Source organism: Camellia sinensis, unplaced genomic scaffold, assembly GCF_055761805.1.
Source record: "Camellia sinensis isolate YWXY unplaced genomic scaffold, ASM5576180v1 Unanchor2, whole genome shotgun sequence".
NCBI lineage: Eukaryota > Viridiplantae > Streptophyta > Magnoliopsida > Ericales > Theaceae > Camellia > Camellia sinensis.
This window is the reverse complement of record NW_028129079.1, coordinates 15,102,768-15,246,946: the sequence shown is the minus strand read 5'-3', so window position 1 is coordinate 15,246,946 and position 144,179 is coordinate 15,102,768.

Below are 144,179 nucleotides of genomic sequence, written 5' to 3'. Positions count from 1 at the left end.
TTCTGCAACTTCCATTTTTATTTCTATTCAACTTCCTTTTTTATTCAAGTCATTTTTCTATTCAACTTCATTTTTTATTTAATTTCCAAATAGATCGTTAAGGTATAGTGGTTTCTTGAATGCTCTTCCAATTTTAATTTTTTGCAACATCCATTTTAATTTCTATTCAACTTCTTTTTTTATTCAAGTTTCTTTTCCATTCAACTTCCTTTTTTATTTAATTTCCAAATAGATCGTTAAGGTATAGTTGTTTATGGATTGAACTTCCATTTTTAATTTGATGCAACTTTCACTTTTATTTTTATTCAATTTCCATTTTTATTCAATTTACTTTTCTCTTAAACTTCATTTTTAATTTAATTTCCAAATAGGTCGTTAATGTATAGTGGTTTCTTGAATGAACTTCCGTTTTTAATTTTATGCAACTTTCATTTTTATTTTTATTCAACTTCCATTTTTAATCAATTTACTTTTCAATTAAACTTCATTTTTTATTTAATTTCCAAATAGATCGTTAAGGTATAGTAGTTTCTTGAATGAATTTCCATTTCTAATTTTCTGAACCTTCCATTTTTATTTTTAATTAACTTTCATTTTTATTCAAGTTACTTTTCTATTCAACTTCCTTTTTTATTTAATTTCCAAATAGATCGTTAAGGTATAGTGGTTTCTTGAATGAACTTCCAATTTTAATTTTCTGCAACTTCCATTTTTATTTCTATTCAACTTCCTTTTTTATTCAAGTCATTTTTCTATTCAACTTCATTTTTTATTTAATTTCCAAATAGATCGTTAAGGTATAGTGGTTTCTTGAATGCTCTTCCCATTTTAATTTTTTGCAACTTCCATTTTAATTTCTATTCAACTTCTTTTTTTATTCAAGTTTCTTTTCCATTCAACTTCCTTTTTTATTTAATTTCCAAAAAGATCGTTAAGGTATAATGGTTTATGGATTGAACTTCCATTTTTAATTTGATGCAACTTTCACTTTTATTTTTATTCAACTTCCATTTTTATTCAATTTACTTTTCTCTTAAACTTCATTTTTTATTTAATTTCCAAATAGATCGTTAATGTATAGTGGTTTCTTGAATGAACTTCCGTTTTTAATTTTATGCAACTTTCATTTTTATATTTATTCAACTTCCATTTTTAATCAATTTACTTTTCAAATAAACTTCATTTTTTATTTAATTTCCAAATAGATCGTTAAGGTATAGTAGTTTCTTGAATGAATTTCCATTTCTAATTTTCTGAACCTTCCATTTTTATTTTTAATTAACTTCCATTTTTATTCAAGTTACTTTTCAATTCAACTTCCTTTTTTATTTAATTTCCAAATAGATCGTTAAGGTATAGTGGTTTCTTGAATGAACTTCCAATTTTAATTTTCTGCAACTTCCATTTTTATTTCTATTCAACTTCATTTTTTATTCAAGTCATTTTTCTATTCAACTTCATTTTTTATTTAATTTCCAAATAGATTGTTAAGGTATAGTGGTTTCTTGAATGCTCTTCCAATTTTAATTTTTTGCAACTTCCATTTTAATTTCTATTCAACTTCTTTTTTTATTCAAGTTCCTTTTCCATTCAACTTCCTTTTTTATTTAATTTCCAAAAAGATCGTTAAGGTATAATGGTTTATGGATTGAACTTCCATTTTTAATTTGATGCAACTTTCACTTTTATTTTTATTCAACTTCCATTTTTATTCAATTTACTTTTCTCTTAAACTTCATTTTTTATTTAATTTCCAAATAGATCGTTAATGTATAGTGGCTTCTTGAATGAACTTCCGTTTTTAATTTTATGCAACTTTCATTTTTATTTTTATTTAACTTCCATTTTTAATCAATTTACTTTTCAATTAAACTTCCTTTTTTATTTAATTTCCAAATAGATCGTTAATGTATAGTGGTTTCTTGAATGAACTTCCATTTTTAATTTTCTGCAACTTCCATTTTTTTTTTATTCGACTTTCATTTTTATTCAAGTTATTTTTCTATTCAACTTCCTTTTTTATTTAATTTCCAAATATATCGTTAAGGTATAGTGGTTTTTTGAATGAACTTCCATTTTTAATTTTATGCAACTTCCATTTTTATTTTTATTTGACTTCCATTTTTATTCAATTTACTTTTCTATTAAACTTCATTTTTTATTTAATTTCCAAATAGATCGTTAAGGTATAGTGGTTTCTTGAATGAATTTCCATTTTTAATTTTCTGTAACTTCCATTTTTATTTTTATTCGACTTCCATTTTTATTCAGGTTATTTTTCTATTCAACTTCTTTTTTTAATTAATTTCCAAATAGATCGTTAAGATATAGTGGTTTCTTGAATGAATTTCCATTTTTAATTTTCTGTAACTTCCATTTTTATTCAGGTTATTTTTCTATTCAACTTCTTTTTTTAATTAATTTCCAAAAAGATCGTTAAGGTATAGTGGTTTCTTGAATAAATTTCCATTTTAATTTTCTGTAACTTCCATTTTTATTTTTATTCGACTTCCATTTTTATTCAGGTTATTTATCTATTCAACATCTTTTTTTATTTAATTTCCAAATAGATCGTTAAGGTATAGTGGTTTCTTGAATGAACTTCCATTTTTAATTTTCTGCAACTTTTATTTTTATTTTTATTTAACTTCCATTTTTATTCAATTTACTTTTCTATTTTACTTCCTTTTTTATTTAATTTCCAAATAGATCGTTAAGGTATAGTGGTTTTTTGAATGAATTTCTATTTTTAATTTTCTGCAACTTCCATTTTTATTTTTAAGTAACTTCCATTTTTATTCAAGTTACTTTTCTATTCAACTTCTTTTTTGTTTAATTTCCAAATAGGTCGTTAAAGTATTGTGGTTTCTTGAATGAACTTCCATTTTTATTTTTATTCCACTTCAATTTTTATTCAAGTTATTTTTTTATTAAACTTCCTTTTCTATTTAATTTCCAGATAGGTCGTTAAGGTATAGTGGTTTCTTGAATGAACCTCCATTTTTAATTTTCTGCAACTTCCATTTTTATTTTTATTTAACTTCTTTTTTCTATCAAACTTCTTTTCTACTCAACTTCCTTTTTTATTTAATTTTCAAATAGATCGTTAAGGTATAGTGGTTTCTGGATTAAACTTCCATTTTAAATTTTTTGCAACTTCCATTTTTATTTTTATTCCACTTCCATTTTTATTCAAGTTATTTTTCTATTAAAATTCTTTTTTTATTTAATTTCCAGATAAATCGTTATGGTATAGTGGTTTCTTGAATGAACTTCCATTTTTAATTTTCTGCAACTTCTATTTTTATTTTTATTTAACTTCCTTTTTCAATCAAGTTTCTTTTCTACTCAACTTCCTTTTTTTATTTAATTTCCAAATAGATCGTTAAGGTATAGTGGTTTCTGGATTGAACTTCCATTTTTAATTTTATGCAACTTTCATTTTTATTTTTATTCGACTTCCATTTATATTCAATTTGCTTTTCTTTTAAACTTCCTTTTTTATTTTATGTCCAAATAGATCGTTAAGGTATTGTGGTTTCTTGAATGAACTTCCATTTTTAATTTTCTGCAACTTCCATTTTTATTTTTATTCCACTTCAATTTTTATTCAAGTTATTTTTCTATTAAACTTCCTTGTTTATTTAATTTCCAAATAGATCGTTAAGGTATAGTGGTTTCTTGAATGAACTTCCATTTTTAATTTTCTACAACTTCCATTTTTTTTTTTTTTTAACTTCCTTTTTCAATCAAGTTTCTTTTCTACTGCACTTTTTTTTTTTTATTTAATTTTCAAATAGATCGTTAAAATATAGTGGTTTCTGGATTAAACTTCCATTTTTAATTTTATGCAACTTTCATTTTTATTTTTATTCGACTTCTATTTTTATTCAATTTGCTTTACTATTAAACTTCCTTTTTCATTTAATTTCCAAAAAGATCGTTATGGTATGGTCGATTCTTGAATGAACTTCCATTTTTAATTTTCTGCAACTTCCATTTTTATTTTTATTCCACTTCCATTTTTATCCAAGTTATTTTTCTATTAAACTTCCTTTTTTATTTAATTTCCAAATAGATCGTTAAGGTATAGTTGTTTCTTGAATGAACTTCCATTTTTATTTTTATTCAACTTCCATTTTAATTCAAGTTATTTTTCTATTCAACTTCCTTTTTTATTTAATTTCCAAATAGATCGTTAAGGTATAGTGGTTTCTGGATTGAACTTCCATTTTTAATTTTATGCAACTTTCATTTTTATTTTTATTCAACTTTCATTTTTATTCAATTTTCTTTTCTATTAAACTTCCTTTTTTATTTAATTTCCAAATAGATCATTAAGGTATTGTGGTTTCTTGAATGAAATTTCGTTTTTAATTTTCTGCAACTTCCATTTTTATTTTTATTCCATTTCCATTTTTATTCAAATTACTTTTCTATTCAACTTCCTTTTTTATTTAATTTCCAAATAGATCGTTAAAGTATTGTGGTTTCTTGAATGAACTTCCATGTTTAATTTTCTGCAACTTCTATTTTTATTTTTATTCCACTTCCATTTTTATTCAAGTTATTTTTCTATTCAACTTCCTTTTTTATTTAATTTCCAAATAGATCGTTAAGGTATAGTGGTTTCTTGAATGAACTTCCAATTTTAATTTTCTGCAACTTCCATTTTTATTTCTATTCAACTTCCTTTTTTATTTAATTTCCAAATAGATCGTTAATGTATAGTGGTTTCTGGATTGAACTTCCATTTTTAATTTTATGCAACTTTCATTTTTATTTTTATTCAACTTCCATTTTTATTCAATTTGCTTTTCTATTAAACTTCCTTTTTTATTTAATTTCCAAATAGATCGTTAAGGTATTGTGGTTTCTTGAATGAAATTTCGTTTTTAATTTTCTGCAACTTCCATTTTTATTTTTATTCCATTTCCATTTTTATTCAAGTTACTTTTCTATTCAACTTCCTTTTTTATTTAATTTCCAAATAGATCGTTAAAGTATAGTGGTTTCTTGAATGAAATTGCTTTTTTAATTTTCTGCAACTTTTAGTTTTATTTTTATTCGACTTCCATTTTTATTCAAGTTATTTTTCTATTCGACTTCATTTTTTATTTAATTTCCAAATAGATCGTTAAGGTATAGTGGTTTCTTAAATGAACTTCCAATTTTAATTTTCTACAACTTCCATTTTTATTTCTATTCAACTTCCTTTTTTGTTCAAGTCATTTCTCTATTCAACTTCATTTTTTATTTAATTTCCAAATAGATCGTTAAGGTATAGTGGTTTCTTGAATGCTCTTCCAATTTTAATTTTTTGCAACTTCCATTTTAATTTCTATTCAACTTCTTTTTCTATTCAAATTTCTTTTCCATTCAACTTCCTTTTTTATTTAATTTTCAAATGGATCGTTAAGGTATAGTGGTTTATGGATTGAACTTCCATTTTTAATTTGATGCAACTTTCACTTTTATTTTTATTCAACTTCCATTTTTATTTAATTTACTTTTCTCTTTAACTTCATTTTTTATTTAATTTCCAAATAGATCGTTAATGTATAGTGGTTTCTTGAATGAACTTTCGTTTTTAATTTTATGCAACTTTCATTTTTATTTTTATTCAACTTCCATTTTTAATCAATTTACTTTTCAATTAAACTTCCTTTTTTATTTAATTTCCAAATAGTTCGTTATGGTATAGTGGTTTCTTGAATGAATTTCCATTTCTAATTTTCTGAACCTTCCATTTTTATTTTTAATTAACTTCCATTTTTATTCAAGTTAATTTTCAATTCAACTTTCTTTTTTATTTAATTTCCAAATAGATCGTTAAGGTATAGTGGTTTCTTGAATGAACTTCCAATTTTAATTTTCTGCGACTTTAATTTTTATTTTTATTCAACTTCTTTTTTTATTCAAGTTTCTTTTCTTTTCAACTTCCTTTTTCATTTAATTTCTAAATAAATCATTATGGTATAGTGGTTTCTAGATTGAACTTTCATTTTTATTTTTATTCAACTTCCATTTTTATCCAATTTACTTTCCTATTATACTTCCTTTTTTATTTAATTTCCAAATAGATCGTTAATGTATAGTGGTTTCTTGAATGAACTTCAATTTTTAATTTTATGCAACTTTCATTTTTATTTTTATTCAACTTCTATTTTTATTCAATTTACTTTTCTCTTAAACTTCCTTTTTTATTTAATTTCCAAATAGATCGATAAGGTATAGTAGTTTCTTGAATAAATTTCTATTTTTAATTTTCAGTAACTTCCATTTTTATTTTTATTTGTCTTCCACTTTTATTCACGTTATTTTTCTATTCAACTCCTTTTTTTATTTAATTTCCAAATAGAACGTTAAGCTATAGTGGTTTCTTGAATGAACTTCCATTTTTAATTTTCTGCAACTTTTATTTTTATTTTTCTTTAACTTCCATTTTTATTCAAGTTATTTTTCTATTCAACTTCATTTTCTATTTAATTTCCAAATAGATCGTTAAGGTATAGTGGTTTTTGGATTGAACTTCCATTTTCAATTTTATGCAACTTTCATTTTTATTTTTATTCAACTTCCATTTTTAGTCAATTTCCTTTTCTATTAAACTTCCTTTTTTATTTAATTTCCAAATAGATCGTTAAGGTATAGTGGTTTCTTGAATGAATTTCTATTTTTAATTTTCTGCAACTTCCTTTTTTATTTAATTTCCAAATAGATCGTTAACGTATAGTGGTTTCTGATTTGAACTTTCATTTTTAATTTTATGCAACTTTCATTTTTTTTTATTCGACTTCCATTTTTATTCAATTTACTTTTCTAGTCAACTTCCTTTTTTATTTAATTTCCAAATCGATCGTTAAGGTATATTGGTTTCTGGATTGAACTTCCGTTTTTAATTTTATACAACTTTCTTTTTATTTTTATTTTACTTCCATTTTTATTCAATTTGCTTTTCTATTAAACTTCCCTTTTTATTTAATTTCCAAATAGATCGTTAAGGTATAGTGATTTCTTGAATTAACTTCCATTTTTAATTTTCTGCAACTTCCATTTTTATTTTTTTTTCGAATTCCTTTTTTATTCAAGTTATTTTTCTATTCAACTTCATTTTTTATTTAATTTCCAAATAGATCGTTAATGTATAGTGGTTTCTTGAATGAACTTTCGTTTTTAATTTTATGCAACTTTCATTTTTATTTTTATTCAACTTCCATTTTTAATCAATTTACTTTTCAATTAAACTTCCTTTTTTTATTTAATTTCCAAATAGTTCGTTATGGTATAGTGGTTTCTTGAATGAATTTCCATTTCTAATTTTCTGAACCTTCCATTTTTATTTTTAATTAACTTCCATTTTTATTCAAGTTAATTTTCAATTCAACTTTCTTTTTTATTTAATTTCCAAATAGATCGTTAAGGTATAGTGGTTTCTTGAATGAACTTCCAATTTTAATTTTCTGCGACTTTAATTTTTATTTTTATTCAACTTCTTTTTTTATTCAAGTTTCTTTTCTTTTCAACTTCCTTTTTTATTTAATTTCTAGATAAATCATTATGGTATAGTGGTTTCTAGATTGAACTTCCATTTTTAATTTTATGTTACTTTCATTTTTATTTTTATTCAACTTCCATTTTTATCCAATTTACTTTCCTATTATACTTCCTTTTTTATTTAATTTCCAAATAGATCGTTAATGTATAGTGGTTTCTTGAATGAACTTCAATTTTTAATTTTATGCAACTTTCATTTTTATTTTTATTCAACTTCTATTTTTATTCAATTTACTTTTCTCTTAAACTTCCTTTTTTATTTAATTTCCAAATAGATCGATAAGGTATAGTAGTTTCTTGAATAAATTTCTATTTTTAATTTTCAGTAACTTCCATTTTTATTTTTATTTGTCTTCCACTTTTATTCACGTTATTTTTCTATTCAACTCCTTTTTTTATTTAATTTCCAAATAGAACGTTAAGCTATAGTGGTTTCTTGAATGAACTTCCATTTTTAATTTTCTGCAACTTTTATTTTTATTTTTCTTTAACTTCCATTTTTATTCAAGTTATTTTTCTATTCAACTTCATTTTCTATTTAATTTCCAAATAGATCGTTAAGGTATAGTGGTTTTTGGATTGAACTTCCATTTTCAATTTTATGCAACTTTCATTTTTATTTTTATTCAACTTCCATTTTTAGTCAATTTCCTTTTCTATTAAACTTCCTTTTTTATTTAATTTCCAAATAGATCGTTAAGGTATAGTGGTTTCTTGAATGAATTTCTATTTTTAATTTTCTGCAACTTCCTTTTTTATTTAATTTCCAAATAGATCGTTAACGTATAGTGGTTTCTGATTTGAACTTTCATTTTTAATTTTATGCAACTTTCATTTTTTTTTATTCGACTTCCATTTTTATTCAATTTACATTTCTAGTCAACTTCCTTTTTTATTTAATTTCCAAATCGATCGTTAAGGAATATTGGTTTCTGGATTGAACTTCCGTTTTTAATTTTATACAACTTTCTTTTTATTTTTATTTTACTTCCATTTTTATTCAATTTGCTTTTCTATTAAACTTCCCTTTTTATTTAATTTCCAAATAGATCGTTAAGGTATAGTGATTTCTTGAATTAACTTCCATTTTTAATTTTCTGCAACTTCCATTTTTATTTTTTTTTCGAATTCCTTTTTTATTCAAGTTATTTTTCTATTCAACTTCATTTTTTATTTAATTTCCAAATAGATCGTTAATGTATAGTGGTTTCTTGAATGAACTTTCGTTTTTAATTTTATGCAACTTTCATTTTTATTTTTATTCAACTTCCATTTTTAATCAATTTACTTTTCAATTAAACTTCCTTTTTTATTTAATTTCCAAATAGTTCGTTATGGTATAGTGGTTTCTTGAATGAATTTCCATTTCTAATTTTCTGAACCTTCCATTTTTATTTTTAATTAACTTCCATTTTTATTCAAGTTAATTTTCAATTCAACTTTCTTTTTTATTTAATTTCCAAATAGATCGTTAAGGTATAGTGGTTTCTTGAATGAACTTCCAATTTTAATTTTCTGCGACTTTAATTTTTATTTTTATTCAACTTCTTTTTTTATTCAAGTTTCTTTTCTTTTCAACTTCCTTTTTTATTTAATTTCTAGATAAATCATTATGGTATAGTGGTTTCTAGATTGAACTTCCATTTTTAATTTTATGTTACTTTCATTTTTATTTTTATTCAACTTCCATTTTTATCCAATTTACTTTCCTATTATACTTCCTTTTTTATTTAATTTCCAAATAGATCGTTAATGTATAGTGGTTTCTTGAATGAACTTCAATTTTTAATTTTATGCAACTTTCATTTTTATTTTTATTCAACTTCTATTTTTATTCAATTTACTTTTCTCTTAAACTTCCTTTTTTATTTAATTTCCAAATAGATCGATAAGGTATAGTAGTTTCTTGAATAAATTTCTATTTTTAATTTTCAGTAACTTCCATTTTTATTTTTATTTGTCTTCCACTTTTATTCACGTTATTTTTCTATTCAACTCCTTTTTTTATTTAATTTCCAAATAGAACGTTAAGCTATAGTGGTTTCTTGAATGAACTTCCATTTTTAATTTTCTGCAACTTTTATTTTTATTTTTCTTTAACTTCCATTTTTATTCAAGTTATTTTTCTATTCAACTTCATTTTCTATTTAATTTCCAAATAGATCGTTAAGGTATAGTGGTTTTTGGATTGAACTTCCATTTTCAATTTTATGCAACTTTCATTTTTATTTTTATTCAACTTCCATTTTTAGTCAATTTCCTTTTCTATTAAACTTCCTTTTTTATTTAATTTCCAAATAGATCGTTAAGGTATAGTGGTTTCTTGAATGAATTTCTATTTTTAATTTTCTGCAACTTCCTTTTTTATTTAATTTCCAAATAGATCGTTAACGTATAGTGGTTTCTGATTTGAACTTTCATTTTTAATTTTATGCAACTTTCATTTTTTTTTATTCGACTTCCATTTTTATTCAATTTACTTTTCTAGTCAACTTCCTTTTTTATTTAATTTCCAAATCGATCGTTAAGGTATATTGGTTTCTGGATTGAACTTCCGTTTTTAATTTTATACAACTTTCTTTTTATTTTTATTTTACTTCCATTTTTATTCAATTTGCTTTTCTATTAAACTTCCCTTTTTATTTAATTTCCAAATAGATCGTTAAGGTATAGTGATTTCTTGAATTAACTTCCATTTTTAATTTTCTGCAACTTCCATTTTTATTTTTTTTTCGAATTCCTTTTTTATTCAAGTTATTTTTCTATTCAACTTCCTTTTTTATTTAATTTCCAAATAGATTGTTAAGGTATAGTGGTTTCTTAAATGAACTTCCTTTTTTAATTTTCTACAACTTCCATTTTTATTTCTATTCAACTTCTTTTTTTATTCAAATTTCTTTTCTATTCAATTTCCTTTTTTATTTAATTTCCAAATAGATCGTTAAGGTATACTGGTTTCTGGATTCAACTTCCATTTTTAATTTAATGCTACTTTCACTTTTATTTTTATTCAACTTCCATTTTTATTCAATTTACTTTTCTATTAAACTTCCTTTTTTATTTAATTTCCAAATAGATCGTTAAGGTATTGTTGTTTATTTAATGAACTTCCATTTTTAATTTTATGGAACATCCATATTTATTTTTATTCGGCTTCCATTTTTATTCAAGTTATTTTTCTATTCAACTTCCTTTTTTATTTTATTTCCAAATAGACCATTAAGGTATAGTGGTTTTTTTAATGAACTTCCATTGTTAATTTTCTGCAACTTTCATTTTTATTTTTATTTAGCTTCCTTTTTTATTTAATTTCCAAATAGATCGTTAAGGTATAGTGGTTTTCGGATTGAACTTTCATTGTTAATTTTATGCAACTTTCATTTTTATTTTTATTCAACTTCAATTTTTATTCAATTTACTTTTCGATTAAACTTCCTTTTTTATTTAATTTCCAAATAGATCGTTAAGGTATAGTGGTTTCTCGAATGAACTTCCATTTTTAATTTTTCGCACCTTCCATTTTTATTTTTATTTGACTTCCATTTTTATTCAAGTCATTTTTCTATTCAATTTCCTTTTTTATTTAATTTCCAAATAGATCGTTGAGGTATAGTGGTTTCTGGATTGAACTTCCATTTTTAATTTTATGCAACATTCATTTTTATTTTTATTCAACTTCTATTTTTGTTTAATTTACTTTTTTATTAAACTTCCTTTTTTATTTAATTTCCAAATAGATCGTTAAGGTATAGTGGTTTCTTGAATGAACTTCCATTTTTAATTTTCTGCAACTTCCATTTTTATTTTTGTTTGACTCCCATTTTTATTCAATTTACTTTTCTATTCAACTTCCTTGTTTATTTAATTTCCAAATAGATCGTTAAGGTATGGTGGTTTCTGGATTGAAGTTCCATTTTTAATTTTATGCAAATTTTATTTTAATTTTTATTCAACTTCAATTTTTATTCAATTTACATTTCCATTAAACTTCCTTTTTTATTCAATTTCCAAATAGATCGTTAAGGTATAGCGGTTTCTTGAATGAACTTCCATTTTTAATTTTCTGCAACTTCCATTTTTATTTTTATTTGACTTCCATTTTTATTCAATTTACTTTTCTATTGAACTTCCTTTTTTATTTAATTTCCAAATAGATTGTTAAGTAATAGTGGTTTCTGGATTGAACTTCCATTTTTAATTTTATGCAACTTTCATTTTTATTTTTATTCAACTTCCATTTTTATTCAATTTACTTTTCTATTAAACTTCCTTTTTTATTTAATTTCCAAATAGATCGTTAAGGTATAGTTGTTTCTTGAATGAACTTCCATTTTTAATTTTCTACCACTTTCATTTTTATTTTTATTTAGCTTCCTTTTTTATTCAAGTTTCTTTTCTACTCAACTTCCTTTTTTACTTAATTTCCAAATAGATCGTTAAGGTATAGTGGTTTTTGGATTGAACTTCCATTGTTAATTTTATGCAACTTTCATTTTTATTTTTATTCAACATCAATTTTTATTCAATTTACTTTTCGATTAAACTTCCTTTTTTTTTTAATTTACAAAGAGATCGTTAAGGTATAGTGGCTTCTGGATTGAACTTCCATTTTTAATTCTATGCAACTTTCATTTTTATGTTTATTCAAATTCTATTTTTATTCAATTTGCTTTTCTATTAAACTTCCTTTTTTATTTAATTTCCAAATAGATCGTTAAAGTATTGTGGTTTCTTGAATGAACTTCCATTTTTAATTTTCTGCAACTTTCATGTCTGTTTTTATTCAACTTTCAATTTTATTCAGTTTACTTTTCCATTAAATTTCGTTTTTTTTATTTAATTTCCAAATAGATAGTTATGATATAGTGGTTTCTTGAATGAACTTCTATTTTTAATTTTCTTCAACTTCCATTTTTATTTCTATTCAACTTCTTTTTTTATTCAAGTTTCTTTTCTATTCAACTTCCTTTTTTATTTAATTTCCAAATAGATCATTAAGGTATAGTGGTTTCTGGATTGAACTTCCATTTTTAATTTTATGCAACTTTCACTTTTATTTTTATTCAACTTCCATTTTGATTCAATTTACTTTTCTACTAAACTTCCTTTTTTATTTAATTTCCAAATAGATCGTTAAGGTATAGTGGTTTCTTGAATGAGCGTCCATCGTTAAGGTTAAGTTTTGAAAGACCAAGTTTCGGATGATTTCTTGTTTTAAGCCAAGTAAAGCTTTGTTATGTATGGTTTTGACACGGATATAATATGTATCGTTTTGAAAGGATCTCGGGTATCATTCATTTAACCCCTTTATTACTTATATCATTCACTGAGTATCCAAGCTCACCCTCCCTATGTATATATGTAGATATCAAGCAAGAAGTCGGCTTCGCTGAGATGTGTGTTTTGTATGCATGTTATGTCGGCTTTGAGGATGTCGGCAATCTGAAGATTTTGTATTCTTGATTTGTATTTCATGTGTTATATTTAGGTTGGCTTGAGAAGCCTTTTGCCAAGTTGTAATATGTACTTTTGTATTCAAGTTGTAAAGCTATGTAAAGATGTATGTCATTCCATTTGACTTATGCACAGCTCTTACGGACCACTTGTATTTTGAATTATTGCTTCCGCATTTGTGAGCCCCCTATATAAATACTCTGATCGCGTGTGGATTTTGGAAGTTGGCCTTCGGTAATTACGGATTACTGGCCATCACAGCACCAAACTACTAGGGGCGGTTTGGGGTCGTGACAGGTTTCTTGAATGAACTTCCATTTTTAATTTTCTGCAACTTCCATTTTTATTTTTATTGAACTTTCATTTTTATTGAAGTTATTTTTCTATTCAACTTCCTTTTTTATTTAATTTCCAAATAGATCGTTAACGTATAGTGGTTTCTTGAATGAAATTCCAATTTTAATTTTCTGCAACTTCCATTTTTATTTCTATTCAACTTCTTTTTTATTCAAGTTTCTTTTCTATTCAACTTCCTTTTTTATTTAATTTCTAAATAGATCGTTAAGGTATAGTGGTTTCTAGATTGAACTTCCATTTTTAATTTTATGCAACTTTCACTGTTATTTTTATTCAACTTCAACTTTTATTCAATTTACTTTCCTATTAAACTTCCTTTTTTATTTAATTTCCAAAAAGATCATTAATGTATAGTGGTTTTTTGAATGAACTTCCATTTTTAATTTTCTGCAACTTCCATTTTTTTTTTATTCGACTTCCATTTTTATTCAAGTTATTTTTCTATTAAACTTCCTTTTTTATTTAATTTCCAAATAGATCGTTAAGGTATGGTGGTTTCTTGAATGAACTTTCATTTTTAATTTTCTGCAACTTTCATGTCTATTTTTATTCAACTTTCAATTTTATTCAATTTACTTTTCCATTAAACTTCGTTTTTTTATTTAATTTGTAAATAGATAGTTATAAAATAGTGGTTTCTTGAATGAACTTCTATTTTTAATTTTCTGCAACTTTCATTTTTATTTCTATTCAACTTCTTTTTTTATTCAAGTTTCTTTTCTATTCAACTTCCTTTTTTATTTAATTTCCAAATAGATCGTTAAGGTATAGTGGTTTCTGGATTGAACTTCCACTTTTTATTTTATGCAACTTTCACTTTTATTTTTATTCAACTTCCATTTTTATTAAATTTACTTTTCTACTAAACTTCCTTTTTTATTTAATTTCCAAATAGATCGTTAAGGTATAGTGGTTTCTTGAATGAATTTCTATTTTTAATTTTCTGCAACTTCCATTTTTATTTTTAAGTAACTTCCATTTTCATTCAAGTTACTTTTCTATTCATCTTCCTTTTTTATTTAATTTCCAAATAGATCGTTAACGTATAGTGGTTTCTGGATTGAACTTTCATTTTTAATTTTATGCAACTTTCATTTTTATTTTTATTCAACTTCCATTTTTATTCAATTTACTTTCCTACTAAACTTCATTTTTTATTTAATTTCCAAATAGATCGTTAATGTATAGTGGTTTCTTGAATGAATTTTCATTTTTAATTTTCTGCAACTTCCATTTTTATTTTTAATTAACTTCTATTTTTATTCAAGTTACTTTTCAATTCAACTTCTTTTTTTATTTAATTTCCAAATAGATCTTTAAGGTATAGTGGTTTCTTGAATGAACTTCCAATTTTAATTTTCTGCAACTTCCATTTTTATTTCAATTGAACTTCGTTTTTTATTCAAGTTTCTTTTCTATTCAACTTCCGTTTTTATTTAATTTCTAAATAGATCGTTAAGGTATAGTGGTTTCTAGATTGAACTTCCATTATTAATTTTATGCAACTTTCACTTTTATTTTTATTCAACTTCCATTTTTATTCAATTTACTTTACTATTAAACTTCCTTTTTTATATAATTTCCAAATAGATCGTTAAGTTATAGTGGTTTCTTGAATGAACTTCCATTTTTAATTTTCTGCAACTTCCATTTTTATTTTTATTCCACTTCCATTTTTATTCATGTTATTTTTCTATTAAACTTCCTTTTTTATTTATTTTCCAAATAGATCGTTAAGGTATATTGGTTTCTTAAATGAACTTCCATTTTTAATTTTCTGCAACTTCCATTTTTATTTTTATTCAACTTCCATTTTTATTCAAGTTATTTTTCTATTCAACTTCCTTTTTTATTTAATTTCCAAATAGATCGTTAAGGTATAGTGGTTTCTAGATTGAACTTTCATTTTTAATTTTATGCAACTTTCATTTTTATTTTTATTCAACTTCCATTTTTATTCAATTTACTTTTCCATTAAACTTCCTTTTTTATTCAATTTCCAAATAGATCATTAAGGTATAGTGGTTTCTTGAATGAACTTCCATTTTTAATTTTCTGCAACTTCCATTTTTATTTTTATTTGACTTCCATTTTTATTCAATTTACTTTTCTATTCAACTTCCTTATTCATTTAATTTCCAAATTGATCGTTAAGGAATAGTGGTTTCTAGATTGAACTTCCATTTTTAATTTTATGCAACTTTCATTTTTATTTTTATTCAACTTCCATTTTTATTCAATTTGCTTTTCTATTAAACTTCCTTTTTTATTTAATTTCCAAATAGATCGTTAAGGTATAGTGGTTTCTTGAATAAACTTCCATTTTTGACTTTCTGCAACTTTCACTTTTATTTTTATTCAACTTCCATTTTTGTTCAATTTACTTTTCTACTAAACTTCCTTTTTTATTTAATTTCCAAATAGATCGTTAAGGTATAGTGGTTTCTTGAATGAATTTTTATTTTTAATTTTCTGCCACTTCTGTAACGCCCTCAAAATAACAACATTAAACCCATCAATATAGACATGCATTGATATATAAAAGTTTCACATTCTTCCATTTATCAGAGTTTCATTACAAAAAGTATCACATGTTAACGACAAAAGCAGATGCCCTAAAGGCTTACAGCTTTCCAAGTTAACACTTTGTTACAACAAAAGAGTACTAACTCATTTACACATTAAGCCCTTGGCTTGAATTTACATGTAATACATCAAAAATAAAACGACAAAAGTGTGTCCGCCTCTAGCCTCCCAAGCTATGTCCTTGGAGGTGGCATGCTACCTATACCTGAAAATGGTATTCCAAATATAGGGTGAGCCACAGCCCAGTAGAAATACACTAAACCAAATATGAACAATGACTAAAAGATTAGCAGTTGATAGATGGTCAACACTGATACTTTCCCCTTATCACACCTTACATTTTCATGACATACAAGTCCATATTACAACTCATTTTCCATTTCTTTCAATTCTCAATTTACAACCATGGCTCAGAACCTGGCCAAACAACTCATATGAGACGGTAACTCATATCAAACACTTCCCATTTCATAATAGATAAGCATACTAGCTATATCACACAACAATAGATAAGCATACAAGCTATATCATCACTTCCACAGATATGCATATGAGCACTATCACACTTCCAATGACAAGCATATGAGCTCTGTCAATACATCACTAGATAAGCATATGAGCTCTATCTACAGAGTCCATCCCCTATCTCCTCCCAACAACATCCGGTTTAGAGGTCCATCCCCTATCTTCCCCTAAACCGTGGAGTATATCCCCTATCTCCTCCAACACAACACAATGCATATAAACAATAATTATACACATCATCACACAACACATAAATTTAACGTGTTCTTTCAATCATCATACTCAATGACTCATTCCAGTGATTAGTTTCCGTTTGCCTAATCATCATGCATTGTCTACAACAATCAAGACTATCCTCCACCGATAGCCCAAAGCAGTTATTTCTATACAGAAAATAAATGCAACAACGGATATATAATCAACATTTCAACTAGGTGAGCGATAAATAATCCAACTACACCCTTTAACCCCTTCCCTTTCCAATTTCCACATTCTCAATTCAATTCCTCATTTCCACCAATTAATTATACAAATTAATCAATCAATGTAATTAGGGCATTTTCCATAATTAACATTACAACCCTTAGGTTCCATTTTCATTAATGTTTATCATTAATTTCACTCTTTCCATGCCAAACATGCATTTAGGTTTTATTTAGCTAAAACCCCAACCTTTGTAAATTTACACAAAAGCCCCAAACTTTCACCAAATTACCAAACCAACACCAACATCTCAAAATACTAAAATTTAAAGACAAGGCTCATAGAAAGGAGTAGGATATCCCTACCTCAAAGTTTGAGCTCCAATGGAGATGAAGACCAAAATCAAAATGCTCCAAAGACCAAGATTCTCGGATGAAAACGACGCCCTCGACGATCAACACAACTATTACAAAGGCCGAAGGTGAGGAACTCACCCTAGCTAGATCAAAATCTAGAGAGAAGGCAAGATTTTAGAGAGAGGAGCTCTCAAAATGGCTTTTAGAAAAAGTAGGAGAGAGAAAGAAAAGCAAAAAGTGATTTGAAATCACCCAGCAGATAACTCATATACGTATGACCCGCTCGAGCGGAGAACACGACGCTCGAGCGCCAACAACAAAACTCTGGACACGCTCGAGCGCAATAAGGCCCGCTCGAGCGCCAAGACACAAGAATAAAGCATTTCCGCTCGAGCGCGAAAACCAGTCCGCTCAAGCGCAGATTTCCCCCCCAGAACTTATACTCTGGAAGTACTACCCGCTCGAGCGCCAGACAACCCGCTCGAGCGCCACCGTTCGAGCGTAAACACACCCGCTCGAGCGCAAAAATCACATCTGCAGAAGTTTTGCAGACACCCGAAATTCTGGAGGTGTGCAATCCCCGCTCGAGCGCAAGAAGACCCGCTCGAGCGGAACGCCTAAAAATCGAACAACAAGGAATTGAAACCAAGGTGTAACCAACCTGTAACAACCCTGTTCAAAACATCCTAAAACTCAATCATGTGGAACTAAAGGACACAACAAGATAGATACCACCACCAACCTCATGGAACCGAGTCTGGAATACAACAGGACAGTAAAGGGATAACCGGGATCGCTATAACCTCCCCCCCTTAAAGAATTTCGTCCCCGAAATTAAGCACAAGTTTTCAAAAACAGGTTTTCCTCCATTTTAAACAATGTTACATTTTAACATTCAACAATTCGACCCATTACCGGTCATCCCATCCCTGTAACAAGAGGCATTTCACAATATGTAAACAACATATGTACTTTCAACATGCGTCAACATTATGCATTTCCTTTCCAATTTCAACAATATATTCAACATATATAATGTTACATTCAACTTCCATATGAGGCAAGTTACAAAACATACTTCCAATAAACCAAAACGTTTTTAATGTTTCACAACTTAAGACATATATAAAAGCTCTTAAGTTCAACAATAGTTCAAAATCTAAATACAAGATCACATATCAACAAACAAGTCCGGATATTTCTCACGGACTTCCAACTCACGTTCCCAAGTGGCTTCCTCCACCCCGTGATTTTTCCACAAGACTTTCACCAAAGGAATGGTCTTGCCACGCAGGACCTGATCCCGCCTATCCAAGACCCGAACCGGTCTCTCCTCATACGAGGCATCCTCATCTACCTCCAAGTCGGTCCAATCTAGCACATGGGATGGATCCGGTTCATATTTCCAAAGCATACTCACATGAAACACGTCATGAACTCCGGACAACTGTGGCGGCAACGCTAAACGATAAGCAACCTCGCCAATCCTCTCAAGGATCTCAAAAGGCCCAATAAACCGAGGGGATAACTTCCCACTCTTCCCGAACCTCATCAAACCTCGCCTAGGTGATATTTTCTAGAAAACATGATCACCTACCTCAAACGCCAAAGGCCTCCTCCTACGGTCGGCATAAGATTTCTGACGACTCTGGGCTGTAACAAGCCTCTTACGGATAAGTTCAACTTTCTCCGTCGTCTCTCTAACCAACTCCAGACCCAACAAAGGTGCATCACCCACCTCGGCCCAACAAACTGGAGACCTACACGGTCGGCCATACAAGGCCTCAAACGGTGCCATACCGATGCTAGACTGAAAACTGTTGTTGTAGGAAAACTCTACCAAGGGTAAGTGCCTCTCCCACGTCCCACTGAAGTCCAGGACACAACCCCGAAGCATATCCTCGAGGATCTGAATCGTACGCTCGGACTGCCCGTCAGTCTGAGGATGATAAGCCGTACTAAAGGTCAACTTAGTGCCCAAGGCACTCTGCAAACTCTGCCACAACCTAGCAGTAAAACAAGGATCTCTATCCGAGACGATCGTCACTGGGACCCCGTGCAATCTCACTATGTCCCGAATATACAAGTCGGCAAGATGGTCTACCGAATCTCTCACGCGCATAGGAATGAAGTGCGCCGACTTAGTCAACCGGTCTACAACCACCCAAATAGCATCACTACCCCGCTGAGTCCTCGGAAGACCTGCAACGAAGTCCATAGTGACATGCTCCCACTTCCACTCGGCAATAGGCAAGGGTTGCAACAAACCCGCTGGCCTCTGATGCTCGGCCTTCACTTGCTGGCAAGTAAGGCACTTCGATACGAAAACAGCCACATCTCTCTTCATACCCTGCCACCAAAACTGGCGACCCAAATCCCGATACATCTTAGTGCCTCCTGGATGCACCGCAAGACGTGAATGATGGAACTCTCGGAGTACTTCCTCTCGGCAAGACTCCGGCACAAACAAACGGTCTCGGTATCTCACACTCAGCTCGGGATACACCGTCAAACCCTTCTCAACTTTCCCACTGGAGATCTTCTCTCGGAAAGACTCTACCTCAAGGTCACCTCTCAGTGCCTCTAACACTCTAGTCACAAGTGTGGGCTGTGCAACAACAGAAGACATGGCCGCAGCCTCAATAGATTCGCCCAGTAGCAAATCAAACTCGCCAAGTGTACCCAACATCTCCCATTCTCGGATGGCAATACAAGCTACATCACTAATGGATTTCCTACTAAGGACATCGGCCACAACATTAGCCTTTCCCGGGTGATAGTGTAACTCAAAGTCGTAGTCCTCAATGAACTCCATCCATCTCCTCTGCCTCAAATTCAAGTCTCTCTGTGTAAACAGATACTTCAGACTCTTGTGGTCCGTGAACACCTCGAACCTCTCACCATAAAGGTAGTGCCTTTTGATTTTCAAGGCAAAGATCACTGCTGCTAACTCTAGGTCGTGAGTAGGGTAATTCTTCTCGTGAATTTTCAACTGACGTGAGCCATAAGCTACCACGCTCCCCTCTTGCATCAACACACAACCCAAACCCTCTCGCGAGGCATCACAATAAACCGCATAACCCAACCCTCTCTCCGGAATAATCAAAACCGGAGCGGTGGTCAATCTAACTTTCAACTCTTGGAACGACTTTTCACAAGTCTCATTCCACACAAACTTGACCCCTTTCCGCGTCAATCTAGTCAAAGGCGAAGCTAGCCTGGAGTAATCTTTCACAAACCGGCGGTAATACCCAGCTAATCCCAGAAAACTTCGGATCTCAAACACACTCTTAGGCTGTGCCCAATCTTGCACTGCCTCAGTCTTGGATGTATCAACAGACACCCCTTCCCCGGATACCACGTGGCCTAAGAATTTCACCTCTCCTAGCCAGAACTCACACTTCCCAAACTTGGCATACAGCCTATGGGCTCTAAGTAACTCAAGCACCACTCTCAAGTGTGCCTCGTGCTCCTCCTCAGAAGGCGAATAAACAAGAATGTCGTCCACGAAAACGACTACAAATCGATCCAAAAATTCCCGGAAGATCCGGTTCATCAAGTCCATAAAGACTGCCGGTGCGTTGGTAAGCCCAAATGGCATCACCAAAAACTCATAATGGCCATGCCGTGTACGGAATGCCGTCTTAGGAATATCCTCCTCCCTGACCCTCAAATGGTGGTAACCCGATCTTAAGTCTATCTTAGAGAAACAACGGGAACCCTTCAACTGGTCAAACAAATCATCTATACGGGGCATAGGGTACTTATTCTTGACCGTAGCTCGATTCAACTTTCGGTAGTCTATACACAATCTCAAGGCACCATCTTTCTTTTTAGCAAAGAGGGCCGGTGCTCCCCATAGTGAAACACTAGGGCGAACGAAACCCTTATCTAACAATTCCTGGAGCTGAACTTTCAACTCAACCAACTCTGCTGGAGCAAAACGGTAAGGTGCCATAGAAATCGGCGCCGTGCCGGGCACTAAATCAATAGAGAACTCTATCTCTCGGTGAGGTGGCAAACTAACAAGGTCTTCGGGAAAGACATCCGAATACTCACAAACCACCCTTGGCAATACAACAAGGGTCTCATCACACTCACCACTCCTAAAGCTAGCAAGTAGACCACTAAGCTCACTTCGCCCTCGCGAATCATACCCCGGTGGAAAAATACTACCAACCCTGTCTCCCAAGAAATGGAACCACTCCCCACTAAAGGTACATAACGTGACCCTCTGGCGGTAGTAGTCGATAACAGCCCGGTATGACGATAGCCAGTCCATACCCAAAATAACATCAAAGCCCTTCATGGGCATGACAACAAACAGAAAACGAAGCCTATGGTCGGCGACCTCTATATCACAACCTCTAACACCTTGTTTCAAGATCAACTCACCCCCAAGAGGTGACACTACACAAATAGGAGATGCTAACTGTGCTAACTCCAATTCCAAAACAGATGCAAATGCAGCAGATACAAAAGAATGAGATGCACCCGTGTCAATCAACACACTAGCAACCGAGTTGCAAAACAGAAAAGTACCTCTCACTACTGATGGAGCCGGTACAAGATCCTGCGCAGTAACAGCATACACGCGCCCCGTAGGCCCCTGATCTACCTGCTCACCCCTCAGAGCATACGACTGCTGCACTGACTGGGATGACGAAGCTCCCGGATTAGCCCTCGAGACCTGCACAGACTGAGCTGGCTGAAAACCCTGCGTCTGTCTAGAACCAGACGCTCCTGAAATAGCACTCAACTGCGGGCAATACCTCTTCAGGTGCCCAGGCTGACTACACTGATAACAAGACAAAGGCTGGCCCCTGCCCTGACTCTGGCCCTGAGGTCTAGCTGAAGAAGAAGCAGCTCGCTGACCCCCTCCCTTCTGCGGGCAAACCGAAGACTTGTGACCCAGCTGGCCACACGTAAAACAAGTCAGGCCTCCCTGACTACCTCTCCCTGAGCTTGCACTCGGCACTGGAAAGGTCGATCTAGCAACTCCACCCTGAGACTGCTGAGGATTAGGACCCCTCTATCTCCTGCCATCACCCTGACCATCTTGGCCCCTCTTGGAGCCTCTCTGCCCCTCATCCTCCTCCTGCATCATGAGCTCCATATGAGCTGCAACATCCACTAAATGTCTATACTCTCGGATGTAAGACCCACCAACCCTCAACTTGAGGCCCCGTCTCAACTTCCGCTCAAACTCATAGCAACGGCGTTCTTCGGACGCCACCAACTCAGGTGCAAACCTGGACAAACTAGTGAAAGTGGCCTCGAACTCTGCCACAGACATACCCTGCTGATTAAGCCGACTAAACTGATCCCTCAGCTTCTCCCTAGCCACTGCAGATTGTAGACACCCCATTTTTGACCGACCTTAAGACTCAGACGTCACTGATTGAGCGCTTGGTGATGTTGCATAATGTGCTTGTTCAGAAGTTTCAGAGTCACGGTCGTGAGCCCTGCCTCCGGACTTCCGAACCCTCTTTTGTGCTTTGCCTCGGTTTGTGAACCAGGCTCGGTTTTCTTTGTTTCTTTTCCTGAGGGAAGGGAGAGGTCCCGTAGACCATCTCTCAATGTTCGTAGGCTACATTTGGTGGCCGTAGGCCATTTTTCCCATTTCAGAGTCCGATTTCCGGTTTTCGGAGCCGTCAGGCCGTGTGCCTCGGTTCGGGACCGCTTAACCATCTCCTATTGCTCCGGGTTTTGGAATACTTCCTATTTTCTCCCTTTTGAGGGACACTGGGGTCTGAGCAACCCACTTCGTGGCCGAATGCCATTTTCGGTGCTTAACAGCCCATTTTCGGGACCTCGAACTGCGCGTTTTGGTCCCCGAGCTTTCGTTTTGCAACGGTTTTCGTTCGTTTTTGGCAGATACATCTGTTTTATCACCGGGGAGGTCACTGAAGGGTGAGAGGCCAGCAATTGTTGCAGCAACCAGTTATACATCCTCCGACGCCCTCCGGCGCCCGTTTTTCGCACTTCCGGGCTAATGTTGAACACCTTGGGCCCATTTTCTCGAACTTTGAACCACATATTTGTGATGTACACACATGGGAGGACCCTAAAAAGTGGTGGCCGGCCATTAATGTTACTTGACCCTTTTGACCCCCTCCTTCCGGGCTAATATTGAACACCTTGGACCCTTTTTCTTGGACTTTGAACCACATATTTGTGATGTACACACATGGGAGGACCCTAAAAGTTGGTGGCCGGCCAGTAATTCCACCTGACCCTTTTGAACCCCTCTTTCCGAGCTAATGTTGAACCCCTTGGACCCACTTTCTTGGACTTTTAACCACAGGGTTGTGTTGTACACACATAGGAGGACACCATCAATTGGTGGCCGGCCAGAAAATCTGATTGACCCTTTTGACCCCTAGCCGGCCGGCTAGAGGGTGTGGCCGGCCGGCCACCTGCAGCAAAAGTAACAGGCCGGCCGAGTTCCTTGCACTGTGCACTTTACAGCTGTGGAGCTTTATCCCCCAGAAAATATCTTTATCCGGGGGATATTTTGTGGGGGAAAGTTGCTCTCCTTTTCCCCCACCTTTACACCCCCTTTTTGGCCCTTATAACCAGCTGGTGGCTTCACTTGTAGGGGTTAGAAAAATTGTTCTTCAAGCTTCCATACACAAAGCCATCTTTATCCCTCTCATTTCCTTGAAAATTTCTAAGTCCCTAATCACCATTTCTTCTACACCACCAAGCCCTACCATCACCACCTCATTTCCAGCAACAAGGAAGGCTTCTCAAAGGCTAAAGGAGCTGCAAATTGACCCAAGAAGCAACAAAAGCCTTAGTCTTCAAGGGTGAGTAACATTTCTTCTCTTTGACCCTTTTTCTTGATCCATTTGTAAGCCCCATATGCTTTTTGTTTCAAGCTCCGGCCCTAACTGAAAGGGGCCCTCTTTTGAGCTCACCTTCACTTTTCATTAAGGGCTCAACCCTGTTTGAGCCCTCCATGATGCACTTGCTTCATTGATCCTCTTATATGTCATAATCTTGCATGCTTTTTTTGGCCCATGAGTAATCTGTTTTTGAGCATGTTGTAAACTGATATTAGGCTTATTTTGAGCCCCTCTTCAACATTGAAGAAGGGCTCAACACCATTTGGGACTTCCATGTTGTACTTACCTTTATACTCCTCTTTTGGTCCCATTTTTGCATGCAGTGGCAGCCTACCATGCTTTTGTTTTTAGCCATTTTACAGTTCTTAAAAAGTGCTTATTTTGGTCCATTCTTCATGTTTCATTTAGGTCCTTTCTTGGTTTGGGACCTCCATATGCCACTTCATGTTATATCTCTCTTTTATTCCCCATTCTTGCATGTTTAGTTAGCCTACCATGCTTTTGTTTTTGGCCATTTTACAGTTCTGGAAATAGTCCTATTTTGGCCCATTCTACATGTTTTATTAAGGGTCTTTGGCTGTTTGGTGAATATTTTGCATACTTCATGTTATAGCACCTTTTGAGCCTCAATCTTGTGCCTTTTTTGGCATGTTTGTATATTGATTTGAGGTTTGCCATATACTGTAAATATTCATATTTTTGGTCCCTCTTCAATGTTGTAGAAGGAAATTTTTCAGTTTGGATTTTGCTTATATCACTTGCTTCATTACCCCTCTTTTGCCCCTTATTCTTGCATGCCATTTTTGCCATACCTATGCTTGCTGTTTGGCCATGTTTATAACTATGAAAGTGCTTTTTTTGGGACTGCCTAGCTTCTGTCTTTGCATTGCATGTCCATATTGTGCATGTTTGGCATAGCTATAGGCCATTTCGGGTGCCTAAATTCGCATTTCGGGACAATTCCATGCATTTGGTGTCATTTTCGCCTCATTTCGGGACTTTTTTCCCCCATATCTTAGTGCTGAAATTCTATTAGAATGATTGCTATTCATTTTATGTCATTGCATTGCATTCTGTCATCGCCTTGGTTTGCGTGCCCGTGTGCACGCATTTCGAGGCACTTCATTTTTCATCCGCCGGCATCCTATGTGAGTGTGGCTGAGGCTCACTCATGTTGGTATAAGCCCATATCACATTTTTATGTCATTGCATCGCATTCTGCCATCGCCTCGATTTGCGTGCCCGTGTGCACGCATTTCGAGGCACTTCATTTTTATCCGCCGGCATCCTATGTGAGTGTGGCTGAGGCTCACTCATGTTGGTATAAGCCCATATCATGTTTCCATGTCATTGCATTGCATTCTGTCATCGCCTCGGTTTGCGTGCCCGTGTGCACGCATTTCGAGGCACTTCATTTTTCATCCGCCGGCATCCTATGTGAGTGTGGCTGAGGCTCACTCATGTTGGTATAAGCCCATATCACATTTTTATGTCATTGCATCGCATTCTGCCATCGCCTCGGTTTGCGTGCCCGTGTGCACGCATTTCGAGGCACTTCATTTTTATCCGCCGGCATCCTATGTGAGTGTGGCTGAGACTCACTCATGTTGGTATAAGCCCATATCATGTTTCCATGTCATTGCATTGCATTTTTCCATTGCCTCGGTTTGCGTGCCCGTGTGCACGCATTTCGAGGCACTTCATTTTTATCCGCCGGCATCCTATGTGAGTGTGGCTGAGGCTCACTCATGTTGGTATAAGCCCATATCATGTTTCCATGTCATTGCATTGCATTCTGTCATCGCCTCGGTTTGCATGCCCGTGTGCACACATTTCGAGGCACTTCATTTTTCATCCGCCGGCATCCTATGTGAGTGTGGCTGAGGCTCTCTCATGTTGGTATAAGCCCATATCACATTTTCATGTCATTTACATTGCGTATACCATTGCCTCGGTTTGCGTGTCTGTGTGCACGCATTTCGAGGCATCTCTTTTCATAGCATTGTGCATACTAGGTTGTATCTTGGATTGCATTCTGTCATTTTCTCGGTTTACGTGCCCGTGTGCACGCATTTCGAGGCATCTCATTTTCATAGCATTGTGTATGTTAGGATTGTATCTTAGTTGCATTCATGCATGTCATGCATATTGCATCATGTTCGGGATAGGAGTTAGCCCGGGCACGGGAAACGAGGTACATTTCGTACTCCGAGTGACGGAATGTGTCTCAATTCCCCAGTCACCGACACTCCGGATTATCCATGATGGAGTTAGGTTTTAGCTGTAGTTTCATGTGCATTCATCCTATATTGAGTTGTGCATTTCGACTCCTCGGCCATCATGCCTCGGTATGCGTGATTGGTGGCACGAGGTTCGAGACATGCATATATCTGTGCAAATACATTGCTATGCCCCTTTCCTGCTCTCTGTTGCAGCAAAACGAAGAATCAGCAACTTTTTGGGGCTTGGCATGCATTTCAAGAACAGGTGTAAACAGAGGCTAATTGGGGCATTCCGGTGGATTTCCGCGCAAGACAACCCGGACATGCATCATCCATCAGAAGCAAGGCAGTTCCTGGCTTGCATGCCAGTTTTATTTATTTTCTTAGTTAATTTGTTAATTAATTAGGATTTTGTAATATTTTGGACTGTAATATTCTTTCATTCGGGACTGTAATATTTGGACTGTATTATTTATTCGGACCCTCTGCGCGAGGGCACAACTGTAATAAGTGTGCGTGAGTGTGATGTATGTCTTCCAACCCCACGTCTTTCTTCCCTTTTATTTATCCGCTTATGATGGTTAGATTAGGGCATGTTTCAATTAGCATACAGTATGACAGCATGTTTGCATTCATTCATCTGTATTGCATGCACCGGGCTCGGCGCATCATACTAACTGCATTGTACTTTCAATTTCAAAGTTGAATACATATTAGTTGTAGCATTCCATACGCCATGTTTAGAATAGCCGAGCCTGCTATAGTTGCATTTTGCATGTGTTGCATTAGGCATTTCTGTATACTTAGGATTCATGCATGATTTCTAATGAGTTTCTATTTTGGCTTGGAGTACCCGGTAAGTTTTATGCTTTAGCATCCTTGCATGCGTGTGAGTGACTGCCATGAATAGCATGCTTACCATGAGGCTATGTGCTTATATGATATAACTGCCTGAATGCCTGTGGGTGAAGGTTGGGTTATCTGAATTGGAATAAATCATCAAATGTTTCAAGCCTACCTGCGGGTAGCAAAACCTCTTTCAAAAACAAACATGAAATGTTTTGTTCCAATTCAGGCGATCCAGTCTATACTTGTATGCTGTGAGCATCACATAGTAACCTAGGCTAATAACCGGAATAAGAACATACAATGTTTTCAAAAATTGATATCATGGTTAGTAGAGGCCGGTCTATGACCGGGCGAGCGGGGGTGTCACGAAGTGACCTTCCCCAATCGTACCCAAGTTCCCGAGCCGAGGCAACTTTGGTGATGACGGACATGTGGCCTTTTGGCACCGAGTCAGGGTTTCCTAAATTTCCCAAAATAAAATATTTAGGTGGCGACTCTGTATCTGGCAAAGCAGTCCATGTTTGGCACTTCTTTCAAAAATCAGTTTTCTCAAAACGATTTGCCGGATTTGGACTCTTTGGTTCAGATTTAGAACCGTGACGACGAAAGTCGAGTCCGAGCTGTAGCGAGGTCCCCCACGGGCTGGCTACAGTTTCTGGCGACTCTGCTGGGGATTTAGAGAACTTGACTTGAACTCATGATATCTGTTTTTGACTACACTTGTGTGTTTCTTTGCATTGCATTTGCATTGGTGCGCCTAGGACACCGTGTTTGCCATCTGCTATTCCTGAACGGTTTGCCGGAGGCTTGTCTTGTCAAGGCATGACCATAAGGCTGACCGGTTGTGGGCTCTGCCAGTATGGGAACACAAACCCCGGTTTTACCGGGGCACCCTCTTTGACCATTCGACCTAGTGCATATTCGGATCCATAGTGACCATTCCAAATTAGGACAGGTTGCTCACCCGTTTATAGGTTGTTTGAAACCGCTGCGTGCATAGTGAAACCCTAGCTCCTGACAAAATAGGACAGGGAAACCCTACCCCAACATAGGGGTGTTTTGGCTCTCACTTATCTGTTATGTGCTTTAGAGTGCGTCTCTACAGGAATGCATGTATCAGTATATGAGTTTGGGCATCAAGCCTGCGGGCTTCAGTTCAGTATTGTCAGTATCAGGCCTGCGGGCATCAGATTAGTATATGAGTTTGAGTATCAGGCCTGCGGGCATCAGTTCAGTATTGTCGGCATCAGGCCTGCGGGCATCAGTTCGGTATTATGGGTATCAGGCCTGCGGGCATCAGCCAGTATTTGAGAATCAGCTATTTGCGGGTATCAGATTCTGTTTTAGGGGACAGTGATACAGGGATAATAATCAGTGTTTGAGGACAGTGTGTTTTCAGCTTATCGACTGTGTGTTGTTATGCCCGACTGTGTGTCATGCATTTTATTTTAAGCTGTTATGCTGTCCGTTTATCTGTTTATTTATTTCCATTTCGCTTTATTTATCTTTTGCTAGGTCAGTTTTAGCACAATTGCTTCCAACCCAGCAGGCATTCCCCAAGCACTTTGGACACGAGGTCGTCGACTCCATCGATCTGAGGATCTAATCGACGGACAACCAGTGTTCCATTCTCTACCCCCTGTTACCAGAAGGAAGCAGAAAAAGCGCAGTGTATCTAAACAGAGATCACCAGAACAGTGGTTTCCCCCATCAGTGGACAGTTGGATTGAGATCCCCATCGAGACAGATCTGCCAGTAGTTCAGATAGATCAAAACAGTATGACGGCACCAACAGGAGTTGAGGAGATGATGCGCCAAATGCAGGAAACCATGCGGGCCATGCAGCAGGATGCCGTTCACCGAGATGAACTCGCTAAGCAACAAGCTGAGATTATGACCCAGCAGGCTGAGCTGATTACCAGACTGCAACAACAGAATACAGCATCTGCTTCACAACAAATCCCTTCTCCGGCAGGGGCTCCATTACCTGAGCAGGCACCTACTGTTCAGAACGCCCCACCAAATGCCCAGAATACCCTGCCGAATGTCCAAAATTTACAAGAGGACACAAATCTTCCAACGGGGCCAGCTCCGCCCCCGCTTCCGCCACAATTGTCCAAGGTCCATACATCCAATCACCCGGACTCTCCCTTCGAGGTCGAGGTTGATCATACAGCTCTGAAATTGAGCAAACTGGAGAAGCTCTTCAAGAAATCCCAAGGGGTCAAGGCTATGTCGGATATCGAAGATGGATATACCGAGGAGGCCGTAACACTCCCCGATAGGTTCAAAATGCCACAAATCGACCGCTTTGACAGGACCGGCGACCCCATGGTCCATATCCGACTGTTTGCAGACATCTTGCAGCCAATGTGCCTAACACGACCACAGAAGCTTTCATTATTCGGCCGAACCCTGTCGGGTGTGGCCTCCCATTGGTACGCAAAGTTACAAGATGAAGTGAAAAAGAATTGGGATGAAATGGCTGAGGCCTTTGTCACGCAATATTCATACAACACTCAGATCGAGATCACAACTCGCGATCTCGAAACGACAAGGCAAGAGCCCAAGGAAACTTTCTCGGACTTTGTGATCCGATGGAGGGCAAAGGCGTCAATGATGACTTTAAGGCCCACTGACAAAGATCAAATCCGGATGATTGTGCGCAATCTCCACCCAAAGTTGATGCAGAGAATGATCGTAGTCCCCTTCCCTACTTTCATAGATTTACATGAGATGGGGGTGGAAATCGAAGACGCAATGAAACAAGGTCTGTTTGACCACGACAGAGAACAACCGAGGAGGACTTTCAACCGCAACAACAATGCGGGCCCGAGTGGCGCTGCAAATACGAGAGCCTCGGAAGTTAGTATGGTCACCACCACTCCCCCTCCCCCTCCCCCTCCAAGGCCCATGACTGCCACACCCTTCTCCGGAGCGTCCGGAAGCAACACACAAGCCAACAGATTCCAACCGCGAGGCCAAAGAACCTTTACCCCACTATATATGCCCCTGACCAAAGTTCTGGGAATATTGATCAGAAAATATCATTTAAAACCCCTGGAGCCAAAGCCATTACCGAATCCACTCCCCCCCTCTTACGACCCAGCAAAGTACTGCGCATATCACCAACAACACGGTCACGACACCGACCGTTGTTACAGATTGCATCATGAGATCCAGGATCTTATTGACAAGCAGGTGATCGCGCCACCTGATAAACCCAATGTCACAACCAACCCTCTCCCACCACATAACCAACCTCCCCCTCCCAAGTTTAATTTTTTGCAACTTCCATTTTAATTTCTATTCAACTTCTTTTTTTATTCAAGTTTCTTTTCCATTCAACTTCCTTTTTTATTTAATTTCCAAAAAGATCGTTAAGGTATAATGGTTTATGGATTGAACTTCCATTTTTAATTTGATGCAACTTTCACTTTTATTTTTATTCAACTTCCATTTTTATTCAATTTACTTTTCTCTTAAACTTCATTTTTTATTTAATTTCCAAATAGATCGTTAATGTATAGTGGTTTCTTGAATGAACTTCCGTTTTTAATTTTATGCAACTTTCATTTTTATTTTTATTCAACTTCCATTTTTAATCAATTTACTTTTCAATTAAACTTCCTTTTTCATTTAATTTCCAAATAGATCGTTAATGTATAGTGGTTTCTTGAATGAATTTCCATTTTTAATTTTCTGCAACTTCCATTTTTTTTTATTCGACTTCCATTTTTATTCAAGTTATTTTTCTATTCAACTTCCTTTTTTATTTAATTTCCAAATAGATCGTTAAGGTATAGTGGTTTTTTGAATGAACTTCCATTTTTAATTTTATGCAACTTCCATTTTTATTTTTATTTGACATCCATTTTTATTCAATTTACTTTTCTATTAAACTTCCTTTTTTATTTAATTTCCAAATAGATCGTTAAGGTATAGTGGTTTCTTGAATTAATTTCCATTTTTAATTTTCTGTAACTTCCATTTTTATTTTTATTCGACTTCCATTTTTATTCAGGTTATTTTTCTATTCAACTTCTTTTTTTAATTAATTTCCAAATAGATCGTTAAGATATAGTGGTTTCTTGAATGAATTTCCATTTTTAATTTTCTGTAACTCCATTTTTATTTTTATTCAACTTCCATTTTTATTCAGGTTATTTTTCTATTCAACTTCTTTTTTTAATTAATTTCTAAAAAGATCGTTAAGGTATAGTGGTTTCTTGAATAAATTTCCATTTTTAATTTTCTGTAACTTCCATTTTTATTTTTATTCGACTTCCATTTTTATTCAGGTTATTTATCTATCCAACATCTTTTTTTATTTAATTTCCAAATAGATCGTTAAGGTATAGTGGTTTCTTGAATGAACTTCCATTTTTAATTTTCTGCAACTTTTATTTTTATTTTTATTTAACTTCCATTTTTATTCAATTTACTTTTCTATTTTACTTCCTTTTTTATTCAATTTCCAAATAGATCGTTAAGGTATAGTGGTTTTTTGAATGAATTTCTATTTTTAATTTTCTGCAACTTCTATTTTTATTTTTAAGTAACTTCCATTTTTATTCGAGTTACTTTTCTATTCAACTTCTTTTTTGTTTAATTTCCAACTAGGTCGTTAAAGTATTGTGGTTTCTTGAATGAACTTCCATTTTTATTTTTATTCCACTTCAAATTTTATTCAAGTTATTTTTTTATTAAACTTCCTTTTTTATTTAATTTCCAGATAGGTCGTTAAGGTATAGTGGTTTCTTGAATGAACTTCCATTTTTAATTTTCTGCAACTTCCATTATTATTTTTATTTAACTTCCTTTTTCTATCAAACTTCTTTTCTACTCAACTTCCTTTTTTATTTAATTTTCAAATAGATCGTTAAGGTATAGTGGTTTCTGGATTAAACTTCGATTTTAAATTTTTTGCAACTTTCATTTTTATTTTTATACGACTTCCATTTATATTCAATTTGTTTTTCTATTAAACTTCCTTTTTTATTTAATTTTCAAATAGATCGTTAAAGTATTGTGGTTTCTTGAATGAACTTCCATTTTTAATTTTCTGCAACTTCCATTTTTATTTTTATTCCACTTCCATTTTTATTCAAGTTATTTTTCTATTAAACTTCTTTTTTTATTTAATTTCCAGATAAATCGTTAAGGTATAGTGGTTTCTTGAATGAACTTCCATTTTTAATTTTCTGCAACTTCCATTTTTATTTTTATTTAACTTCCTTTTTCAATCAAGTTTCTTTTCTACTCAACTTCCTTTTTTTATTTAATTTCCAAATAGATCGTTAAGGTATAGTGGTTTCTAGATTGAACTTCCATTTTTAATTTTATGCAACTTTCATTTTTATTTTTATTCGACTTCCATTTATATTCAATTTGCTTTTCTATTAAACTTCCTTTTTTATTTTATGTCCAAATAGATCGTTAAGGTATTGTGGTTTCTTGAATGAACTTCCATTTTTAATTTTCTGCAACTTCCATTTTTATTTTTATTCCACTTCCATTTTTATTCAAATTATTTTTCTATTCAACTTCCTTGTTTATTTAATTTCCAAATAGATCGCTAAGGTATAGTGGTTTCTTGAATGAACTTCCATTTTTATTTTTTTTTAACTTCCTTTTTCAATCAAGTTTCTTTTCTACTACACTTTTTTTTTTATTTAATTTCCAAATAGATCGTTAAGATATAGTGGTTTCTGCATTAAACTTCCATTTTTAATTTTATGCAACTTTCATTTTTATTTTTATTCGACTTCCATTTTTATTTAATTTGCTTTACTATTAAACTTCCTTTTTTATTTAATTTCCAAAAAGATCGTTAAGGTATGGTGGTTTCTGGAATGAACTTCCATTTTTAATTTTCTGCAACTTCCATTTTTATTTTTATTTCACTTCCATTTTTATCCAAGTTATTTTTCTATTAAACTTCCTTTTTTATTTAATTTCCAAATAGATCGTTAAGGTATAGTTGTTTCTTTAATGAACTTCCATTTTTATTTTTCTGCAACTTGCATTTTTATTTTTATTCAACTTCCATTTTAATTCAAGTTATTTTTCTATTCAACTTTCTTTTTTATTTAATTTCCAAATAGATCGTTAAGGTATAGTGGTTTCTGGATTGAACTTCCATTTTTAATTTTATGCAACTTTCATTTTTATTTTTATTCAACTTTCATTTTTATTCAATTTTCTTTTCTATTAAACTTCCTTTTTTATTTAATTTCCAAATATATCGTTAAGGTATTGTGGTTTTTTGAATGAAATTTCGTTTTTAATTTTCTGCAACTTCCATTTTTATTTTTATTCCATTTCCATTTTTATTCAAGTTCTTTTTCTATTCAACTTCCTTTTTTATTTAATTTCCAAATAGATCGTTAAAGTATTGTGGTTTCTTGAATGAACTTCCATGTTTAATTTTCTGCAACTTCCATTTTTATTTTTATTCCACTTCCATTTTTATTCAAGTTATTTTTCTATTCAACTTCCTTTTTTATTTAATTTCCAAATAGATCGTTAAGGTACAGTGGTTTCTTGAATGAACTTCCAATTTTAATTTTCTGCAACTTCCATTTTTATTTCTATTCAACTTCCTTTTTTATTTAATTTCCAAATAGATCGTTAATGTATAGTGGTTTCTGGATTGAACTTCCATTTTTAATTTTATGCAACTTTCATTTTTATTTTTATTCAACTTCCATTTTTATTCAATTTGCTTTTCTATTAAACTTCCTTTTTAATTTAATTTCCAAATAGATCGTTAAGGTATTGTGGTTTCTTGAATGAAATTTCGTTTTTAATTTTCTGCAACTTCCATTTTTATTTTTATTCCATTTCCATTTTTATTCAAGTTACTTTTCTATTCAACTTCCTTTTTTATTTAATTTCCAAATAGATCGTTAAAGTATAGTGGTTTCTTGAATGAAATTCCTTTTTTAATTTTCTGCAACTTTTAGTTTTATTTTTATTCGACTTCCATTTTTATTCAAGTTATTTTTCTATTCGACTTCATTTTTTATTTAATTTCCAAATAGATCGTTAAGGTATAGTGGTTTCTTGAATGAACTTCCAATTTTAATTTTCTGCAACTTCCATTTTTATTTCTATTCAACTTCCTTTTTTGTTCAAGTCATTTCTCTATTCAACTTCATTTTTTATTTAATTTCCAAATAGATCGTTAAGGTATAGTGGTTTCTTGAATGCTCTTCCAATTTTAATTTTTTGCAACTTCCATTTTAATTTCTATTCAACTTCTTTTTTTATTCAAGTTTCTTTTCCATTCAACTTCCTTTTTTATTTAATTTCCAAAAAGATCGTTAAGGTATAATGGTTTATGGATTGAACTTCCATTTTCAATTTGATGCAACTTTCACTTTTATTTTTATTCAACTTCCATTTTTATTCAATTTACTTTTCTCTTAAACTTCATTTTTTATTTAATTTCCAAATAGATCGTTAATGTATAGTGGTTTCTTGAATGAGCTTCCGTTTTTAATTTTATGCAACTTTCATTTTTATTTTTATTCAACTTCCATTTTTAATCAATTTACTTTTCAATTAAACTTCCTTTTTTATTTAATTTCCAAATAGATCGTTAATGTATAGTGGTTTCTTGAATGAACTTCCATTTTTAATTTTCTGCAACTTCCATTTTTTTTTGTTCGACTTCCATTTTTATTCAAGTTATTTTTTTATTCAACTTCCATTTTTATTTAATTTCCAAATAGATCGTTAAGGTATAGTGGTTTTTTGAATGAACTTCCATTTTTAATTTTATGTAACTTCCATTTTTATTTTTATTTGACTTCCATTTTTATTCAATTTACTTTTCTATTAAACTTCCTTTTTTATTTAATTTCCAAATAGATCGTTAAGGTATATTGGTTTCTTGAATTACTTTCCATTTTTAATTTTCTGTAACTTCCATTTTTATTTTTATTCGACTTCCATTTTTATTCAGGTTATTTTTCTATTCAACTTCTTTTTTTAATTAATTTCCAAATAGATCGTTAAGATATAGTGGTTTCTTGAATGAATTTCCATTTTTAATTTTCTGTAACTTCCATTTTTATTTTTATTCAACTTCCATTTTTATTCAGGTTATTTTTCTATTCAACTTCTTTTTTTAATTAATTTCCAAAAAGATCGTTAAGGTATAGTGGTTTCTTGAATAAATTTCCATTTTTAATTTTCTGTAACTTCCATTTTTATTTTTATTCGACTTCCATTTTTATTCAGGTTATTTATCAATTCAACATCTTTTTTTATTTAATTTCCAAATAGATCGTTAAGGTATAGTGGTTTCTTGAATGAACTTCCATTTTTAATTTTTCTGCACTTTTATTTTTATTTTTATTTAACTTCTATTTTTATTCAATTTACTTTTCTATTTTACTTCCTTTTTTATTTAATTTCCAAATAGATCGTTAAGGTATAGTGGTTTTTTGAATGAATTTCTATTTTTAATTTTCTGCAACTTCCATTTTTATTTTTAAGTAACTTCCATTTTTATTCAAGTTACTTTTCTATTCAACTTCTTTTTTGTTTAATTTCCAAATAGGTCGTTAAAGTATTGTGGTTTCTTGAATGAACTTCCATTTTTATTTTTATTCCACTTCAATTTTTATTCAAGTTATTTTTTTATTAAACTTCCTTTTTTATTTAATTTCCATATAGGTCGTTAAGGTATAGTGGTTTGTTGAATGAACTTCCATTTTTAATTTTCTGCAACTTCCATTATTATTTTTATTTAACTTCCTTTTTCTATCAAACTTCTTTTATACTCAACTTCCTTTTTTATTTAATTTTCAAATAGATCGTTAAGGTATAGTGGTTTCTGGATTAAACTTCCATTTTAAATTTTTTGCAACTTTCATTTTTATTTTTATTCGACTTCCATTTATATTCAATTTGTTTTTCTATTAAACTTCTTTTTTTATTTAATTTCCAAATAGATCGTTAAGGTATTGTGGTTTCTTGAATGAACTTCCATTTTTAATTTTCTGCAACATCCATTTTTATTTTTATTCCACTTCCTTTTTTATTTAATTTCCAAATAGATCGTTAAGGTATAGTTGTTACTGGATTGAACTTCCATTTTTAAATTTATGCAACTTTCATTTTTATTTTTATTCAACTTCCATTTTTATTCAATTTGCTTTTCTATTAAAAATCCTTTTTTATTTAATTTTCAATTAGATCGTTAAATTATTGTGGTTTCTTGAATGAACTTCCATTTTTAATTTTCTGCAACTTCCATTTTTATTTTTATTCCACTTCCATTTTTATTCAAGTTATTTTTCTATTAAACTTCTTTTTTTATTTAATTTCCAGATAAATCGTTAAGGTATAGTGGTTTCTTGAATGAACTTCCATTTTTAATTTTCTGCAACTTCCATTTTTATTTTTATTTAACTTCCTTTTTCAATCAAGTTTCTTTTCTACTCAACTTCCTTTTTTTATTTAATTTCCAAATAGATCGTTAAGGTATAGTGGTTTCTGGATTGAACTTCCATTTTTAATTTTATGCAACTTTCATTTTTATTTTTATTCGACTTCCATTTATATTCAATTTTCTTTTCTATTAAACTTCCTTTTTTATTTTATGTCCAAATAGATCGTTAAGGTATTGTAGTTTTTTGAATGAACTTCCATTTTTAATTTTCTGCAACTTCCATTTTTATTTTTATTCCACTTCCATTTTTATTCAAGTTATTTTTCTATTCAACTTCCTTGTTTATTTAATTTCCAAATAGATCGTTAAGGTATAGTGGTTTCTTGAATGAACTTCCATTTTTAATTTTCTGCAACTTCCATTTATATTTTTTTTTAACTTCCTTTTTCAATCAAGTTCCTTTTCTACTACACTTTTTTTTATATTTAATTTCCAAATAGATCGTTAAGATATAGTGGTTTCTGGATTAAACTTCCATTTTTAATTTTATGCAACTTTCATTTTTATTTTTATTCGACTTCCATTTTTATTCAAATTGCTTTACTATTAAATTTCCTTTTTTATTTAATTTCGAAAAAGATCGTTAAGGTATGGTGGTTTCTTGAATGAACTTCCATTTTCAATTTTCTGCAACTTCCATTTTTATTTTTATTCCACTTCCATTTTTATCCAAGTTATTTTTCTATTGAACTTCCTTTTTTATTTAATTTCCAAATAGATCGTTAAGGTATAGTTGTTTCTTGAATGAACTTCCATTTTTATTTTTCTGCAACTTCCATTTTTATTTTTATTCAACTTCCATTTTAATTCAAGTTATTTTTCTATTCAACTTCCTTTTTTATTTAATTTCCAAATAGATCGTTAAGGTATAGTGGTTTCTGGATTGAACTTCCATTTTTAATTTTATGCAACTTTCATTTTTATTTTTATTCAACTTTCATTTTTATTCAATTTTCTTTTCTATTAAACTTCCTTTTTTATTTAATTTCCAAATAGATCGTTAAGGTATTGTGGTTTCTTGAATGAAATTTCGTTTTTAAATTTCTGCAACTTCCATTTTTATTTTTATTCCATTTCCATTTTTATTCAAGTTACTTTTCTATTCAACTTCCTTTTTTATTTAATTTCCAAATAGATCGTTAAAGTATTGTGGTTTCTTGAATGAACTTCCATGTTTAATTTTCTGCAACTTGCATTTTTATTTTTATTCCACTTCCATTTTTATTCAAGTTATTTTTCTATTCAACTTCCTTTTTTATTTAATTTCCAAATAGATCGTTAAGGTACAGTGGTTTCTTGAATGAACTTCCAATTTTAATTTACTGCAACTTCCATTTTTATTTCTATTCAACTTCCTTTTTTATTTAATTTCCAAATAGATCGTTAATGTATAGTGGTTTCTGGATTGAACTTCCATTTTTAATTTTATGCAACTTTCATTTTTATTTTTATTCAACTTCCATTTTTATTCAATTTGCTTTTCTATTAAACTTCCTTTTTTATTTAATTTCCAAATAGATCGTTAAGGTATTGTGGTTTCTTGAATGAAATTTCGTTTTTAATTTTCTGCAACTTCCATTTTTATTTTTATTCCATTTCCATTTTTATTCAAGTTACTTTTCTATTCAACTTCCTTTTTTATTTAATTTCCAAATAGATCGTTAAAGTATAGTGGTTTCATGAATGAAATTCTTTTTTTAATTTTCTGCAACTTTTAGTTTTATTTTTATTCGACTTCCATTTTTATTCAAGTTATTTTTCTATTCGACTTCATTTTTTATTTAATTTCCAAATAGATCGTTAAGGTATAGTGGTTTCTTGAATGAACTTCCAATTTTAATTTTCTGCAACTTCCATTTTTATTTCTATTCAACTTCGTTTTTTGTTCAAGTCATTTCTCTATTCAACTTCATTTTTTATTTAATTTCCAAATAGATCGTTAAGGTATAGTGGTTTCTTGCATGCCCTTCCAATTTTAATTTTTTGCAACTTCCATTTTAATTTCTATTCAACTTCTTTTTCTATTCAAGTTTCTTTTCCATTCAACTTCCTTTTTTATTTAATTTTCAAATGGATCGTTAAGGTATAGTGGTTTATGGATTGAACTTCCATTTTTAATTTGATGTAACTTTCACTTTTATTTTTATTCAACTTCCATTTTTATTTAATTTACTTTTCTCTTTAACTTCATTTTTTATTTAATTTCCAAATAGATCGTTAATGTATAGTGGTTTCTTGAATGAACTTTCGTTTTTAATTTTATGCAACTTTCATTTTTATTTTTATTCAACTTCCATTTTTAATCAATTTACTTTTCAATTAAACTTCCTTTTTTATTTAATTTCCAAATAGTTCGTTATGGTATAGTGGTTTCTTGAATGAATTTCCATTTCTAATTTTCTGAACCTTCCTTTTTTATTTTTAATTAACTTCCATTTTTATTCAAGTTAATTTTCATTTCAACTTTCTTTTTTTATTTAATTTCCAAATAGATCGTTAAGGTATAGTGGTTTCTTGAATGAACTTCCAATTCTAATTTTCTGCAACTTTAATTTTTATTTTTATTCAACTTCTTTTTTTATTCAAGTTTGTTTTCTTTTCAACTTCCTTTTTTATTTAATTTCTAAATAAATCGTTATGGTATAGTGGTTTCTAGATTGAACTTCCATTTTTAATTTTATGTTACTTTCATTTTTATTTTTATTCAATTTCCATTTTTATCCAATTTACTTTCCTATTATACTTCCTTTTTTATTTAATTTCCAAATAGATCGTTAATGTATAGTGGTTTCTTGAATGAACTTCAATTTTTAATTTTATGCAACTTTCATTTTTATTTTTATTCAACTTCTATTTTTATTCAATTTACTTTTCTATTAAACTTCCTTTTTTATTTAATTTCCAAATAGATCGATATGGTATAGTGGTTTCTTGAATAAATTTCTATTTTTAATTTTCAGTAACTTCCATTTTTATTTTTATTCGTCTTCCACTTTTATTCACGTTATTTTTCTATTCAACCCCTTTTTTTATTTAATTTCCAAATAGAACGTTAAGCTATAGTGGTTTCTTGAATGAACTTCCATTTTTAATTTTCTGCAACTTTTATTTTTATTTTTCTTTAACTTCCATTTTTATTCAAGTTATTTTTCTATTCAACTTCATTTTCTATTTAATTTCCAAATAGATCGTTAAGGTATAGTGGTTTTTGGATTGAACTTCCATTTTCAATTTTATGCAACTTTCATTTTTATTTTTATTCAACTTCAATTTTTAGTCAATTTCCTTTCCTATTAAATTTCCTTTTTTATTTAATTTCCAAATAGATCGTTAAGGTATAGTGGTTTCTTGAATGAATTTCTATTTTTAATTTTCTGCAACTTCCTTTTTTATTTAATTTCCAAATAGATCGTTAACGTATAGTGGTTTCTGATTTGAACTTTCATTTTTAATTTTATGCAACTTTCATTTTTTTTTATTCGACTTCCATTTTTATTCAATTTACTTTTCTATTCAACTTCCTTTTTTATTTAATTTCCAAATCGATCGTTAAGGTATAGTGGTTTCTGGATTGAACTTCCGTTTTTAATTTTATACAACTTTCTTTTTTATTTTTATTTTACTTCCATTTTTATTCAATTTGCTTTTCTATTAAACTTCCCTTTTTATTTAATTTCCAAATAGATCGTTAAGGTATAGTGATTTCTTGAATTAACTTCCATTTTTAATTTTCTGCAACTTCCATTTTTATTTTTTTTTTGAATTCCTTTTTTATTCAAGTTATTTTTCTATTCAACTTCCTTTTTTATTTAATTTCCAAATAGATTGTTAAGGTATAGTGGTTTCTTAAATGAACTTCCTTTTTTAATTTTCTGCAACTTCCATTTTTATTTCTATTCAACTTCTTTTTTTATTCAAATTTCTTTTCTATTCAACTTCCTTTTTTATTTAATTTCCAAATAGATCGTTAAGGTATACTGGTTTCTGGATTCAACTTCCATTTTTAATTTAATGCTACTTTTACTTTTATTTTTATTCAACTTCCATTTTTATTTAATTTACTTTTCTATTAAACTTCCTTTTTTATTTAATTTCCAAATAGATCGTTAAGGTATAGTTGTTTCTTTAATGAACTTCCATTTTTAATTTTATGGAACATCCATATTTATTTTTATTCGGCTTCCATTTTTATTCAAGTTATTTTTCTATTCAACTTCCTTTTTTATTTAATTTCCAAATAGACCATTAAGGTATAGTGGTTTTTTTAATGAACTTCCATTGTTAATTTTCTGCAACTTTCATTTTTATTTTTATTTAGCTTCCTTTTTTATTTAATTTGCAAATAGATCGTTAAGGTATAGTGGTTTTCGGATTGAACTTCCATTGTTAATTTTATGCAACTTTCATTTTTATTTTTATTCAACTTCAATTTTTATTCAATTTACTTTTCGATTAAACTTCCTTTTTTATTTAATTTCCAAATAGATCGTTAAGGTATAGTGGTTTCTCGAATGAACTTCCCTTTTTAATTTTTCGCACCTTCCATTTTTATTTTTAATTGACTTCCATTTTTATTCAAGTCATTTTTCTATTCAATTTCCTTTTTTATTTAATTTCCAAATAGATCGTTAAGGTATAGTGGTTTCTGGATTGAACTTCCATTTTTAATTTTATGCAACATTCATTTTTATTTTTATTCAACTTCTATTTTTGTTTAATTTACTTTTCTATTAAACTTCCTTTTTTATTTAATTTCCAAATAGATCGTTAAGGTATAGTGGTTTCTTGAATGAACTTCCATTTTTAATTTTCTGCAACTTCCATTTTTATTTTTGTTTGACTCCCATTTTTATTCAATTTACTTTTCTATTCAACTTCCTTGTTTATTTAATTTCCAAATAGATCGTTAAGGTATGGTGGTTTCTGGATTGAAGTTCCATTTTTAATTTTATGCAAATTTTATTTTAATTTTTATTCAACTTCCATTTTTATTCAATTTACATTTCTATTAAACTTCCTTTTTTATTCAATTTCCAAATAGATCGTTAAGGTATAGCGGTTTCTTGAATGAACTTCCATTTTTAATTTTCTGCAACTTTCATTTTTATTTTTATTTGACTTCCATTTTTATTCAATTTACTTTTCTATTGAACTTCCTTTTTTATTTAATTTCCAAATAGATTGTTAAGGAATAGTGGTTTCTGGATTGAACTTCCATTTTTAATTTTATGCAACTTTCATTTTTATTTTTATTCAACTTCCATTTTTATTCAATTTTCTTTTCTATTAAACTTGCTTTTTTATTTAATTTCCAAATAGATCGTTAAGGTATAGTTGTTTCTTGAATGAACTTCCATTTTTAATTTTCTACCACTTTCATTTTTATTTTTATTTAGCTTCCTTTTTATTCAAGTTTCTTTTCTACTCAACTTCCTTTTTTACTTAATTTCCAAATAGATCGTTAAGGTATAGTGGTTTTTGGATTGAACTTCCATTGTTAATTTTATGCAACTTTTATTTTTATTTTTATTCAACATCAATTTTTATTCAATTTACTTTTCGATTAAACTTCCTTTTTTTTTAATTTCCAAAAGATCGTTAAGGTATAGTGGTTTCTGGATTGAACTTCCATTTTTAATTCTATGCAACTTTCATTTTTATTTTTATTCAAATTCTATTTTTATTCAATTTGCTTTTCTATTAAACTTCCTTTTTTATTTAATTTCCAAATAGATCGTTAAAGTATTGTGGTTTCTTGAATGAACTTCCATTTTTAATTTTCTGCAACTTTCATGTCTGTTTTTATTCAACTTTCAATTTTATTCAGTTTACTTTTCCATTAAATTTCGTTTTTTTATTTAATTTCCAAATAGATAGTTATGATATAGTGGTTTCTTGAATGAACTTCTATTTTTAATTTTCTTCAACTTCCATTTTTATTTCTATTCAACTTCTTTTTTTATTCAAGTTTCTTTTCTATTCAACTTCCTTTTTTATTTAATTTCCAAATAGATCATTAAGGTATAGTGGTTTCTGGATTGAACTTCCATTTTTAATTTTATGCAACTTTCACTTTTATTTTTATTCAACTTCCATTTTGATTCAATTTACTTTTCTACTAAACTTCCTTTTTTATTTAATTTCCAATTAGATCGTTAAGGTATAGTGGTTTCTTGAATGAACGTCCATCGTTAAGGTTAAGTTTTGAAAGACCAAGTTTCGGATGATTTCTTGTTTTAAGCCAAGTAAAGCTTTGTTATGTATGGTTTTGACACGGATATAATATGTATCGTTTTGAAAGGATCTCAGGTATCATTCATTTAACCCCTTTATTACTTATATCATTCACTGAGTATCCAAGCTCACCCTCCCTATGTATATATGTAGGTATCAAGCAAGAAGTCGGCTTCGCTGAGATGTGTGTTTTGTATGCATGTTATGTCGGCTTTGAGGATGTCGGCAATCTGAAGATTTTGTATTCTTGATTTGTATTTCATGTGTTATATTTAGGTCGGCTTGAGAAGCCTTTTGCCAAGATGTAATATGTACTTTTGTATTCAAGTTGTAAAGCTATGTAAAGATGTATGTCATTCCATTTGACTTATGCACAGCTCTTACGGACCACTTGTATTTTGAATTATTGCTTCCGCATTTGTGAGCCCCCTATATAAATACTCTGATCGCGTGTGGATTTTGGAAGTTGGCCTTCGGTAATTACGGATTACTAGCCATCACAGCACCAAACTACTAGGGGCGGTTTGGTGTCGTGACAGGTTTCTTGAATGAACTTCCATTTTTAATTTTCTGCAACTTCCATTTTTATTTTTATTGAACTTTCATTTTTATTCAAGTTATTTTTCTATTCAACTTCCTTTTTTATTTAATTTCCAAATAGATCGTTAACGTATAGTGGTTTCTTGAATGAAATTCCAATTTTAATTTTCTGCAACTTCCATTTTTATTTCTATTCAACTTCTTTTTTATTCAAGTTTCTTTTCTATTCAACTTCCTTTTTTATTTAATTTCTAAATAGATCGTTAAGGTATAGTGGTTTCTAGATTGAACTTCCATTTTTAATTTTATGCAACTTTCACTGTTATTTTTATTCAACTTCAACTTTTATTCAATTTACTTTCCTATTAAACTTCCTTTTTTATTTAATTTCCAAATAGATCATTAATGTATAGTGGTTTTTTGAATGAACTTCCATTTTTAATTTTCTGCAACTTCTATTTTTTTTTATTCGACTTCCATTTTTATTCAAGTTATTTTTCTATTAAACTTCCTTTTTTATTTAATTTCCAAATAGATCGTTAAGGTATGGTGATTTCTTGAATGAACTTTCATTTTTAATTTTCTGCAACTTTCATGTCTATTTTTATTCAACTTTCAATTTTATTCAATTTACTTTTCCATTAAACTTCGTTTTTTTATTTAATTTGTAAATAGATAGTTATAATATAGTGGTTTCTTGAATGAACTTCTATTTTTAATTTTCTGCAACTTCCATTTTTATTTCTATTCAACTTCTTTTTTTATTCAAGTTTCTTTTCTATTCAACTTCCTTTCTTATTTAATTTCCAAATAGATCGTTAAGGTATAGTGGTTTCTGGATTGAACTTCCACTTTTTATTTTATGCAACTTTCACTTTTATTTTTATTCAACTTCCATTTTTATTAAATTTACTTTTCTACTAAACTTCATTTTTTATTTAATTTCCAAATAGATCGTTAAGGTATAGTGGTTTCTTGAATGAATTTCTATTTTTAATTTTCTGCAACTTCCATTTTTATTTTTAAGTAACTTCCATTTTCATTCAAGTTACTTTTCTGTTCATCTTCCTTTTTTATTTAATTTCCAAATAGATCGTTAACGTATAGTGGTTTCTGGATTGAACTTTCATTTTTAATTTTATGCAACTTTCATTTTTATTTTTATTCATCTTCCATTTTTATTCAATTTACTTTCCTACTAAACTTCATTTTTTATTTAATTTCCAAATAGATCGTTAATGTATAGTGGTTTCTTGAATGAATTTTCATTTTTAATTTTCTGCAACTTCCATTTTTATTTTTAATTAACTTCTATTTTTATTCAAGTTACTTTTCAATTCAACTTCTTTTTTTATTTAATTTCCAAATAGATCGTTAAGGTATAGTGGTTTCTTGAATGAACTTCCAATTTTAATTTTCTGCAACTTCCATTTTTATTTCAATTCAACTTCGTTTTTTATTCAAGTTTCTTTTCTATTCAACTTCCGTTTTTATTTAATTTCTGAATAGATCGTTAAGGTATAGTGGTTTCTAGATTGAACTTCCATTATTAATTTTATGCAACTTTCACTTTTATTTTTATTCAACTTCCATTTTTATTCAATTTACTTTACTATTAAACTTCCTTTTTTATATAATTTCCAAATAGATCGTTAAGTTATAGTGCTTTCTTGAATGAACTTCCATTTTTAATTTTCTGCAACTTCCATTTTTATTTTTATTCCACTTCCATTTTTATTCATGTTATTTTTCTATTAAACTTCCTTTTTTATTTAATTTCCAAATAGATCGTTAAGGTATATTGGTTTCTTAAACGAACTTCCATTTTTAATTTTTCTGCAACTTCCATTTTTATTTTTATTCAACTTCCATTTTTATTCAAGTTATTTTTCTATTCAACTTCCTTTTTTATTTAATTTCCAAATAGATCGTTAAGGTATAGTGGTTTCTAGATTGAACTTTCATTTTTAATTTTATGCAACTTTCATTTTTATTTTTATTCAACTTCCATTTTTTTTCAATTTACTTTTCCATTAAACTTCCTTTTTTATTCAATTTCCAAATAGATCATTAAGGTATAGTGGTTTCTTGAATGAACTTCCATTTTTAATTTTCTGCAACTTCCATTTTTATTTTTATTTGACTTCCATTTTTATTCAATTTACTTTTCTATTCAATTTCCTTATTCATTTAATTTCCAAATTGATCGTTAAGGAATAGTGGTTTCTGGATTGAACTTCCATTTTTAATTTTATGCAACTTTCATTTTTATTTTTATTCAACTTCCATTTTTATTCAATTTGCTTTTCTATTAAACTTCCTTTTTTATTTAATTTCCAAATAGATCGTTAAGGTATAGTGGTTTCTTGAATAAACTTCCATTTTTGACTTTCTGCAACTTTCACTTTTATTTTTATTCAACTTCCATTTTTGTTCAATTTACTTTTCTACTAAACTTCCTTTTTTATTTAATTTCCAAATAGATCGTTAAGGTATAGTGGTTTCTTGAATGGATTTTTATTTTTAATTTTCTGCCACTTCTGTAATGCCCTCAAAATAACAACATTAAACCCATCAATATAGACATGCATTGATATATAAAAGTTTCACATTCTTCCATTTATCAGAGTTTCATTACAAAAATTTTCACATGTTAAAGACAAAAGCAGATGCCCTAAAGGCTTACAGCTTTCCAAGTTAACTGTAACAACCCTCACCTTACTCTTGTCATACTTGCATACATTCTTGCATGGTCTTGCTTGTTATGTTAATTTGAAGGTTTTATCTTGCCTTGATTTGCTTAAAGTTGTTTGCATGATTTTGATCTTTGCTTGGTGCGTGTGCGTAGCCGAGGTCATCTTGAGCTTAGTCCGCCTTTGAACCTTGTACTTAGATTTGTTTTGAGATCTTGTTCAACCCCATCTTCACCTCGGGCATTCATTGCCGAGATGTTTTGCACTTGAACCTTGTCCGCAGGCAGGTATGGCCTAGGCCGAGATGTGGCACACCCCGGCCAAGGTGTGGCACAGCTTAGTCAAGTGTCGTCCTCCCTAGCCGATGTTTTGTTATCCTGTTGCTGGATCCTTGACTTGAGCCGATGTCATCTTATTGCCGATGAGTCTTACCCGAGCTTGCTGCATACGCTTTGTTAGAGACTTGTCTTGTCTATCAATCACCTTTTTGAGCTGAACCAACCCGATAACGCCACGTGTCCGAACTGATTGTTAAGGCAGCCGGCAGACCTTGAAACAAATCATTTTCTTGTCTCAAATCTTTGTTTTAGAGAGAGAAGCTCTAGAGAAGTTCTTGTGTGAGAGTAAGTCTCCCAAGCTTGATCTTCGTGGTTTGAACCGTTGGATCCGAGTTTTGAGGTTAGAATCTTGACCTCCTTTGGTTGTTCTTGCTGATCATATAGCTGCATTGCATGATCGAACTTGTGTTGCATATCATGCATTGTTTTGAAGTTGGTTTTGGAAAGAGAAAATGGTTTCCATGTGTTCTTGAAGAAAATCTCGTTTTGATCCGAAAGTTGGAACGAAAACCATGTTTTTGTGTTTGTTCTTGCATGACTTTCTTGAATGGGTACCCAGGCCCATATTTTGAACTCTTGGCATGAAAACTCAGATTTTTGTAACAAGTTGTGAGCTTGCATCCATCTTTCAAATGATCATGTTCTTCATATTCTTCAAAGGAAAACCCAGGTTTTTCCTGACTTTGTTTGGCGGGACCTCGGCATAGTCCTGGACGGTACCCAGTGTGTTTTCATGAAACGGGAGCAGTGATTAAGCTTCCAGCTTGTTTTGCTTTGTCTTTGACTTGGATCCGGCAAGAATGCCGAGATCGTTTGCATGTATATAGAGCTTGCTTTGAGATGTGACTTGCCATGTGATTGTAGGTCCTTGATATTTGCTTGAGTCTACACCTGAAGAACTAGGTGAGTGGTATTTCTAATAAAGCTATGTTACACTTGCTTTTGATAAATCTTGTTTTGTTTGTTTTGACGTGGGTATTTGCTAAGCATGAATAAATAGCCTTGTTTTGATTGTTATCCTCGAAAAGTCCCTTGTGCTGGAGGACTCTAAACTTTCGCAGTACTAAGTATAAAAGGATACGGTCCTTGTTAAATCGGGCTACGGGCCTAAGTAACACAAGTCCCTTGTGCTGGAGGACTCTAAACTTTCGCAGTACTAAGTATAAAAGGATACAGTCCTTGTTAAATCGGGCTACGGGCCTAAGTAACACAAGTCCCTTGTGCTGGAGGACTCTAAACTTTCGCAGTACTAAGTATAAAAGGATACGGTCCTTGTTAAATCGGGCTACGGGCCTAAGTAACACAAGTCCCTTGTATTGGAGGACTCTAAACTTTCGCAGTACCTTTGACCAAACGATTACGGATCGTACAGCCTTGATACTTGACTAATGAATACGGTTCATCCCTTGCTTCGCCGATGTTATGATACTTGACTGATGAATACGGTTCATCCCTTGTTTCGCCGATGTTATGATACTTGACTGATGAATACGGTTCATCCCTTGCTTCGCCGATGTTATGATACTTGAATGATGAATACGGTTCATCCCTTGGTTTGCCTATGTCAGTAAACATCTTTGGATACTTGTAATATTTGATTGATGAATACGGTTCCTCCCTCGTCTTGTTAAAGTTTTGATGAGCTTTGTTTTAAAGGACCTCGGCTATATTCATGCAAAACCTTTATTATTAGTACCATTCACTGAGTATTTGTACTCACCCCTCTATATATATGTAGGTGATGAGCAGGACGGCGGCGACGCCTAGATCGTTTTGGACGCTTGTTTTGGATTCGTACTTATGTCGGCTTTGCTTTTGTATTTACGTCGGCGATGCCTTGCTTTGCATTTCGGCAAATCTTGAAAATCATGCTTCTTGACTTGTATTAACTGTATTTTGTATATGTCGGCTCGAGAAGCCTTTTGATCAAGATGTAACATGTATTTTTTTTTTTACCTTGTTGTATTCAAGTTGTAAAGTTAATTGGAAATGTTTGGCATTGCTTTGATCTACGCACAGCTCTTATGGACCACTTGTATTTGATTTATTGCTTCCGCATTTGTGAGCCCCTATATCCATACTCTAATTGTGTTAAGTTTTTGAAAGGTTGGCCTTCGGTAATTACGGATTACTGGCCATCACGGCACCAAACTACTAGGGGCGGTTTGGGGTCGTGACAAAATGGTATCAGAGCACAAGTTCCTTGGTATACGCTATTCACACACTTTGAGTCCTGAAGAGCATAGGATTTCCCTTAGAAAGATGTTAGGGTTGCATCATGGTGTTTGCTATTCGAACAAGTGTGCACTGTCTTGAAATACTTATTTGCTACTTGCCTATGTGGTTATTTGCTTAATTGTTTTAAAGTCATACCTTGCATACTCATAGTATCATGAGGAGAGGTAGACCACCGCTTGGCCGAGATCAGCCCGAAGATAGAATGGACAGATTGGAAAGATTAGTTGAAGGTTTGGCCCGCGAGTTGAGGCAAACCAGGCAGCAGTTCGCTAGTGCTACGTCGACTCAGGCCGAGCAGACCAACGGCCGAAATGTAATTCCACCTCCTCCAGTGCCGCAAATTCCCCCGCAACCAGCCTTATATGGGGATGGCACGATAGCTTTGATCAGGGAGTTCAAGAAAATGAGGCCACCGAGATTCTCTGGGGGTATAGAGCCGATGAAGGCTGAGGCATGGGTTTTGGAAATGGAAAAGTTGTTCGAGATCTTCCCTAGCACCGACGCTCAGAAGGTGACGTTGGCAGCATTCACATTAGATGATGACGCCCGTAGGTGGTGGATTATGGTTAGAGGGAGCAATCCAGATTTGACCTGGACCCGATTCTTAGAGTTGTTCTACAAGAAACATTTTCCCCTAAGTGTTCGAAACCGCAAGGCTACCGAATTTCATACCCTGACGCAAGGCAACAGAACAGTGGCGGAATATGACCGCGCTTTCACTGAATTGGTAAGGTTTGTACCTCACATGACCAACGATGAATATATGAAGGCCAGGAAGTTCGAGTGTGGGCTTCGTGGACCGATTCAGGACCGGGTCAACTTGCTCGATATGCCGACTTATGCCGAAGTATTGGACAAAGCCATTCAGGCCGAAGCTAATTTGAACCGATACCAGAGCCCGGGAGAAAACCAGCGAAAGAGGCAGAACTATGACAATCGCCGAGGACAGCTGGGCACCAAGAAGAGAACGAACATGGGCAGTACTAGTAACCTAAGGCAGGAAGGGAGTGCTAAACCGATGTGTTCGGATTGTGGGAAACAGCATTTCGGGATCTGTCGACGAACGTCTGGAGCCTGTTATGAATGTGGCGAGATGGGCCATTATGTGAGAGATTGCCCCAAGACAAAGGTCGATAACAGCAAGAAAGGAGAGAATACCTCGGGTTCCGTTCAGAAGGGAAATGCTGGGAAAGGACAGACGAGACAGGGCAGAGTGTTTGCATTAGTACCAGGAGACACTCAGAATGCTGAGGCAGTAGTGTCAGGTATACTTCTAATTTGCTCCCAAGATGCTTATGTGTTGATTGATTCGGGTTCTACTCATTCGTTTATATCTACTAAGTTTGCCGAGAAAATTAATAGAGAACTAGAGCCCCTTGATTATGTGTTGTCTGTATCTACTCCATCTGGGAGATCTATGTATGTTGCATCCATTTACAGAGCATGTGTTGTTGTGCTTGAGAATGTTGAATTGCTAGTAGATCTAATGCCTCTAGACCTAGCTCATTTTGACATTATACTGGGAATGGACTGGTTAGTTGCAAACGATGCATCTATTAATTGTGTTTCGAAAAGTGTCACACTGAGACCCCCAAACCTAGCCGAGATTACTTTCCAGGGTAAAGGGATAGTGCCCCCGCCATACTTGGTTTCATCCATTAAGGCCTGTAAGTTAATTCAGAAGGGGTGTCGAGGTTACTTGTGTAGTATACTGAGTGATCAGAATGGAAATGTTAATTTAGCCGACATCCCAGTTGTTAATGATTTCCCCGACGTCTTTCCGGACGAATTGCCTGGCCACTTGACCAATAGAGAAATAGAGTTTACTGTCGACATTATATCGGGAACGTAGTCAATCTCCAAACCACCTTATAGGATGGCCCCCGCTGAACTTAGAGAATTGAAACTGCAATTGCAAGAGTTGTTAGATAAGGGATTTATTAGGCCGAGCACTTCACCATGGGGAGCACCTGTTTTATTTGTTAAGAAGAAGGATGGCACACTTCGTCTTTGTATTGACTATAGAGAACTTAATAAAGTCACCATTAAGAACAAGTACCTGTTACCTAGAATTGATGATTTGCTTGATCAGTTACAAGGAGCACGAGTCTTTTCTAAGATCGACCTTCGGTCTGGTTACCATCAGCTTAAAGTCAAAGCCGAAGATGTTGAGAAGACTGCTTTTCGAACAAGATATGGCCACTACGAGTTCTTAGTAATGCCTTTTGGAGTGACCAATGCCCCTGCTGCATTTATGGATTTAATGAACCGAATCTTCAAACCATATTTAGATGAATTTGTAGTTGTTTTCATTGATGATATATTGATCTATTCCAAGAGTGATGTTGAACACGAAAACCATTTGAGACTTGCCTTACAAATTTTGAGAGAACGGAAGTTGTATGCTAAGTTTAACAAGTGTGAGTTTTGGCTTTCTACCATCTCATTTTTGGGTCATGTGATTAATGAAGAGGGTATCTCAGTTGATCCTAGCAAAGTTGAAGTCGTAGTAAATTGGCCGAGGCCGACTAATGTGTCCGAGATTCGTAGTTTTCTGGGTTTGGCAGGTTATTACAGAAAGTTTGTGAAAGATTTCTCAAGGATTGCAATTCCATTAACGCAACTGACTAAGAAGGGAACACTGTATGAGTGGACTAAATATCGGGAGTCAGCCTTCCAGGAACTGAAGACGAGGTTAATTACAGCACCAGTACTTGTACTACCATCAGGTAACGAAGAGTTTCATGTCTACAGCGATGCATCGCACAAGGGTTTGGGTTGTGTATTAATGCAAAAGGGTAAGGTTATAGCTTATGCATCTCGTCAGTTGAAACCTCATGAGAAAAACTATCCTACCCATGACTTAGAATTGGCGGCCGTGGTATTTGCTTTAAAGATTTGGCGTCACTATTTGTATGGAGCTACTTGTCAGGTTTTTACAGATCATAAGAGCTTAAAGTATCTATTCACTCAGAAGGAATTGAATTTGAGACAGAGACGGTGGCTTGAGTTGTTGAAAGACTACGATATGCAGATTCAATATCACCCGGGAAAAGCCAACAGTGTAGCCGACGCTTTGAGCAGAAAGTCAGATGGAAGTTTGGCGTGCTTGACCATGATGACAGCGGAGCCGACTATTGTTGATGAGGTAAAGACAAGACAGATGGAGGATAACTTCTTTAGGAAAGTAGCCGAGGAGATTGTCACAAGGCCGAGACCAGGGTATACCATCGAGAATCAAGTGCTCAAGTTTGAAGGAAGGTTATGTGTGGCCGACATCCCAGAGTTAAAGAGGAAAATTTTGCAAGAAGCTCATGGTTCTAAGTTTGCCGTCCATCCAGGGAACACCAAAATGTATCAAGATGTGAAGCAGACCTTCTGGTGGCCCAATATGAAGAGAGAAATAGCCGAATTCGTGTCCCAGTGTTTACATTGTCAGCAAGTGAAAGCAGAACATCAAAGACCAGCAGGACTTCTTCAACCTTTGCCGATTCCTGAGTGGAAATGGGAGCACACCTCCATGGATTTTGTGATTGGTTTGCCGAAAACACCAAAGGGTATGGATTCAATTTGGGTTGTTGTTGATAGGTTAACTAAGTCAGCACACTTTCTACCTGTTAAGACTACCTTCAACGCCAATCAACTTGCCTTGCTATATGTGAACGAGATTGTCAGACTTCATGGAGTGCCGATGTCAATTGTTTCAGACCGAGATCCTAAATTTGTTTCTAGATTTTGGCAGAGTCTACAAAGGGCTTTCGGAGCCGAGCTAAGATTTAGTACAGCTTTTCACCCCCAGACAGATGGGCAAACAGAGAGGACAATTCAGACACTTGAAGATATGCTTAGACTTTGTGTGTTGGACTTCCAAGGAAGTTGGGGAACACATTTGCCCTTAGTAGAATTCGCTTACAACAACAGTTATCAAGCTAGCATTGGCATGGCGCCGTATGAAGCCTTGTATGGAAGAAAATGTAGGTCGCCGATATGTTGGACCGAAGTCGGGGACAGAACTCTGCTTGGTCCCGAATTGATTCAAGTGACAACAGAAAAGATTAAACTTATCCAACAGAGGATTAGAACTGCCCAGAGCCGACAAAAGAGCTATGCCGATCAGAGAAGGAATGAGATAGAGTTCGAAGTTGGGAATCATGTATTCCTGAAGGTTTCACCAATGAAAGGGGTTTCCAGATTTGGAAGGAAAGGTAAGTTAGCACCCCGCTATATTGGACCATTTGAAATTCTTGAGAGAATTAATTCCGTTGCCTACAGACTTGCTTTGCCGCCAGATTTGAGCCAAGTCCATAATGTGTTTCATGTTTCGATGTTGAGAAAATACATCCGAGATCCACTACATGTAATTGATCATTCCGAGATCACAGTTAACGAGGATTTGGGCTACGAGGAGAAGCCAATGAAGATTATTGACCGACAAGTGAGGCAATTGAGGAACAGATCGATACCGATGGTAAAGGTCGAATGGAAGGAGCATTATGGCACAGAAGCCACGTGGGAAAAGGAAGAGGATATGAGGATCCGTTATCCGGAGTTGTTCTGGGAACAAGGTAATCTAAGTTTGGGGACCAAACTTCTTTAAGGGGGGTAGGATGTAACAACCCTCACCTTACTCTTGTCATACTTGCATACATTCTTGCATGGTCTTGCTTGTTATGTTAATTTGAAGGTTTTGTCTTGCCTTGATTTGCTTAAAGTTGTTTGCATGATTTTGATCTTTGATTGGTGCGTGTGCGTAGCCGAGGTCATCTTGAGCTTAGTCCGCCTTTGAACCTTGTACTTAGATTTGTTTTGAGATCTTGTTCAACCCCATCTTCACCTCGGGCATTCATTGCCGAGATGTTTTGCACTTGAACCTTGTCCGCAGGCAGGTATGGCCTAGGCCGAGATGTGGCACACCCCGGCCAAGGTGTGGCACAGCTTAGTCAAGTGACGTCCTCCCTAGCCGATGTTTTGTTATCCTGTTGCTGGATCCTTGACTTGAGCCGATGTCATCTTATTGCCGATGAGTCTTACCCGAGCTTGCTGCATACGCTTTGTCAGAGACTTGTCTTGTCTATCAATCACCTTTTTGAGCTGAACCAACCCGATAACGCCACGTGTCCGAGCTGATTGTTAAGGCAGTCGGCAGACCTTGAAACAAATCATTTTCTTGTCTCAAATCTTTGTTTTAAAGAGAGAAGCTCTAGAGAAGTTCTTGTGTGAGAGTAAGTCTCCCAAGCTTGATCTTCGTGGTTTGAACCGTTGGATCCGAGTTTTGAGGTTAGAATCTTGACCTCCTTTGGTTGTTCTTGCTGATCATATAGCTGCATTGCATGATCGAACTTGTGTTGCATATCATGCATTGTTTTGAAGTTGGTTTTGGAAAGAGAAAATGGTTTCCATGTGTTCTTGAAGAAAATCTCGTTTTGATCCGAAAGTTGGAACGAAAACCATGTTTTTGTGTTTGTTCTTGCATGACTTTCTTGAATGGGTACCCAGGCCCATATTTTGAACTCTTGGCATGAAAACTCAGATTTTTGTAACAAGTTGTGAGCTTGCATCCATCTTTCAAATGATCATGTTCTTCATATTCTTCAAAGGAAAACCCAGGTTTTTCCTGACTTTGTTTGGCGGGACCTCGGCATAGTCCTGGACGGTACCCAGTGTGTTTTCATGAAACGGGAGCAGTGATTAAGCTTCCAGCTTGTTTTGCTTTGTCTTTGACTTGGATCCGGCAAGAATGCCGAGATCGTTTGCATGTATATAGAGCTTGCTTTGAGATGTGACTTGCCATGTGATTGTAGGTCCTTGATATTTGCTTGAGTCTACACCTGAAGAACTAGGTGAGTGGTATTTCTAATAAAGCTATGTTACACTTGCTTTTGATAAATCTTGTTTTGTTTGTTTTGACGTGGGTATTTGCTAAGCATGAATAAATAGCCTCGTTTTGATTGTTATCCTCGAAAAGTCCCTTGTGCTGGAGGACTCTAAACTTTCGCAGTACTAAGTATAAAAGGATACGGTCCTTGTTAAATCGGGCTACGGGCCTAAGTAACACAAGTCCCTTGTGCTGGAGGACTCTAAACTTTCGTAGTACTAAGTATAAAAGGATACGGTCCTTGTTAAATCGGGCTACGGGCCTAAGTAACACAAGTCCCTTGTTCTGGAGGACTCTAAACTTTCGCAGTACTAAGTATAAAAGGATACGGTCCTTGTTAAATCGGGCTACGGGCCTAAGTAACACAAGTCCCTTGTATTGGAGGACTCTAAACTTTCACAGTACCTTTGACCAAACGATTACGGATCGTACAGCCTTGATACTTGATTGATGAATACGGTTCATCCCTTGCTTCGCCGATGTTATGATACTTGACTGATGAATACGGTTCATCCCTTGCTTCGCCGATGTTATGATACTTGAATGATGAATACGGTTCATCCCTTGGTTTGCCTATGTCAGTAAACATCTTTGGATACTTGTAATATTTGATTGATGAATACGGTTCCTCCCTCGTCTTGTTAAAGTTTTGATGAGCTTTGTTTTAAAGGACCTCGGCTATATTCATGCAAAACCTTTATTATTAGTACCATTCACTGAGTATTTGTACTCACCCCTCTATATATATGTAGGTGATGAGCAGGACGGCGGCGACGCCTAGATCGTTTTGGACGCTTGTTTTGGATTCGTACTTATGTCGGCTTTACTTTTGTATTTACGTCGGCAATGCCTTGCTTTGCATGTCGGCAAATCTTGAAAATCATGCTTCTTGACTTGTATTAACTGTATTTTGTATATGTCGGCTCGAGAAGCCTTTTGATCAAGATGTAACATGTATTTTTTTTTTTACCTTGTTGTATTCAAGTTGTAAAGTTAATTGGAAATGTTTGGCATTGCTTTGATCTACGCACAGCTCTTATGGACCATTTGTATTTGATTTATTGCTTCCGCATTTGTGAGCCCCTATATCCATACTCTGATTGTGTTAAGTTTTTGAAAGGTTGGCCTTCGGTAATTACGGATTACTAGCCATCACGGCACCAAACTACTAGGGGCGGTTTGGGGTCGTGACATTAACACTTTGTTACAACAAAAGAGTACTAACTCATTTACACATTAAGCCCTTGGCTTGAATTTACATGTAATACATCAAAAATAAAACGACAAAAGTGTGTCCGCCTCTAGCCTCCCAAGCTATGTCCTTGGAGGTGGCATGCTACCTGTACCTGAAAATGATATTCCAAATATAGGGTGAGCCACAGCCCAGTAGAAATACACTAAACCAAATATGAACAATGACTAAAAGATTAGCAGTTGATAGATGGTCAACACTGATACTTTCCCCTTATCACACTTTACATTTTCATGACATACAAGTCCATATTACAACTCATTTTCCATTTCTTTCAATTCTCAATTTACAACCATGGCTCAGAACCTGGCCAAACAACTCATATGAGACGGTAACTCATATCAAACACTTCCCATTTCACAATAGATAAGCATACTAGCTATATCACACAACAATAGATAAGCATACAAGCTATATCATCACTTCCACAGATATGCATATGAGCACTATGACACTTCCAATGACAAGCATATGAGCTCTGTCAATACATCACTAGATAAGCATATGAGCTCTATCTACGGAGTCCATCCCCTATCTCCTCCCAACAACATCCGGTTTAGAGGTCCATCCCCTATCTTCCCCTAAACCGTGGAGTACATCCCCTATCTCCTCCAACACAACACAATGCATATAAACAATAATTATACACATCATCACACAACACATAAATTTAACGTGTTCTTTCAATCATCATACTCAATGACTCATTCCAGTGATTAGTTTCCGTTTGCCTAATCATCATGCATTGTCTACAACAATCAAGACTATCCTCCACCGATAGCCCAAAGCAGTTATTTCTATATAGAAAATAAATGCAACAACAGATATATAATCAACATTTCAACTAGGTGAGCGATAAATAATCCAACTACACCCTTTAACCCCTTCCCTTTCAAATTTCCACATTCTCAATTCAATTCCTCATTTCCAACAATTAATTATACAAATTAATCAATTAATGTAATTAGGGCATTTTCCATAATTAACATTACAACCCTTAGGTTCCATTTTCATTAATGTTTTATCATTAATTTCACTCTTTCCATGCCAAACATGCATTTAGGCTTTATTTAGCTAAAACCTCAACCTTTGTAAATTTACACAAAAGCCCCAAACTTTCACCAAATTACCAAACCAACACCAACATCTCAAAATACTAAAATTTAAAGACAAGGCTCATAGAAAGGAGTAGGATATCCCTACCTCAAAGTTTGAGCTCCAATGGAGATGAAGACCAAAATCAAAATGCTCCAAAGACCAAGATTCTCGGATGAAAACGACGCCCTCGACGATCAACACAACTATTACAAAGGCCGAAGGTGAGGAACTCACCCTAGCTAGATCAAAATCTAGAGAGAAGGCAAGATTTTAGAGAGAGGAGCTCTCAAAATGAATTTCAGAAAAAGTAGGAGAGAGAAAGAAAAGCAAAAAGTGATTTGAAATCACCCAGCGGATAACTCATCTTTATTTTTATTCCACTTCCATTTTTATTCAAGTTATTTTTCTATTGAACTTCCTTTTTTATTTAATTTCCAAATAGATCGTTAGGGTATAGTGGTCTCTTGAATGAACTTCCATTTTTAATTTTCTGCAACTTCCATTTTTATTTCTATTTTACTTCCATTTTTACTCAATTTACTTTTCTGTTAAACTTCCTTTTTTATTTAATTTCCAAATAGATCGTTAAGGTACTGTGGTTTCTTAAATGAACTTCCATTTTTAATTTTTTGCAACTTTCATTTCTATTTTTATTCAACTTCTATTTTTATTGAATTTACTTTTCTATTAAACTTCCATTTTTATTTAATTTCCAAATAGATCGTTAAGGTATAGTGGTTTCTTGAATGAACTTCCATTTTTAATTTTCTGCAACTTTCATTTCTATTTTTATTCAACTTCCATTTTTATTCAAGTTATTTTTCTATTCAATTTCCTTTTTTATTTAATTTCCAAATAGATCGTTAAGGTATAGTGGTTTCTGGATTGAACTTCCATTTTTAATTTTATGCAACTTTCACTTTTATTTTTATTCAACTTCCATTTTTATTCAATTTACTTTACTATTAAACTTCCTTTTTTATATAATTTCCAAATAGATCGTTAAGTTATAGTGGTTTCTTGAATGAACTTCCATTTTTAATTTTCTGCAACTTCCATTTTTATTTTTATTCCACTTCCATTTTTATTCAAGTTATTTTTCTATTAAACTTCCTTTTTTATTTAATTTCCAAATACATCGTTAAGGTATATTGGTTTCTTGAATGAACTTCCATTTTTAATTTTCTGCAACTTCCATTTTTATTTTTATTCAACTTCCATTTTTATTCAAGTTATTTTTCTATTCAACTTCCTTTTTTATTTAATTTCCAAATAGATCGTTAAGGTATAGTGGTTTCTGGATTGAACTTCCATTTTTAATTTTATGCAACTTTCATTTTTATTTTTATTCAACTTCCATTTTTATTCAATTTACTTTTCCATTAAACTTCCTTTTTTATTCAATTTCCAAATAGATCGTTAAGGTATAGTGGTTTCTTGAATGAACTTCCATTTTTAATTTTCTGCAACTTCCATTTTTATTTTTATTTGACTTCCATTTTTATTCAATTTACATTTCTATTCAACTTCCTTTTTCATTTAATTTCCAAATAGATCGTTCAGGAATAATGGTTTCCGAATTCAATTTCCATTTTTAATTTTATGCAACTTTCATTTTTGTTTTCATACAACTTCTATTTTTATTCAATTTGCTTTTCTATTAAACTTCCTTTTTTATTTAATTTGCAAATAGATCGTTAAGGTATAGTAGTTTCTTGAATAAACTTCCATTTTTGACTTTCTGCAACTTCCATTTTTATTTTTATTCGACTTCCATTTTTATTCAAGTTATTTTTCTATTCAACTTCCTTTTTTATTTAATTTCCAAATAGATCGTCAAGGTATAGTGGTTTCTTGAATGAAATTTCAATTTTAATTTTCTGCAACTTCCATTTTTATTCAATTTACTTTTCTATTAAACTTCCTTTTTTATATAATTTCCAAATAGATCGTTAAGGTATGGTGGTTTCTTGAATGAACTTCCATTTTTAATTTTCTGCAACTTTCATGTCTATTTTTATTCAACTTTTAATTTTATTCAATTTAATTTCCATTAAACTACGTTTTTGTATTTAATTTCGAAATAGATAGTTATGATATAGTGGTTTCTTGAATGAACTTCTATTTTTAATTTTCTACAACTTCCATTTTTATTTCTATTCAACTAGTTTTTTAATTCAAGTTTCTTTTCTATTCAACTTCATTTTTTATTTAATTTCCAAATAGATCGTTAAGGTATAGTGGTTTCTGGATTGAACTTCCATTTTTAATTTTATGCAACTTTCACTTTTATTTTTATTCAACTTCCATTTTCATTCAATTTACTTTTCTACTAAACTTCCTTTTTTACTTAATTTCCAAATAGGTCGTTAAGGTATAGTGGTTTCTTGAATGAACTTCCATTTTTAATTTTCTGCAACTTCCATCTTTATTTTTATTCAAGTTATTTTTCTATTCAACTTCCTTTTTTATTTAATTTCCAAATAGATCGTTAGGGTATAGTGGTTTCTTGAATGAACTTCCATTTTTATTTCTATTTTACTTCCATTTTTACTCAGTTTACTTTTCTGTTAAACTTCCTTTTTTATATAATTTCCAAATAGATCGTTAAGTTATAGTGGTTTCTTGAATGAACTTCCATTTTTAATTTTCTGCAACTTCCATTTTATTTTTTATTCCGCTTCCATTTTTATTCATGTTATTTGTCTATTAAGTTTCCTTTTTTTATTTAATTTCCAAATAGATCGTTAAGGTATAGTGGTTTCTTGAATGAACTTCCATTTTTAATTTTCTGCAACTTTCATTTCTATTTTAATTCGACTTCCATTTTTATTCATGTTATTTTTCTATTCAAATTCCTTTTTTATTTAATTTCCAAATCGATCGTTAAGGTATAGTGGTTTCTGGATTGAACTTTCATTTTTAATTTTATGCAACTTTCATTTTTATTTTTATTCAACTTCCATTTTTATTCAATTTACTTTTCCATTAAACTTCCTTTTTTATTCAATTTCCAAATAGATCATTAAGGTATAGTGGTTTCTTGAATGAACTTCGATTTTTAATTTTCTGCAAGTTTCATTTTTATTTTTATTTGACTTCCATTTTTATTCAATTTGCTTTTCTATTCAACTTCCTTTTTCATTTAATTTCCAAATAGATCGTTAAGGAATAGTGGTTTCTGGATTGAACTTCTATTTTTAATTTTATGCAACTTTCATTTTTATTTTTATTCAACTTCCATTTTTATTCAATTTGCTTTTCTATTAGATTTCCTTTTTTATTTAATTTCCAAATAGATCGTTAAGGTATAGTGGTTTCTTGAATAAACTTCCATTTTTGACTTTGTGCAACTTCCATTTTTATTTTTATTCGACTTCCATTTTTATTCAAGTTATTTTTCTATTCAACTTCCTTTTTTATTTAATTTCCAAATAGATCATCAAGGTATAGTGGTTTCTTGAATGAACTTCCAATTTTAGTTTTCTGCAGCTTCCATTTTTATTCAATTTACTTTTCTATTAAACTTCCTTTTTTATTTAATTTCCAAATAGATTGTTAAGGTATGGTGGTTTCTTGAATGAACTTCCATTTTTAATTTTCTGCAACTTTCATGTCTATTTTTATTCAACTTCCAATTTTATTCAATTTACTGCTCCCTTAAACTTCGTTTTTTTATTTCATTTCCAAATAGATAGTTATGATATAGTGGTTTCTTTAATGAACTTCTATTTTAAATTTTCTACAACTTCTATTTTTATTTCTATTCAACTTCTTTTTTTATTGAAGTTTCTTTTCTATTCAACTTCCTTTTTTATTTAATTTCCGAATAGATCGTTAAGGTATAGTGGTTTCCGGATTGAACTTCCATTTTTAATTTAATGCAACTTTCAATTTTATTTTTATTCAACTTCCATCTTTATTCAATTTACTTTTCTACTAAACTTCCTTTTTTATTTAATTTCCAAATAGATCGTTAAGGTATAGGGGTTTTTTGAATGAACTTCCATTTTTAATTTTCTGCAACTTCCATCGTTATTTTTATTCCACTTCAATTTTTGTTCAAGTTTTTCTTCTATTCAACTTCATTTTTTATTTAATTTCCAAATAGATTGTTAGGGTATAGTGGTTTCTTGAATGAACTTCCAATTTTAAATTTCTGCAACTTCCATTTTTATTTCTATTTAACTTTTATTTTTACTCAGTTTACTTTTCTATTAAACTTCGTTTTTTATTTAATTTCCATATAGATCGTTAAGGTATGGTGGTTTCTTAAATGAACTTCCATTTTTAATTTTCTGCAACTTTCATTTCTATTTTTATTCAACTTCCATTTTTATTCAATTTACTTTTCTATTAAACTTCCTTTTTTATTTAATTTCCAAATAGAACGTTAAGGTATAGTGGTTTCTTAAATGAACTTCCATTTTTAATTTTCTGCAACTTTCATTTCTATTTTTATTCAACTTCCATTTTTATTCAATTTACTTTTCTCTTAAACTTCGTTTTTTTATTTAATTTCCAAATAGATCGTTATGGTATAGTGGTTTCTTGAATGAACTTCTATTTTTAAGTTTCTGCAACTTCCATTTTTATTTCTCTTCAACTTCTTTTTTTATTAAAGTTTCTTTTCTATTCAACTTCCTTTTTTACTTAGATTCCAAATAGGTCGTTAAGGTATAGTGGTTTCTGGATTGAACTTTAATTTTTAAATTTATGCAACTTTCACTTTTATTTTTATTCAACTTCCATTTTTATTCAATTTACTTTTCTACTAAACTTCCTTTTTTATTTAATTTCCAAAAAGATCGTTAAGGTATAGTGGTTTCTTGAATGAACGTCCATTTTTAATTTTCTGCAACTTTCATTTTTATTTTTATTCAACTTTCATTTTTATTCAAGTTATTTTTCTATTCAACTTCCTTTTTTATTTAATTTCCAAATAGATCGTTAAGGTATAGTGTTTTCTAGATTGAACTTCCATATTTAATTTTATGCAGCTTTCATTTTTATTTTTATTCAACTTCCATTTTTATTCAGTTTGCGTTTCTATTGAACTTCCTTTTTTTTTCATTTCCAAATACATCATTAAGGTATAGTGGTTTCTGGATTGAACTTTCATTTTTAATTTTCTACAACTTCCATTTTTATTTTTATTCGACTTCTATTTTTATTCAAGTTATTTTTCTATTCAACTTCCTTTTTTATTTAATTTCCTAATAGATCGTTAAGGTATAGTGGTTTCTTGAATAAACTTCCAATTTTAATTTTCTGCAACTTCCATTTTTATTTCTATTCAACTTCCATTTTTATTCAATTTACTTTTCTATTAAACTTCCTTTTTTATTTAATTTCCAAACAGATCGTTAAGGTATGGTGGTTTCCTGAATGCTCTTCCGATTTTAATTTTATCCAACTTCCATTTTTATTTCTATTCAACTTCTTTTTTTATTCAAGTTTCCTTTCTATTCAACTTCCTTTTTTATTTAATTTCTAAATAGATCGTTAAGGTATTGTTGTTTCTGGATTGAACTTCAATTTTTAATTTTATGCAACTTTCACTTTTATTTTTATCCAACTTCCATTGTTATTCAATTTATTTTTCTATTAAACTTCATTTTTTTATTAAATTTCCAAATAGATCGTTAAGGCATAGTGGTTTTTTGAATGAACTTCCGTTTTTAATTTTATGCAACTTTCATTTTTATTTTTATTCAACTTCCATTTTTAATCAATTTACTTTTCTATTAAACTTCCTTTTTTTATTTAATTTCCAAATAGAACGTTAAGGTATAGTGGTTTCTTGAATGAACTTCCATTTTTAATTTTCTGCAACTTCCATTTTTATTTTTAATTAACTTCTATTTTTATTCAAGTTACTTTTCAATCCAACTTCCTTTTTTATTTAATTTCCAAATAGATCGTTAGGGTATAGTGGTATCTTGAATGAACTTCCAATTTTACTTTTCTGCAACTTCCATTTTTATTTCTATTTAACTTTCATTTTTATTCAATTTACTCTTCTATTATACTTCCTTTTTTATTTAATTTCCAAATAGATCGTTAAGGTATGGTGGTTTCTTAAATAAACTTCCATTTTCAATTTTCTGCTACTTTAATTTCTATTTTTATTCAACTTCCATTTTTTTTCAATTTATATTTCTATTAAACTTCCTTTTTTATTTAATTTCCAAATAGATCATTAAGGTATAATTGTTTCTTGAATGAACTTCCATTTTTAATTTTCTGCAACTTTCATTTCTATTTTTATTCAACTTCTATTTTTATTCAATTTACTTTTCTCATAAACTTCGTTTTTTTATTTAATTTCCAAATAGATCGTTATGGTATAGTGGTTTTTTCAATGAACTTCTATTTTTAATTTTCTGCAACTTCCATTTTTATTTCTATTCAACTTTTTTTTTTTATTCAAGTTTTTTTTCTATTCAACTTTCTTTTTTACTTCGATTCCAAATAGGTCGTTAAGGTATAGTGGTTTCTTGATTGAACTCCCATTTTTAATTTTAAGCAACTTTCACTTTTATTTTTATTCAATTTACTTTTCCACAAAACTTCATTTTTTATTTAATTTCCAAATAGATCGTTATGGTATAGTGGTTTCTTGAATGAACTTCCTTTTTTATTTAATTTCCAAATAGATCGTTAAGGTATAGTGTTTTCCGGATTGAACTTCCATTTTTAATTTTATGCAACTTTCATTTTTATTTTTATTCAACTTCCAATTTTTTTTAATTTACTTTTCTATTAAACTTCCTTTTTTATTTAATTTCCAAATAGATCGTTAAGGTATTGTGGTTTCTTTAATAAACTTCCATTTTTAATTTTCTGCCACTTCCATTTTTATTTTTATTTCACTTCCATTTTTATTCAAGTTATTTTTCTATTCAACTTCCTTTGCTATTTAATTTCCAAATTTATCGTTAAGGTATAGTGGTTTCTTGAATGAACTTCCATTTTTAATTTTCTGCAACTTCCATTTTTATTTTTATTCAACTTTCATTTTTATTCAAGTTATTTTTCTATTCAACTTCCTTTTTATTTAATTTCCAAATAGATCGTTAAGGTATAGTGTTTTCTGGATTGAACTTCCATTTTTAATTTTATGCAACTTTCAGTTTTATTTTTATTCAACTTCCATTTTTATTCAATTTACTTTTCTATCAAACTTCCTTTTTTATTTAATTTCCAAATAGATCGTTAAGGTATTGTAGTTTCTTGAATGAACTTCCATTTTTAATTTTCTGCAACTTCCATTTTTATTTTTATTCCACTTCCATTTTTATTAAAGTTATTTTTCTATTCAACTTCATTTTTTATTTAATTTCCAAATAGATCGTTATGGTATAGTGGTTTCTTGAATGAACGTCCAATTTTAATTTTCTGCAACTTCCATTTTTATTTCTATTCAACTTTCTTTTTTATTCAAGTCATTTTCTATTCAACTTCCTTTTCTATTTAATTTCCGAACATGTCGTTAAGGTATAGTGGTTTGCTGAATGCTGTTCCAATTTTAATTTTATGCAACTTCCATTTTTATATTTATTCAACTTCTTTTTTTATTCAAGCTTCTTTTCTATTCAGCTTCCTTTTTTATTTAATTTCTGAATAGATCGTTAAGGTGTAGTGGTTTCTGGATTGAACTTCATTTTTTAATTTTATGCAACTTTCACTTTTATTTTTATTCAACTTCCATTTTTATTCAATTTACTTTTCTGTTAAACTTCATTTTTTATTTAATTTGCAAATAGATCGTTAAGGTATAGTGGTTTCTTGAATGAACTTCCGTTTTTAATTTTCTGCAACTTTCATTTTTATTTTTATTCAACTTCCATTTTTAATCAATTTACTTTTCTATTAAACTTCCTTTTTTATTTAGTTTCCAAATAGATCGATAAGGTATAGTGGTTTCTTGAATGAACTTCCATTTTTAATTTTCTGCAACTTCCATTTTTATTTTTAATTAACTTCTATTTTTATCCAAGTTACTTTTCAATCAAACTTCCTTTTTTATTTAATTTGCAAATAGATCGTTAAGGTATAGTGGTTTCTTGAATGAACTTCCAATTATAATTTTCTGCAACTTCCATTTTTATTTCTATTCAACTTCTTTTTTTATTCAAGTTTCTTTTCTATTCAACTTCTTTTTTTATTTAATTTCTAAATAGATCGTTAAGGTATAGTGGTTTCTAGATTGAACTTCCATTTTTAATTTATGCAACTTTCACTGTTATTTTTATTCAACATCCATTTTTATTCAATTTAATTTCCAAATAGATCGTTAATGTATAGCGGTTTCTTGAAAGAAGTTCCATTTTTAATTTTCTGTAACTTCAATTTTTTTTTTATTCGACTTCCATTTTTATTGAAGTTATTTTTCTATTCAACTTCCTTTTTTATTTAATTTCCAAATAGATCGTTAAGGTATAGTGGTTTCTTGAATGAACTTCCATTTCTAATTTTATGCAGCTTCCATTTTTATTTTTATTTGACTTCCATTTTTATTCAATTTACTTTCCTGTTAAACTTCCTTTTTTATCTAATTTCCAAATAGATCGTTAATGTACAGTAGTTTCTTGAATGAACTTCTATTTTTAATTTTCTGCAACTTCCATTTTTTTTTTATTCGACTTCCATTTTTATTCAAGTTATTTTTCTATTCAACTTCCTTTTTTATTTAATTTCCAAATCGATCGTTAAGGTATAGTGGTTTCTTGAATGAACTTCCATTTCTAATTTTATGTAGCTTCCATTTTTCTTTTTATTTGACTTCCATTTTTAATCAATTTACTTTTCTATTCAACTTCCTTTTTTATTTAATTTCCAAATAGATCGTTAAGGTATAGTGGTTTCTTGAATGAATTTCCATTTTTAATTTTCTGTAACTTCCATTTTTATTTTTATTCGACTTCCATTTTTATTCAGGTTATTTTTCTATTCAACTTCTTTTTTTATTTAATTTCCAAATAGATCGTTAAGGTATAGTGGTTTCTTGAATGAACTTCCATTTTTAATTTTCTGCAACTTTTATTTTTATTTTTATTTAACTTCCATTTTTATTCAATTTACTTTTCTATTTAACTTCCTTTTTTATTTAATTTCCAAATAGATCGTTAAGGTATAGTGGTTTCTTGAATGAATTTCTTTTTATAATTTTCTGCAACTTCCATTTTTGTTTTTAAGTAACTTCCATTTTTATTCAAGTTACTTTTCTATTCAACTTCCTTTTTTATTTAATTTCCAAATAGATCGTTAACATATAGTGGTTTCTGGATTGAACTTTCATTTTTAATTTTATGCAACTTTCATTTTTATTTTTCTTCAACTTCCATTTTTATTCAATTTACTTTCCAATTAAACTTCCTTTTTTATTTAATTTTCAATTAGATCGTTAATGTATAGTGGTTTCTTGAATGAACTTCCATTTTTAATTTTTTGAACTTCCTTTTTTTTTTTATTCGACTTCCATTTTTATTCAAGTTATTTTTCTATTCAACTTCATTTTTTATTTAATTTCCAAATAGATCGTTAAGGTATAGTGGTTTCTTGAATGAACTTCCATTTTTAATTTTATGCAACTTCCATTTTTATTTTTATTTGACTTTGATTTTTATCCAATTTACTTTTCTATTAAACTTCCTTTTTTATTTAATTTCAAAATAGATCGTTGAGGTATGGTGGTTTCTTGAATGAATTTCCATTTTTAATTTTCTGTAACTTCCATTTTTATTTTTATTCGACTTCCATTTTTATTCAGGTTATTTTTCTATTCAACTTCTTTTTTTATTTAGTTTCTAAATAGATCGTTAAGGTATATTGGTTTCTTGAATGAATTTTCATTTTTTATTTTCTGCAACTTTTATTTTTATTTTTATTTAACTTCCATTTTTATTCAATTTACTTTTCTATTTAACTTCCTTTTTTATTTAATTTCCAAATAGATTGTTAAGGTATAGTGGTTTTTTGAATGAATTTCTATTTTTAATTTTCTGCAACTTCCATTTTTATTTTTAAGTAACTTCCATTTTTATTCAAGTTACTTTTCTATTCAACTTCCTTTTTTATTTAATTTCCAAATAGATCGTTAACGTCTAGTGGTTTCTAGATTGAACTTTCATTTTTAATTTTATGCAACTTTTGTAACGCCCTCAAAATAATAGTTTTAAACCCATTAAATAAGGCATGCATTGATATTCAAAAGCTCCACATTCTTTCAATTAACAGAGTTTCATTACAAAAAATATTACATGTTAACAACAAAAGCAAATGCCCTATGGGCTTACAGCTTTCCAAGTTAACACTTGGTTACAACAAAAGAGTACTAACTCAAACACGTTAAGCCCTTGGCTTGAATTTACATGTAATACATCAAGTAAAACAACAAAAAGTCCGCCTCTGGCCTCCCAAGCTACGTCCTTGGAGGTGGCATGCTACCTGTACCTGAAAATGATATTCCCATATAGGGTGAGCCACAGCCCAGTAGAAATACACTAAACCAACCATGAACAATGACTAAAAGATTAGCAACTGATAGACGGTCAACACCGACACTTCCATTTACATCTCCCTACGTTTCCATGACAGCCAAGTCTATGTTACAATTCACTTTTCGGTTTTGTTCAACTTTGAGTTTGAAAACAAGGCTCAGTACTCTGGCCAGAACATTTGATGAGATTATAGTTCATCACTAGAACACTTTCGAAATCCAAGGTGGATACACATTATTTTGTTGTATCACTAACACATAAACTACTCCCATACTTCGCAAACAATGATGATATACATTTTAGTGCTATATCAAATCAAACAAACTTTTCAATAGATAAGCATATGAGCTATATCACTACTACAACAGATAAGCATATGAGCTGTATCAACATTCCGATAGATAAGCATATGAGCTGTATCGACACTTCAACCGATAAGCATATGAGCTATATCAACATTCCAACAACCGGTTTAGAGGTACATCCCCCATCTTCCCCTAAACCATTAACCGGTTTAGAGGTACATCCCCCATCTTCCCCTAAACCGTGGAGTACATACCCTATCTCCTCCCATACACAAGTAATGCATATAAACACAGAATCACATATGCAATCAATCAATACATAAAATTAATGTATTCTATCAACCGACATGCTCTATGACACATCCAATTGATTAGTTTTAGTTTGCCTAATCATCAAGCATTGTCTACAACAATCAACACTACCCTCCACCGGTAGCCCAAAGCAACTATTTCTAAGCAGGAAATAAATGCACAATGGATATTCAATCGACATTTCAATTCGGTGAGTAATAAATAATTCAACTACACCCTTTAACCCCATGCACTCCCAATCTCAGCAATTCCATTTCATTTCCTCATTTCCCACAATTAATTATCTCAATTAATTAAACAATGTAATTAGGTCATTTTCCATAATTACCATTACCACCCTTAGGTCCCATTTTCATCAATGATTCAACATTTATTCCATTTCTCTATACCAAACATGCATCTAGGTTTATTACAAATAAAACCCCAACTTTTGTAAAATAACACAAATGGCCCAAACTTTCACAAAATTACCAAACCAACCCCAACATCTCAAATTACCAAAATTTAAAGACAAAATCCATAGAGAGGAGTAGGATATCCCTACCTCAAATTCAGAGCTCCAAGGGAGAAGATGAGTAAAACTCAGAAGTGCTCCAAATCCCAAATTTCTCAGATCTCAACAAAGCCCTCGACGATCAACACACTTCTTACAAAGGCCCAAGGTGAGGAAAACACTCTAGGTAGATCAATCCTAAGAGAGAAGTTCGGTTTTAGAGTGAGGTGCTCTCCAATGGAGGTTTTGAAAAAGTAAGAGAGAGAAAGGAAATCAAAAAGTGATCAAAAAGGTGGTTTCACGAACTGATATAAAAGCAGGTCCGCTCGAGCGTACAACACCCCGCTCGAGCGTACAGACACAAGTTCACGCTCGAGCGTCCAAAGATCCGCTCGAGCGCCGGGTGCACTCTCCTAGAATTTTCTGCAGACGACCAAAATGCTGAGAGAAGGAAATTCACGCTCGAGCGTCCAAACTGCCGCTCGAGCGTAAAGGCAGCAACAAAAGCTCGCTCGAGCACAAAACCGCCGCTCGAGCGGAGAGACCAAAACCTGGGCAAAATTTCAAAGCTTTAAAACACAACCAACTAATTCCCAACTTGCCCAACACAACCCAAAACTCTAAAACAAAGAGTAAGGGATAGAAATGAGGATAAGACAACAACGAATCTACGAAACTGAGTCCAGATTATAGTTATACAACAACAGGAAATACCGGGATCGCTATAACTTTCATTTTTATTTTTATTCGACTTCCATTTTTATTAAATTTACATTTCTATTAACCTTTATTTTTTATTTAATTTCCAAATAGATCGTTAACGTATAGTGGTTTCTTGAATGAACTTCCATTTTTAATTTTCTGCAACTTCCATTTTTATTTTTATTCGTCTTCCATTTTTGTTGAAGTCATTTTTCTATTCAACTTCCTTTTTTATTTAATTTCCAAATAGATCGTTAAGGTATAGTGGTTTCTTGAATGAACTTCTGTAGCGATCCCGGTTGTCGTTTTACTGTTCTGTTGTATTTCGGACTCGGTTCCGTGGAGTTAGTAATTATATCTATCTTGTTGTCATCCTTTAATTCCTTTTGTTTGAGTTTTAGGATGTTTTGGGTAGGGTTGTTACAAGTTGGTTAGGCCTTGGTTTCAATTCCTTGTTGGCCAGTTTTTAGGCTGTAACGCCCTCAAAATAATAACATTAAACCCAACAAATAAGACGAGCGTTGATAGATAAACTAACCACCTTCTATCATTCATAGAATTCCATTACATAAGTATTACATGTTAATCTCATAACAAAATGCCCTACGGGCTTACAGCTTTCCAAGTTAACACTTGGTTACAACAAAGAGTTCTAACTCGTTTACACATTAAGCCCTTGGCTTGAAATTACATGTAATACATCAAAAGTACAACAGCAAAACTATGCCCGCCACTAGCCTCCCAGCTTTGTCCTTGGAGGTGGCATGCTTCCTGTACCTGAAAATGATATTCCCATATAGGGTGAGCCACAGCCCAGTAGAAATACACTAAACCAACCATGAACAATGACTAAAACATTAGCAATTGATAGTTGGTCATCACTGATTCAATCACATAAATTACATATTTATGTCAACGACTTACAAGTCCCAATTACTTTTCATTTTCCCTTTTTCAACAGATAAGCATGCTAGCTCTATCATCATTTCCACAGATATGTATAAAAACTATATCTCACATTCAGATAAGCATAAAAGCTATATCCACAATCTCAACAGATATGTATATCAACAATATCCACAGATAAGCATACAAGCTGTATCCACACTCTACAACAGATATGTATATCAACAATATCCACAGATAAGCATACAAGCTGTATCCACACTTCACTTCACAAAGATAAGCATATGAGCTCTATCTTCACTTCTCTAGACAAGCATATGAGCTCTGTCTACGGAGTACATCCCCTATCTCCTCCAAATACCTATCCGGTTTAGAGGTACATCCCCTATCTTCCCCTAAACCGCGGAGTACATCCCCTATCTCCTCCTCTACACATAACGCATATAAACACATTGGTTCTATATACAATCACACAATACAAACAATTAATGTATTCTAGCAACTGTCAAGTTCCATAACACATTCCATTGATTAGTTTCAGTTTGCCTAATCAACATACATTGTCTACAACAATCACGACTATCCTCCACCGATAGCCCAAAGCAGTTATTTCTAAAACAGAAAATAAATGCACAAATGGATATTCAATCAACATTTCATTTCTTCATTTCTCATCAATTAATTATCCCAATTAATTAAACAATGTAATTAGGCCATTTTCCATAATTACCATTTCAACCCTTAGGTCCCATTTTCATCAATGATTCAACAATCATTCCATTTTTTTCTATGCCAAACATGCATCTAGGTTTATTATGAATAAAACCCCAACTTTTGTAAAATTACACAAAAGCCCCAAACTTTCACAAAATTACCAAACCAAGCCCAACATCTCAAAATACCAAAATTTAAAGACAAAACCCATAGAGAGGAGTAGGATATCCCTACCTCAAATTCGGAGTCCCAAAGGAGAAGACGACAAAACCCAACGTGCTCCAAAACCCGTGATTTTCAGATTAAAATGAAGCCCTCGACGATCAACAACTTTTTTGTAAAGGCCAAAGGTGAGTAAATCACTCCTACTAGATCAAAACCTAGAGAGAAGGTAGTATCTAGAGTGAGAGGCTCAACAATGGTGATTTTGGAAAAGTAAGAGAGAGAAGAGAAAGCAAAAAGTGATTTGAAAAGTCACAATTTCGGGACTTAAACCCAGTCTCCCGCTCGAGCGTAAAACACCCCGCTCGAGCGGCCACTCACAGACTTCCGCTCGAGCGGCCAACCTCCCGCTCGAGCGCAGAATGCACTCGCCCAGCACTTTTGCAGAACCAGGCCTCCGCTCGAGCTCCCAACCCTACGCTCGAGCTCACAACACTGCACAACAAGATACTGGATGGATGTAATCTACGCTCGAGCTCCAACACCTCCGCTCGAGCGTACAGGCCAAAAATCTGGGCAACTAGTTTTGGTTTCTAAACTCAACCAACCTGTAACAAACCCGCTCAACACATCCTATAACTCAAATACAAAGTAAGAAAGGATGTAAACAAGATAATAAACAACTACCAACATCCACGGACACATGTCCGGATCACTATACAACAAGGGTAAACCCGAGATCGCTATAACCTCCCCCCCTTAAAGAATTTCGTCCCCGAAATTAAACACAAGTTTTCAAAAAAACAAGTTCTCCTCCATTTTAAACATTCAACAATTCGACCCATTACCGGTCATCCCATCCCTTAAACAAGAGACATATCACAATATGTAAACAACATATGTACTTTCAACATGCATCAACATTATGCACTATCCTTCCAATTTCAACAATATATTCAACAGATATAATGTTACATTCAACTTCCATATGAGGCAAGTTCCAAAACATACTACCAATAATCAAAACATTCTCAATGTTTCACAACTTAAGACATATATAAAAGTTCTTAAGTTCAACAAAATGTAAAATTCAAATACAAAATTACATATCAATAAACAAGTCCGGATATTTCTCACGGACTCCTAACTCACGTTCCCAAGTGGCTTCTTCCACTCCGTGATGTTTCCACAAGACTTTCACCAAAGGAATGGTCTTGCCACGCAGGACTTGATCCCGCCTATCCAAGACCCGAACCGGTCTCTCCTCATACGAGGCATCCTCATCTACCTCTAAATCAGTCCAATCCAACACATGTGATGGATCTGGCTCATACTTCCGAAGCATACTCACATGAAACACATCATGCACTCCGGACAACTGCGGCGGTAAGGCTAACCGATAAGCAACCTCACCTATCCTCTCAAGGATCTCAAAAGGACCTATAAACCGAGGGGATAACTTCCCACTCTTCCCAAACCTCATCAGGCCTCGTCTAGGTGATATCTTCAGAAAGACATGGTCACCTACCTCAAACGCCAAAGGCCTCCTCCTACGGTCGGCATAACTCTTTTGTCGACTCTGGGCTGTAACAAGCCTCTTACGGATAAGCTCAACTTTCTCCGTCATCTCCCTAACCAACTCCGGACCCAACAAAGGTGCATCACCCACCTCGGCCCAACAAACTGGAGACCTACACGGTCGGCCATACAAGGCCTCAAACGGTGCCATACCGATGCTAGACTGAAAACTGTTGTTGTAGGCAAACTCTACCAATGGCAAGTGCCTCTCCCACGTCCCACAGAAGTCCAGGACACAACCCCGAAGCATATCCTCGAGGATCTGAATAGTACGCTCGGACTGCCCGTCAGTCTGAGGATGATAAGCCGTACTAAAGGTCAACTTAGTGCCCAACGCACTCTGCAAACTCTGCCACAACCTAGCAGTAAAACGAGGATCTCTATCTGAGACGATCGTCACTGGGACCCCATGCAATCGCACTACGTCCCGAACATACGCATCGGCAAGATGATCTACCGAATCTCTCACGCGCATAGGAATAAAGTGCGCCGACTTAGTCAACCGGTCTACAATCACCCAAATAGCATCACTACCCCGCTGAGTCCTCGGAAGACCTACAACGAAGTCCATAGTGACATGTTCCCACTTCCACTCGGCAATAGGCAAGGGTTGCAACAAACCCGCTGGCCTCTGATGCTCGGCCTTCACTTGCTGGCAAGTAAGGCACTTCGATACGAAAACAGCCACATCTCTTTTCATACCCCGCCACCAAAACTGGCGACCCAAATCCTGATACATCTTAGTACCTCCCGGATGCACCGCAAGGCGCGAATGGTGAAACTCTCGGAGTACTTCCTCTCGGCAAGACTCCGGTACAAACAAACGGTCTCGGTATCTCACACTCAGGTCGGGATACACCGTCAAACCCTTCTCAACTTTCCCACTGGAGATCTTCTCTCGGAGGGATTCTACCTCAAGGTCACCTCTCTGTGCCTCTAACACTCTAGTCACAAGTGTAGGCTGTGCAACAACAGAAAACAAGGCCGCAGCCTCAACAGATTCGCCCAGTAGCAAATCAAACTCGCCAAGTGCTCCCAACATCACCCATTCCCGGATGGCTATACAAGCTACATCACTAATGGTTTTCTTACTAAGGGCATCGGCCACAACATTGGCCTTTCCCGGATGATAATGCAACTCAAAATCATAATCCTCGATGAACTCCATCCACCTCCTCTGCCTCAGATTCAAGTCTCTCTGTGTAAACAGATACTTCAAACTCTTATGATCCGAGAATACCTCGAACCTCTCACCATAAAGGTAGTGCCTCCAGACTTTCAAGGCAAAGATCACAGCTGCTAACTCTAGGTCATGTGTGGGGTAATTCTTCTCGTGTATTTTCAACTGACGTGAGCCATAAGCTACCACTTTCCCCTCTTGCATCAACACACAACCCAAACCCTCTCGTGAGGCATCACAATAAACCGCATAACCCAACCCTCTCTCCGGAATAATCAATACCGGAGCGGTGGTCAATCTAACTTTCAACACTTGGAACGACTTTTCACAAGTCTCACTCCACACAAACTTGATTCCCTTCCGAGTCAGTCTAGTCAACGGTGACGCTAACCTGGAGAAATCTTTCACAAACCGACGGTAATACCCAGCTAATCCCAGAAAACTGCGGATCTCAAACACACTCTTAGGCTGTGCCCAATCTTGCACTGCCTCAACCTTGGATGTATCAACAGACACCCCTTCCCCGGATACCACGTGGCCTAAGAATTTGACTTCCCTCAGCCAGAACTCACACTTCCCAAACTTGGCATACAGCCTATGGGCTCTAAGTAACTTAAGCACCACTCTCAAGTGTTCCTCGTGCTCCTCCTTAGATGACGAATAGATAAGGATATCGTCCACAAAAACAACCACAAAGCGGTCTAAGAACTCCCGGAAAATCCGGTTCATCAAGTCCATAAAGACTGCCGGTGCATTGGTAAGCCCGAATGGCATCACCAGAAACTCATAATGGCCATACCGCGTACGGAATGCCGTCTTCGGAATATCTTCCTCCCTGACCCTCAACTGATGGTAACCCGATCTCAAGTCTATCTTAGAGAAACAACGGGAACCCTTCAACTGGTCAAACAAATCATCTATACGGGGCATAGGGTACTTATTTTTAACCGTAGCCCGATTCAACTTCCGGTAGTCTATACACAATCTCAAGGCACCATCTTTCTTTTTAACAAAGAGGGCCGGTGCTCCCCACGGTGAAACACTAGGGCGAACAAAGCCCTTATCGAGCAATTCCTGGAGCTGAACTTTCAACTCAACCAACTCTGCTGGAGCAAAACGGTAAGGTGCCATAGAAATCGGCGCCGTACCAGGCACTAAATCAATAGAGAACTCTATCTCTCGGTGAGGTGGCAAACTAACAAGATCTTCGGGAAAAACATCCGAATACTCACAAACCACCCCCGGCAATACATGCTGGGTCTCACCACTCTCACCACTCTCAAAGCTAGCAAGTAGACTACTAAGCTCACTTCGCCCTCGCGAATTATACCCCGGTGGCAAAACACTACCAACCCGGTCTCCCAAGAAATGGAACCACTCCCCGCTCAAGGTACATAATGTAACCCTCTGGCGGTAGCAATCAATAACAGCCCGGTATGACGATAACCAGTCCATACCCAAAATAACATCAAAACCCTTCATGGGCATGACAACAAACGGAAAAGGAAGCCTATAATCGGCGACCTCTATATCACATCCTCTAACACCCTGTTTCAGGATTAACTCACCACCCAAAGGCGATACCACACAAATAGGAGATGCTAACTGTGCTAACTCCAATTCCAAAACAGATGCAAATGCAGCAGATACAAAAGAATGAGATGCACCCGTGTCTATCAACACACTAGCAACTGAGTTGCAAAACAGAAAAGTACCTCTCACCACCGATGGAGCCGGTACTAAATCCTGCGCGGTAACAGCATACACGCGTCCTGTAGGCCCCTGGTCTACCTGCTCACCTCTCGGAGCAAAAGACTGTTGCACAGACTGGGATGACGAAGCTCCCGGATTGGCCCTCGAGGCCTGCACAGACTGAGCTGGCTGAAAACCCTGCGTCTGCCTAGAACCAGACGCTCCCGAAGTGGCACTCAACTGTGGGCAAAACCTCTTCATGTGCCCAGGTTGTCCACACTGATAACAAATCAAGAGCTGCCCCCTGCCCAAACTCTGACTCGGCGGTCTAGCTGAAGAAGAAGCAGCTTTCTGACCCCCACCCTTCTGCGGGCAAACAGAAACCTTGTGACCCAGCTGGCCACACTTGTAACAAGTGAATTCTCCCTGACTGCCTCTCCCCGAGCCTACACTAGGCACTGGAAAGGTCGATCTAGAGACTGCACCCTGAGACTGCTGAGGGTTATAACCCTTCTGTCTCCTGCCATCACTCTGACTATCCTGGCTCCTCTTGGAGCCTCTCTGCCCCTCATCCTCCTCCTGCATCATAAGCTCCATATGAGCTGCAGCGTCCACTAGGTGTCTATACTCTCGAATATAAGACCCACCAACTCTCAACTTGAGGCCCCGCCTCAACTTCCGCTCAAACTCATAACAACGGCGTTCCTCAGACGCCACCAGTTCGGGTGCAAACCTAGACAGACTGGTAAAAGTAGCCTCAAACTCGGCCACTGACAAGCCCTGCTGATTAAGCCGGCTAAACTGATCCCTCAGCTTCTCCCTAGCTGCTGCAGACAAAAACCTCTCCTGAAAAGCATTTATAAACGCCTCCCAAGTACCACCAACACGAGCCTTCTCGTATTTCCACCATTGACCCGCATCTCCCTTCAGTTGGAAAGATGCCAAGGTCACTTTCAGTGCTCCGTCCTCGATGCCAAGCATCTCAAACGTCTTCGTTGTCTGTTCGAGCCATTCATCTGCCTTAAGCGGCTCTTTAGGATCCCCGATAAACTCGTCCGGATTACACCGGAAGAACTCCCTCTTCAAGAAGGAAGGCCCTGCCTCAGCTGCCTGATTCCCAGCTCTAAGAATACCCAAAGCTCCTGCTATCTCTCTGGCCAAGGCACCCATAGCCTGCTGACCTACTGGCTCGGCCACATTGGCCTGCCCAACTCCCTCCTGCACTGCTGGGATCTCACCCTGTAACGGTACTTCCTGCCTCGCAGGTCTACCACGCCTAGCACCTCTTCCTCGTCCTGACATCCTAATAAAGGCAACACAGAACGTTAGCACATTCATAGGTGTGCCGAAACTAATCACTCACGTCCTAATGCATGGACAACTGTAATTCACTCCACATAAGCACATAAACACATAAGCACTTACGAACTTCATTTCCGGATAATGATAGTCCCGAGACGTTACTAGAGTTCCGGTTAGAAACAGCATTGATCAAGTGCTTTTCCAACAAGACTCCCAGAAACTCAAGGATCCAATCAACATCCTAGAAATTAAATCCCATACCCACATAGTCACATAAGCATGTTATCAATTGAGCACATAGCATATGATACTACATCTAAGTCTCTATCAAGCGAGACAAACCCATTGTGATACTAATCACTTCCCACGTACCCAAAGTATTCGAACCCGGTACGCTCTGATACCAAGTTGTAACGCCCTCAAAATAATAACATTAAACCCAACAAATAAGACGAGCGTTGATAGATAAACTAACCACCTTCTATCATTCATAGAATTCCATTACATAAGTATTACATGTTAATCTCATAACAAAATGCCCTACGGGCTTACAGCTTTCCAAGTTAACACTTGGTTACAACAAAGAGTTCTAACTCGTTTACACATTAAGCCCTTGGCTTGAAATTACATGTAATACATCAAAAGTACAACAGCAAAACTATGCCCGCCACTAGCCTCCCAGCTTTGTCCTTGGAGGTGGCATGCTTCCTGTACCTGAAAATGATATTCCCATATAGGGTGAGCCACAGCCCAGTAGAAATACACTAAACCAACCATGAACAATGACTAAAACATTAGCAATTGATAGTTGGTCATCACTGATTCAATCACATAAATTACATATTTATGTCAACGACTTACAAGTCCCAATTACTTTTCATTTTCCCTTTTTCAACAGATAAGCATGCTAGCTCTATCATCATTTCCACAGATATGTATAAAAACTATATCTCACATTCAGATAAGCATAAAAGCTATATCCACAATCTCAACAGATATGTATATCAACAATATCCACAGATAAGCATACAAGCTGTATCCACACTCTACAACAGATATGTATATCAACAATATCCACAGATAAGCATACAAGCTGTATCCACACTTCACTTCACAAAGATAAGCATATGAGCTCTATCTTCACTTCTCTAGACAAGCATATGAGCTCTGTCTACGGAGTACATCCCCTATCTCCTCCAAATACCTATCCGGTTTAGAGGTACATCCCCTATCTTCCCCTAAACCGCGGAGTACATCCCCTATCTCCTCCTCTACACATAACGCATATAAACACATTGGTTCTATATACAATCACACAATACAAACAATTAATGTATTCTAGCAACTGTCAAGTTCCATAACACATTCCATTGATTAGTTTCAGTTTGCCTAATCAACATACATTGTCTACAACAATCACGACTATCCTCCACCGATAGCCCAAAGCAGTTATTTCTAAAACAGAAAATAAATGCACAAATGGATATTCAATCAACATTTCATTTCCTCATTTCTCATCAATTAATTATCCCAATTAATTAAACAATGTAATTAGGCCATTTTCCATAATTACCATTTCAACCCTTAGGTCCCATTTTCATCAATGATTCAACAATCATTCCATTTTTTTCTATGCCAAACATGCATCTAGGTTTATTATGAATAAAACCCCAACTTTTGTAAAATTACACAAAAGCCCCAAACTTTCACAAAATTACCAAACCAAGCCCAACATCTCAAAATACCAAAATTTAAAGACAAAACCCATAGAGAGGAGTAGGATATCCCTACCTCAAATTCGGAGTCCCAAAGGAGAAGACGACAAAACCCAACGTGCTCCAAAACCCGTGATTTTCAGATTAAAATGAAGCCCTCGACGATCAACAACTTTTTTGTAAAGGCCAAAGGTGAGTAAATCACTCCTACTAGATCAAAACCTAGAGAGAAGGTAGTATCTAGAGTGAGAGGCTCAACAATGGTGATTTTGGAAAAGTAAGAGAGAGAAGAGAAAGCAAAAAGTGATTTGAAAAGTCACAATTTCGGGACTTAAACCCAGTCTCCCGCTCGAGCGTAAAACACCCCGCTCGAGCGGCCACTCACAGACTTCCGCTCGAGCGGCCAACCTCCCGCTCGAGCGCATAATGCACTCGCCCAGCACTTTTGCAGAACCAGGCCTCCGCTCGAGCTCCCAACCCTACGCTCGAGCTCACAACACTGCACAACAAGATACTGGATGGATGTAATCTACGCTCGAGCTCCAACACCTCCGCTCGAGCGTACAGGCCAAAAATCTGGGCAACTAGTTTTGGTTTCTAAACTCAACCAACCTGTAACAAACCCGCTCAACACATCCTATAACTCAAATACAAAGTAAGAAAGGATGTAAACAAGATAATAAACAACTACCAACATCCACGGACACATGTCCGGATCACTATACAACAAGGGTAAACCCGAGATCGCTATATAGGCGATCCGCTCGAGCGAGTGTTCTTGCGCTCGAGCGGGGATTGCACACCCCCAGTATTTCGTGTCCCTGCAAAACTTTTGCAGCTGTGATTTTTACGCTCGAGCGGGTTTCTTTATGCTCGAGCGGTAGCGCTCGAGCGGGTTTGTTGGCGCTCGAGCGAGTAGTACCTTTGGATGTAAGTTCTGGAAGCAGAAAATCTACGCTCGGGCGGACTGGTTTTCGAGCTCGAGCGGGTTTACTTTATTCTTGTGTCTTGGCGCTTGAGCGGGTCTTTTTGCGCTCGAGCTGGTCTTTTTGCGCTCGAGCGGACCTAGTTTTTTGTCACGACCCCAAACCGCCCCTAGTAGTTTGGTGCCGTGATGACCAGTAATCCGAGATTACCGAAGGCCAACTTTCAAAAGTTTAACACAATCAGAGTGTAATAAACGGGGCTCACAAATGCGGAAGTAATAAATCAAAAAGCAAGTGGTCCATAAGAGCAGTGCATAAGTCCAAGGATGTGGCATACATCTTTACAAAGCTTTACAATTTGAGTACAACAAGGTAAAATACATAATACATCTTGATCAAAAGGCTTCTCGAGCCGACATATACAAAATACAGTGAATACAAGCCAAGAAGCATGATTTTCAAGATTCGCCGACGTAAAAGAAATGATATCGCCGACATGAATACAAAACAAAGCCGACCAAAAATCAAGGATCCAAAACAGTCTTTCAAAACACATCTAGGCGTCGCCGCCGTCCTGCTCATCACCTACATATATATAGAGAGGGGTGAGCTTGGATACTCAGTGAATGGTACAAGTAATAAAGGTTTTGCATGAATATAGCTGAAGTCTTTTCCAAACAAAATATGCCAAAACCATACGAATTTAGCCGAGGTCCTTACAGGACCAAAACACGTCAAACTTTATCAGAACAAGGGATGAACCGTATTCATCTATCAAGTCTTACAAGTCTCAAGGGATGCTTACTGACATCAGCAAAACACAGATCAAGTTCCCCGAACGAACCAAACCCACACGATAAATCGTCAGTGGCAAAACAAAGACTGCACGATCCGTAATCGATTAGTCAAAAGTACTGCGAAAGTTTATAGTCCTCTAGCACAAGGGACTTGTGTTACTTAAGCCCGTAGCTCTTTTTAACACGATGGTCTTGTATTACTTAGGCCTGTAGCCCGCTTTAACACGATAGTCTTCTCAAGAAAGGACCGTATCCTTTTATACTTAGTGCTGCGAAAGTTTAGAGTCCTCCAGCACAAGGGACTTTTATACTTGGTGCTGCGAAAGTTTAGAGTCCTCCAGTACAAGGGACTTTTCAAGAATGACATCAAACAAAGCTTATACTTGATACATCAAAACAGAGCTATTCATTCATGCTTAGCAAATATTTTCGTCAAAACAAAGCAAGGCAAGATTTATCAAAACAGTATAACATAGCTTTATTAAAAGCACCACTCACCTAGTTCTTCAGGTGTAGGCTCGAAGCAAAGATCAAGGACCTACAATCACATGGCAATCACATTTTCAAAACAAGCTTTATATGCATGCAAATGATCTCAGCATCCTCACCAGATCCAAGTCAGTAGCAAAGCAAAACATGCTGGGAGTTTAAACACTGCTCCCGCCTCATGGAAACACACTGGGTACCAACCAGGTCTTTGCCGAGGTCCCACACCTCCTTGCCGAGGTGTGGTCCCGATGGCCTTATTCAAAAACAAAGTCGGGAAAACCTGGGCTTCCCTTTGAAGAACATGAAGAACATGATCATGAAGAAGATGCATGCAAAGATCATAACTTGTTACAAAAATCTGCGATTTCATGCCATGAGTTCAAAACATGGACCTGGGTACCCATACAAGGAGGTCATGCAAGAACAAACACAAAAACACGATTCTAGTTCCAAACTTTCGGATCAAAATGGGACTTTTCTTCAAGAACACATAAATACTATCTTTCTCATCCGAAACCAACTTCAAATCGATGCATGACATGCAAAACAAACACGATCATGCAATGCAGCTAGATGATCATTAAGAGCAACAAGAGTAGGTTAAGATTCTAACCTCAAAACTCGAATCCAACGGTTCAACCTTCGAAGATCAAGCTTGGGAAGATCTATTCTCACTCAAGAACTTCTCCTCCCTTCTCTAGAGCTTCTCTCTCTAAAGACAAAGATTTGAGACAAAATGATTTGTTTCTAGGTCTGCTGGCTGTCTTAACAATCAGCTCGGACACGTGGCGCTACCGGGTTGGTTTAACTCAAAAGGTGATTGATTGATAAGACAAGTCTATGACAAAGCGTATACAGCAAGCTTGGGCAAGACACGTCGGCAAGTAATGACATCGGCTAGGGAGGACGACACTTGACTAAGCTGTGCCACACCTTGGCCGGGGTGTGCCACACCTCGGTCTAGGCCATACCTGCCCAAGGACAAGGATCACTAAGTGCAAAACATCTCGGCAACATGCCTGAGGTGAAGATGGGGGCCGACCAAGTGGTTCCAAAACAATTCCAAGTACAAAGGTTCAGAGGTGAACTAAGCTCAAGATGACCTCGGCTACACACCGAGCAAAGAACAAAATCATGCAAGCAATACTTAACCAAAACAAGGCACAACAAAACTTGCAAAACAACATAACAAGACAAGATCATGCATGAATGCATGCAAATATGACAAGAGTAAGGTGAGGGTTGCTACATTTTTGTTCTTGACGCTCGAGCGTTGTGTTTTCCGCTCGAGCGGGAATGTCGTATATCAGTTGGCTGTGAGGCAGTTTTAAATCACTTTTTCTCATCCTTTCTCTCTCTTACTTTTCCAAAAAGGCCATTTGAGAGCCTCTCTCTCTAAAACCTTGCCTTCTCTCTAGATATTGACCTAGCTAGGGTGTTTTCCTCACCTTTGGCCTTTACAAAAAGGTTGTTGATCGTCGAGGGCTCTCTTTTGATCCGAGAAACTCGTGGTTTGGAGCAACTTCGTTTTCACCATCTTCCTCGTTGGGTCTCATCTTTTGAGGTAGGGATTCCTACTCACAACTATGGGTTTTGACCTAGATATTTGGGTATTTCGTTAAATGGCTGATTTTGGGAAGTTAGGTTTTGAAAATGTTGAAAACGGGGTTTTGTTATTTTGATTCAAAAATATGTATTTTGGGTTTCAAAATAATGATTTTGTTGGTGGTTGTTGATATATAGGCCATTGGGTCAATATTGGGAAATGGGGTAGAAAACCCTAATTTGTGGAATAAATTAATTGGTATAATTAATTTGGAAAAATTGTAGCTATATGGAATCGAGTTGGAAATAATGAAATTGGTTCATTATATGGTTGAATTGTGGAGTTAGATTTATTAATCGCTCACTTTCGAAAACATTGATATTTTATCTGTTGGAGCTTTTATTATCTGTTTAGAAATAATTGCTTGGACTACCGGTGGAGGGTAGTTTTGATTGTTGTAGACAATGCATGATGATTAGGCAAACTAAAACTAATCAATTGGATATGTCATAGAGTATGGCAGTTGATAGAATACAATAACATTATGTATTGATTGATTGTGTTTATGACCGTTGTGTATATATGCATTATGTGTGCGTAGGAGGAGATAGGGGATGTACTCCACGGTTTAGGGGAAGATAGGGGATGGACCTCTAAACCGGATGTTGTTTGGGAGGAGATAGGGAATGGACTCCATTGATACAGCTCATATGCTTGTCAGATAATGTGTTGATACAGCTCATATGCTTGTCATTAGAAGTGTTGATACAGCTCATATGCTTGTCATTGAAAGTGTTGATATAGCTAATATGCATATCTGTTGAAATGTGGGTACAACTTGTATGCTTACCTATTGAGATGTTGATACAACTAGTATGTTTATCTATTGTGAAAATGAGAAATGTTTAATATGAGTCATTGTTTCATATAAGTGGTTGGCCAGGTTCTGAGCCGTTGATGTAAATTGTGAAATTGATAAGAAATGGAAAGTGGAATGGAATGGAAATGGGTTATGAATCGGTTTATGGGAATTGAACATCTGTCAATTGCTAATGTCTTAGTCATTGCTCATACTGTGTTTAGCATATCTCTATTGGGCTGTGGCTCACCCTTTATGGGACATCATTTTCAGGTACAGGTAGCATGCCACCTCCAAGGACATAGCTTGGGAGGCTAGAGGCAGGCGAATTGTTTTGCTTATTTTCTTTTGGTGTATTACTTGTAAATTCAAGCCAAGGGCTTTATGTGTATTGAGTTAGTACTCCTTTTTGTAACTAAGTGTTAACTTGGAAAGCTGTAAGCCCATAGGGCATTTGCTTTTGTTGTTAACATGTAACACAGTTGTAAGAATTACTCTGATGAATAGAAATGGTTGATATCTTTTGTATCAATGCATGTCTAAAATGTTGGGTATTGTATATTATTTTGAGGGCGTTACAACTTTCATTTTTAATTTTCTGCAACTTCCATTTTTATTTTTATTCAACTTTCATTTTTATTCAAGTTATTTTTCTATTCAACTTCCTTTTTTATTTAATTTCCAAACAGATCGTTAAGGTATAGTGTTTTCTGGATTGAATTTCCATTTTTAATTTTATGCAACTTTCATTTTTATTTTTATTCAACTTCCATTTTTATTCAGTTTGCTTTTCTATTAAACTTCTTTTTTTTATTTCATTTCCAAATAGATCGTTAAGGTATAGTGATTCCTGGATTGAACTTTCATTTTTAATTTTCTGCAACTTCCAATTTTATTTTTATTCGACTTCCATTTTTATTCAAGTTATTTTTCTATTCAACTTCCTTTTTTATTTAATTTCCAAATAGATCGTTAAGGTATAGTGATTTCTTGAATGAACTTCCAATTTTAATTTTCTGTAACATCGATTTTTATTTCTATTCAACATCCATTTTTATTCAATTTACTTTTCTATTAAACTTCCTTTTTTATTTAATTTCTAAATAGATCGTTAAGGTATGGTGGTTTCCTGAATGCCCTTCCAATTTTAATTTTATGCAACTTCCATTTTTATTTCTATTCAACTTCTTTTTTTATTCATGTTTCTTTTCTATTCAACTTCCTTTTTTATTTAATTTCTAAATAGATCGTTAAGGTATAGTGGTTTCTGGATTGAACTACAATTTTTAATTTTATGCAACTTTCACTTTTATTTTTATTCAACTTCCATTTTTATTCAATTTACTTTTCTATTAAACTTCATTTTTTATTTAATTTCCAAATAGATCGTTAAGGTATAGTGGTTTCTTGAATGACCTTCCATTTTTAATTTTATGCAACTTTCATTTTTATTTTTATTCAACTTCCATTTTTAATCAATTTACTTTTCTATTAAACTTCCTTTTTTATTTAATTTCCAAATAGATCGTTACGGTATAGTGGTTTCTTGAATGAATTTCAATTTTTAATTTTCTGCAACTTCCATTTTTATTTTTAATTAACTTCTATTTTTATTCAAGTTACTTTTCAATCCAACTTCATTTTTTATTTAATTTCTGAATAGATCGTTAAGGTATAGTGGTTTCTTGAAAGAACTTCCAATTTTAATTTTCTGCAACTTCCATTTTTATTTCTATTCAACTTCTTTTTTTATTCAAATTTCTTTTCTATTCAACTTCTTTTTTTATTTAATTTCTAAATAGATCGTTAAGGTATAATGGTTTCTAGATTGAACTTCCATTTTTAATTTTATGCAACTTTCACTTTTATTTTTATTCAACTTCCATTTTTATTCAATTTACTTTCCTATTAAACTTCCTTTTTTATTTAATTTCCAAATAGATCGTTAAGTTATAGTGGTTTCTTCAATGAACTTCCATTTTTAATTTTCTGCAACTTCCATTTTTATTTTTATTCCACTTCCATTTTTATTCAAGTTATTTTTCTATTAAACTTCATTTTTTATTTACTTTCCAAATAGATCGTTAGGGTATAGTAGTTTCTTGAATGAACTTCTATTTTTAATTTTCTGCAACTTCCATTTTTATTTTTATTCAACTTCCATTTTTATTCAAGTTATTTTTCCATTAAACTTCCTTTTTTATTTAATTTCCAAATAGATCGTTAAGGTATAGTGGTTTCTTCAATGAACTTCCATTTTTAATTTTCTGTAACTTCCATTTTTATTCAATTTAATTTTCTATTCAACTTCCTTTTTTATTTAATTTCCAAATAGATCGTTAAAGAATAGTGGTTTCTGGATTGAAATTCCATTTTTAATTTTATCCGACTTTCATTTTCATTTTTATTCAACTTCCATTTTTATTCAATTTGCTTTTCTATTAAACTTCCTTTTTTATTTAATTTCCAAATAGATCGTTAAGGTATAGTGGTTTCTTGAATGAACTTCCATTTTTGATTTCCTGCAACTTCCATTTTTATTTTTATTCGACTTCCATTTTTATTCAAGTTATTTTTCTATTCAACTTCCTTTTTTATTTAATTTCCAAATAGATCGTCAAGGTATAGTGGTTTCTTGAATGAACTTCCAATTTTTATTTTCTACAACTTCCATTTTTATTCAATTTACTTTTCTATTAAACTTCCTTTTTTATTTAATTTCCAAATAAATTGTTAAGGTATGGTGGTTTCTTCAATGAACTTCCGTTTTTAATTTTCTGCAACTTTTATGTCTATTTTTATTCAACTTCCAATTTTATTCAATTTACTTTTCCATTAAACTTCGTTTTTTTTATTTAATTTCCAAATAGATAGTTATGATATAGCTGTTTCTTGAATGAACTTCTATTTTTAATTTTCTGCAACTTCTATTTTTATTTCTATTCGACTTCTTTTTTTATTCAAGTTTCTTTTCTATTCAACTTCTTTTTTTATTTAATTTCCAAATAGATCGTTAAGGTATAGTGGTTTCTGGATTGAACTTCCATTTTTAATTTTATGCAACTTTCACTTTTATTTTTATTCAACTTCCATTTTTGTTCAATTTACTTTTCTACTAAACTTCCTTTTTTATTTAATTTCCAAATAGATCGTTAAGGTATAGGCGTTTGTTGAATGAATTTCCAATTTTAATTTTCTGCAACTTCCATTTTTATTTCTATTAAACTTCTTTTTTTATTCAAGTTTCTTTTCTGTTCAACTTCATTTTTTGTTTAATTTCTAAATAGATCGTTAAGGTATAGTGGTTTTCAGATTGAATTTCCATTTTTAATTTTATGCAACTTTCACTTTTATTTTTATTCAACTTCCATTTTTATTCAATTTACTTTCCTATTAAACTTCCTTTTCTGTTCAATTTCCAAATAGATCGTTAAGTTATAGTGGTTTCTTGAATGAACTTACATTTTTAAATTTCTGCAACTTCCATTTTTATTTTTATTCCACTTCCATTTTTATTCAAGTTATTTTTCTGTTCGACTTCCTTTTTTATTTAATTTCCAAATAGATCGTTAGGGTATAGTGGTTTCTTGAATGAACTTCCAATTTTAGTGTTCTGCAACTTCCATTTTTATTTCTATTTAACTTCCATTTTTATTCAATTTACTTTTCTATTAAACTTCATTTTTTATTTAATTTCCAAATAGATCGTTAAGGTATAGTGGTTTCTTGAATGAACTTCCATTTTTAATTTTCCGCAACTTTCATTTCTATTTCTATTCAACTTCCATTTTTATTCAATTTACTTTTCTCTTAAACTTCGTTTTTTTATTTAATTTCCAAATAGACCGTTATGGTATAGTGGTTTCTTGAATGAACTTCTATTTTTAATTTTCTACGACATCCATTTTTATTTCTATTCAACTTCTTTTTTTATTCAAGTTTCTTTTCTATTCAACTTCCCTTTTTTTTAGATTCCAAATAGGTCGTTAAGGTATAGTGGTTTTTGGATTGAACTTCCATTTTTAATTTTATGCGACTTTCGCTTTTATTTTTATTCAACTTCCATTTTTATTCAATTTACTTTTCTACTAAACTTCCTTTTTTATTTAATTTCCAAATAGATCGTTAAGGTATAGTGGTTTCTTGAATGAACTTTCATTTTTAATTTTCTGCAACTTTCGTTTTTATTTTTATTCAACTTTCATTTTTATTCAAGTTATTTTTCTATTCAACTTCCTTTTTTATTTAATTTCCAAATAGATCGTTGAGGTATAGTGTTTTCTGGATTGAACTTCCATATTTAATTTTATGCGACTTTCATTTTTATTTTTATTCAACTTCCACTTTTATTCAATTTACTTTTCTATTAAACTTCCTTTTTTTTTTTTTTAATTTCCAAATAGATCGTTAAGGTATTGTGGTTTCTTGAATGATATTCCATTTTTAATTTTCTGCAACTTCCATTTTTATTCAAGTTATTTTTCCATTCAACTTCCTTTTTTATTTAATTTCCAAATAGATCGTTAAGGTATCGTGGTTTCTTTAATGAAATTCCAATTTTAATTTTATGCAACTTCCATTTTTATTTCTATTCAACTTCTTTTTTTATTCAAGTTTCTTTTCTATTCAACTTCTTTTTTATTTAATTTCTAAATAGATCGTTAAGGTATAGTGGTTTCTGGATTGAACTACAATTTTTAATTTTATGCAACTTTCACTTTTATTTTTATTCAACTTCCATTTTTATTCAATTTACTTTTCTATTAAACTTCATTTTTTATTTAATTTCCAAATAGATCGTTAAGGTATAGTGGTTTCTTGAATGACCTTCCATTTTTAATTTTATGCAACTTTCATTTTTATTTTTATTCAACTTCCATTTTTAATCAATTTACTTTTCTATTAAACTTCCTTTTTTATTTAATTTCCAAATAGATCGTTACGGTATAGTGGTTTCTTCAATGAATTTCAATTTTTAATTTTCTGCAACTTCCATTTTTATTTTTAATTAACTTCTATTTTTATTCAAGTTACTTTTCAATCAAACTTCCTTTTTTATTTAATTTCTGAATAGATCGTTAAGGTATAGTGGTTTCTTGAAAGAACTTCCAATTTTAATTTTCTGCAACTTCCATTTTTATTTCTATTCAACTTCTTTTTTTATTCAAATTTCTTTTCTATTCAACTTCTTTTTTTATTTAATTTCTAAATAGATCGTTAAGGTATAATGGTTTCTAGATTGAACTTCCATTTTTAATTTTATGCAACTTTCACTTTTATTTTTATTCAACTTCCATTTTTATTCAATTTACTTTCCTATTAAACTTCCTTTTTTATTTAATTTCCAAATAAATCGTTAAGTTATAGTGGTTTCTTCAATGAACTTCCATTTTTAATTTTCTGCAACTTCCATTTTTATTTTTATTCCACTTCCATTTTTATTCAAGTTATTTTTCTATTAAACTTCATTTTTTATTTACTTTCCAAATAGATCGTTAGGGTATAGTAGTTTCTTGAATGAACTTCCATTTTTAATTTTCTGCAACTTCCATTTTTATTTTTATTCAACTTCCATTTTTATTCAAGTTATTTTTCCATTAAACTTCCTTTTTTATTTAATTTCCAAATAGATCGTTAAGGTATAGTGGTTTCTTCAATGAACTTCTATTTTTAATTTTCTCCAACTTCCATTTTTATTCAATTTAATTTTCTATTCAACTTCCTTTTTTATTTAATTTCCAAATAGATCATTAAAGAATAGTGGTTTCTGGATTGAAATTCCATTTTTAATTTTATCTGACTTTCATTTTTATTTTTATTCAACTTCCATTTTTATTCAATTTGCTTTTCTATTAAACTTCCTTTTTTATTTAATTTCCAAATAGATCGTTAAGGTATAGTGGTTTCTTGAATGAACTTCCATTTTTGATTTCCTGCAACTTCCATTTTTATTTTTATTCGACTTCCATTTTTATTCAAGTTATTTTTCTTTTCAACTTCCTTTTTTATTTAATTTCCAAATAGATCGTCAAGGTATAGTGGTTTCTTGAATGAACTTCCAATTTTAATTTTCTACAACTTCCATTTTTATTCAATTTACTTTTCTTTTAAACTTCCTTTTTTATTTAATTTCCAAATAAATTGTTAAGGTATGGTTGTTTCTTCAATGAACTTCCGTTTTTAATTTTCTGCAACTTTTATGTCTATTTTTATTCAACTTCCAATTTTATTCAATTTACTTTTCCATTAAACTTCGTTTTTTTTATTTAATTTCCAAATAGATAGTTATGATATAGTTTTTTCTTGAATGAACTTCTATTTTTAATTTTCTGCAACTTCTATTTTTATTTCTATTCGACTTATTTTTTTATTCAAGTTTCTTTTCTATTCAACTTCTTTTTTTATTTAATTTCCAAATAGATCGTTAAGGTATAGTGGTTTCTGGATTGAACTTCCATTTTTAATTTTATGCAACTTTCGCTTTTATTTTTATTCAACTTCCATTTTTATTCAATTTACTTTTCTACTAAACTTCCTTTTTTATTTAATTTCCAAATAGGTCGTTAAGTTATAGTCGTTTCTTGAATGAATTTCCAATTTTAATTTTCTGCAACTTCCATTTTTATTTCTATTAAACTTCTTTTTTTATTCAAGTTTCTTTTCTATTCAACTTCATTTTTTATTTAATTTCTAAATAGATCGTTAAGGTATAGTGGTTTTCAGATTGAATTTCCATTTTTAATTTTATGCAACTTTCACTTTTATTTTTATTCAACTTCCATTTTTATTCAATTTACTTTCCTATTAAACTTTCTTTTCTGTTTAATTTCCAAATAGATCGTTAAGTTATAGTGGTTTCTTGAATGAACTTACATTTTTAAATTTCTGCAACTTCCATTTTTATTTTTATTCCACTTCCATTTTTATTCAAGTTATTTTTCTGTTCGACTTCCTTTTTTATTTAATTTCCAAATAGATCGTTAGGGTATAGTGATTTCTTGAATGAACTTCCAATTTTAATGTTCTGCAACTTCCATTTTTATTTCTATTTAACTTCCATTTTTATTCAATTTACTTTTCTATTAAACTTCATTTTTTATTTAATTTCTAAATAGATCGTTAAGGTATGGTGGTTTCCTGAATGCCCTTCCAATTTTAATTTTATGCAACTTCCATTTTTATTTCTATTCAACTTCTTTTTTTATTCATGTTTCTTTTCTATTCAACTTCCTTTTTTATTTAATTTCTAAATAGATCGTTAAGGTATAGTGGTTTCTGGATTGAACTACAATTTTTAATTTTATGCAACTTTCACTTTTATTTTTATTCAACTTCCATTTTTATTCAATTTACTTTTCTATTAAACTTCATTTTTTATTTAATTTCCAAATAGATCGTTAAGGTATAGTGGTTTCTTGAATGACCTTCCATTTTTAATTTTATGCAACTTTCATTTTTATTTTTATTCAACTTCCATTTTTAATCAATTTACTTTTCTATTAAACTTCCTTTTTTATTTAATTTCCAAATAGATCGTTACGGTATAGTGGTTTCTTGAATGAATTTCAATTTTTAATTTTCTGCAACTTCCATTTTTATTTTTAATTAACTTCTATTTTTATTCAAGTTACTTTTCAATCCAACTTCATTTTTTATTTAATTTCTGAATAGATCGTTAAGGTATAGTGGTTTCTTGAAAGAACTTCCAATTTTAATTTTCTGCAACTTCCATTTTTATTTCTATTCAACTTCTTTTTTTATTCAAATTTCTTTTCTATTCAACTTCTTTTTTTATTTAATTTCTAAATAGATCGTTAAGGTATAATGGTTTCTAGATTGAACTTCCATTTTTAATTTTATGCAACTTTCACTTTTATTTTTATTCAACTTCCATTTTTATTCAATTTACTTTCCTATTAAACTTCCTTTTTTATTTAATTTCCAAATAGATCGTTAAGTTATAGTGGTTTCTTCAATGAACTTCCATTTTTAATTTTCTGCAACTTCCATTTTTATTTTTATTCCACTTCCATTTTTATTCAAGTTATTTTCCTATTAAACTTCATTTTTTATTTACTTTCCAAATAGATCGTTAGGGTATAGTAGTTTCTTGAATGAACTTCTATTTTTAATTTTCTGCAACTTCCATTTTTATTTTTATTCAACTTCCATTTTTATTCAAGTTATTTTTCCATTAAACTTCCTTTTTTATTTAATTTCCAAATAGATCGTTAAGGTATAGTGGTTTCTTCAATGAACTTCCATTTTTAATTTTCTGTAACTTCCATTTTTATTCAATTTAATTTTCTATTCAACTTCCTTTTTTATTTAATTTCCAAATAGATCGTTAAAGAATAGTGGTTTCTGGATTGAAATTCCATTTTTAATTTTATCCGACTTTCATTTTCATTTTTATTCAACTTCCATTTTTATTCAATTTGCTTTTCTATTAAACTTCCTTTTTTATTTAATTTCCAAATAGATCGTTAAGGTATAGTGGTTTCTTGAATGAACTTCCATTTTTGATTTCCTGCAACTTCCATTTTTATTTTTATTCGACTTCCATTTTTATTCAAGTTATTTTTCTATTCAACTTCCTTTTTTATTTAATTTCCAAATAGATCGTCAAGGTATAGTGGTTTCTTGAATGAACTTCCAATTTTTATTTTCTACAACTTCCATTTTTATTCAATTTACTTTTCTATTAAACTTCCTTTTTTATTTAATTTCCAAATAAATTGTTAAGGTATGGTGGTTTCTTCAATGAACTTCCGTTTTTAATTTTCTGCAACTTTTATGTCTATTTTTATTCAACTTCCAATTTTATTCAATTTACTTTTCCATTAAACTTCGTTTTTTTTATTTAATTTCCAAATAGATAGTTATGATATAGCTGTTTCTTGAATGAACTTCTATTTTTAATTTTCTGCAACTTCTATTTTTATTTCTATTCGACTTCTTTTTTTATTCAAGTTTCTTTTCTATTCAACTTCTTTTTTTATTTAATTTCCAAATAGATCGTTAAGGTATAGTGGTTTCTGGATTGAACTTCCATTTTTAATTTTATGCAACTTTCACTTTTATTTTTATTCAACTTCCATTTTTGTTCAATTTACTTTTCTACTAAACTTCCTTTTTTATTTAATTTCCAAATAGATCGTTAAGGTATAGGCGTTTGTTGAATGAATTTCCAATTTTAATTTTCTGCAACTTCCATTTTTATTTCTATTAAACTTCTTTTTTTATTCAAGTTTCTTTTCTGTTCAACTTCATTTTTTATTTAATTTCTAAATAGATCGTTAAGGTATAGTGGTTTTCAGATTGAATTTCCATTTTTAATTTTATGCAACTTTCACTTTTATTTTTATTCAACTTCCATTTTTATTCAATTTACTTTCCTATTAAACTTCCTTTTCTGTTCAATTTCCAAATAGATCGTTAAGTTATAGTGGTTTCTTGAATGAACTTACATTTTTAAATTTCTGCAACTTCCATTTTTATTTTTATTCCACTTCCATTTTTATTCAAGTTATTTTTCTGTTCGACTTCCTTTTTTATTTAATTTCCAAATAGATCGTTAGGGTATAGTGGTTTCTTGAATGAACTTCCAATTTTAGTGTTCTGCAACTTCCATTTTTATTTCTATTTAACTTCCATTTTTATTCAATTTACTTTTCTATTAAACTTCATTTTTTATTTAATTTCCAAATAGATCGTTAAGGTATAGTGGTTTCTTGAATGAACTTCCATTTTTAATTTTCCGCAACTTTCATTTCTATTTCTATTCAACTTCCATTTTTATTCAATTTACTTTTCTCTTAAACTTCGTTTTTTTATTTAATTTCCAAATAGACCGTTATGGTATAGTGGTTTCTTGAATGAACTTCTATTTTTAATTTTCTACGACATCCATTTTTATTTCTATTCAACTTCTTTTTTTATTCAAGTTTCTTTTCTATTCAACTTCCCTTTTTTTTAGATTCCAAATAGGTCGTTAAGGTATAGTGGTTTTTGGATTGAACTTCCATTTTTAATTTTATGCGACTTTTGCTTTTATTTTTATTCAACTTCCATTTTTATTCAATTTACTTTTCTACTAAACTTCCTTTTTTATTTAATTTCCAAATAGATCGTTAAGGTATAGTGGTTTCTTGAATGAACTTTCATTTTTAATTTTCTGCAACTTTCGTTTTTATTTTTATTCAACTTTCATTTTTATTCAAGTTATTTTTCTATTCAACTTCCTTTTTTATTTAATTTCCAAATAGATCGTTGAGGTATAGTGTTTTCTGGATTGAACTTCCATATTTAATTTTATGCGACTTTCATTTTTATTTTTATTCAACTTCCACTTTTATTCAATTTACTTTTCTATTAAACTTCCTTTTTTTTTTTTAATTTCCAAATAGATCGTTAAGGTATTGTGGTTTCTTGAATGATATTCCATTTTTAATTTTCTGCAACTTCCATTTTTATTCAAGTTATTTTTCCATTCAACTTCCTTTTTTATTTAATTTCCAAATAGATCGTTAAGGTATCGTGGTTTCTTTAATGAAATTCCAATTTTAATTTTATGCAACTTCCATTTTTATTTCTATTCAACTTCTTTTTTTATTCAAGTTTCTTTTCTATTCAACTTCTTTTTTATTTAATTTCTAAATAGATCGTTAAGGTATAGTGGTTTCTGGATTGAACTACAATTTTTAATTTTATGCAACTTTCACTTTTATTTTTATTCAACTTCCATTTTTATTCAATTTACTTTTCTATTAAACTTCATTTTTTATTTAATTTCCAAATAGATCGTTAAGGTATAGTGGTTTCTTGAATGACCTTCCATTTTTAATTTTATGCAACTTTCATTTTTATTTTTATTCAACTTCCATTTTTAATCAATTTACTTTTCTATTAAACTTCCTTTTTTATTTAATTTCCAAATAGATCGTTACGGTATAGTGGTTTCTTCAATGAATTTCAATTTTTAATTTTCTGCAACTTCCATTTTTATTTTTAATTAACTTCTATTTTTATTCAAGTTACTTTTCAATCAAACTTCCTTTTTTATTTAATTTCTGAATAGATCGTTAAGGTATAGTGGTTTCTTGAAAGAACTTCCAATTTTAATTTTCTGCAACTTCCATTTTTATTTCTATTCAACTTCTTTTTTTATTCAAATTTCTTTTCTATTCAACTTCTTTTTTTATTTAATTTCTAAATAGATCGTTAAGGTATAATGGTTTCTAGATTGAACTTCCATTTTTAATTTTATGCAACTTTCACTTTTATTTTTATTCAACTTCCATTTTTATTCAATTTACTTTCCTATTAAACTTCCTTTTTTATTTAATTTCCAAATAAATCGTTAAGTTATAGTGGTTTCTTCAATGAACTTCCATTTTTAATTTTCTGCAACTTCCATTTTTATTTTTATTCCACTTCCATTTTTATTCAAGTTATTTTTCTATTAAACTTCATTTTTTATTTACTTTCCAAATAGATCGTTAGGGTATAGTAGTTTCTTGAATGAACTTCCATTTTTAATTTTCTGCAACTTCCATTTTTATTTTTATTCAACTTCCATTTTTATTCAAGTTATTTTTCCATTAAACTTCCTTTTTTATTTAATTTCCAAATAGATCGTTAAGGTATAGTGGTTTCTTCAATGAACTTCTATTTTTAATTTTCTCCAACTTCCATTTTTATTCAATTTAATTTTCTATTCAACTTCCTTTTTTATTTAATTTCCAAATAGATCATTAAAGAATAGTGGTTTCTGGATTGAAATTCCATTTTTAATTTTATCTGACTTTCATTTTTATTTTTATTCAACTTCCATTTTTATTCAATTTGCTTTTCTATTAAACTTCCTTTTTTATTTAATTTCCAAATAGATCGTTAAGGTATAGTGGTTTCTTGAATGAACTTCCATTTTTGATTTCCTGCAACTTCCATTTTTATTTTTATTCGACTTCCATTTTTATTCAAGTTATTTTTCTTTTCAACTTCCTTTTTTATTTAATTTCCAAATAGATCGTCAAGGTATAGTGGTTTCTTGAATGAACTTCCAATTTTAATTTTCTACAACTTCCATTTTTATTCAATTTACTTTTCTTTTAAACTTCCTTTTTTATTTAATTTCCAAATAAAATGTTAAGGTATGGTTGTTTCTTCAATGAACTTCCGTTTTTAATTTTCTGCAACTTTTATGTCTATTTTTATTCAACTTCCAATTTTATTCAATTTACTTTTCCATTAAACTTCGTTTTTTTTATTTAATTTCCAAATAGATAGTTATGATATAGTTTTTTCTTGAATGAACTTCTATTTTTAATTTTCTGCAACTTCTATTTTTATTTCTATTCGACTTCTTTTTTTATTCAAGTTTCTTTTCTATTCAACTTCTTTTTTTATTTAATTTCCAAATAGATCGTTAAGGTATAGTGGTTTCTGGATTGAACTTCCATTTTTAATTTTATGCAACTTTCGCTTTTATTTTTATTCAACTTCCATTTTTATTCAATTTACTTTTCTACTAAACTTCCTTTTTTATTTAATTTCCAAATAGGTCGTTAAGTTATAGTCGTTTCTTGAATGAATTTCCAATTTTAATTTTCTGCAACTTCCATTTTTATTTCTATTAAACTTCTTTTTTTATTCAAGTTTCTTTTCTATTCAACTTCATTTTTTATTTAATTTCTAAATAGATCGTTAAGGTATAGTGGTTTTCAGATTGAATTTCCATTTTTAATTTTATGCAACTTTCACTTTTATTTTTATTCAACTTCCATTTTTATTCAATTTACTTTCCTATTAAACTTTCTTTTCTGTTTAATTTCCAAATAGATCGTTAAGTTATAGTGGTTTCTTGAATGAACTTACATTTTTAAATTTCTGCAACTTCCATTTTTATTTTTATTCCACTTCCATTTTTATTCAAGTTATTTTTCTGTTCGACTTCCTTTTTTATTTAATTTCCAAATAGATCGTTAGGGTATAGTGATTTCTTGAATGAACTTCCAATTTTAATGTTCTGCAACTTCCATTTTTATTTCTATTTAACTTCCATTTTTATTCAATTTACTTTTCTATTAAACTTCATTTTTTATTTAATTTCTAAATAGATCGTTAAGGTATAGTGGTTTCTTGAATGAACTTCCATTTTTAATTTTCCGCAACTTTCATTTCTATTTCTATTCAACTTCCATTTTTATTCAATTTACTTTTCTCTTAAACTTCGTTTTTTTATTTAATTTCCAAATAGATCGTTATGGTATAGTGGTTTCTTGAATGAACTTCTATTTTTAATTTTCTACGACATCCATTTTTATTTCTATTCAACTTCCCTTTTTTTTAGATTCCAAATAGGTCGTTAAGGTATAGTGGTTTTTGGATTGAACTTCCATTTTTAATTTTATGCGACTTTCGCTTTTATTTTTATTCAACTTCCATTTTTATTCAATTTACTTTTCTACTAAACTTCCTTTTTTATTTAATTTCCAAATAGATCGTTAAGGTATAGTGGTTTCTTGAATGAACTTTCATTTTTAATTTTCTGCAACTTTCGTTTTTATTTTTATTCAACTTTCATTTTTATTCAAGTTATTTTTCTCTTCAACTTCTTTTTTATTTAATTTCCAAATAGATCGTTGAGGTATAGTGTTTTCTGGATTGAACTTCCATATTTAATTTTATGCGACTTTCATTTTTATTTTTATTCAACTTCCACTTTTATTCAATTTACTTTTCTATTAAACTTCCTTTTTTTTTTTAATTTCCAAATAGATCGTTAAGGTATTGTGGTTTCTTGAATGATCTTCTATTTTTAATTTTCTGCAACTTCCATTTTTATTCAAGTTATTTTTCTATTCAACTTCCTTTTTTATTTAATTTCCAAATAGATCGTTAAGGTATAGTGGTTTCTTTAATGAAATTCCAATTTTAATTTTCTGCAACTTCCATTTTTATTTCTATTCAACTTCTTTTTTTATTCAAGTTTCTTTTCTATTCAACTTCTTTTTTTATTTAGTTTCTAAATAGATCGTTAAGGTATAATGGTTTCTAGATTGAACTTCCATTTTTAATTTTATGCAACTTTTACTTTTATTTTTATTCAACTTCCATTTTTATTCAATTTACTTTCCTATTAAACTTCCTTTTTTATTTAATTTCCAAATAGATCGTTAAGTTATAGTGGTTTCTTCAATGAACTTCCATTTTTAATTTTCTGCAACTTCCATTTTTATTTTTATTCCACTTCCATTTTTATTCAAGTTATTTTTCTATTAAACTTCATTTTTTATTTACTTTCCAAATAGATCGTTAGGGTATAGTGGTTTCTTGAATGAACTTCCATTTTTAATTTTCTGCAACTTCCATTTTTATTTTTATTCAACTTCCATTTTTATTCAAGTTATTTTTCCATTAAACTTCCTTTTTTATTTAATTTCCAAATAGATCGTTAAGGTATAGTGGTTTCTTCAATGAACTTCCATTTTTAATTTTCTGCAACTTCCATTTTTATTCAATTTAATTTTCTATTCAACTTCCTTTTTCATTTAATTTCCAAATAGATCGTTAAAGAATAGTGGTTTCTGGATTGAAATTCCATTTTTAATTTTATCCAACTTTCATTTTTATTTTTCTTCAACTTCCATTTTTATTCAATTTGCTTTTCTATTAAACTTTCTTTTTTTATTTAATTTCCAAATAGATCGTTAAGGTATAGTGGTTTCTTGAATGAACTTCCATTTTTGATTTCCTGCAACTTCCATTTTTATTTTTATTCGACTTCCTTTTTTATTCAAGTTATTTTTCTATTCAACTTCCTTTTTTATTTAATTTCCAAATAGATCGTCAAGGTATAGTGGTTTCTTGAATGAACTTCCAATTTTAATTTTCTACAACTTCCGTTTTTATTCAATTTACTTTTCTATTAAACTTCCTTTTTTGTTTAATTTCCAAATAAATTGTTAAGGTATGGTGGTTTCTTCAATGAACTTCCGTTTTTAATTTTCTGCAACTTTTATGTCTATTTTTATTCAACTTCCAATTTTATTCAATTTACTTTTCCATTAAACTTCATTTTTTTTATTTAATTTCAAAATAGATAGTTATGATATAGTTGTTTCTTGAATGAACTTCTATTTTTAATTTTCTGCAACTTCTATTTTTATTTCAATTCGACTTCTTTTTTTATTCAAGTTTCTTTTCTATTCAACTTCCTTTTTTATTTAATTTCCAAATAGATCGTTAAGGTATAGTGGTTTCTGGATTGAAGTTCCATTTTTAATTTTATGCAACTTTCACTTTTATTTTTATTCAACTTCATTTTTATTCAATTTACTTTTCTACTAAACTTCCTTTTTTATTTAATTTCCAAATAGATCGTTAAGGTATAGTCGTTTCTTGAATGAATTTCCAATTTTAATTTTCTGCAACTTCCATTTTTATTTCTATTAAACTTCTTTTTTTATTCAAGTTTCTTTTCTATTCAACTTCATTTTTTATTTAATTTCTAAATAGATCGTTAAGGTATAGTGGTTTCCAGATTGAATTTCCATTTTTAATTTTATGCAACTTTCACTTTTATTTTTATTCAACTTCCATTTTTATTCAATTTACTTTCCTATTAAACTTTCTTTTCTGTTTAATTTCCAAATAGATCGTTAAGTTATAGTGGTTTCTTGAATGAACTTACATTTTTAAATTTCTGCAACTTCCATTTTTATTTTTATTCCACTTCCATTTTTATTCAAGTTATTTTTCTGTTCAACTTCCTTTTTTATTTACTTTCCAAATAGATCGTTAGGGTATAGTGGTTTCTTGAATGAACTTCCAATTTTAATGTTCTGCAACTTCCATTTTTATTTCTATTTAAATTCCATTTTTATTCAATTTACTTTTCTATTAAACTTCATTTTTTATTTAATTTCCAAATAGATCGTTAAGGTATAGTGGTTTCTTGAATGAACTTCCATTTTTAATTTTCCGCAACTTTCATTTCTATTTCTATTCAACTTCCATTTTTATTCAATTTACTTTTCTCTTAAACTTCGTTTTTTTATTTAATTTCCAAATAGATCGTTATGGTATAGTGGTTTCTTGAATGAACTTCTATTTTTAATTTTCTACGACATCCATTTTTATTTCTATTCAGCTTCCTTTTTTATTCAAGTTTCTTTTCTATTCAACTTCCCTTTTTTTTAGATTCCAAATAGGTCGTTAAGGTATAGTGGTTTTTGGATTGAACTTCCATTTTTAATTTTATGCGACTTTCACTTTTATTTTTATTCAACTCCCATTTTTATTCAATTTACTTTTCTACTAAACTTCCTTTTTTATTTAATTTCCAAATAGATCGTTAAGGTATAGTGGTTTCTTGAATGAACTTTCATTTTTAATTTTCTACAACTTTCGTTTTTATTTTTATTCAACTTTCATTTTTATTCAAGTTATTTTTCTATTCAACTTACTTTTTTATTTAATTTCCAAATAGATCGTTGAGGTATAGTGTTTTCTGGATTGAACTTCCATATCTAATTTTATGCGACTTTCATTTTTATTTTTATTCAACTTCCATTTTTATTCAATTTACTTTTCTATTAAACTTCCTTTTTTTTTTAATTTCCAAATAGATCGTTAAGGTATTGTGGTTTCTTGAATGAACTTCCATTTTTAATTTTCTGCAACTTCCATTTTTATTCAAGTTATTTTTCTATTCAACTTCCTTTTTTATTTAATTTCCAAATAGATCGTTAAGGTATAGTGGTTTCTTTAATGAAATTCCAATTTTGATTTTCTGCAACTTCCATTTTTATTTCTATTCAGCTTCCTTCTTTATTTAAGTAATTTTTCTATTCAACTTCCTTTTCTATTTAATTTCCCAATAGGTCGTTAAGGTATAGTGGTATCCAAAATGCTCTTCCAATTTTAATTTTATGCAACTTCCATTTTTATTTCTATTTAACTTCTTTTTTTATTCAAGTTTCATTTTATTCAACTTTCTTTTTTATTTAATTTCTAAATAGATCGTTAAGGTGTAAGGGTTTCTGAATTGAACTTCAATTTTTTATTTTATGCAACTTTCACTTTTATTTTTATTCGACTTCCATTTTTATTCAATTTACTTTTCTATTAAACTTTATTTTTTAATTAATTTCCAAATAGATCGTTAAGATATAGTGGTTTCTTTAATGAACTTCTGTTTTTAATTTTCTGCAACTTTCATTTTTATTTTTATTCCACTTCCATTTTTATTTACGTTATTTTTTTATTCAACTTCCTTTTTTATTTAATTTCCAAATAGATCGTTAAGGTATACTGGTTTCTTGAATGAATTTCCATTTTTAATTTTCTGCAACTTCCATTTTTATTTTTAATTAAGTTCTATTTTTATTCAAGTTACTTTCCAATCCAACTTCCTTTTTTATTTAATTTCCAAATAGATCGTTAAGGTATAGCGGTTTCTTGAATGAACTTCCAATTTTAATTTTCTGCAACTTCCATTTTTATTTCTATTCAACTTCTCTTTTTATTCAAGTTTGTTTTCTATTCAACTTCCTTTTTTATTTAATTTCTAAGTAGATCGTTAAGGTATAGTGGTTTCTAGATTGAACTTCCATTTTTAATTTAATGCAACTTTCACTTTTATTTTTATTCAACTTCCTTTTTTATTCAATTTACTTTCCTATTAAACTTCTTTTTTTATTTAATATCCAAACAGATCGTTAAGTTATAGTGGTTTCTTGAATGAACTTCCGTTTTTAATTTTCTGGAACTTCCATTTTTATTTTTATTCCACTTCTATTTTTATTCAAGTTATTTTTCTATTCAACTTCCTTTTTTATTAAATTTCCAAATAGATCGTTAGGGTATAGCGGTTTCTTGAATGAACTTCCAATTTTAATTTTCTGCAACTTCCATTTTTATTTCTATTTAACTTCCATTTTTATTCAATTTACTTTTCTATTAAACTTCCTTTTTTATTTAATTTCCAAATAGATCGGTAAGGTATGGCGGTTTCTTAAATGAACTTCCATTTTTAATTTTCTGCAACTTTCATTTCTATTTTTGTTCAACTTTCATTTTTATTCAATTTACTTTTCTATTAAACTTCTTTTTCATTTAATTTCCAAATAGATCGTTAAGGTATCGTGGTTTCTTGAATGAACTTCCATTTTTAATTTTTTGCAACTTTCATTTCTATTTTTATGCAACTTCCATTTTTATTCAATTTACTTTTCTCTTAAACTTCGTTTTTTTATTTAATTTCCAAATAGATCGTTATGGTATAGTGGTTTCTTGAATGAATTTCTATTTTTAATTTTCTGCAACTTCCATTTTTATTTCTATTCAACTTCTTTTTTTATTCAAGTTTCTTTTCTATTCAACTTCCTTTTTTACTTAGATTCCAAGTAGGTCGTTAAGGTATAGTGGTTTCTGGATTGAACTTTCATTTTTAATTTTAGGCATCTTTCACTTTTATTTTTATTCAACTTCCATTTTTATTCAATTTACTTTTCTTCTAAACTTTCATTTTTATTTAATTTACAAATAGATCGTTAATGTATAGTGGTTTCTTGAATGAACTTCCATTTTTAATTTTCTGCAACTTCCATTTTTATTTTTATTCAACTTTTGTTTTTATTCAAGTTATTTTTCTATTCAACATCCTTTTTTATTTATTTTCCAAATAGATCGTTAAGGTATAGTGTTTTCTGGATTGAACTTCTATTTTTAATTTTATGCAACTTTCATTTTTATTTTTTTTCAACTTCCATTTTTATTCAATTTACTTTTTTATAAAACTTCTTTTTTTATTTAATTTCCAAATAGATCGTTATGGTATTGTGGTTTCTTAAATGAACTTCCAATTTTAATTTTATTCCACTTCCATTTTTATTCAAGTTATTTTTCTATTCAACTTCCTTTTTTATTTAATTTTCAAATAGATCGTTAAGGTATAGTTGTTTCTTGAATAAACTTCCAATTTTAATTTTTTACAACTGCCATTTTTATTTCTATTCAACTTCCTTTTTTATTCAAGTCATTTTTCTATTCCACTTCCTTTTCTATTTAAGTTCCAAATTGGTCGTTAAGGTATAGTGGTTCCCTGAATGCTTGTAACGCCCTCAAAATAATAACAATAAACCCATCAGATAAGACATAAATTTACATTTAAACTAACCGCATTCCTTTCATTCATTAGAATTCCAAGACATAAGTATTACATGTTAACCTCATAACAAAATGCCCTACGGGCTTACAGCTTTCCAAGTTAACACTTGGTTACAACAAAGAGTTCTAACTCGTTTACACATTAAGCCCTTGGCTTGAAATTACATGTAATACATCAAAAGTAAAACGACAAAACTATGCCCGCCACTAGCCTCCCAGCTATGTCCTTGGAGGTGGCATGCTTCCTGCACCTGAAAATGATATTCCCATATAGGGTGAGCCACAGCCCAGTAGAAATACACTAAACCAACCATGGACAATGACTAAAACATTAGCAATTGATAGTTGGTCAACACTGATACAATCACATAAATTACATATTTATGTCAATGACTTACAAGTCCCAATTACTCTTCATTTTCCCTTTTTCAACAGATAAGCATGCTAGCTCTATCATCATTTCCACAGATATGTATAAAAAATATATCTCACATTCTCAACAGATACGTATATCAACAATATCCACAGATAAGCATACAAGCTGTATCCACACTTCACAACAGATATGTATATCAACAATATCCACAGATAAGCATACAAGCTGTATCCACACTTCACAACAGATATGTATATCAACAATATCCACAGATAAGCATACAAGCTGTATCCACACTTCACAAAGATAAGCATATGAGCTCTATCTTCACTTCTCTAGACAAGCATATGAGCTCTGTCTACGGAGTTCATCCCCTATCTCCTCCCAATACCTATCCGGTTTAGAGGTACATCCCCTATCTTCCCCTAAACCGCGGAGTACATCCCCTATCTCCTCCTCTACACATAACGTATATAAACACATTGGTTCTATATACAATCACACAATACATACAATTAATGTATTCTATCAACTGTCAAGTTCCATGACACATTCCATTGATTAGTTTCCGTTTACTTAATCATCATGCATTGTCTACAACAATCCCGACTATCCTCCACCGATAGCCCAAAGCAGTTATTTCTAAAACAGAAAATAAATGCACAAATGGATATTCAATCAACATTTCTTTTCCTCATTTCTCACCAATTAATTATCCCAATTAATTAAACAATGTAATTAGGCCATTTTCCATAATTACCATTTCAACCCTTAGGTCCCATTTTCATCAATGATTCAACAATCATTCCATTTTTCTATGCCAAACATGCATCTAGTTTTATTATGAATAAAACCCCAACTTTTGTAAAATTACACAAAAATCCCAATCTTTCACAAAATTACCAAACCAAGCCCAACATCTCAAAATACCAAAATTTAAAGACAAAACCCATAGAGAGGAGTAGGTTATCCCTACCTCAATTTCGGAGCTCCAAGGGAGAAGAAGACAAAACTCAACGTGCTCCAAAACCCGAGATTTTCAGATTAAAATGAAGCCCTCGACGATCAACAACTTTTTGTAAAGACTAAAGGTGAGCAAATCACTCCTACTAGATCAAAACCTAGAGAGAAGGTAGAGTCTAGAGTGAGAGGCTCAACAATGGTGGTTTTGGAAAAGTAAGAGAGAGAAGAGAAAGTGAAAAAGTGATTTGGAAAGTCACAACTTCGGGATTTAAACCCAGTCTTCCGCTCGAGCGTAAAACACCCCGCTCGAGCGGCCACTCACAGACTTCCGCTCGAGCGGCCAACCTCCCGCTCGAGCGCAGAATGCACTCGCCCAGCACTTTTGCAGAACCAGGCCTCCGCTCGAGCTCCCAACCCTACGCTCGAGCTCACAACACTGCACAACAAGATACTGGATGGATGTAATCTACGCTCGAGCGCCAACACCTCCGCTCGAGCGTACAGGCCAAAAATCTGGGCAACTAGTTTTGGTTTCTAAACTCAACCAACCTGTAACAAACCCGCTCAACACATCCTATAACTCAAATACAAAGTAAGAAAGGATGTAAACAAGATAATAAACAACTACCAACATCCACGGGCACATGCTCGGATCACTATACAACAAGGGTAAACCTGAGATCGCTATAACCTCCCCCCCTTAAAGAATTTCGTCCCCGAAATTAAACACAAGTTTTCAAAAACAAGTTTTCCTCCATTTTAAACAATGTTACATTTTAACATTCAACAATTCGACCCATTACCGGTCATCCCATCTCTTTAACAAGAGACATATCACAATATGTAAACAACATATGTATTTTCAACATGCATCAACATTATGCACTATCCTTCCAATTTCAACAATATACTTAACACATATAATGTTACATTCAACTTCCATATGAGGCAAGTTCCAAAACATACTTCCAATAATCAAAACATTTTCAATGTTTCACAACTTAAGACATATATAAAAGCTCTTAAGTTCAACAAAAATGTAAAATTAAATATAAGATTACATATCAACAAACAAGTCCGGATATTTCTCTCGGACTTCCAACTCACGTTCCCAAGTGGCTTCCTCCACTCCGTGATGTTTCCACAAGACTTTCACCAAAGGAATGGTCTTGCCACGCAGGACCTGATCCCGCCTATCCAAGACCCGTACCGGTCTCTCCTCATACGAGGCATCCTCATCTACCTCTAAATCAGTCCAATCCAACACATGTGATGGATCTGGCTCATACTTCCGAAGCATACTCACATGAAACACATCATGCACTCCGGACAACTGCGGTGGTAAGGCTAATCGATAAGCAACCTCACCAATCCTCTCAAGGATCTCAAAAGGACCAATAAACCGAGGGGATAACTTCCCACTCTTCCCAAACCTCATCAGGCCTCGCCTAGGTGATATTTTCAGAAAGACATGATCACCTACCTCAAACGCCAAAGGCCTCCTCCTACGGTCGGCATAACTCTTTTGTCGACTCTGGGCTGTAACAAGCCTCCTACGGATAATCTCAACTTTCTCCGTCGTCTCCCTAACCAATTCCGGACCCAACAAAGGTGCATCACCCACCTCGGCCCAACAAACTGGAGATCTACACGGTCGGCCATACAAGGCCTCAAACGGTGCCATACCGATGCTAGACTGAAAACTGTTGTTGTAGGCAAACTCTACCAATGGCAAGTGCCTCTCCCACGTCCCACTGAAATCCAGGACACAACCCCGAAGCATATCCTCGAGGATCTGAATAGTACGCTCGGACTGCCCGTCAGTCTGAGGATGATAAGCCGTACTAAAGGTCAACTTAGTGCCCAAGGCACTCTGCAAACTCTGCCACAACCTAGCAGTAAAACGAGGATCTCTATCTGAGACGATCGTCACTGGGACCCCGTGCAATCTCACTACGTCCCGAATATACAAATCGGCAAGATGATCTATCGAATCTCTCACGCGCATAGGAATAAAGTGCGCCGACTTAGTCAACCGGTCTACAACCACCCAAATAGCATCACTACCCCGCTGAGTCCTCGGAAGACCCACAACGAAGTCCATAGTGACATGCTCCCACTTCCACTCGGCAATAGGCAAGGGTTGCAACAAACCCGCTGGCCTCTGATGCTCGGCCTTCACTTGCTGGCAAGTAAGGCACCTTGATACGAAAACAGCCACATCTCTCTTCATACCCCGCCACCAAAACTGACGACCCAAATCCTGATACATCTTAGTACCTCCCGGATGCACCGCAAGGCGCGAATGGTGAAACTCTCGGAGTACTTCCTCTCGGCAAGACTCCGGTACAAACAAACGGTTTCGGTATCTCACACTCAGGTCGGGATACACCGTCAAACCCTTCTCAACTTTCCCACTGGAGATCTTCTCTCGGAGGGATTCTACCTCAAGGTCACCTCTTTGTGCCTCTAACACTCTAATCACAAGTGTAGGCTGCGCAACAACAGAAAACAAGGCCGCAGCCTCGACAGATTCGCCCAGTAGCAAATCAAACTCGCCCAGTGCTCCCAACATCTCCCATTCTCGGATGGCTATACAAGCTACATCACTAATGGTTTTCCTACTAAGGGCATCGGCCACAACATTGGCCTTTCCCGGATGATAATGCAACTCAAAATCATAATCCTCGATGAACTCCATCCATCTCCTCTGCCTCAGATTCAAGTCTCTCTGTGTAAACAGATACTTCAAACTCTTATGATCCGAGAATACCTCGAACCTCTCACCATAAAGGTAGTGCCTCCAGATTTTCAAGGCAAAGATCACAGCTGCTAACTCTAGGTCGTGCGTGGGGTAATTTTTCTCGTGTATTTTCAACTGACGTGAGCCGTAAGCTACCACTTTCCCCTCCTGCATCAACACACAACCCAAACCCTCTCGTGAGGCATCACAATAAACCGCATAATCCAACCCTCTCTCCGGAATAATCAACACCGGAGCGGTGGTCAATCTAACTTTCAACTCTTGGAACGACTTTTCACAAGTCTCACTCCACACAAACTTGACTCCCTTCCGAGTCAGTCTAGTCAACGGTGACGCTAACCTGGAGAAATCTTTCACAAACCGACGGTAATACCCAGCTAATCCCAGAAAACTGCGGATCTCGAACACACTCTTAGGCTGTGCCCAATCTTGCACTGCCTCAACCTTGGATGTATCAACAGACACCCCTTCTCCGGATACCACGTGGCCTAAGAATTTGACTTCCCTCAGCCAGAACTCACACTTCCCAAACTTGGCATACAGCCTATGGGCTCTAAGTAACTCAAGCACCACTCTCAAGTGTGCCTCGTGCTCCTCCTCAGAAGACGAATAGATAAGGATGTCGTCCACGAAAACAACCACAAATCGGTCTAAGAACTCCCGGAAAATCCGGTTCATCAAGTCCATAAAGACTGCCGGTGCATTGGTAAGCCCAAATGGCATCACCAGAAACTCATAATGGCCATACCGCGTACGGAATGCCGTCTTCGGAATATCTTCCTCCCTGACCCTCAACTGATGGTAACCCGATCTCAAGTCTATCTTAGAGAAACAACGGGAACCCTTCAACTGGTCAAACAAATCATCTATACGGGGCATAGGGTACTTATTCTTAACCGTAGCCCGATTCAACTTCCGGTAGTCTATACACAATCTCAAGGCACCATCTTTCTTTTTAACAAAGAGGGCCGGCGCTCCCCACGGTGAAACACTAGGGCGAACAAAGCCCTTATCGAGCAATTCCTGGAGCTGAACTTTCAACTCAACCAATTCTGCTGGAGCAAAACGGTAAGGTGCCATAGAAATCGGCGCCGTACCAGGCACTAAATCAATAGAGAACTCTATCTCTCGGTGAGGTGGCAAACTAACAAGATCTTCGGGAAAAACATCCGAATACTCACAAACCACCCTCGGCAACACAATCAGTGTCTCATCACACTTACTACTCTCAAAGCTAGCAAGTAGACCACTAAGCTCACTTCGCCCTCGCGAATCATACCCCGGTGGCAAAACACTACCAACCCGGTCTCCCAAGAAATGGAACCACTCCCCGCTCAAGGTACATAATGTAACCCTCTGGCGGTAGCAATCAATAACAGCCCGGTATGACGATAACCAGTCCATACCCAAAATAACATCAAAACCCTTCATGGGCATGACAACAAACGGAAAAGGAAGCCTATAGTCGGCGACCTCTATATCACATCCTCTAACACCCTGTTTCAGAATCAACTCACCACCCAAAGGCGATACCACACAAATAGGAGATGCTAACTGTGCTAACTCCAATTCCAAAACAGATGCAAATGCAGCAGATACAAAAGAATGAGATGCACCCGTGTCTATCAACACATTAGCAACCGAGTTGCAAAACAGAAAAGTACCTCTCACTACTGATGGAGCCGGTACTAAATCCTGCGCGGTAACAGCATACACGCGCCCCGTAGGCCCCTGGTCTACCTGCTCACCTCTCGGAGCAAAAGACTGCTGCACAGACTGGGATGACGAAACTCCCGGATTGGCCCTCGAGGCCTGCACAGACTGAGCTGGCTGAAAACCCTGCGTCTGCCTAGAACCAGACGCTCCCGAAGTGGCACTCAACTGTGGGCAAAACCTCTTCATGTGCCCAGGTTGTCCACACTGATAACAAGTCAAGAGCTGCCCCCTGCCCAAACTCTGACTCGGCGGTCTAGCTGAAGAAGAAGCAGCTTTCTGACTCCCACCCTTCTGCGGGCAAACCGAAACCTTGTGACCCAGCTGGCCACACTTGTAACAAGTGAATTCTCCCTGACTGTCTCTCCCCGAGCCTACACTAGGCACTGGAAAGGTCGATCTAGAGACTGCACCCTGAGACTGCTGAGGGTTATTACCCTTCTGTCTCCTGCCATCACTCTGATTATCCTGGCTCCTCTTGGAGCCTCTCTGACCCTCATCCTCCTCCTGCATCATAAGCTCCATATGAGCTGCAGCATCTACCAGGTGTCTATACTCTCGAATATATGACCCACCAATTCTCAACTTGAGGCTCCGCCTCAACTTCCGCTCAAACTCATAGCAACGGCGTTCCTCAGACGCCACCAGTTCAGGTGCAAACCTAGACAGACTGGTAAAAGTAGCCTCAAACTCGGCCACCGACAAGCCCTGCTGATTAAGCCGGCTAAACTGATCTCTCAGCTTCTCCCTTGCTACTGCAGACAAAAACCTCTCCTGAAAAGCATTTATAAACGCCTCCCAAGTACCACCAACACGAGCTTTCTCGTACTTCCACCATTGACCCGCATCTCCCTTCAGCTGGAAGGATGCCAAGGTCACTTTCAGTGCTCCGTCCTCGATGCGAAGCATCTCAAACGTCTTCGTTGTCTGTTCGAGCCATTCATCTGCCTTAAGCGGCTCTTTAGGATCCCCGATAAACTCGTCCGGATTACACCGGAAGAACTCCCTCTTCAAGAAAGAAGGCCCTGCCTCAGCTGCCTGGTTCCCAGCTCTAAGAATACCCAAAGCTCCTGCTATCTCTCTGGCCAAGGCACCCATAGCCTGCTGACCTACTGGCTCGGCCACATTGGCCTGCCCAACTTCCTCTTGTACTGCCGGAATCTCACTCTGTAACGGTACTTTCTGCCTCGCAGGTCTACCACGCCTAGTACCTCTTCCTCGTCCTGACATCCTAATAAAGGTAACACAGAACGTTAGCACATTCATAGGTGTGCCGAAACTAAACACTCACGTCCTAATGCATGGACAAGTGTAATTCACTCCACATAAGCACATAAACACATAAGCACTTACGAATTTCATTTCCGGATAATGATAGTCCCAAGGCGTTACTAGAGTTCCGGTTAGAAACAGCATTGATCAAGTGCTTTTCCAACAAGACTCCCAGAAACTCAAGGATCCAATCAACATCCTAGAAATTAAATCCCATACCCACATAGTCACATAAGCATGTTATCAAATAAACACATAGCATATGGTACTACATCTACGTCTCTATCAAGCGAGACAAACCCATTGTGATCCTAATCACTTCCCACGTACCCAAAGTATTCGAACCCGGTACGCTCTGATACCAAGTTGTAACGCCCTCAAAATAATAACAATAAACCCATCAGATAAGACATAAATTTACATTTAAACTAACCGCATTCCTTTCATTCATTAGAATTCCAAGACATAAGTATTACGTGTTAACCTCATAACAAAATGCCCTACGGGCTTACAGCTTTCCAAGTTAACACTTGGTTACAACAAAGAGTTCTAACTCGTTTACACATTAAGCCCTTGGCTTGAAATTACATGTAATACATCAAAAGTAAAACGACAAAACTATGCCCGCCACTAGCCTCCCAGCTATGTCCTTGGAGGTGGCATGCTTCCTGCACCTGAAAATGATATTCCCATATAGGGTGAGCCACAGCCCAGTAGAAATACACTAAACCAACCATGGACAATGACTAAAACATTAGCAATTGATAGTTGGTCAACACTGATACAATCACATAAATTACATATTTATGTCAATGACTTACAAGTCCCAATTACTCTTCATTTTCCCTTTTTCAACAGATAAGCATGCTAGCTCTATCATCATTTCCACAGATATGTATAAAAAATATATCTCACATTCTCAACAGATACGTATATCAACAATATCCACAGATAAGCATACAAGCTGTATCCACACTTCACAACAGATATGTATATCAACAATATCCACAGATAAGCATACAAGCTGTATCCACACTTCACAACAGATATGTATATCAACAATATCCACAGATAAGCATACAAGCTGTATCCACACTTCACAAAGATAAGCATATGAGCTCTATCTTCACTTCTCTAGACAAGCATATGAGCTCTGTCTACGGAGTTCATCCCCTATCTCCTCCCAATACCTATCCGGTTTAGAGGTACATCCCCTATCTTCCCCTAAACCGCGGAGTACATCCCCTATCTCCTCCTCTACACATAACGTATATAAACACATTGGTTCTATATACAATCACACAATACATACAATTAATGTATTCTATCAACTGTCAAGTTCCATGACACATTCCATTGATTAGTTTCCGTTTACTTAATCATCATGCATTGTCTACAACAATCCCGACTATCCTCCACCGATAGCCCAAAGCAGTTATTTCTAAAACAGAAAATAAATGCACAAATGGATATTCAATCAACATTTCTTTTCCTCATTTCTCACCAATTAATTATCCCAATTAATTAAACAATGTAATTAGGCCATTTTCCATAATTACCATTTCAACCCTTAGGTCCCATTTTCATCAATGATTCAACAATCATTCCATTTTTCTATGCCAAACATGCATCTAGTTTTATTATGAATAAAACCCCAACTTTTGTAAAATTACACAAAAATCCCAATCTTTCACAAAATTACCAAACCAAGCCCAACATCTCAAAATACCAAAATTTAAAGACAAAACCCATAGAGAGGAGTAGGTTATCCCTACCTCAATTTCGGAGCTCCAAGGGAGAAGAAGACAAAACTCAACGTGCTCCAAAACCCGAGATTTTCAGATTAAAATGAAGCCCTCGACGATCAACAACTTTTTGTAAAGGCCAAAGGTGAGCAAATCACTCCTACTAGATCAAAACCTAGAGAGAAGGTAGAGTCTAGAGTGAGAGGCTCAACAATGGTGGTTTTGGAAAAGTAAGAGAGAGAAGAGAAAGTGAAAAAGTGATTTGGAAAGTCACAACTTCGGGATTTAAACCCAGTCTTCCGCTCGAGCGTAAAACACCCCGCTCGAGCGGCCACTCACAGACTTCCGCTCGAGCGGCCAACCTCCCGCTCGAGCGCAGAATGCACTCGCCCAGCACTTTTGCAGAACCAGGCCTCCGCTCGAGCTCCCAACCCTACGCTCGAGCTCACAACACTGCACAACAAGATACTGGATGGATGTAATCTACGCTCGAGCGCCAACACCTCCGCTCGAGCGTACAGGCCAAAAATCTGGGCAACTAGTTTTGGTTTCTAAACTCAACCAACCTGTAACAAACCCGCTCAACACATCCTATAACTCAAATACAAAGTAAGAAAGGATGTAAACAAGATAATAAACAACTACCAACATCCACGGGCACATGCCCGGATCACTATACAACAAGGGTAAACCTGAGATCGCTATAATGTTCTTCCAATTTTAATTTTATGTAACTTCCATTTTTATTTCTATTCAACTTCTTTTTTTATTCAAGTTTCTTTTCTATTCAACTTCCTTTTTTATTTAATTTCTAAATAGATCGTTAAGGTATAGTGGTTTCTTGAATGAACTTCCATTTTTAACTTTCTGCAACTTCCATTTTTATTTTTATTCCACTTCCATTTTTATTCAAGTTATTTTTCTATTAAACTTCCTTTTTTATTTAATTTCCATATAGATCGGTAAGGTATAGTGGTTTCTTCCATGAACTTCCATTTTTAATTTTGTGGAAGTTCCATTTTTATTTTTATTCAGCTTACATTTTTATTCAAGTTATTTTTCTACTCAGCTTCTTTTTTTATTTAATTTCCAAATAGATCGTTAAGGTATAGTGGTTTCTTGAATGAACTTCCATTTTTAATTTTCTGCAACTTTCATTTTTATTTTTATTTAGCTTCCTTTTTTATTCAAGTTTCTTTTCTACTCAACTTCCTTTTTTATTTAATTTCCAAATAGATCGTTAAGGTATAGTGGTCTTTGGAATGAACTTTCATTGTTAATTTTTTGCAACTTTCATTTTTATTTTTATTCAACTTCAATTTTTATTCAATTTACTTTTCGATTAAACTTCCTTTTTCATTTAATTTCCAAATAGATCGTTAAGGAATAGTGGTTTCTGGATTGAACTTCCATTTTTAATTTTATGCAACTTTCATTTTTATTTTTATTCAATTTACTTTTCTATTAAACTTCCTTTTTTTTTTTTAATTTCCAAATAGATCGTTAAGGTATTGTGGTTTCTTGAATGAACTTCCATTTTTATTTTTATTTCACTTCCATTTTTATTCAAGTTATTTTTCTATTCAACTTCCTTTTTTATTTAATTTCCAAATAGATCGTTAAGGTATTGTCGTTTCTTGAATGAAATTCAAATTTTAATTTTCTGCAACTTCCATTTTTATTTCTATTGAACTTCCTTTTTAATAAAGTCATTTTTCTATTCAACTTTCTTTTCTATTTAATTTCCAAATAGGTCGTTAAGGTATAGTGGTATCCTGAATGCTCTTCCAATTTTAATTTTCTTGAATGAACTTCTCTTTTTAATTTTCTGCAACTTCCATTTTTATTTTTATTCAACTTCTTTTTTTATTCAAGTTTCTTTTCTATTCAACTTCCTTTTTTATTTAATTTCCAAATAGATCGTTAAGGTATTGGGGTTTCTGGATTGTACTTCCATTTTTAATTTTATGAAACTTTCACTTTTATTTTTATTCAACTTCCATTTTTATTCAATTTACTTTTCTACTAAACTTCCTTTTTTATTTAATTTCCAAATAGATTGTTAAGGTATAGTGGTTTCTTGAATGAACTTCCATTTTTATTTTTATTCAGCTTCCATTTTTATTTTTATTCAGCTTCCATTTTTATTCAAGTTATTTTTCTATTAAACTTCCTTTTTTATTTAATTTCCCAATAGATCGTTAAGGTATAGTGGGTTCTTTAATGAACTTCCATTTTTAATTTTATGGAACTTCCATTTTTATTTTTACTCAGCTTTCATTTTTATTCAAGTTATTTTTCTATTCAACTTCATTTTTTATTTGATTTCCAAATAGATCGTTAAGGTATTGTGGTTTTTTGAATGAACTTCCATTTTTAGTTTTCTGCAACTTTTTATTTTATTTTTATTCAGCTTCCTTTTTTATTCAAGTTCCTTTTCTACAAAACTTCCTTTTTTATTTAATTTCCAAGTAGATCGTTAAAATATAGTGGTTTCTTGAATGAACTTCCATTTTTAATTTTCTGCAAGTTCCATTTTTATTTTTAATTAACTTCTATTTTTATTCAAGTTACTTTTCAATCCAATGTCCTTTTTTATTTAATTGCCAAATAGATCGTTAAGGTATAGTGGTTTCTTGAATGAACTTCCAATTTTAATTTTCTGCAACTTCCATTTTTATTTCTATTAAACTTCTTTTTTTATTCAAGTTTCTTTTCTATTCAACTTCCTTTTTTATTTAATTTCTAAATAGATCGTTAAGGTACAGTGGTTTCTAGATTGAACTTCCATTTTTAATTTTATGCAACTTTCACTTTTATTTTTATTCGACTTCCATTTTTATTCAATTTACTTTCCTATTAAACTTCCTTTTTTATTTAATTCCCAAATAGATCGTTAAGTTATGGTGGTTTCTTGAACGAATTTTCATTTTTTATTTTCTGCAACTTCGATTTTTATTTTTATTCCACTTCCATTTTTATTCAAGTTATATTTCTAGTCAACTTCCTTTTTTATTTAATTTCCAAATAGATCGTTAGGGTATAGCGGTTTCTTGAATGAACTTCCAATTTTAATTTTCTGCAACTTCCATTTTTATTTCTATTTAACTTCCATTTTTATTCAATTTACTTTTCTATTAAACTTCCTTTTTTATTTAATTTCCAAATAGATCGTTATGGTATTGTGGTTTCTTGAATGAACTTCCATTTTTAATTTTCTTCAACTTCCATTTTTATTTCTATTCAACTTATTTTTTTATTCAAGTTTCTTTTCAATTCAACTTCCTTTTTTATTTAATTTCCAAATAGATCGTTAAGGCAAAGTGGTTTCTGGATTGTACTTCCATTTTTAATTTTAAGAAACTTTCACTTTTATTTTTATTCAACTTCCATTTTTATTCACTTTACTTTTCTACTAAACTTCCTTTTTTATTTAGTTTCCAAATAGATTGTTAAGGTATAGTGGTTTCTAGAATGAACTTCCATTTTTATTTTTCTGCAACTTCCAATTTTATTTTTATTCCACTTCCATTTGTATTCAAGTTATTTTTCGATTCAACTTCCTTTTTTATTTAATTTCCAAATAGATCGTTAAGGTATAGTGGTTTCTTGAATGAACTTCCATTTTTAATTTTGTGGAACCTCCATTTTTATTTTTAAGTAACTTCCATTTTTATTCAAGTTACTTTTCTATTCAACTTCCTTTTTTATTTAATTTCCAAATAGATCGTTAAGGTATTGTGGTTTCTGGATTGTACTTCCATTTTTAATTTTATGAAACTTTCACTTTTATTTTTATTCAACTTCCATTTTTAATCAATTTATTTTTCTACTAAACTTCCTTTTTTTTTTAATTTTCAAATAGATTGTTAAGGTGTAGTGGTTTCTTGAATGAACTTCCATTTTTAATTTTCTTCAACTTCCATTTTTATTTTTATTCCACTTCCATTTTTATTCAAGTTATTTTTATATTAAACTTCCTTTTTTTTTTAATTTCCAAATAGATCGGTAAGGTATAGTGGTTTCTTTAATGAACTTCCATTTTTAATTTTTTGGAACTTCCATTTTTATTTTTATTCAGCTTCCATTTTTATTCAAGTTATTTTTCTATTCAACTTCCTTTTTTAGTTAATTTCCAAATAGATCATTAAGCTATAGTGGTTTCTTGAACGAACTTCCATTTTTATTTTTATTCAAGTTTCTTTTCTACTCAACTTCCTTTTTTATTTAATTTCCAAATAGATCGTTAAGGTATAGTGGTTTTTGGATTGAACTTCCATTGTTAATTTTATGCAACTTTCATTTTTATTTTTATTCAACTTCAATTTTTATTCAATTAATTTTCGATTAAACTTCCTTTTTTATTTAATTTCCGAACAGATCGTCAAGGTATAGTGGTTTCTTGAACGAACTTCCATTTTTAATTTTCAGCACCTTCCATTTTTATTTTTATTTGACTTCCATTTTTATTCAAGTCATTTTTCTATTCACCTTCCTTTGTTATTTAATTTCCAAATAGATCGTTGAGGTATAGTGGTTTCTGGATTGAACTTTCATTTTTAATTTTATGCAACTTTCATTTTTATTTTTATTCAACTTCTATTTTTGTTCAATTTACTTTTCTATTAACGTTCCTTTTTTAATTAATTTCCAAATAGATCGTTAATGTATATGGTTTCTTGAATGAACTTCCATTTTTAATTTTCTGCAACGTTCATGTCTATTTTTATTCAACTTCCATTTCTATTCAATTTGTTTTTCCATTAAACTTCATTTTTTATTTAATTTCCAAATAGAACGTTAAGGTATAATGGTTTCTTGAATGAACTTCGGTTTTTAATTTTCTGCAACTTTCATGTCTATTTTTATTCAACTTCCATTTTTATTCAATTTACTTTTCTATTAAACTTCATTTTTTTTATTTAATTTCCAAATAGATCGTTATGGTATTGTGGTTTCTTGAATGAACTTCTATTTTTAATTTTCTGCAACATCCATTTTTATTTCGATTCAACTTCTTTTTTTATTCAAGTTCTTTTCTATTCAACTTACTTTTTTTTTTTAATTTCCAAGTAGATCGTTATGGTATAGTGGTTTCTGGATTGTAGTTCCATTTTTAATTTTATGAAACTTTCACTTTTATTTTTATTCAACTTCCATTTTTATTCCATTTACTTTTCTACTAAACTTCATTTTTTATTTAATTTCCAAATAGATTGTTAAGGTATAGTGGTTTCTAGAATGAACTTCCATTTTTAATTTTCTTCAACTTCCATTTTTATTTTTATTCGACTTCCATTTTTATTCAAGTTGTTTTTCTATTAAACTTCCTTTTTTATTTAATTTCCAAATAGATCGTTAAGGTATAGTGGTTTCTTTAATGAACTTCCATTTTTAATTTTATGGAACTTTCATTTTTATTCAAGTTATTTTTCTATTAAACTTCCTTTTTTATTTAATTTCCAAATAAATCGTTAAGGTATAGTGGTTTCTTTAATGAACTTCCATTTTTAATTTTTCACACCTTCCATTTTTATTTTTATTTCACTTCCATTTTTATGCAAGACGTTTTTCTATTCACCTTCCTTTTTTATTTAATTTCCAAATAGATCACTAAGGTATAGTGGTTTCTGGATTGATTTTCCATTTTTAATTTTACGCAACTTTCATTTATATTTTTATTCAACTTCTATTTTTATTCAATTTACTTTTCTATTAAACTTCCTTTTTTATTTAATTTCCAAACAGATCGTTAAGGTATAGTGGTTTCTTGAATGAACTTCCATTTTTAATTTTCTGCAACTTTAATGTCTATTTTTATTCAACTTCCATTTTTATTCAATTTACTTTTCTATTAAACTTCGTTTTTTAATTTAATTTCCAAATAGATCGTTATGGTATTGTGGTTTCTTGAATGAACTTCTATTTTTAATTTTCTGCAACTTCCATTTTTATTTCTATTCAACTTCTTTTTTTATTCAAGTTTCTTTTCAATTCAACTTCCTTTTTTATTTAATTTCCAAATAGATCGTTAAGGTATAGTGGTTTCTGGATTGTACTTCCATTTTTAATTTTATGAAACTTTCACTTTTATTTTTAATCAACTTCCATTTTTATTCGATTTACTTTTCTAGTAAACTTCCTTTTTTATTTAATTTCCAAATAGATTGTTGTGGTATAGTGGTTTCTTGAATGAACTTCCATTTTTAATTTTCTTCAACTTCCATTTTTATTTTTATTCCACTTCCATTTTTATTCAAGTTATTTATCTATTAAACTTCCTTTTTTATTTAATTTCCAAATAGATCGTTAAGGTATAGTGGTTTTTGGATTGAACTTCCATTGTTAATTTTATGCAACTTTCATTTTTATTTTTATTGAACTTCAATTTTTATTCAATTTACTTTTCGATTAAACTTCATTTTTTATTTAATTTCCAAATAGATCGTTAAGGTATAGTGGTTTCTTGAATGAACTTCCATTTTTATTCAAGTTTCTTTTCTACTCAACTTCCTTTTTTATTTAATTTCCAAGTAGATCGTTAAGGTATAGTGGTTTTTGGATTGAACTTCCATTGTTAATTTTATGCAACGTTCATTTTTATTTTTATTCAACTTCAAGTTTTATTCAATTTACTTTTCGATTAAACTTCATTTTTTATTTAATTTCCAAACAGATCGTTAAGATATAGTGGTTTCTTGAATGAACTTCCATTTTTAATTTTCCGCACCTGCCATTTTTATTTTTATTTGACTTCTATTTTTATTCAAGTCATTTTTCTATTCACCTTCCTTTTTTATTTAATTTCCAAATAGATCGTTGAGGTATAGTGGTTTCTGGATTGAACTTTCATTTTTAATTTTATGCAAATTTCATTTTTATTTTTATTCAACTTCTATTTTTATTCAATTTACTTTTCTATTAAACTTCCTTTTTTATTTAATTTCCAAATAGATCGTTAAGGTATATGGTTTCTTGAATGAACTTCCATTTTTAATTTTCTGCAACTTTCATGTCTATTTTTATTCAACTTCCATTTTTATTCAATTTACTTTTCTATTAAACTTCGTTTTTTAATTTAATTTCCAAATAGATCGTTAAGGTATTGTGGTTTCTTGAATGAACTTCTATTTTTAATTTTCTGTAACTTCCATTTTTATTTCTATTCAACTTCTTTTTTTATTCAAGTTTCTTTTCAATTCAACTTCCTTTTTTATTTAATTTCCAAATAGATCGTTAAGGTATAGTGGTTTCTGGATTGTACTTCCATTTTTAATTTTATGAAACTTTCACTTTTATTTTTAATCAACTTCCATTTTTATTCGATTTACTTTTCTACTAAACTTCCTTTTTTATTTAATTTCCAAATAGATTGTTAAGGTATTGTGGTTTCTTAAATGAACTTCCGTTTTTAATTTTCTACACCTTCTATTTTTATTTTTATTCCACTTCCATTTTTATTCAAGTTATTTTTCTATTAAACTTCCTTTTTTTATTTAATTTCCAAATAGATCGTTAAGGTACAGTGGTTTATTTAATGAACTTCCATTTTTATTTTTATGGAACTTCCATTTTTTTTTATTCAGCTTCCATTTTTATTCAAGTTATTTTTCTATTCAACTTCCTTTTTTATTTAATTTCCAAATAGATCGTTAAGATATAGTGGTTTCATGAATGAACTTCCATTTTTAATTTTCTGCATCTTTCATTTTTATTTTTATTTAGCTTCCTTTTTTATTCAAGTTTCTTTTCTACTCAACTTCCTTTTTTATTTAATTTCCAAATAGATCGTTAAGGTATAGTGGTTTCTTGAATGAACTTCCATTTTTAATTTTCCGCACCTTCCATTTTTATTTTTATTTGACTTCCATTTTTATTCAAGTCATTTTTCTATTCAACTTCCTTTTTTATTTAATTTCCAAATTAATCGTTAAGGTATAGTGGTTTGTTGAATAAACTTCTAATTTTAATTTTCTGCAACTTTCATTTTTATTCAATATACCTTTCTATTAAACTTCCTTTTTTATTTAATTTCCCTTTTCTATTCAACTTCCTTTTTTATTTAATTTCCAAATAGATCATTATGGTATAGTGGTTTCTGGATTGTACTTCTATTTTTAATTTTATGAAACCTTCACTTTTATTTTTATTCAACTTCCATTTTTATTCAATTTACTTTTCTACTAAACTTCCTTTTTTGTTTTATTTCCAAATAGATTGTTAAGGTATATTGGTTTCTTGAATGAACTTCCATTTTTAATTTTCTACAACTTCCATTTTTATTTTTATTCCACTTCCATTTTTATCCAAGTTATTTTTCTATTAAACTTCCTTTTTTATTTAATTTCCAAATAGATCGTTAAGGTATAGTGGTTTCTTTAATGAACTTCTATTTTTAATTTTATGGAACTTCCATTTTTTTTTATTCAGCTTCCATTTTTATTCAAGTTATTTTTCTATTCAACTTCCTTTTTTATTTAATTTCTAAATAGATCGTTAAGATATTGTGGTTTCTTGAATGAACTTCCAATTTTAATTTTCTGCAACTTTCCTTTTTATTCAATTTCCTTTTCTATTAAACTTCCTTTTATATTTAATTTCCAAATAGATCGTTAAGGTATATGGTTTCTTGAATGAACTTCCATTTTTAATTTTCTGCAACTTTCATGTCTGTTTTTAGTCAACTTCCTTTTTTATTCAATTTACTTTTCTATTAAATTTCATTTTTTTATTTAATTTCCAATTAGATCGTTATGGTATTGCGGTTTATTGAATGAACTTCTATTTTTAATTTTTTGCAACTTCCATTTTTATTTATATTCAACATCTTTTTTTATTCAAGTTCTTTTCTATTCAACTTCCTTTTTTTTTTTAATTTGCAAATAGATCGTTAAGGTATAGTGGTTTCTGGATTATACTTCCATTTTTAATTTTTTGAAACTTTCACTTTTATTTTTATTCAACTTCCATTTTTATTCAATTTCCTTTTCTACTAAACTTCCTTTTATATTTAATTTCCAAATAGATTGTTAAGGTATAGTGGTTTCTTGAATGAACTTCCATTTTTAATTTTCTTCAACTTCCATTTTTATTCAAGTTATTTTTCTATTAAACTTCCTTTTTTATTTAATTTCCAAATAGATCGTTAAGGTATAGTGGTTTCTTTAATGAACTTCCATTTTTAATTTTATGGAACTTCCATTTTTATTTTTATTCTGCTTCCATTTTTATTGAAGTTATTTTTCTATTCAACTTCCTTTTTTATTTGATTTCCAAATAGATCGTTATGGTATAGTGGTTTCTTGAATGAACTTCCATTTTTATTTTTCTGCAACTTTCATTTTTATTTTTATTCAGCTTCCTTTTTTATTCAAGTTCCTTTTCTACTAAACTTCCATTTTTATTTAATTTCCAAATAGATCGTTAAGGTATAATGGTTTCTTGAATGAACTTCCATTTTTAATTTTCTGCAACTTCTATTTTTATTTTTAATTAACTTCTATTTTTGTTGAAGTTACTTTTCAATCCAACCTCCTTTTTTATTTAATTTCCAAATAGATCATTAAGGTATAGTGGTTTCTTGAATGAACTTCCAATTTTAATTTTCTGCAACTTCCATTTTTATTTCTATTAAACTTCTTTTTTTATTCAAGTTTCTTTTCTATTCAACTTCCTTTTTTATTTAATTTCTAAATAGATCGTTAAGGTACAGTGGTTTCTAGATTGAACTTCCATTTTTAATTTTATGCAACTTTCACTTTTATTTTTATTCAACTTCCATTTTTATTCAATTTACTTTCCTATTAAACTTCCTTTTTTATTTAATTTCCAAATTGATCGTTAAGGTATATGGTTTCTTGAATGAACTTCCATTTTTAATTTTCTGCAACTTTCATGTCTATTTTTATTCAACTTTCATTTTTATTCAATTTACTTTTCTATTAAACTTCGTTTTTTTATTCAATTTCCAAATAGATCGTTATGGTATTGTGGTTTCTTGAATGAACTTCTATTTTTAATTTTCTGCAACTTCCATTTTTATTTCTATTCAACTTTTTTTTTTATTCAAGTTCTTTTCTATTCAACTGCCTTTTTTTTTTTAATTTCCAAGTAGATCGTTAAGGTATAGTGGTTTCTGGATTGTAGTTTCATTTTTAATTTTATGAAACTTTCACTTTTATTTTTATTCAACTTCCATTTTTATTCAATTTACTTTTCTACTAAACTTCCTTTTTTATTTAATTTCCAAATAGATTGTTAAGGTATAGTGGTTTCTTGAATGAACTTCCATTTTTAATTTTCTTCAACTTCCATTTTTATTTTTATTCCACTTCCATTTTTATTCAAGTTATTTTTCTATTAAACTTCCTTTTTTATTTAATTTCCAAATAGATCGTTAAGGTATAGTGGTTTCTTTAATGAACTTCCATTTTTAATTTTATGGAACTTCCAATTTTATTTTTATTCAGCTTCCATTTTTATTCAAGTTATTTTTCTATTCAACTTCCTTTTTTATTTGATTTCCAAATAGATCGTTAAGGTATAGTGGTTTCATGAATGAACTTCCATTTTCATTTTTCTGCAACTTTCGGTTAACATCTGTTCATAGATGTAACGATACTGGTCAAAATGTGGAGGAGATTGTTGAGTTGTAAGATACCGACGTTTAATCTCCCATGGATCAGTCATCCATTGTTCATCTGCTGGTTCAATCCAGATGACAGTTTCCTCGGTAATACTGTTAGGTGTGTACGGGTCTTCGGTCTTAAGGAGAATATCCTTAGACGAAGGATTACTGGTTTGACCTCCTTGAGAGAGGGGTGGATATTCTGTTTGATCATAGCGAGGGGTGTGACCCCGGCCACGACCACGCCCACGCCCACGATGGCCTCTACTGGTCATTTACAGATTTCTGCAAATATTCACGGGTTAAGAAATCAGCTAAAGAGTTAGTTTCTCCTTTAATATATTCAATATCAAAATCAAAATTGGATAAATAACTCTGCTAAGTCAAGAATATCTGTTTGGATGCAAGATTTTTTACATCCTGTTTAAAAATCTGTTTAGCAGCAAAGCAGTCAACTCTGATAAGAAAATGCTGGTTTAATAAATCATCCTGAAATTTAATAACACATTTGACAATGGCTAAGCATTCCTGTTTAATGGTCGGATAATTTAAAGCGGCTTGATTCCAATGTCCAGAATGAAATCGCAATAATTCCTCTTTCTGGGTCTTGGGATTAAGCTGTTTTAAAATTCCACCAAAGCCTTCATTGGAAGCATCAGTTTCAACAATCTTCTTCCAATTAGGATTAGGTAACTGTAAGCATGGCATATTCCTAATGTTGTTCCGCCAAAACCTCTTATTCAACATAACATAGAGGATGTTATCCAAACACAAGGAGGTAATGTTTACCTTCAATTTCAGAGACCTATGCTTACCCGTAGTAATTCTTCTAATGCTAGTTTTCGAACAGCACCTAGAAGTTTTTCCAACAATAGCTTTCGATCTGTTCCATCTTATAGAGTAGATCTTCCAGAATCCAGTAGACAGTCAGTTGACTCTCTACTACAACAAATTCCCTCTAGACCTCCTAGTAGACCACTTAGTAATCCACAGGAAGATCCGATGAATTTCGAAATCCAAGGAATCCGATTATCTCAAAACATTCTCCATTTTGTGGGCACCAGTACTAGTTCTCAGGATAGAGGCCGTGAACTACTCCAGAATCTTCGTTGCCCATAACCTTGATGAGGAAAACATCCTTATACCAACGGAAATGGGTAAGAGAGGGGCAACGAAGATTCTGGAGTAGTTCACGGCCCAACGCTATCCATCCGCCTCCTCAAGCACTAGTGTTAGCTCCTAATGGTGAGACTACCCGGCAACCCTTATTAGCTACAGCTTATATAGATGCTCAATTAGGAAAATTTGCTAAAAACAAATATATTAAATTGGTAGATTTAGGTTTAACAGTTAAACAACATAATTATACCAATTTAATCTGTCAAACCATGGGTAAAAAATTAACCAGAATTGAAGAAGCTATTTCCACTTTCAAGGATCGAAGTTTAGCTTTACCCGTAACAGGATCTTCTACCTTACATCTCGTATCCATCAAACCACCTTTAGAGGTTACTAACTTTAAGTTAAAAGCCTCTAATACAGAATTTATGGACACCCTCTTACAGAAAATGCAGACATTAAATGTCTGCCCTCCAGAACCAAATCCACCTGGACAGTCCAGTGGCTCAGTCCAGATGCTTAGAGCTGAGTCCACACCTGAAGATGATATATCACCAGAACAAATTTATGAAATTTAGATGAATTTTCAAGAACCCTCATCTGTTAATAAACTGCATTCATATAGTTCCTCTAGGCCTGCTATGTAACCACTCAGTAGGAACTATTACGCTCGACCGACTCCTCTTGATGTTCTCTATGAAGAAACCTACATCAACGACCAGGGAAGCTATCATGGCAAGACCATCTATGAATGGAATATAGATGGTGAATCCGAATATGGCATTTATAAGAAATTACATCAGATGTTGATGTATGCAACCGTTTGTCGTCAATATAGTAACCAGGACCAGGCCATTGCTAAATTTATTATTAATGGTTTTACCGGACAACTCAAAGGATGGTGGGATAATATCCTCACCCTCACTCAACAGTTAGAAATTCTTAATTCCGTTAAGGTTGAAGTTGATCCCACTACTCATCAGCCTGTCCAACAGCAGGATGCTGTGTATACTCTCATCCAAACTATCATTCTCCATTTTGTGGGCACCAGTACTAGTTCTCAGGATAGAGGCTGTGAACTACTCTAGAATCTTCGTTGCCCCTCTCTTACCCATTTCCGTTGGTATAAGGATGTTTTCCTCATCAAGGTTATGCAACGCCCTGATGGTAACAGTACTCATTGGAAAGCCAAATTTATTGATGGCCTTCCTACTCTTTTTGCCGAACGTGTTAGGAAAAAACTTCGGGACCGCCATAACCGGATGTCTATTCCTTACGAACAGTACACTTATGGACAACTTTACTCGATCATTACCGATGAAGGTCTTTCTCTGTGTAATGACCTTAAATTGCATCACCAAATGAAACAACAGAATCTTACCAGCAAAAAAGAATTAGGCGAATTCTATGAACAATTTGCCTATGAACCTGTCATAAAATATCCAGGAAAAACTCGTAAGATTTCCCATAAAAAATCTTCTAAACCCTTCCGCAAAAAAGTCACACAAGACTAGCCATCCGCAAACTACTAAGAAGTTTTATCCAAAAAAATCAACCAGTAAAAATAAAGGTAAAAATAAATCAGAAGTAAAATGCTACAAATGTGGCCAAACAGGACACTATGCAAACCGTTGTAAATCCAAAGCTAAATCTAAGGTTAATGAATTAAATCTTGATTTAGGTATTAAAGAACAGATTATTCAAGCTCTTGAAGCTGAAGAAAATTTAACTGACGAAGAAACCCCTTCTGAAGATGAAGTCAATCAGTTATATTCTACTTCAACTAGTGAAGATGAACCAGAAGAATCCTGCCCTTGCAATACTAACCAGGAACACATATCAGAAATCAATTATTGGAAATCTATCGTCGAAATGAATTGTTTACATTTAGGTGAACCTAGCAGTATTAATGTTTTAACAGATACTCAAAAGGATATGCTTGCTGTTGCAGATCAGATCCAAGATCCAGAAATAAAAATGAAATATTTAAAAATGTGTTATGAACATCAACAGACAATCCAGGAAGCTCCTCCTATACCCGATTACTCTTACAATCTCCAAAATGTAATTAACAGAATTCACACAAAACCTGTGATAAAACTCAGTTACAAAGATTTTTAGGTAGTCTTAACTATGTTAGAGACTATTATCATAATTTATCTGCCGATGCTACCATTCTCTATACCAGATTAAGGAAAAATCCACCACCTTGGTCACCTGAACATACTTTAGCTGTTCGCCGAATTAAGGCTAAAGTCCAACAGTTACCTTGCTTATAGTTACCTAATCCTAATTGGAAGAAGATTGTTGAAACTGATGCTTCCAATGAAGGCTTTGGTGGAATTTTAAAACAGCTTAATCCCAAGGCCCAGAAAGAGGAATTATTGCGATTTCATTCTGGACATTGGAATCAAGCCGCTTCAAATTATCCGACCATTAAACAGGAATGCTTAGCCATTGTCAAATGTGTTATTAAATTTCAGGATGATTTATTAAACCAGCATTTTCTTATCAGAGTTGACCACTCTGCTGCTAAACAGATTTTTAAACAGGATGTAAAAAATCTTGCATCCAAACAGATATTCTTGACTTGGCAGAGTTATTTATCCAATTTTGATTTTGATATTGAATATATTAAAGGAGAAACTAACTCTTTGCCTGATTTCTTAACCCGTGAATATTTACAGAAATCTGTAAATGACCAGTAGAGGCCATCGTGGGCGTGGTCGTGGCCGGGGTCACACCCCTCGCTATGATCAAACAGAATATCCACCCCTCTCTCAAGGAGGTCAAACCAGTAATCCTTCGTCTAAGGATATTCTCCTTAAGACCGAAGACCCGTACACACCTAACAATATTACCGAGGAAACTGTCCTCTGGATTGAACCAGTAGATGAACAATGGATGACTGATCCATGGGAGATTAAACGTCGGTATCTTACCACTCAGCAATCTCCTCCACATTTTGACCAGTATCGTTACATCTATGAACAGATGTTAACCGAAACCGGGGCCGCTGAGATCAAGCATACTTTGCATGATGTCAACAAAGCCGCTAGCCCCATCCAGTATAGTAAGATTGTTATCCGTAACATTATGCCCATTTCCACTTGGGGCATTCATCCGCATACAACCCGTGATCTTGATCTTCGGAATAAACAGACAAAGTATACTTACTGGGATTATATTGATGCTTTTACCCAGGTTTTTTATTACCAGAATCCTATCAAGAATCATTCTTGGTTTATCCGTATTGCGTCCGAAATCCTTAAAAACGATGTCCCAAATTGGTTCCTCGTTTAGTGGGACAAATTTGGACTTTCCCTTGAAATTTTACCAGACTCAGTTCGAACCGCATTTAATGAATGGCATGTGGCTTATTCCCGTGCTTATTCATTTTTAAATAAAAATAGAGAACTCTCTATCAGTAAATCTGTTGTCCATTTCTCTATCCGTTTTGGAATACCCTAGATATGGAAATGTGATTTTTCCTGTGACTACCAGAACAAAGTCCCCCGACTAAAACGAATCTTTTCTGTTAAATGGTGGGATAAAATGGATATCAAAGAACTCCTTCCGAAAATTCACCAGCATACCCAAGCCTGTTGGGAATTCGTCAAACAGCCAACTTTACCAGCACCCTCTCCGACAACGGCCATTAACCCGTTTGTACAAATTCAGAAGGAATTAAAACAGAAATATCCCCATCTTTCCGACAATGAATTAATTGTTAAAAGTATGGATTATTCGAAAGACCAGTTCCTCCAATCAGTCAGCCAGGATGATGATGCATCCATGAGGTCAGGCACAAGTCAGACTCCATCCGAACAAGACAGTGATCCAGCCGAACACGTGTTGGCAGGAGAATCACAAATACCAGAAGATGCTAAGCCCAATTTTGGAGATTTTTGGGATTCGCTTACAGCTGTTATCGCAGAAAAAGTCGCCAAAGACAAAAGCAATAAAGGAAAGGGACCTGAGCACTAGGCGTCGGTAGAATCAGACAAAGAACTTTTGCAAAAGCAGATGCTCGCCAACAGTAAAAAGGAGATGCTGCTCCCCACTCCGTCAAAAGATGAAGATAAGGTGATAAGGTGGAATCTGTCGGTCCAGTCGAAGAAGAACACCTGTCCCCCTGTAATAATTTTCTTATCTTCTTTTTTGTATTATAAAAGGGCAGTCCTCACCCTTGTTGAGGGAGAGTCATTCGGAGTCAGTTTTTATTTTTAATTTCCCTTGTAATATTTCTCTTCCAACCTCTCTGTGTAAAATAGTTCTACTTCCTCAATAAAAATTTTCTTTTGTATTTATGGTGTATGCCCTCAGTTAATGCCTTAGAACAGTATTTGTGGTTATTACAATTTTGGCAAAACCAGAAAGAGCAGTATCTTAGGACTCGTGTAGACCAGTATACACAACAGTACATTGCAGAGCGTTTAGCCGAGTGTGATCAGCGGATAGCAGACTTGCAGACGTTGATTCACGAACAGATCATTGCGTGGGCGGCCAGTAGGCCTCCACCACCTCAACAGTAAGGTAATGAGATCATATATGTTGTAATTTGTTTTCTTTATAATTATATTGTGTGTATGTTAATTCCTGGGTTTGTGCTATTGCAAGGTTAATTAATTGTTAGGGTTAGTGGGACGTCACCCAAGTCGCGTAGGGATTAGGTAGTTTAGCAGAGATTGCGGTTGACCGTTTGATGCCCGTAAGTCGTTGACAGACGTGCTAGCCTCGACCTTTAGTGAGCACCTTTAATGGTATCAGAGCCAAGTTTTAATTATCACATAAAATGAATATAAATTAAACAAATTAGACATATATGGTCATTATACAACCATGACTGAACACCACGAGAATACCGTAGAAATACCAAGATCAGAATCAGTAACAACAGTAGGAAATACAATTTCCTCCTTAGCCGAAGCAGCTGAACTAGTAGCTTATCAGGATGTTAAGGAAGCCCTAGATAAATGGACTATCCCATCTGTAGACCCCCAAACCATTTATAAGAAAGGACGCTTTCAATTTTTCAGTAAAACTATAATCAAGACATTTGAACATGCATCTTGCATCCAGAATAATGATGAAATAATCCGTCTAATTCACATAAATGACTTTATTCCGTTTTTAAAAACATATAAGTACATCCATATAGGATTAGTACAAATTGCATTTAAACCATTGACTCTTCTTGGTCAAAACACCAGTATCCAGTACACCATTAGAGATGGTAGATGTTTGAACTAGAAAGCTTCACTTATGGGAGCTATTGAGACAAGTTTGTCTCATGGACCAGTATATTTCGATATTTATCCAAACCTTAGCATAGCCCTATGTGATGCTAATCTTTCTGATGTCTTAGAACTCAGAGTTCTTACTCATGGATATGAGTATAAACTTGGAACCCCTCCTTTTTCAATACATTCTAGAATTTATATTAAGGCTTTAACAACGTTAAATCCTTATGTTAGAAAGAAATCTGAAACAGGACAAACAGTATTAATTAAAACCAATCTTTACAGTAGTCAGGTCGCAGTACCAAAGTTAATCCCCTGGAAGGATATAACATTCCCTGAAAGATGGCATATTCCTAATGCTGTTCCGCCAAAACCGCTTATTCAACATAACATAGAGGATGTTATCCAAACACAAGGAGGTAATGTTTACCTTCAATTTCAGAGACCTATGCTTACCCGTAGTAATTCTTCTAATGCTAGTTTTCGAACAGCACCTAGAAGTTTTTCCAACAATAGCTTTCGATCTGTTCCATCTTATAGAGTAGATCTTCCAGAATCCAGTAGACAGTTAGTTGACTCTCTACTACAACAAATTCCCTCTAGACCTCCTAGTAGACCACCTAGTGATCCACAGGAAGATCCGATGAATTCCGAAATCCAAGGAATCCGATTATCTCAAAACAGAATTCCTCATGGTGTTTATACCACACCGCCACCAGATAGCCCAACGGCCAGTGATATGAATTTTGAAATTTGATGGATTTCACACCAGGAAGTGAAAATAGAAAAATATTAAACCAGGAATTTAACCAGGAAAAATATAAAGACTTTAGAAATTGGTACTGTACCAATCATACTTCTGATACCATTAAAGGTGCTCACTAAAGGTCGAGGCTAGCACGTCTGTCAACGACTTACGGGCATCAAACGGTCAACCGCAATCTCTGCTAAACGACCCAATCCCTACACGACTTGGGTGACATCCCACTAACCCTAACAATTAATTAACCTTACAATAGCACAAACCCAGGAATTAACATACACATAATATAATTATAAAGAAAACAAATTACAACATATATGATCTCATTACCTTACTGTTGAGGTGGTGGAGGCCTACTGGCCGGCCACGCAATGATCTGTTCGTGAATCAACGTTTGCAAGTCTGCTATCCGCTGATCACACTCGGCTAAACGCTCTGCAATGTACTGTTGTGTATACTGGTCTACACGAGTCCTAAGATACTGCTCTTTCTGGTTTTGCCAAAATTATAATAACCACAAATACTATTCTAAGGCATTAACTGAGGGCATACACCATAAATACAAAAGAAAATTTTTATTGAGGAAGTAGAACTATTTTACACAGAGAGGTTGGAAGAGAAATATTACAAGGGAAATTAAAAATAAAAACTGACTCTGAATGACTCCCCCTCAACAAGGGTGAGGACTGCCCTTTATAATACAAAAAAGAAGATAAGAAAATTATTACAGGGGGACAGGTGTTCTTCTTCGACTGGACCGATAGATTCCACCTTATCACCTTATCTTCATCTTTTGACGGAGTGGGGAGCAGCATCTCCTTTTTACTGTTGGCGAGCATCTGCTTTTGCAAAAGTTCTTTGTTTGATTCTACTGACGCCTAGTGCTCGGGTCCCTTTCCTTTATTGCTTTTGTCTTTGGCGACTTTTTCTGCGATAACAACTGTAAGCGAATCCCAAAAATCTCCAAGACTGGGCTCAGCATCTTCTGGTATTTGTGATTCTCCTGCCAACACGTGTTCTGCTGGATCACTGTCTTGTTTGGATGGAGTCTGACTTGTGCCTGACCTCATGGATGCATCATCATCCTGGCTGACTGATTGGAGGAACTGGTCTTTCAGATAATCCATACTTTTAACAATTAATTCATTGTCGGAAAGATGGGGATATTTCTGTTTTAATTCCTTCTGAATTTGTACAAACGGGTTAATGGCCGTTGTCGGAGAGGGTGCTGGTAAAGTTGGCTGTTTGACGGATTCCCAACAGGCTTGGGTATGCTGGTGAATTTTCGGAAGGAGTTCTTTGATATCCATTTTATCCCACCATTTAACAAAAAAGATTCTTTTTAGTCGGGGGACTTTGTTCTGGTAGTCACAGGCAAAATCCCATTTCCATATCTAGGGTATTCCAAAACGGATAGAGAAATGGACAACAGATTTACTGATAGAGAGTTCTCTGTTTTTATTTAAAAATGAATAAGCACGGGAATAAGCCACATGCCATTCATTAAATGCGGTTCGAACTGAGTCTGGTAAAATTTCAAGGGAAAGTCCAAATTTGTCCCACCAAACGAGGAACCAATTTGGGACATCGTTTTTAAGGATTTCGGACGCAATATGGATAAACCAAGAATGATTCTTGATAGGATTCTGGTAATAAAAAACCTGGGTAAAAGCATCAATATAATCCCAGTAAGTATACTTTGTCTGTTTATTCCGAAGATCAAGATCACGGGTTGTATGCGGATGAATGCCCCAAGTGGAAATGGGCATAATGTTACGGATAACAATCTTACTATACTGGATGGGGCTAGCGGCTTTGTTGACATCATGCAAAGTATGCTTGATCTCAGCGGCCCCGGTTTCGGTTAACATCTGTTCATAGATGTAACGATACTGTTCAAAATGTGGAGGAGATTGCTGAGTGGTAAGATACCGACGTTTAAACTCCCATGGATCAGTCATCCATTGTTCATCTGCTGGTTCAATCCAGAGGACAATTTCCTCGGTAATACTGTTAGGTGTGTACGGGTCTTCGGTCTTAAGGAGAATATCCTTAGACGAAGGATTACTGGTTTGACCTCCTCGAGAGAGGGGTGGATATTCTGTTTGATCATAGCGAGGGGTGTGACCCCGGCCACGACCACGCCCACGATGGCCTCTACTGGTCATTTACAGATTTCTGCAAATATTCACGGGTTAAGAAATCAGGCAAAGAGTTAGTTTCTCCTTTAATATATTCAATATCAAAATCAAAATTGGATAAATAACTCTGCCAAGTCAAGAATATCTGTTTGGATGCAAGATTTTTTACATCCTGTTTAAAAATCTGTTTAGCAGCAAAGCAGTCAACTCTGATAAGAAAATGCTGGTTTAATAAATCATCCTGAAATTTAATAACACATTTGACAATGGCTAAGCATTCCTGTTTAATGGTCGGATAATTTAAAGCGGCTTGATTCCAATGTCCAGAATGAAATCGCAATAATTCCTCTTTCTGGGTCTTGGGATTAAGCTATTTTAAAATTCCACCAAAGCCTTCATTGGAAGCATTAGTTTCAACAATCTTCTTCCAATTAGGATTAGGTAACTGTAAGCAAGGTAACTGTTGGACTTTAGCCTTAATTTGGCGGATAGCTAAAGTATGTTCAGGTGACCAAGGTGGTGGATTTTTCCTTAATCTGGTATAGAGAATGGTAGCATCGGCAGATAAATTATGATAATAGTCTCTAACATAGTTAAGACTACCTAAAAATCTTTGTAACTGAGTTTTATCTTTAATTTCGTCGGGAAATTTAGAAGCAAACTCCATACTTTGGTTAATAGGTATAATACTACCATTAGAAATATTATGACCTAAATATCTGATAGTGGTTTGAAATAATTGCATTTTTGGGGCAGAAATAACCAAACCATTTCTGATGATAACATTCTTAAAAATATTAAGATGTTTAAGATGCTGGTCAATTGATGAGGAAAAAATTAAGACATCATCAATATAAGATAAAGTAAATTCTGTATATGGATTAAAAATATCATTCATGATATGTTGGAATTCTGATGGAGCATTTTTTAAACCAAATGGCATGACATTCCATTCATAATGCCCAAAGGGTACTGTAAAAGCTGTTTTATAGCGATCCTGTTCAGCAATTTGAACTTGTCAATATCCTGATTTAAGATCGAATTTAGAGAAAATAATTGCATCCTGGAGGCGATCCAGAAGATCTTTTTTATTCGGAATAGGATAACGAATCCATTTTAATTTATCATTTAACGGTTTATAATTTATTACAAGGCGTGGAACTCCTCGTTCAATTTCAGCATTTTTGTTTACATAAAAAGCGGTACAACTCCACGGGGAGTGACTAGGTCGGATTAATTTTTTAGCAAGAAGATTATTAATTTCTATTTTACATAATTCCATATATTCTTTTTTCATCTGGCTAGGACGAGCTCTAGTAGGAATATATTTTTCATCAAAATCTGGTTCATATGGTAATGTGACTGTATGTTTTTTGCGTTCCCAAAAAGCATTTGGAACATCATTACAAACTTCTGTTTGAAATTCTTTTTCGATCAATTTAATTTTCTATTGTAAAGAGGGTTGTTGCAGTCTTTGTTCTGTTGTTAAAAATTGAACTTCTTTTTGTAAAAAATTTATCTGGTTTTGTTTAAAAGTAACTAGATCCCTAATCTGATCTAATTCTTCTGTATACGGTTGAGTGATAAATTCAAAAATAACTGATTTTCCTTGTAACTGGGAATAAATACCTGTTTGGTCAATTTTCTGGATAGGCATGAGAAGACAGAGGAAAGGAGTGCCTAAGATGATATTTGTAGCAAGATTTCTGACAAGGACAAATGAAGTTGGAAGACAGAGATCTTGGTTACAAATATAAGCTTCTGGAATTTTATACCTGATTTGGAGAGAATTTCCACTGGCACTGGTGAGACTCTGGGTAGTCTTTTCAAAATACCTGGTTGGAACTATACCTTCCTAGATACAGTTCATATCTGCTCCGCTATCTACCAAGGCAATAGCATCTTTGATGATAAAGTCGGGTTTGATTAAAAATGAAATTTTAATGTACCATTTCTGAAAAGTTACTTGATTAACAAGTAATAAGTATGGGGTAGAAGGTTCAGGTTCAGATTTGTGTTCAATCTTTTCAGTGGCTTTCTCAGTGGCTTTTCCTAACTGGTTGTAAAGCTATTTAATATCTTTAGTAGCAGCTTCACTTGCAGTCTGCAAGTGTTTCACTTTTGTTTTTAGGACATTAATTTCCATTTTTAAATCCTGAAGTGTGGTTGGTTGTTCTATCACAGGTTTTGTGTGAATTCTGTTAATTACATTTTGGAGATTGTAAGAGTAATCGGGTATAGGAGGAGCTTCCTGGATTGTCTGTTGATGTTCATAACACATTTTTAAATATTTCATTTTTATTTCTGGATCTTGGATCTGATCTGCAACAGCAAGCATATCCTTTTGAGTATCTGTTAAAACATTAATACTGCTAGATTCACCTAAATGTAAACCATTCATTTCGACGATAAATTTCCAATAATTGATTTCTGATATGTGTTCCTGGTTAGTATTACAAGGGCAAGATTCTTCTGGTTCATCTTCACTAGTTGAAGTAGAATATAACTGATTGACTTCATCTTCAGAAGGGGTTTCTTTGTCAGTTGAATTTTCTTCAGCTTCAAGAGCTTGAATAATCTGTTCTTTAATACCTAAATCAAGATTTAATTCATTAACCTTAGATTTAGCTTTGGATTTACAACGGTTTGCATAGTGTCATGTTTGGCCACATTTGTAGCATTTTACTTCTAATTTATTTTTACCTTTATTCTTACTGGTTGATTTTTTTGGATAAAACTTCTTAGTAGTTTGCGGATGGCTAGTCTTGTGTGACTTTTTTCGGAAGGGTTTAGAAGATTTTTTATGGGAAATCTTACGAGTTTTTCCTGGATATTTTATGACAGGTTCATAGGCAAATTGTTCACAAAATTCGCCTAATTCTTTTCTGCCGGTAAGATTCTGTTGTTTCATTTGGTGATGCAATTTAAGGTCATTACACAGAGAAAGACCTTCATCGGTAATGATGGAGCAAAGTTGTCTATAAGTGTACTGTTCGTAAGGAATAGACATCCGGTCATGGCGGTCCCGAAGTTTTTTCCTAACACGTTCGGCAAAAAGAGTAGGAAGGCCATCAATAAATTTGGCTTTCCAATGAGTACTGTTACCATCAGGGCGTTGCATAACCTTGATGAGGAAAACATCCTTATACCAACAGAAATGGGTAAGAGAGGGGCAACGAAGATTCTGGAGTAGTTCACGGCCTCTATCCTGAGAACTAGTACTGGTGCCCACAAAATGGAGAATGATAGTTTGGATGAGAGTATACACAGCATCCTGCTGTTGGACAGGCTGATGAGTAGTAGGATCAACTTCAACCTTAACGGAATTAAGAATTTCTAACTGTTGAGTGAGGGTGAGGATATTATCCCACCATCCTTTGAGTTGTACGGTAAAACCATTAATAATAAATTTAGCAATGGCCTGGTCCTAGTTACTATATTGATGACAAACGGTTGCATACATCAACATCTGATGTAATTTCTTATAAATGCCATATTCGGATTCACCATCTATATTCCATTCATAGATTTATTAATGGTAAATTTATTATTAATGGTATCAGAGCCAAGTTTTAATTATCACATAAAATGAATATAAATTAAACAAATTAGACATATATGATCATTATACAACCATGACTGAACACCACGAGAATACCGTAGAAATACCAGGATCAGAATCAATAACAACAGTAGGAAATACAATTTCCTCCTTAGCCGAAGCAGCTGAACTAGTAGCTTATCAGGATGTTAAGGAAGCCCTAGATAAATGGACTATCCCATCTGTAGACCCCCAAACCATTTATAAGAAAGGACACTTTCAATTTTTCAGTAAAACTATAATCAAGACATTTGAACATGCATCTTGCATCCAGAATAATGATGAAATAATCCGTCTAATTCACATAAATGACTTTATTCTGTTTTTAAAAACATATAAGTACATCCATATAGGATTAGTACAAATTGCATTTAAACCATTGACCCTTCTTGGTCAAACACCAGTATCCAGTGCACCCTTAGAGATGGTAGATGTTTGAACTGGAAAGCTTCACTTATGGGAGCTATTGAGACAAGTTTGTCTCATGGACCAGTATATTTCGATATTTATCCGAACCTTAGCATAGCCCTATGTGATGCTAATCTTTCTGATGTCTTAGAACTCAGAGTTCTTACTCATGGATATGAGTATAAACCTGGAACCCCTCCTTTTTCAGTACATTCCAGAATTTATATTAAGGCTTTAACAACGTTAAATCCTTATGTTAGAAAGAAATCTGAAACAGGACAAACAGTATTAATTGAAACCAATCTTTACAGTAGTCAGGTAGCAGTACCAAAGTTAATCCCTTGGAAGGATATAACATTCCCTGAAAGATGGCATATTCCTAATGCTGTTCCGCCAAAACCGCTTATTCAACATAACATAGAGGATGTTATCCAAACACAAGGAGGTAATGTTTACCTTCAATTTCAGAGACCTATGCTTACCCGTAGTAATTCTTCTAATGCTAGTTTTCGAACAGCACCTAGAAGTTTTTCCAACAATAGCTTTCGATCTGTTCCATCTTATAGAGTAGATCTTCCAGAATCCAGTAGACAGTCAGTTGACTCTCTACTACAACAAATTCCCTCTAGACCTCCTAGTAGACCACCTAGTGATCCACAGGAAGATCCGATGAATTCCGAAATCCAAGGAATCCGATTATCTCAAAACAGAATTCCTCATGGTGTTTATACCACACCACCACCAGATAGCCCAACGGCCAGTGATATGAATTTTGAAATTTGATGGATTTCACACCGGGAAGTGAAAATAGAAAAATATTAAACCAGGAATTTTACCAGGAAAAATATAAAGACTTTCGAAATTGGTACTTTACCAATCATACTCCTGACCAGTTAGAACAATATAAAACTCAATACTACCAACACCTTGAGTCACACCAGAAGTTAATACCTTTCGTCGAATTGTACCAAACAGCTAGTCAACCTCAGCTAAATGCTATTGAAGACCAGTACAAGACCTGGACCACAACCGAAGGACAAGCTATCAACGCTATCCATCCGCCTCCTCAAGCACTAGAGTTAGCTCCTAATGGTGAGACTACCCGTCAACCCTTATTAGCTACAGCTTATATAGATGCTCAATCAGGAAAATTTGCTAAAAACAAATATATTAAATTGGTAGATTTAGGTTTAACAGTTAAACAACATAATTATACCAATTTAATCTGTCAAACTATGGGTAAACAATTAACCAGAATTGAAGAAGCTATTTCCACTTTCAAGGATCGAAGTTTAGCTTTACCCGTAACAGGATCTTCTACCTTACATCCCGTATCCATCAAACCACCTTTAGAGGTTACTAACTTTAAGTTAAAAGCCTCTAATACAGAATTTATGGACACCCTCTTACAGAAAATGCAGACATTAAATGTCCGCCATCCAGAACCAAATCCACCTGGACAATCCAGTGGCTCAATCCAGATGCTTAGAGCTGAGTCCACACCTGAAGATGATATATCACCAGAACAAATTTATGAAATTCAGATGAATTTCCAAGAACCCTCATCTGTTAATAAACTGTATTCATATAGTTCCTCTAGGCCTGCTATGTTACCACCCAGTAGGAACTATTACGCTACAGTGGTTTCTAAATTGAACTTCCATTTTTAATTTTATGCAACTTTCACTTTTATTTTTATTCAACTTCCATTTTTATTCAATTTACTTTCCTATTAAACTTCCTTTTTTATTTAATTTTCAAATAGATCGTTAACGTATATGGTTTCTTGAATGAACTTCCATTTTTAATTTTCTGCAACTATCATGTCTATTTTTATTCAACTTCCATTTTTATTCAATTTACTTTTCTATTAAACTTCGTTTTTTTATTTAATTTCCAAATAGATCGTTATGGTATTATGGTTTCTTGAATGAACTTCTATTTTTAATTTTCTGCAACTTCCATTTTTATTTCTATTCAACTTCTTTTTTTATTCAAGTTCTTTTCTATTCAACTTCCTTTTTTTTTTTTTTTTAATTTCCAAATAGATCGTTAAGGTATAGTGATTTCTGGATTGTACTTCCATTTTTTATTTTATGAAACTTTCACTTTTATTTTTATTCAACTTCCATTTTTATTCAATTTACTTTTCTACAAAACTTCCTTTTTTATTTAATTTCCAAATAGATTGTTAAGGTATAGTGGTTTCTTGAATGAACTTCCATTTTTAATTTTCTTCAACTTCCATTTTTATTTTTATTCCACTTCCATTTTTATTCAAGTTATTTTTCTATTAAACTTCCTTTTTTATTTAATTTCCAAATAGACTGTCAAGGTATAGTGGTTTCTTTAATGAACTTCCATTTTTAATTTTATGGAACTTCCATTTTTATTTTTATTCAGCTTCCATTTTTATTCAAGTTATTTTTCTATTCAACTTCCTTTTTTATTTGATTTCCAAATAGATCGTTAAGGTATAGTGGTTTCATGAATGAACTTCCATTTTTAATTTTTTTCAACTTCCATTTTTATTTTAATTCCACTTCCATTTTTATTCAAGTTATTTTTCTATTAAACTTTCTTTTTTATTTAATTTCCAAATAGATCGTTAAGGTATAGTGGTTTCTTTAATGAACTTCCATTTTTAATTTTATGGAACTTCCATTTTTTTTTATTCAGCTTCCATTTTTATTCAAGTTATTTTTCTATTCAACGTCCTTTTTTATTTAATTTCCAAATACATCGTTAAGGTATAGTGTTTTCTTGAATGAAATTCCAATTTTAATTTTCTACAACTTTCATTTTTATTTCTATTCAACTTCCTTTTTTATTCAAGTCATTTTTCTATTCAACTTCTTTTTCTATTTAATTTCCAAATAGGTCGTTAAGGAATAGTGTTTTCCTGAATGCTCTTCCAATTTTAATTTTATGCAACTTCCATTTTAATTTCCAAATAGATTGTTAAGGTATAGTAGTTTCTGGATTGTACTTCCATTTTTAATTTTATGAAACTTTCACTTTTATTTTTATTCAACTTCCATTTTTATTCAATTTACTTTTGTACTAAACTTCCTTTTTTTTTTTAATTTCCAAATAGACTGTTAAGGTATAGTGGTTTCTTGAATGAACTTCCATTTTTAATTTTCTTCAACTTCCATTTTTATTTTAATTCCACTTCCATTTTTATTCAAGTTATTTTTCTATTAAACATTCTTTTTTATTTAATTTCCAAATAGATCGCTAAGGTATAGTGGTTTCTTTAATGAACTTCCATTTTTAATTTTATGGAACTTCCATTTTTTTTTATTCAGCTTCGATTTTTATTCAAGTTATTTTTTTATTCAACGTCCTTTTTTATTTAATTTCCAAATACATCGTTAAGGTATAGTGTTTTCTTGAATGAAATTTCAATTTTAATTTTCTACAACTTTCATTTTTATTTCTATTCAACTTCCTTTTTTATTCAAGTCATTTTTCTATTCAACTTCTTTTTCTATTTAATTTCCAAATAGGTCGTTAAGGAATAGTGTTTTCCTGAATGCTCTTCCAATTTTAATTTTATGCAACTTCCATTTTTATTTCTATTCAACTTCTTTTTTTATTCAAGTTTCTTTTCTATTCAACTTCCTTTTTTATTTAATTTCTAAATAGATCGTTAAGGTATAGTGGTTTCTGCATTGAACTTCAATTTTTTAATTTTATGCAATTTTCACTTTTATTTTTATTCAACTTCCATTTTTATTCAATTTACTTTTCTATTAAACTTCATTTTTTATTTAATTTCCAAATAGATCGTTAAGGTATAGTGGTTTCTTGAATGAACTTCCGTTTTTAATTTTATACAATTTTCATTTTTATTTTTATTCAACTTCCATTTTTAATCAATTTACTTTTCTATTAAACTTCCTTTTTTATTTAATTTCCAAATAGATCGTTAAGGTATAGTGGTTTCTTGATTGAATTTTCATTTTTAATTTTCTGCAACTTCCATTTTTATTTTTAATTTACTTCTATTTTTATTCAAGTTACTTTTCAATCCAACTTCCTTTTTTATTTAATTTCCAAATAGATCGTTAAGGTATAGCGGTTTCTCGAATGAACTTCAATTTTTTAATTTTCTGCAACTTCCATTTTTATTTCTATTCAACTTCTTTTTTTATTCAAGTTTCTTTTCTATTCAACTTCCTTTTTTATTTAATTTCTAAATAGATCGTTATGGTATAGTGGTTTCTAGATTGAACTTCCTTTTTTCATTTTATGCAACTTTCACTTTTATTTTTAATCAACTTCCATTTTTACTCAATTTACTTTCCTATTAAACTTCCTTTTTATTTAATTTCCAAATAGATCGTTAAGTTATAGTGGTTTCTTGAATGAACTTTCATTTTTAATTTTCTGCAACTTCGATTTTTATTTTTATTCCACTTCCATTTTTAATTCAAGTTATTTTTCTATTCAACTTCCTTTTTTATTTAATTTCCAAATAGATCGTTAGGGTATAGTGGTTTCTTGAATGAACGTCCAATTTTAATTTTCTGCAACTTCCATTTTTATTTCTATTTAACTTCCATTTTTATTCAATTTACTTTTCTATTAAACTTCCTTTTTTATTTAATTTCCAAATATATCGTTAAGGTATGATGGTTTCTTAAATGAACTTCCATTTTTACTTTTCTGCAACTTTCTTTTCTATTTTTATTCAACTTCCATTTTTATTCAATTTACTTTTCTATTAAACTTCCTTTTTTATTTAATTTCCAAATAGATCGTTAAGGTATAGTGGTTTCTTGAATGAATTTCCATTTTTAATTTTCTGCAACTTTCATTTCTATTTTTATTCAGCTTCCATTTTTATTTAATTTACTTTTCTCTTAAACTTCGTTTTTTTATTTAATTTCCAAATAGATCGTTATGGTATAGTGGTTTTTTGAATGAACTTCTATTTTTAATTTTCTGCAACTTCCATTTTTATTTCTATTCAGCTTCTTTTTTTATTCAAGTTTCTTTTCTATTCATCTTCCTTTTTTACTTAGATTCCAAATAGGTCGTTAAGGTATAGTGTTTTCTTGATTGAACTTCTATTTTTAATTATATGCAACTTTCACTTTTATTTTTATTCAACTTCTATTTTTATTCAATTTACTTTTCTACTAAACTTCCTTTTTTATTTAATTTACAAACAGATCGTTAAGGTATAGTGGTTTCTTGAATGAACTTCAATTTTTAATTTTCTGCAACTTCCATTTTTATTTTTATTCAACTTTCATTTTTATTCAAGTTATTTTTCTATTCAACTTCCTTTTTTATTTAATTTCCAAATAGATCGTTAAGGTATAGTGTTTTTTGGATTGAATTTCCATTTTTAATTTTATGCAACTTTCATTTTTATTTTTATTCAACTTCCATTTTTATTCAATTCACTTTTCTATTAAACTTCTTTTTTTTATTTAATTTCCAAATAGGTCATTAAGGTATTGTGGTTTCTTGAATGAACTTCCATTTTAATTTTCTGCAACTTCCTTTTTTATTTTTAATCCACTTCCATTTTTATTCAAGTTATTTTTCTATTCCGCTTTCTTTTTTATTTAATTTCAAAATAGATCGTTATGGTATAGTGGTTTCTTGAATGAACTTCCAATTTTAATTTTCTACAACTTCCATTTTTATTGCTATTCGACTTCCTTTTTTATTCAAGTGATTTTTCAATTCAACTTCCTTTTGTATTTAATTTCCAAATAGGTCGTTAAGTTATAGTGGTTTCCTGAATGCTCTTCCAATTTTAATTTTATGCAACTTCCATTTATATTTCTATTCAACTTCTTTCTTTATTCAAGTTTCTTTTCTATTCAACTTCCTTTTTTATTTAATTTCTAAATAGATCGTTAAGGTATAGTGGTTTCTTGAATGAACTTCCATTTTTAATTTTCTGCAATTTCCATTTTTATTTTTATTCCACTTCCATTTTTATTCAAGTTATTTTTCTATTAAACATCCTTTTTTATTTAATTTCCAAATAGATCGGAAAGGTATAGTGGTTTCTTGAATGAACTTCCATTTTTAATTTTATGGAACTTCCATTTTTATTTTTATTCAGCTTCCATTTTTATTCAAGTTATTTTTCTATTCAACTTCCTTTTTTATTTAATTTTCAAATTGATCGTTAAGGTATAGTGGTTTCTTTAATGAACTTCCATTTTTAATTTTCTGCAATTTTCATTTTTATTTGTATTTAGCTTCCTTTTTTATTCAAGTTTCCTTTCTACTTAACTTCCTTTTTTTATTTAATTTCCAAATAGATCGTTAAGGTATAGTGGTTTTTGGATTGAACTTCCATTGTTAATTTTATGCAACTTTCATTTTTATTTTTATTCAACATCTATTTTTATTCAATTTACTTTTCTATTCAACTTCCTTTTTTATTTAATTTCCAAATAGATCGTTAAGGTATAATGGTTTCTTGAATGAACTGCCAATTTTAATTTTCTGCAACTATCATTTTTATTCAATTTACTTTTCTATTAAACTTCTTTTTATATTTAATTTCCAAATAGATCATTAAGGTATAGGGTTTCTTGAATGAACTTCCATTTTTAATTTTCTGCAACTTTCATGTCTATTTTTATTCCACTTCCATTTTTATTCAATTTACTTTTCTATTGAACTTCATTTTTTTATTTAATTTCCAAATAGATCGTTATGGTATTGTGGTTTCTTGAATGAACTTCTATTTTTAATTTTCTGTAACTTCCATTTTTATTTCTATTCAACTTCTTTTTTTATTCAAGTTTCTTTTCTATTCAACTTCCTTTTTTATTTAATTTCCAAATAGATCGTTAAGGTATAGTGGTTTCTGTATTGAACTTCCATTGTTAATTTTATGCAACTTCCATTTTTATTTTTATTCAACTGCAATTTTTATTCAATTTACTTTTCAATTAAACTTCCTTTTTTATTTAATTTCGATATAGATCGTTAAGGTATAGTGGTTTTTAAATGAACTACCATTTTTAATTTTCCGCACCTTCCATTTTTATTTTTCTTTGGCTTCCATTTTTATTCAAGGCATTTTTCTATTCAACTTCCATTTTCATTCAATTTACTTTTCTACTCACCTTTCTTTTTTATTTAATTTCCAAATAGATCGTTAAGGTATATTGGTTTCTGGATTGAACTTCCATTTTTAATTTTATGCAACTTTCAATTTTATTTTTATTCAACTTCAGTTTTTATTCAATTTACTTTTCTATTAAACTTCGTTTTTTTATTTAATTTCCAAATAGATCGTTAAGGTATGTGGTTTCTTGAATGAACTTCCATTTTTAATTTTCTGCAACTTTCATGTCTATTTTTATTCAACTTCCATTTTTATTCAATTTACTTTTCTATTAAACTTCGTTTTTTTATTTAATTTCCAAATAGATCGTTATGGTATTGTGGTTTCTTGAATGAACTTCTATTTTTAATTTTCGGCAACTTCCATTTTTATTTCTATTCAACTTCTTTTTTTATTCAAGTTCTTTTCTATTCAACTTCCTTTTTTTTTTTAATTTCCAAATAGATTATAGCAATCCCGGGTTTACCCTTATTGTACAGTGATCCGGACATGTGTCCGTGGATGTTGGTAGTTGTTTATTATCTTGTTTGCATCCTCTTTACTTTGTATATTGAGTTATAGGATGTGTTGGGCAGGTTTGTTACAGGTTGGTTGTGTTTGGGAGCCTAGTGTTGCTGCCCAGATTTTTGGACCTTCGCTCGAGCGAGGAGTTGGTCGCTCGAGCGAGAGTTGAGTTTGTGTCTGGTGGATCGAGCCAGAGTGGCTTCGCTCGAGCGAGCGATTGCATCTGGTTCTGGACCTGAGAGTTGTATTTCTTGGCTCGAGCGGTCTGGTTTGTTCTTCGCTCGACCGAGAGGTCTGTCGCTCGAGCGTGCTTCTGGTTGCAGACCTGAGGGTTTGAGTTGTTGGGTCGAGCGAGCATTCTTTCGCTCGAGCGCACTTCTGAGTTTTTGGCTCGAGCGAGAGCTTCTTGGCTCGAGCGAGACTTTTCTGTGTCTGGTCGCTCGAGCGACCAAGTCTTCGCTCGAGCGAGCGTGTTTTATATCAGCGGACAGTAGCGATTTTGAACATCACTTTTTCACTTTCTTTTTTGATCAAACCCTAGATCCGAGACCCTCTCTCTCTAAACTTACACTCTCTCTAAGAATTGATCTCCCTAGAGTGTGAATCTAGCCTAGGGCCTTTGTTAAAAAGATAGAGGGCGTTGAGAGCTTTGTTTTAATCTAAAAAAGTTGGGATTTGGAACACGTTGATCTTCGAGTCTTCATCTCCTTTTTGGCTCAAACTTCGAGGTAGGGATATCCTACTCCTCTCTATGGATTTTGTCTTTAAATTTTAGTATTTTGAGATGTTGGGATTTTATTCATAATAAACCTAGATGCATGTTTGGCATAGAGAAATAGAATAAATGTTGAATCATTGATGAAAATGGGACCTAAGGGTTGAAATGGTAATTATGGATAACGACCTAATTACATTGTTGATTAATTGGGATAATTAATTATGAGAAATGAGGAAATGAAATGTTGATTGAATATCCATTGTGCATTTATTTTCTATTTAGAAATAACTACTTTGGGCTATCGGTGGAGGATAGTCGTGATTGTTGTAGACAATACATGATGATTAGGCAAACGGAAACTAATCACTGGAATGTGTCATGGAACTTGACGATTGATAGAATACATTAACTACATGTATTGAGTGATTGTATATAGAACCAATGTGTTTGTATACGTTATGTGTAAAGGAGGAGATGAGGGATGTACTCCGCGGTTTAGCGGAAGATAGGGGATGTACCTCTAAACCGGATAGTGTTGGGAGAAGATAGGGGATGAACTCCGTAGATACAGCTCATATGCTTGTCTAGAGAAGTGAAGATAGAGCTTATATGCTTATCTTTGTGAAGTGTGGATATAGCTTATATGCTTATCTGTGAATGTGGGATATAGTTTTTATACATATCTGTTGAAATAATGATAGAGCTAACTTGCTTATCTGTTGAAAAGGGAAAATGAAAAGTAACTTGGAGTCATAAGTCGTATGGCATAAATATGTGATTTATGTGAATGTATCAGTGTTGGCCATCTATCAATTGCTAATCTTTTAGTCATTGT